The 136602-nt window shown below is 44.5% G+C and overlaps 1 long non-coding RNA gene across 1 annotated transcript; it reads right to left on the reverse strand.

Moving 5' to 3' along the window:
* Positions 1-60232: 60232 nt before the first annotated feature.
* Positions 60233-111839, reverse strand: LOC138354007 (uncharacterized). The gene is made up of 2 exons (XR_011223383.1): positions 111502-111839; positions 60233-60979 (listed from the first exon to the last, which is right to left on the reverse strand). It is a non-coding gene; the product is annotated as an uncharacterized lncRNA (long non-coding RNA).
* Between the last annotated feature and the right edge of the window lie 24763 nt (positions 111840-136602).

Genomic DNA, 136602 nt, shown 5'->3' on the forward strand with positions numbered 1-136602 from the left:
ATCTACACAGTAAAATAACAACGTACTGGAGTGAACGATATGGAAGAAAATGAAGAATTGAACCAATGAAGAGCAGGTGTGCCATAGGCACAAACAGAGAACACTATAAACATCAGGGATCCATAGTTGTTCAACATCCTCCCAGCGAGTATAAGAAATATTGTGGGAACAACCGTTGACATCTTCAACAGAAAACTAGATAGTTTTCTTCAAGGAGTACCAGACCAACCGGGCTGTGGTGGGTATGTGGGCCTGCGGGCCGCTCCAAGCAACAGCCTGCTGGACCAAGCCCTCAAAAGTCAAGCCAGGCCACGGGCCGGGCTTGGGGAGTAGAAGAACTCCGAGAACCCCATTAAACAGGTAATGGAGTACATTCATGTGAATGTTTGTACACACACCTGTACACAAATGTACATAACTTTCTGTACATTTCCTAATAAACACAACTCTGAACGTACACATGGCAGGTTGATGTGTACATCTCTTGACCGCTGTGAAAAAGCCCAGATCAAAATGCACATGTCTGTATCAACATGTACACACCAGGATTAATGTACACATCTCTGTATCAACATGTACACACCAGGATCAATGTACACATCTCTGTATCAACATGTACACACCAGGATCAATGTACACATCTCTGTATCAACATGTACACACCAGGATCAATGTACACATCTCCGTATCAACATGTACACACCAGGATCAATGTACACATCTCCGTATCAACATGTACACACCAGGATCAATGTTCACATCTATGTATCAACATGTACACACCAGGATCAATGTACACACTAGGATCAATGTACACATCTCTGTATCAACATGTACACACTAGGATCAATGTACACATCTCTGTATCAACATGTACACACCAGGATCAATGTACACATCTCTGTATCAACATGTACACACTAGGATCAATGTACACATCTCTGTATCAACATGTACACACTAGGATCAATGTACACATCTGTGTATCAACATGTACACACTAGGATCAATGTACACATCTGTGTATCAACATGTACACACCAGGATCAATGTACACATCTCTATATCAACATGTACACACCAGGATCAATGTACACATCTCTGTATCAACATGTACACACCGGGGATCAATGTACACATCACTATCAACATGTACACACTAGGATCAATTTACACATCTCTATATCAATGACATATACTTGCCATGATCTATGTCTTCATCTCTTATTGATCCTGTACAAGATGCGATGATTGAGCACATATATGGATCACTGTACACAGGGTATAGTTAGAGCGCACCCCCCCCCCCCCCCACCACGCTACCGGTGGTCACCACAGACAGCCATTCTGTCAGCAATATTATTTAGCACGCCCATAACTCGACGAGCGCGCATTCCTCACTTTACCGTCTGCCTTCCGCTTCTGTTGCTGCTGTTGTTGTTGCTTTTGGCATTGTTGTTGCCTGTGTTGCTGTGGTTGTTGTTGATGTTGTTGATTTTGTTGTCTTGCTGCTGTCTTAGGGCTGCATTTAAATGTGTTACTGCTACTCTTGTCGCAGCTGTTAGTACTATTGTTGCTATTACTACTGTTGCTGCTACTGTCGATAGAGCAACTGCTACTACTGTTACTGCTGCTGGTAGAGGTGGTGGTACCTGGTTGATACCTGGTTGATGGGGTTCTGGGAGTTCTTCTACTCCCCAAGCCCGGCCCGAGGCCAGGCTTGACTTGTGAGAGTTTGGTCCACTAGGCTGTTGCTTGGAGCGGCCCGCAGGCCCACATACCCACCACAGCCCGGTTGGTCCGGCACTCCTTGGAGGAATAAATCTAGTTTCCTCTTGAAAATGTCCACGGTTGTTCCGGCAATATTTCTTATGCTTACTGGGAGGACGTTGAACAACCGCGGACCTCTGATGTTTATACAGTGTTCTCTGATTGTGCCTATGGCACTTCTGCTCTTCACTGGTTCTATTCTACAATTTCTTCCATATCGTTCACTCCAGTACGTTGTTATTTTACTGTGTAGAATTGGTACTTGGCCCTCCAGTATCTTCCAGGTGTATATTATTTGATATCTCTCTCGTCTTCTTTCTAGTGAGTACATTTGGAGGGCTTTGAGACGATCCCAATAATTTAGGTGCTTTATTGCGTCTATGCGTGCCGTATATGTTCTCTGTATTCCCTATATTTCAGCAATCTCTCCTGCTCTGAAGGGGGAAGTGAGTACTGAGCAGTACTCAAGACGGGACAACACAAGTGACTTGAAGAGTACAACCATTGTGATGGGATCCCTGGATTTGAAAGTTCTCGTAATCCATCCTATCATTTTTCTGGCTGTCGCAATATTTGCTTGGTTATGCTCCTTAAACGTTAGGTCGTCAGACATTATTATTCCCAAATCCTTTACATGCTGTTTTCCTACTATGGGTACATTTGATTGTGTTTTGTACTCTGTATTATGTTTAAGGTCCTCATTTTTACCGTACCTGAGTACCTGGAATTTATCACTGTTAAACATCATGTTATTTTCTGATGCCCAGTCGAAACCTTTATTAATATCAGCTTGAAGTTTTTCAATGTCTTCAGCCGAGGTAATTTTCATACTGATTTTTGTGTCATCTGCAAAGGATGATACGAAGCTGTGACTTGTATTTTTGTCTATATCTGATATGAGAATAAGGAAAAGCAGCGGTGCAAGGACTGTACCCTGAGGTACAGAGCTTTTAACTGCACTTGGACTAGATTTTATATGGTTGACCGTTACTCGCTGAGTCCTGTTTGACAGAAAACTGAGTATCCAGCGTCCTACTTTACCGGCTATTCCCATTGACTTCATTTTGTGTGCTATCACGCCATGGTCACATTTATCGAAAGCCTTTGCGAAGTCCGTGTATATCACATCAGCATTCTGTTTTTCTTCTAATGCCTCAGTGACTTTGTCGTAGTGCTCAAGTAGCTGTGAGAGGCACGATCTTCCCGCTCGAAATCCATGTTGGCGTGGGTTGTGAAGGGCATTGGTCTCCATGAAATCGGTGACCTGACTCCTAATCACTCTCTCAAATACTTTTATGATGTGCGATGTTAGTGCAACTGGTCTATAATTTTTTGCCAATGCTTTGCTCCCTCCCTTGTGTAGAGGGGCTACGTCTGCTACTTTAAGTGCATCTGGTATCTCCCCCGTGTCCAAGCTCTTCCTCCACACTATACTGAGTGCCTGTGCTACCGGCACTTTGCATTTCTTTATAAATATTGAATTCCGTGAGTCTGGACCTGGGGCCGAGTGCATGGGCATGTTTTCAATTTCTCTTTCAAAATTTAGTGCGCTCGTGTTTATATCAGTTATGTTTCATGGATCAGTTATATATGGATCAGTGGTGATCCAGGAGGCTGGTCCCCTAGCCAGTATTTACCACTTGTTCAGCTCCTAGTGCCGGCTCCTCCCGGAGGTCATATAATCTATATTGATACGTAATTTTCCGCCTATTTTGCTCGCCAGTTTGGAGCCATCACTCACACCGTGTTTACCTGAGTTAGTTTGAGCGGGCAGGCTTGAGTCGTGCAGCTGTGGTCGTCCTCTGAGAGGTGTGGGGTGAAAGGAGAGGCAAGCTCTTGACGTGTAGCTGTGGCCGTCCCCTCGGGTGTCACTATCCATGTGTGTGTGTGTGGATAGACTGGCCAGCGGTTTTTATTTATTTATAAAAATGAGCACAATAGACACAATAAAAATGATCGAACAAAAACCATGACAAATAACAGTACAAATGAACAGAAAGGAATCCACACGGGCAACAAGCATGGCCTAAAATCATAAAGTCAATAACAGGATTATCACATAAAGAGCAACACAGAAGGAACTACAAAACAAGCATAATACATAAAACATGGCATGTACACAGGAAACACAAAGGTACACACAGGGAGCACAAAGGGTACACACACAGAACAAGCCAGTGACAAAGGAAGAGAAGAAAGAATAAGAAACCAACACATACACAGGACGCACAGAAACCGGGAACCAAGCACAGAACCACACCCAACGCACACATGAAAAAACACCAAAACACGCAGGAACCGCACACGCGGACATACACCGGAACACACACAGGAACCAGAAAACAGAAACCACAATCACACACCCACAAACAAAAACAACGGAACATGCAAGAACCGGGAAGAACAGGAACAAAGACACCAATAATGACGCCTATTTTTCTCTGGAAACTCACTCCGTGGATACCGAAGAACATACTTATTCCAAAGCAGCCACTCCTCATCGGAAGGGCGTACGTTCCAACGGCGACGCGGGCGCTCCACAAACTCCAAAACCACGTCATCAGGCGGCGGCTCGGCCGGCGGCGACCGCACCAAAGCAGAGGACATCGAATACCCCAGAGTTGCTGGAGAGGCAGCAACTCCGCCGCTGATGGAACAAGAGCTGAGGGCATAGACTCCGCCTGCGACACCAAGGAAGGAGGCTGCACAGGGGACAACACGACAGAGGCCACATCCGGAACAGCATCCACAGGGTCGGGCACTGGCACATAATCCCCACTACGGACATCCTTCTGCAGGACCACCACAAGGCCCTGGCCTACATCATCAGCCGCACCAGCCACAACAGGAGGATGGACCTCCCCCCACTGCGGGGAACCTCCGGCTGGAGAAGAAACAGTGGGAAACAGACACTGTCATCGGCAGAAGCAGCAGGCACGCAAACCTTCGCCACCACCATTGTAGTCGACACCGCCGCCCCAAGGTACCACCTCACCAGCACTCGCAGACTCGTAACTGTCAAATTCACCTTCATCGGCCCAGGTAGAAGGAGAGAAGTGCCACAAACGCTTGGGAACCGGCCACATATCTTCTGAGCCGAAGGTGGCACCAGAAACACGGGAAGCGCAGGGGGTGTGCACTTTTGCACGGCACAAGACGTCAGCAGCCTCAACGACAAGGGGAACCGGTCCTACTACAGCAGGAGACCCCCGCCTCCATATCACCTCCCAGCACAGCCGAGACAAACAGCGGGGACGGAGAGACAGGAGCCGCAGGACAAGGCAGAGGGTCAGTCACAGAAGACGGAGAGGCAGGCACAGCAGATGGAGAAGCTGAAGACGGAGGGGGAGCCTCCGGGAGAACAACAGCCACCGGGAACGCCACCAGCAGCAGCACATCCAACCGAGGATGGCACAGCCACCGGAGCACAAGCTCCACCAGCAGCAGGCGCACCATCAGACACAGGGCGTGTCACATCAGCTAAGGGCACGTCCACAAATGCATCCACTGGGTCCTCCTCCACAGCCAACGGCGGGAAATCTTCCTCATGAAAGAGATTCACTTAGGGGACGACGGCCGCCGAGCAGGCAGCAGTGAGGTGGTCCGGCAACCCACAGAGAAAACACGTGCGAGGCTGACGGTTATAGTAGACCTGGATATAATACCCCATGAGCCGCACCGAGGACGGGATATCATCCCGCAGCCGCTTCCCTGAGTGTGGATACTAGTCTGGACACCCCTCAGCTTCCCGGAGGAAAGCACATTGAGCCTCACACACTTAAAATAGCATCAAACTGCCCAAAATATCGCTCGAGCAGCTCCTCCGGGAATTCAAGGGGCGTACCTTGCAAGGTACAAGGTACCTTGCAAGGTACAAGGTACCTTGCTGACAAAAGTGAGGGCGCAACTTCGGTCCTAGACAACCACAGTACCAGCAGCGTCTGGCAGGGGCAAGGACCGCCACATGTAACGTCGCAAAACATTCTGTAATCTTCCTCTGCAAACTTCACAATAGCCTGATGCGAAGATACCAATACCACACTATAGATCGCAGCCACGAAGACACGCAGCAGATCACACATAACTAATTCCGCAGCAGGATAATCGGCCCGTCCAGTAAATTCCAACCGAACGAGCCCGCAAAACGGGGAAGGAGAGGCCCCCCTATCATGCAGGCCACATCAACAAATGACGAGTCTGATGTTGTGATCTGTTGGGAACCAAGAAATAATACCCCCCCCCCCACCCCCTGAGTGGAAAAGACCTGTAGGTACACTCAGAAATCACACTAAAGTGATACATCAAATGAACAAATCCACAAGGGCTGTGACGAGGATTTGAACCTGCATCTGGGAACATCCCAAACACTGCCTTAATCGACTGAGCTACGACAGAGTTAAAAGAGTTGAAACCGAAGTTCTACTGAATTTACTGGATCCCGTAGCCTCTCCGAGGCACAAACCAGGATTTTACACAACTCCCCTCTTCACCCGAGCTGTCAATAGGCCGATCTCCCTCTTAGCCCTTACATCGTTACACACAGAGATCACACCAATGTGATGCATCAAATGAACAAACCCACAAGGGCCGTGATGAGGATTCGAACCTGCGTCCGGGACGCAGGTTCGAATCCTCGTCACGGCCCTTGTGGATTTGTTGACCCATAGGTAGCTAAATTAGTGGAAGTTGTGGAAAGCATTTTCTTTCACCCCAATCATCTAAGCTCAAGCCTGGCCTTAGGCCGGGCTAGGGGAGTAGAAGAACTCCAAGAGCCCCATGAAGCAGGTATCAAGCAGGCATGCCAGCAATAAGAGAAGAAGCACAGGGAATATAGCAACCAATGGTTTAAAAGACTGTCATAAAAGCAAAATCGAAAAGTAGGAAAGAGTGGAAGAAATACAGAGGTCAGAGAATAGTGAAAAATCGGGATAAATGAAACCGGGATATGAATAAATACAAAAACACAAATATGGCTGGAATGAAACTATGAACACAGTCTAAAGTCGAAAAAACCTATGAAACATCGCCACAGTCTACGTGGTGTGGTGGTAACATATTCGCCTGGCGTTTCGCAAGCGCTGTGGCCTGGATTCGTATCCTGGCCGGGAAGGATTTACTCGACGCCAATCCTTAACTGTAGCCTCTGTTCACCCAGCAGAAAATGGGTACCTGGTTGTTAAACAATTTGGCGGGAAAATTTGGATTAAAGACCTACCCGAAACGTTATGCGTGCTATTGGATGTACAAGAATGTAAGAACTTTTGTATATATAAATAACAAAATTAAAATGCTATTGCCTCTAAAGATAAGACACAACCAGAACTCCTACACAACACATAAGAAGGAAATTGACAGTGAACGACCAGGTTACGAAAAAGGAGGAGGTGAATATTCCAGAAACAATAGAGGAATTTACGAGGAACTCAATGCCAGCTTGCAGACGATGAGTCACAATAACGTGACTGAAGACATGATGACCAAATCACACGTCAGAAAATACAGAGACGACGACGTTTCGGTCAGTCGTGGACCATTATCAAGTCGTGTAACGCCGGCTTCCTTGAAGTTACATTCTTCCTTCCTTGAAGAAGGAAACAATTCTTGTATATATATCACAAAAACAACAAAAAAATTATATATATATATATATATATATATATCGTACCTAGTAGCCAGAACACACTTCTCGGCCTACTATGCAAGGCCCGATTTGCCTAATAAGCCAAATTTTCCTGAATTAATATATTTTCTCAAATTTTTTTCTTATGAAATGATAAAGCTACCCATTTCATTATGTATGAGGTCAATTTTTTTTATTGGAGTTAAAATTATCGTAGATATATGACCAAACCTAACCAACCCTACCTAACCTAACCTAACCTATCTTTATAGCTTAAGTTAGGTAGCCGATAAAGTTAGGTTAGGTAGTCGAAAAACAATTAATTCATTAAAACTTGGCTTATTAGGCAAATCTGGCCTTGCATAGTAGGCAGAGAAGTGCGTTCTGGCTACTAGGTACGAAAAATATAGATATATAGATATATATATATATATTATATATATATATATATATATATATATATATATATATATATATATATATATATATATATATATATATAATTTTTTTAGATATATACAAGAGTTGTTACATTCTTGTACAGCCACTAGTACGCGTAGCGTTTCGGGCAGGTCCCTGGAATACGATCCCCGTCGCGAAGAATCCTTGTTACAACCAAGTACCCATTTTACTGTTGAGTTAAACAGAGGCTACAGTTAAGGATTTGCGCCCAGTAAATCCTCCCCGGCCAGGATACGAACCCATGACAAAGCGCTCGCGGAACGCCAGGCGAGTGTCTTGCCACTACACCACGTAATGTAATGGCTATAATATAATCGTTATGGCTTGGGGCTTTCTCCTGATAGTTTCCTTTCCATTGCCAGAAGCGGAGGTTACCCAAGATGAGATATTTATCATATATTGAGACAACAGAAAGGATACAACTAGCGTCACTAGACGAAACTGAAGCTATTGGACCAGACGACATATCACTATGTATGTTAAAAGGAGTAAAGGCCAATTATCGAATCTCTCGCGATCATCTTTGATAGAGTCACTCATAAAGGGAGAACTATTTTAATTTTCTAAGAATTACTATGCTGCTGGAAGAAGACAAATGTAATACAATCCCTCGCCATTATGGATTCGTGCCATAATTGCGAAGGATTGGGTACGATGAGAAACCGAAGGAACTAAACCTGACGACGCTAGAAAAGAGGAGGGGGTGGGGGACAAAATACTTAAGGGGGATTAATAGAGTGCAAAAAGAGGAAATGTTCACAATGAACACCAATAGTACAAGAGGATATGGATGGAGTCATGGAGATGTTAGAAAGTTTCTTTTAACATAAGAGTAGTGAGAAAGTGGAATGAACGAAAGGAGTAGGATGTGGTTGCAAACTTCATTAATAATTTTAAAAGTAGATATGATACGAAAATAGGTCGGAAATTACTGCATTAGGCAACAGGCGGTTTGAAAAGCGGGGTCCAAGAGCTAACACCGGTCATCCAGGCACAAATTCTTCAGTACCAATGGATGAGTATTATAGATGAGCGAGCAAGCAACACACACAGAGACATTAGAAAGAACTTTTTCAGTGTCAGAGTAGTTAGTAAATGGAATGCATTAGGCAGTGATGTGGTGGAGGCTGACTCCACACACAGTTTCAAGTGTAGATATGATAGAGCCCAGTAGGCCTAGGAACCTGTACACCAGTTGATTGACGGTTGAGAGGCGGGACCAAAGAGCCAAAGCTCAACCCCTGCAAGCACAATTAGGTGAGTACACACTCACACAAACTTGTCACCAACAGCGTCATGCTTATATGCTTGTGGTGTTCAAAATTTAATTACCGTGAACTATTTCCACGAGGCACTTGGGGGATTTTAGGCTCAATTGCCTATTACGTGTATAGTATTGCGAGACTCTAATTATTTGCTATATAACTGAACGCTTGACACCCACCTCGTTTATACACGCATACTATTTTTAATTTAATATTCCTAATTGGACGTTTGCTGCTGGTCTGTACACTACAAGTGTTATTTATAAACCTATTTCAGGCCGGGCTCTTTCACACTCGCTCTCGGATAAAGGTGGACGATTTTCCCACTCTCAACCTTGTGAGAGATGATGGTTTGGGTCACCTGTTTTAGTGGCCCGCTAACAAGAGGGGGATGGGGGGGGGGGCTTAGATAGCACTATTTATCGAGCGTGCTCATTATATCTTTCCTTTGATTATGCTAATTAGCCTCGTAGTGAGTGCCCCGGACGCTGCCGGCCCCTAATTAATCTATTTATAATTGTTTATCTCGTTTGTTCTGATTGTAAACAACGGTAACGTTTTGCGTGCGTTAAGATAAACTGTTGATATCCTTCATAAAATGTGGAATATGTCAGGAAAAAAGAAAGGGGTTAATTTTTTTGTGGGGGGTTCGATTTTCTCACTCCGGTGGTAATATAATTATTATTTGGATGTGGGGTGGGCATATGGTGTGGGGGATGGAGAGCATGGTTCTGTGTGGGGTGGGGTTGTGGGGGAGGGAGGAAAATATTTTGAAGAGGAATATATCAGCATAGACTGTGTTGTGATAGAACAAGATGCCACAATTGTTACCCCGCCCCCACAATCCCATCATCCCCTCCCCTCCTCTCTCTCCTTTCACCTCCGTCTCTACCCCCTTCCATCCTCTCCTCTCCTCTCTCCCACCTCTCTTCCCTCCACCCCCTACACTGAATTAGCCATTAGCGCGAAACTACTCCCACGAGATAGTCACAAGTTGAAGGGGTGTACAGAGATCCCGAAATGTTCTCTGGTCACGCGAAATTCAGATTTTACGGGTTGTTTTTTCATGAAATTTGTGAGAGGGGCGTTTACGGAAAAAAGAGGGAGATAATTTTTTCTTTAGAAGGTCTACCTACCTTATGTCTACCTTCTGTCTTTAGCCAGGTTTCCTGCTTGGTGATCTGATCATCCAGGCTGTTGGACGCCGCAGTGCGACGTACGAGTCACGGACTGTTCAATCAGACATCCTTTGTGGAGGTATTTTATCAAGTTCTCTTTTGAACAATGTGAGAGGTTAGGTCGATTAATACCGCGAGGTTAACAGCTAATAACGCGAGGACAACGGTTAATAACACGTTGTCAACAGTTAATAACGAGGACAACAGCTAATAACACGGGGACAACAGATAACGCGAGGACAACAGCTAATAACGCGAGGTCAACAGCTAATAACGCGAGGTCAACAGCTAATACCGCGAGGTCAACAGCTAATACTGCGAGGTCAACAGATAATAACACGAGGACAACAGTTATTAACGCGAGGACAACACCTAATAAAGCGAAGTCAACAGCTAATAACGGGAGGTCAACAGTTAATAACGCGAAGACAACAGATAACCCGAGGTCAACAGTTAATAACGAGGACAACAGCTAATAACACGAGGACAACATTTAATAACGCGAGGACAACAGATAATAACACGAGGACAACATGTAATAACGCAGGGTGAACAGCTAATAACGCGAAGACAGCAGATAATAACACGTGGTCAACATATAATAACACGAGGACAACAGATAATAACGCGAGGTCAACAGCTAATAACGCGAGGTCAACAGATAACGAGGTCAACAGATAACACGAGGAGAACAGATAATAACACGAGGTCAACAGATAATAACACGCAGACAATTAATAACGCGAGGACAACATTTAATAACGCGAGAACAACAGCTAATAATGCGAGGACAACAGATAACGCGAGGACAACAGATAATAACGCGAGATCAACAGCTAATAACGCGAGGACAACAGATAATAACCCGAGGTCAACAGCTAATAACACGAGGACAACAGTTAATAACGCAAGGACAACAGATAACACGAGGTCAACAGCTAATAACGCGAGGTCAACAACTAATAACACGAGGACAACAATAATAACACGAGGTCAACAGATAACACAAGGACAACAGATAACGCGAGGACAACATAATAACGTGAGGACAACAGCTAATAACGCAAAGTCAACAGCTAACAACACGAGGACAACAGTTAATAACGCAAGGACAAGAGATAATAATGCGAGGACAACAGATAACACGAGTTCAACAGATAATAACGCAATGACAACAGATAATGACGCGAGGACAACAGCTAATAACGCGAGGTCAACAGCAAATAACGCGAGGACAACGGCTAATAACGCGAGGTCAACAGCTAATAACGCGAGGTCAACAGCTAATAACGCGAGGTCAACAGCTAATAACGCGAGGTCAACAGCTAATAACGCGAGGTCAACAGCTAATAACACGAGGACAACAGCTAATACCACGATGCCAACAGCTAATGACGCGAGGGCAACAGTTAATAACGAGAGGACAACAGCTAATAACGCGAGGTCAACAGCCAATAATGCGCGGTCAACAGATAACACGAGGACAACAGCTAATAACGCGAGGACAACAGCTAATAACGCGAGGTCAACAGCTAATAAAACGAGGACAACAGTTAATAACGCGAGGACAACAGATAATAACACGTGGTCAACAGATAATAACGCGAGGTTAACAGCTAATAACGCGAGGACAACAGATAATAACACGTGGTCAACAGCTAATAACGCGAGGTCAACAGCTAATAACGCGAGGTCAACAGCTAATAAAACGAGGACAACAGTTAATAACGCGAGGACAACAGATAATAACACGTGGTCAACAGCTAATAACGCGAGGTCAACAGTTAATAACGCGAGGACAACAGCTAATAACGCGAGGACAACAGATAAAACGAGGACAACAGCTAATAACGCGAGGACAACAGCTAATAACGCGAGGTCAACAGTTAATAACGCGAGGACAACAGCTAATAACGCGAGGACAACAGCTAATAACGCGAGGACAACAGCTAATAACGCGAGGACAACAGCTAATAACGCGAGGACAACCGATAACACGTGGTCAACAGATAATAACACGAGGTCAACAGATAATAACACGAGGTCAACAGATAATAACACGAGGTCAACAGATAATAACACGAGGTCAACAGATAACGCGAGGACAACAGGTAATAACACGAGGTCAACAGGTAATAACACGAGGACAACAGATAACACGAGGACAACAGATAACACGAGGACAACACCTAATACCGCGAGGTCAACAGCTAATAACGCGAGGTCAACAGTTAATAATGCGAGGACAACAGATAATACCACGAAGACAACAGATAATAACACAGGGACAATAGATAATAACGCGAGGACAACAGCTAATAACGGGAGGTCAACAGTTAACGCAAGGTCAACAGATAATAACACGAGGTCAACAGCTAATAACGCGAGGACAACAGATAATAACACGAGGACAACAGTTAATAACGTAAGGTCAACAGCTAATAACACGAGGACAACAGTTAATAACGCAAGGACAACAGATAACACGAGGTCAACAGCTAATAACGCGAGGTCAACAACTAATAACGCGAGGTCAGCAGCTAATAACGCGAGGTCAACAGCTAATAACGCGAGGTCAACAGCTAATAACGCGAGATCAACAGCTAATAACGCGAGGTCAACAGCTAATAACACGAGGACAAGAGTTAATAACGCAAGGACAACAGATAACACGAGGTCAACAGCTAATAACGCGAGGTCAACAGCTAATAACGCGAGGTCAACAGCTAATAACGCGAGGTCAACAGCTAATAACGCGAGGTCAACAGCTTATAACGCGAGGTCAACAGCTAATAAAGCGAGGTCAACAGCTAATAACGCGAGGACAACAGCTAATACAACGATGTCAACAGTTAATAACGCGAGGGCAACAGTTAATAACGCGAGGACAACAGCTAATAACGCGAAGACAACAGCTAATAACGCGAGGACATCAGCTTATAACGCAAAGTCAACAGCTAATAACGCGAGGTCAACAGCTAATAACGCGAGGACAACAGATAATTACACGAGGACAACAGATAAAGCGAGGACAACAGCTAATAATGCAAAGTCAACAGCTAATAACGCGAGGACAACAGTTAATAAAGCGAGGACAACAGATAACACGAGGACAACAGCTAATAACACGAGGACAACAGTTAATAACGCGAGGACAACAGCTAATAACGCGAGGTCAACCTCTAATAATGCGATGTCAACAGATAATAACACGAGGTCAACAGATAATAACATGAGGTCAACAGATAATGCGAGGACAACAGCTAATAACGCGAGGTCAAGAGCTAATAACACGAGGACAACAACTAATAACACGAGGACAACAGATGATAACACGAGGTCAACAGCTAATAACGGGAGATCAACAGTTAATAACGCGAGGACAACATAATACCACGAGGACAACAGATAATAACGCGAGGACAACAGCTAATAACGCGATGTCAACAGTTAATAACGCGAGATCAAAAGCTTATAACACGAGGACAACAGTTAATAACGCGATGTCAACAGCTAATAACGCAAGATCAAAAGCTTATAGCACGAAGACAACAGTTAGTAACGCAATGACAACAGATAACGAGAGGGCAACAGATAATACCACGAGGTCAACAGCTAATAACGCGAGGTCAACAGATAATAACGCGAGGACAACAGATAACGCGGGGACAACAGATAACGCGAGATCAGCAGCTTATAACACGAGGACAACAGTTAATAACGCAAGGACAACGGATAATAATGCGAGGACAACAGATAATAACACGAGGTCAACAGGTAATACAACGAGGATAACATAATAATGCGAGGACAACAGATCATAACGCGAAGACAACAGATAATAACACGAGGTCAACCGATAACGCGAGGACAACATAACACGAGGTCAACAGATAATAACATGAGGACAACAGATAATAACACGAGGACAACAGCTAATACCGCGAGGTCAACAGTTAATAACGTGAGGACAACAGATAATACCAAGAAGACAACAGATAATAACATGGGGACAACAGATAACGCGAGGACAACAGCTAATAACGCGAAGTCAACAGCTAATAGCGGGAGGTCAACAGCTAATAACGCGAGGTCAACAGATAACACGAAATCAACAGTCAGCCTCGGCAAATTGCCACCTAGGGAAGGAGAGGGGAGGGTGAAAAGAGAAAAAAGTAACAAAGATAGGAAAATGGATGTTCCATTGAAGAATAGACATCGGCAAAGGGAGAGAGGAGAGCAACAGAGAGCAAAGAAGAAACAAAGGTGAAGAAGGAACACGGCACATTAAAAAAAAGCACAGGGTCAGCGAAGTCAGGGTTAGGGGGGCATGGGTAAACTGAGTAAAGAAGGAGGGAAAGAAACAGAACAGACCAGAGGTGGACGAGCAGGGCCTGGAGGAGGAGGAGCGGCTGAAAGAGGGAAGTGCAGCTCAGAGAGGGCAGTAACCAAGATGGAACCGGGGTTACAGAAACCTTCACAGTAGGAACAGGGGGTTCCACCACCGAAGCAGGAGGGGAAGGAAGAATAGAATCAGAGACGGGGTGAAGAAGAAAGCGAAGCCTTCTTACTGACTGGGGGGGAGAGGAACCAGGTTTCCGCTTCTGACTCAAAAAGAGACATGCGTCCTAGCAGCAATGTACTGGGCAACAAACTCCAGCATCTCGGTAAGAGAAGAAGAGTGATAGCGAACAACACGACCACCAGGAGAGCGATGGAGATCGGCCCGCACAGTCAGGCGGCGTGGAGAGCCAAGAGATTGAGGAGAAGGACAAGAAGGAGGACCAGAGGGAGAGGAGAAAGAAGACACAGTAGACGGGACAGACTGGGTAGAAAGAAGGGGAGCCCTAGACAGAGAACCAGGAGGGGGACCCTCCAGGACAGAATGGAGAGAAACAGTGGAGGTAGTGGTTGGCGTGTCCGGGTCTAAGGCTTGGAAACGGTTGTGAGACTGAGGAAGGTGGGAAGGACAAGGAAATGAGGAGCGCACCACGCGAGCATAGGAGACGCCAGCGAAAGGGGGAGACGCCAGCGAAAGGGGGAGACGAACTTGGCGCCGAGCTTCAGGAAAAGACAAACGGTTCCGGTGCTTCAAGTTGAGGACAGCCGCCTCAAGTTTGTAACACATACACGTACGGGAGAAGGTAGGGTGGGCCTCACCGCAATAGAGGCAACGGGCCTGGGGAGATGTGCACTCCAACTTAGAGTGACCCTCGTCTCCGCACAAGGGACAGAGACAGGACTAGAGCATTTGAGGGTACCATGCCCAAACCTCCAGCACTTACCGCAGAGCCGAGGAGATGGAATATACTCGTGAACGGTGCATCTGGCACCAGCAAAGAATGACAGAGCGGAAGGGTCCTACCATCAAAGGTAACCTTCACAACCAGAAGGGGCAGACGGCGATCACCACGAGGGGGACGAGTAAACGTATCCACCTGGAGGATAGAATGACCCTGGGCTTCGAGGGTATGCTTGATCTCCTCGTGGCAGTCCTTGAGATTCCGAACACCAGTGACAACATGGTGCGGGAGAAGAACAGTGCCAACACTGGCATTCGACCGAGCGTTCGAGACCCGAACAGGGATCTCGCCAAGGAAGGATAAGGCAGCCAAACGGGTGGCCGCATCCTAAGAAGGAGCAGCAACGACACAGGTACCAAGACGAGTGGGGTTGAAGATGACAGAGGCATCCACGGAATCGATAAGATGCCTATGAAGGGAAAAATCGTCAGCAGCAGTTGAATCCAAAGGTTGGAGGTCAAAGTACTAAGTCCACGTAGCAGGACTAAACGAAGCATGGAAGGAATTAGGATGAGAAGGAAGCATACGAGAGTGGCCGTGGCGGGGACGGCGATGAGAACCCTTAAAGAGAGATGGGTCGAAAGGTACAGTAGTCACAAGAAGAGATGGAGCCGTGCAAGGGGACGAGACGGTCACCACAGCAGGCTTGGGGCTCGACCCAACCACAGCAGAGGAGGGAGAGGAGCAGGGAGGAAGAGTCCGGTCTGGGCCTAAACCGGGCCCTGCACCTAGGGGCTACAGATCCCGGTCTTCCAGGACGGTCTGACTCAGGGGCCTGGTCGCCCACCCCATGAGCCTGAGTAAGAAGTCAAGTCGTCAACCATACAGCAAACCAATATATAAGGGATGGGACCTGGAACCAAAGGATACCACCTACCAGGGCAGCCAGGGAGGCCGAGCGCAGGCCAGAGCAGGAAGGGTGCGTCGTCCCCAGCAGTACTCCCACTTTTCAACAGGGGAGTCCTACTGCTTCCTTCATTCTCCCACACTGGTGCTAAGACCCCAGTCCCCCTATCACCCCAGCCTGGACACCCAACCATCCACTCAGGGTGGCCTCTCACAGGCGACCCCTCCACCGGGTGGTCTGATGGCTCACAAGGCCCCTACATTGTGCCCTTCACCACGTACACCGCCCAAAGAGGGGGCACAGGCAACCCACACCGGTCCAAGGGAGGTGTACGTGAGCCCCTCACCACGGCAAGGAGGCACCACGGAGGGGTCTAATAAAGATAATTACAATATTTTTTTAATATATGCTATTGTGATAGCCGAGAGCCATAGATATGATTTCAGTTGACACTTGTGTTTGATAATCGTTTTTGACCATTTTGGAATAATTTTGACACCTACTTCAATATTTTTTTTCTCCCTTCCTATTTATGCTACGATGCTGAGACTTGGGCCAGATGAAACTTTTCATGTACAAATCGTCAAAAAATTTGATTGAAATCAAACCAGTTTTCATTTATTGCATATTTTGGGTTAATTTAGAAGTAATGCCCCCTTGAGGGACTAGTGTTGACGTAGAATTGACAGGAGGTTACTTGTACTGTCATTTAACCACCTAGTCTCAATCTCTCCGCATGGGGCTGCACGAGTTGTGTCTGCCTGTTGTGATTATTGATTTATGTTGCAGAGGCCTGCAAATAAGTTTTATTACAATGTTGCATCAGTGAGCACTACGAATTGTTTAAGTCAGTTCAGTCCAACCTCGCGGGAATCGACAGGAGTCGTTGCTATACTCTGTTGTTTAGCTGCATTACAAGTGCCATTGAGACATTAACGTTACATAAAATTGTTGTAGTAGTTTAGTACCTTGTTGAATAAACTTGTCGATTGTTAGAGAATGGCCTTTATGTCAACCCCACAACATTATAGTTCCCACATTTGTTACTGCATTATTTCATGTGAATTTTTATCTGAAGGCCTGCTTCTAGAATCGAACCCGATTCATAGCGCCTCTCAATAAATAATGATGCGAGAACCCATGGGTTACCCTCCCTAGGGCTACTGCATATAATAATACAATATTTTATTTAGGAAAAGTACGTACATAGATGCAGAGTTACAAACATTCTGATTTATAGATATACAATATACCTAAATATACATACAATACCTAAAGCCACTAGTAAGCATTGCGTTTCAGGCAAACGTCGGGCTCAAAGAGCCCGACGACTCAGTGGATAGGGACTTCAACATCTTTTGTTGAAGTAGCGGTTGCTCCTGCCTTGCTATGGTCTTTTATCTAAAGTATAAGATGCCGTTATGCAGTCCTTTCTGTCTGAGGCCAACCTTCTCAAGAGAGGGAAGGTCAATCCTGTAGAAGAATCTCACAATATGGGTCATCCAATAAGGTTAGCAGACTTCTTGATTATACCACTGCTAGGCATAGGCTACATGTACCTCTCTGAGTTTGCAACATTTGCCGATTTAGATTTGACTAAATGTAAACTGTCAGCAGACCTATTAACATACTTTGAATCAATATAGAAGTGAACCTGAAAAATCGCGGAATTCAGAGATAACACATCAATGGACTCCAAGAAATATGTAAGTACTTTGTTCATAATGATGTACTGCCAGAAATCTTAGCAAAGTACCAAAAATTTGCTTACTGTAGGTGCAGCATGCACATGTCAGATGCTGCCGCCCACTTGGGTGGGTGTGGAGCAAGACTAGTAATTGACTCACTATAGATGCAGAGTGACTTGCAGAGTGACTTGCGAGCCAACTGTTGAATCACTCGTTATAAGAATATTATTGATATGTATTTGTGTACATGGATGTTGATATGTACATGTGTATATAACATTAAGAATTGTGTAACTAGCTTCAAAAGATTGTCGATTGCTTAGGTAAACGAACTATAGGGTTCAGTTCCTACACCGATTACGTTCCTCTGATCCTTTCCACCACCGCCTACGAGATGGTTATAGGGCGAATAATAAGGAATTGAATTGTAGCAACTAGAACGACGCCGCAGACCCTCCAACTGATGCAGACCAAGACTTACAATGGTCCAGAGAAATGATGCTCGATCACGGGGAAGCCGGCTCCTGCACTGAGGTCAAAACCAAGTGAACAAAGACAGCATTAAACTGAACGAACTATAAACCAGTGAAAGACTTTACGAGTTTGGTAAGAAAACTAACAAGTGAACCGTCCAGTAGCGCAAGAAGAAATGTTGGCCTGATAGGAACTTTTCAAAATATATGAAGCAATCGTAGTTACGAAAGCTTTAGGATTTAATACCTAAGCACCATCGCTGCCACAGTTACTGCTTGAAAACTTTTAGAGAAGAACTTTCAAAGATTTACCCAACACGTAGCAACTGTAACTGCCAATACTTATTTACTGCTAAGTGAACAGCCGCATCGGGTGAAAACTGCCAATTTAGTTTCTGATTTGGCCGGGAATGGAACCAGATCCTCAGTACTACGACCCCTGAGAACTGTCCACTCGGCCGCACGGCATTGTGCGTTCTCCCCTGAGAACTTTACAACTGTACGTAAGTGTGTGTTTAAGCAGGTCTCCAGTCTTCCACAATAGCCTACATAAAACCATTCGTTCAGCAGTTTTACTAATGCATGATGTTATTGAAATGGGTTTGTAATTGTCAGGTTCTTTCGGCTTAGGAATCTAAATAATATCTGCTTCCTTCCAAGAGATCGGTAGTTTGCCATGCTGCCAAGATGCATCCATAACGCCAAATATCCCTTGTTCTCCAGCAGGACCTACGTGTGCAATCATTGAGTATGTTATTTTATCACCACCTGGTTCAGTGTCCTTACCACCTTTTATGGCTCAGATTAATTCTTGTTTGGTGAAGTCACAATCACATTCGTCATTTGTAGCTATGCTCTCATGAATAGCTGTCAACCTCTCTCGTTTTACAATTTTTCTTGCTGCCATCTCACCATTGCAGGAAGCTGATATGAAACCGTGCTTTCTGCAAATTGGAGAGCAAGTCTCAGCCTCCTGCAACGGTTCAATTCATGCATGTGGTTGAGTTGGTCGACCTAATATGTTTTTAATGACCCTATATCTTGCCAAGACTAATATGTTCATTCAGAGTGACCCCACTCAAACCATCTTGCATCCTTTACCCTTCTATAAACTCTTCTCGCTTCAGATATCACCGCTCTTAGGTGAGTTCTTTCTTCCGGTGTGGGGGTTTCTCTTTAGATGTTTTCTTTAGATGTTGACTCAGTTTTGTTCAACTTCATTACTATAGAACCAATAGTTCTTTCATTTTGTGTTTCTTGGGATAATGACTGGAAGAGCTTTGTTTGCAGCAGCTGCAATGGCTTCCTGGAGATTGGTTTAGTGTTTGTTCAAATTATCAGGTAGTGTGTATGTTGCATACCATTTTTCAAGTTCCCCTTGGTATATATTCCAGTTAGCCTTTTTAAAATTCCACCTAGGTTGTGTATGAGGTCTTCTATGTTTAGTGTTGTGACAGTAGCATTGTGGATACTGGTGATCACAGGGTCTACCTCCCACTTCGCCTGATGCTTGAGTGCTGTTGAGATTAATACAAGACCCCCCCCCCTTGAATGTGAGTGGGTTCTCCAGTGTTATGTATAATATCATGTACTTCTCGCAGAGCAGCAGCTAAATAGCGCCCATCTGCATTGGCTGGCCCAGTCGCACCTAACTCTTTATGATGAGCATTAAATTCCCCAGCAATAATTACATTTTCATGCGTGGCCAAGGCAAGCACTGCCTCTTCTCCTAATTTACGTCTAGGGAGCTTATAGATGTATACGAGGTGCTTAATATTAGCCTAATTCACTGTTACTGCTAATACCTCTACTCCAACCCAAAATGAAACTGGGTCTATTTTCTTGCTGGGTATGGTGTTTCTAACTAGGGTTAAGGCCCTCTGTCTCCCCTGTTCATTCCGTATAATAAAGTGCTGGTATCTAGCTACTCTAAAGGACTACGTGGGGGAGAAAAAGTTTCTACCAAAACGATTTTATCCCCTTTCGTACTGATTGCAGCTTCCTGAAGGGTGAGGTTTTTATTTCAAAGACCGTGTATGTTTTATTGCATTAATCGAAATGGCCAGACGACGGTTTCGGTTGGTGTTGCCTGTTCTAGTAGAACTCTTCTTCAGAATCTACTTCTATATCCACTACCTCGTAAGTCGTGTCTCTGGAAATCGGACTGCACTGATTGCTCATGGTCATCCCCTGCATTGATGGAATTTGTGCATCCCTCTTGTCCATCACTTTGCTGTTGGTATTGCTGCACATCGGACTGCATTGATTGCTCGTGGCCGTTTCTTGTGTTTTCGGAATCGGTTCATCTCTGCCATCCAGTATTTCCTTGTTGACGTTGCTGCATACTGGGTCTGCCTTGATTGTTCACGCCCGTAGTTATTGCTGAAACCTGTGTATCTCTGCTGTTCAATACTACTTTGGTGGTGATGTTAGACATCAGACTGCACTATATATTTATATCTGTCTCTTATGTTGTAAGATTCTGTTGATCTTGAGTGGTCACTGCTTCTTGCAGTTGCTTTTGTGAAAGTTGATGGTCTGGTGTCTTGACATCGACTATTCGTAGTCTGTATGTCCATGTCGCGTTGTTTGTCCTCTTATGCTTCGTCTTGTTTCAGGCTCTATTTCTTGTAACTAATATGCTGCACGATCTTGTCCATTATTACCCAAGTGATTTCTTGAGTTTTTTGTTGTGTGCCGTTCTGAGTCCTCTCTAGGCAATTTATGATAATCTCTGCCACTATTTTAAAAAAAATTCAGCTGAACTCGGTAAAAAAAAAAATTTATTAATTCCAAAAGCAATTGCTTTTTGCTTTTGTTGTACTTCTCCATTTTTGTATTATCTGATTAGGAATTGATCGATTTAGAAAATTTTGTTGTACGAGAGTGGGTCTGTTTTTGGTGTGCACTTGTGTTCCAGACGTTGATTTATGTAGTGCTGGTCTGTGCATTTATTATGCACTGAGCTGTGTTGGGGTTTTCACCTCTCTACCCTTACTCTGGGGTGAGCATTAGTTATGCTCAAGGTCACTCACCGTAGCCCTGCGGGTCTTCACTCGATCCTCACGGCGCCACTGCACGCCAGGAGAGTCTCCCAGTCAATCTTAACGGCCTCTTATTAAGAAAGAGTAAGAACACGACTCGTTCACTTGACTGTCGTGTGCCCTCCCGAACAATCGGGCTCTACGGTTAACCACAAGGTCGCCAACTGGTGTTTTAGGTGGCCAGTAACACCATCAGTGGACTGGTGGAATTAGTGGTAGCCTTGGCAAGGTCACACTCAAAAGATCAGGAATCAGGCAGGTACTTATTGTTATCACTCAATGCTTTCAGTATAATGTAGCCACAAGATCAATGGAGGGAATGATATAAACACAAAGATAGTTTTGTATTTTACTTAAAATGTATGAAAGATGTCACAAAGGCCAAACAACAACAAATAAATCAACTGATCCTGACGCGGCTGGTAATTCCCACGAATAGTATGCGATCACTAGGTGGCAACACTCCCCTCCTCATCAAGTGTCAAGAACAGCTGATTTCCTGACTCCCGCGCGAAAGCTTTGCTTGTTTTCTAGATTCGCGCGCGCTGTTTCTTTAAATTCTCCAATGTTACTAGAAACTCGCACACTCGATATTGGCTACAATATCACGTATCACTTGGTTACACTGTACCCAGGCTCAAACAGTCTTTTCTACAATCAATGCTATAATGACTCACAGTAATGGTTTTACACTGTTATTCATCCAACAATATATTATGAAATATTAACACTGGAGTTTTCAGTACTTTCTCTCGTGGGCGATAACGCAATAATTCACTGTACTCACAAACGACTTATCACTGCATGAACATAGCATATATAATGTAGACACATCAAATATCAATACATGGAAAATAAATGATTTCTGGGCACACAGCCTAACTTTCAAACACTGGCATAATATTATATATAATTTACCACTATATGTTCATATCAAAATCTATAGAAAGATATACACAACACAGAAAATTTATCACTTGTTCCTGGCGCCTGTACACACCAATAATCAACATGAATATTACAAGTACTCTTGATAGTACTGTCTAGCACACTGGTGCTTTACCGTGACATGGGTGAGACTTGCTCACGACATACAAAATCCTCAGGCTAGATAATATAGCCGAATAACATAGCTAACTAAAGGGGAATGGGGAGGGAACTAGAAACACCTACTTCACCCTATCCTCTGATGAGAGTCGAGATGTAGCTCCTGGTCCTCGTGTCGGGAACGCCCCCACACTACATGTCGTCGTGTCCTACCAGAGCCTCTCGTCGTCCCACCGTTTAGCGCGTCGTCTCCGTGCCTCCTCACTGCAGGTCCGTCCTCCTTCTTAACTTCTTGAAGGTTGGAGTCGGTCTCCTGGCCGTCGTCTTCTCCCAGCAACGGCTGTCGCCTACGTCTCAGCTACAGTCGTCCGGTTTCCCCAAATAGTCCTCTCTTCCTCAGCTACCCAGTGGCTCTGTCTGCGACTACGCTGTCACGAACTGGTGAATTGCCATAGACGCCACATACGTCACTGCACGGCTTCACTGCTACTGGCACAGTACCTGACTGGAGCACTTGTTGCTCAAATAACCGTCAATTCCCTCTTCTGGTTCAACACATGAACTAGGGAAGACTTCTCAGAGTACTGGCGGACTTCAGGTGACGCGTAAATCCACGGGAGCGAGAAACAACTGTCCAACTGACAGGACCAACCGTCGCACGTCCGACCTCTATGACGTGTCGTGTCTGACTGATGGCGCCAGCCCGGCTCGCGGGCCGGACCCCCTTCCTTCGTGACGTCACTTTTGCCACGGGAAGTTTTCATTGGCTCCCGGTGCCACATTGCTGTCGGTGACCAATCCGGTGCCACTGACGTCACACGGTTTTGGCGGGAGATCAGAGAGGCCAGCGCCATCTTGGCTCCCTAAAGGGCCTAAACCACAGGCCAAAATATTACTATTTCACAAATTTCTCGGCTCTCCGAGAACACTTCACTCTCTCCCATATATCAAATTGTAGCCTGCAACGTAGAGAACGCTTGGGAAAAGTAGACATGACTCTTACTGCAGGCGTGGGAGAATTATAAGGGGGGGAACTCCTTCACAGCTGTCTGCACCTTTTCGTTCCGTACAGAGCAGGTTGTGCTCCAGGCATGATGTTTCCTCCACAATTTGGACTTTTGGCTGTTGTGGTCTGGCTTTCCTTGTGCTTGGTTATACAGTCTTTAGTTGGATGCCTCAGACTGTACACTCCTGTCCGGTGCAGCGTGATTGATGGTGGCCGTATTTCTGACATCTGAATCCGCGCAGAAGGTTCCACAACATATAGTCTGTCCGTATGTTCCCCAATTTCCAAGATTGAAAGTTTCTGGCACATGTCCCATGACGGTTACCAGAACCTGACGTGTCACTGCTTTGTTTTTGTGCGGCATCGTTCCGCATTCAGGATTAGCTTGTGTTCTAGTACTGAATCCAGTGGAAATTCGATTATGTATCCCAAAAGCACGACTCTTGTTAGTCTTTCTGAGGGGTCCAGCTTTCCAAGCACACATGTTTCCATTGTAGGACTTACTTTTTCTGAGCAATTTGCAGTCTGCTGGTCTCGTGGTGTTATTATTTATCTTCTCTGGTTGCATGTGATGGAAAGTTTGAGCTCTGGTTGATCATTTTCCATTATCGTTGGAAATATGCTGCAGCTACTACTATGCTGAAGTAAATTGGTCTGTCTGCATTATCCTAAATTTGTAAGATGTGCAGAGCGACTGTCTGGTGTGAAACAGGTGGTGTCCTCTTCTGTCTGCTGATGTCCTGAGGCTGGGCTGTGGCGAGGTGGGCACATTGTCTGACACTGGCTGGTTTGCGACTGATGCTGTCCTCTCCAGGTCCATTATGTAAGGTGTTTTGCTGGTAGAAGCACGTGCTGTAACCTCGTTAGCAGTTTCAGTGCTTTCTACACCACGACCCACTGCCCCTCTTCTGAAAGCTGCCGCCATTGCCTCAGTTCCCCATGACGTCTCCACGTAACAAGGACCGATTCATGGCCCTACCTAATGCCCGAGACATTCCTAGGCCTGGTGAAATAAATTCCCGTCCGACGATGGTCTTAGAATGATTCCTCCAAGTGGAATCAGGGATACCTAACACCTAATTGAGCAGTTTGGCCTACTTTTCCCAGTAAGGCTCAATACACCTAAGGTGCACCTGTGGGGCATCACCTCGCCTTTCAGGGTAGGACTAACTATTTATCAGTGATACGGTACTCATAAAAACAAAAAACAGATCTATCATGGGCGACGAGTGCGGTACAACAGTTTGGGTTGCCTGCGTACCAGTCGGCTGGACAGCAGCTGATCAACAACGTTGTTTACCCACCAACTGTAGACTAAACTGATTATTTCCTTCCAAACAATACATTCTCTGGGTCATGGAATATTTGTGTGCTCTTCCTCACAAAACCGCAATGCTTTAAGTTGATGGGTGCTCAGAATCTAAAGTCTTCCGGGGAACAAAACCGTGTACGGCCAGCTAGCAATGGCGCCGGCAGCGAGTACCCTGTATGTTGACGTCTTTGTGAACGATAAGATTAGCCTTTACCTTTATCTTTATATTTACTTTGTTCATTCTTATATATATGCCGCGCCTTAAGCCTAAATATTATGAATATTACCACACTAAATATGGACGCGACACTTATAACATTAAATGTTCGCATATGATCCATTCGTGTAATTACTCGTCTCCACTAAACAATCCCTATCCAGACTTGCTAAAACAAATTCCCCATCTTGGCAACTCTCACCATTTCAGTATTAATAAAAAGGATAATTTTGCACACGTGATAAATGTACAAACCAGCGGGGAAGTGTCGCTAAGCTCCGGCTCGACCTACATCAAGTAATGCTGGCAGACCCGTTTATCACATTTTACAGTTACAAACATAACTCCCGATACTGTACTAAAAAATGTCGTGTAGAATTCACCCAGTAGTTTATCTGATCAACCTTGGTTGTGTTACGTTGGACTGCGTACATCTGTGACCAACAGTCTGGTGTAACAAGCCAGGACACTTGACAATCGCCTCGGGTAGCTACATACAGGAGGGTTGGGACGGGTTATACGGTAACTGTCAGTGACGAGGGATGGTTCCTGCCGTTATATGTGTAGAGGCAAATATCACTACTGCATTAATGCCATCTTACACACTTGTGTAAATTCCCATCACCGTCCACCTAATTTGTAAATTCTGCCCAACTGTTATTACAACTCGAGACAGAGCACAATGTTAAACATATGTGTAACTATTTATGACTTGTGCATCTCCGTACAACCTTATGTTTAACTGTCAGGAGAGGCGAGCACAACGTTCTCGGCCCGAGGTTAGTGGAACAACCCGCCAGCTTAATGTACAAGGAAGCACAATTAATAAAAAATATCAATTACTATGTAAATTTGTAAAGAACTTCAACAAAGTGTAGAGTAAGGCCACTATACCTGTAAGGTCTTGATATAACCCACATGCCTCGCTCAAGGCTGCCTCAAGCTTCAATAAGCCAAACTGTTGCACTATCAGACACATCTGAAATTAAACAGTAAATTAAACGAGAACACCCGTGGTGTTCTGCCTCATATGAGGCAAGTCTTCACACCCAGTTTTTCGTCTTGGAACAGTTAAAAAAAAAATAGAGTTGAAATATGTTCCACGACAGTATTCTATGTCTTCATCCATACTTTCGAAGTTTTTTTTTTTTTATTATTTTTATAAAAGAATACACAATGTACAAAACAGATACCCGCCGAACAAACAAGTTATGAACATACACAGGACAATATAACAAAGGAAGTAAACCACGGATACACTAAACATACCCAACAAAAACCAAGAAAGAAAACACATGACACAAGGCACAAAAAAAAGAGAACCCACAAACAGGGACAGTATTTACCACAAAAAACAGAACATGACATAAATAGCACACAATAGAAATAACATAAAACATAGGCACATCCACACAACCTTAAGTACAGAAATACAAAAGGAGAACGCACATACAAGCCCAGCCCAACAACCCAAACACAGGTGCATAAAAGTACAGAACAACAGGCCTCCGAAACCCCTAAGAGGCAAAATTACAAAACTACATTAAACAAAAAACATGGAAATACATACATTGAAAGTCAAACATTAATAACTGAGTACATTTCTTTTTTTCTTACTCCGTTTCCTCATGCATAATTAAAAAGACACAATACAAAGGCAGAACACAAAACACAAATCAAGAAAGAACAGATAAATAATACATAAATAGAACAAGGCAAAGTACATGGCACATAAAAAGAGAAATAACAATCAGTAATGGCAAAAAAACACTCATAACACAGGAACAGTAGTACATGAAAAGGGGGGGGGGGGAGGACAAAACAAAGCCCGGGCACCCCAACCCCCACACAGAAAATCACAAAATACAGAAGAGGCACGCTCCAAAGACATAGGAGCATATAAGCATACATACCACAAAGAACAAAAATGCACAAAACATAAAACCCATACAAGGCAAACAAAAAGGCCCACGCAGGAGCCAGGGAAAACATAAAAACCACCCATACTTTCGAAGTGGTATTTCTTATGTTAAGATTGTTGTTCAGTCTATACCTTAAGTAATCGTTCTTTGTCTTAAGACACTATATATGTACAGTGTTAACATTAAATGCTAACACTTCAGTTCAGTAGCTGGCACTTCAGCTACCTGCTGGATAGCAACTGCCGTGTTCTTAATCACTATTCATATAAACATTACAAATTAACCCCACATCATATGCTAAATATTACAGGTTATGTTTATTTATACAAGAGTTCTTACATTCTTTTACAGCCACTGTCACACAAGCGTTGGGGAAAATACTTAATCATAATATTCCCTGGAATACGACCTGCCAAATCGTTTAACAACCAGGTGCTCACTTTACTCTTGGGAAACATTCACAGTTGTTTGAGAGCATAGATAGTGTCACATTATATATAGACAGGCCAAACTGGAGAACCCCACTAGCTACAGCTCGTATTGAATTCCTTTATTACTTACTATTTTAATATTCTAGACCAATAAAACTGCAGAGCATATTAGCCCATGTCGGGCAGATATTTGAATAATAAACCAGCCTTGTGTAAGTGACCTGCTCTTGAAGCAACAGTGACGCCACGTCGCTACGTCACTCCGTAATTGTCTTCATAATCAACACTATTCATGCCCGAGGACCTGACCGTCAAAGTTGTGGCCGTCCAGAGAAATAATCAACTTGTAAAATAATACTACAATAAGACCATTCACTTGCCTGGAGACTGGGCGCAAGTAACACCTGGGACAAGGCTTCTCAAGGGAGTAATTTAGCCAGCAATATACCGCCTCCAGAGCAGCACCTTCTTCCACCAAGGTCCACGCCACACTGCCTGCCCGCGCCAGTTGGTCAGCCCGGCCTGATGGTCAAACTGCCTGTGTGACGTCATGTATATGACCCAACTCGCACACCAGACTTTCTCATACACAAATAACTTACAAGTAATTGAAACATTATTATTATCGATGTTATTTCTGTTAAGCCTTGATATATATGAGTAGGCCTTTAACAATTGTTACAGTGTTCATGTGTTGAGGGCAGCAACACTGGCAGCTTCTGACGCGTTATCCAACTGTTATTTAATAACTTGTAAGTTATTTGTATGTGAGAAAGTGTGGTGGCTGCTGGGTCACATAAATATGTTGTGTCATGATGTCATATATATGACGTCACACAGGTAGTTTGACCATCAGGCCGGGCTGACCAACTGGCGCGGGCAGGCAGTGTAGCGCGGACCTTAGTGGAGGAAGGTGCTGCTCTGGAGGCGGTATATTGCTGGCTAAATTACTCCCTTGAGAAGCCTTGTCCCAGCGTGTTACTTGTGCCCAGTCTCCAGGCAAGTGACTGGTCTTATTGTAGTATTATTTTACAAGTTAATTATTTCTCTGGACGGCTACAACTTTGACTTAAAATAATCGTAAACCTGGTCAGGTCCTCGGGCATGAGTAGTGTTGATTATGAAAACAGTTACCGAGCGACGTAGCGTCACTGTTGCTTCAAGAGCAGGTCACTTACACAAGTCTGGTTTAATATTCAAATATCTGCCCGACATGGGCTAATATGCTCTGCAGTTTTATTGGTCTAGAATATTAAAATAGTAAGTAATAAAGGAATTCAATACGAGCTGTAACTAGTGGGGTCCTCCAGTTTGGCCCGTCTATATGTAATGTGACACTATCTATGCTCTCAAACAACTGTGAATGTTTCCAAAGAGTAAAGTGAGCACCTGGTTGTTAAACGATTTGGCAGGTCGTATTCCAGGGAATATTATGATTAAGTATTTTCCCCAACGCTTGTGTGACAGTGGCTGTAAAAGAATGTAAGAACTCTTGTATAAATAAACATAACCTGTAATATTTAGCATATGATGTGGGGTTAATTTGTAATGTTTATATGAATAGTGATTAAGAACACGGCAGTTGCTATCCAGCAGGTAGCTGAAGTGCCAGCTACTGAACTGAAGTGTTAGCATTTAATGTTAACACTGTACATATATAGTGTCTTAAGACAAAGAACGATTACTTAAGGTATAGACTGAACAACAATCTTAACATAAGGAATGCCACTTCGTAAGTATGGATGAAGACATAGAATACTGTCGTGGAACATATTTCAACTCTATTTTTTTTTAACTGTTCCACGACGGAAAACTGGGTGTGAAGACTTGCCTCATATGAGGCAGAACACCACGGGTGTTCTCGTTTAATTTACTGTTTAATATCAGGTGTGTCTGATAGTGCAACAGTTTGGCTTATTGAAACTTGAGGCAGCCTTGAGCGAGGCATGTGGGTTATATCAAGACCTTACAGGTATAGTGGCCTTACTCTACACTTTGTTGAAGTTCTTTACAAATTTACATAGTAATTGATATTTTTTATTGTGCTTCCTTGTACATTAAGCTGGCGGGTTGTTCCACTAACCTCGGGCCGAGAACGTTGTGCTCGCCTCTCCTGACAGTTAAACATAAGGTTGTACGGAGATGCACAAGTCATAAATATTTACACATGTTTAACATTGTGCTTTTAGTCTCGAGTTGTAATAAGTTGGGCAGAATTTACAAATTAGGTGGACGGGGATGGGAATTTACACAAGTGTGTAAGATGGCATTAATGCAGTAGTTATACTTGCCTCTACACAACGGCAGGAACCATCCCTCGTCACTGACAGTTACCGTATAACCCGTCCCAACTCCTGTATGTAGCTACCCGAGGCGATTGTCAAGTGTCCTGGCTTGTTCCACCAGACTGTTGGTCACAGATGTACGCAGTCTATCGTAACACAATCAAGGTTGATCAGATAAACTACTGGGTGAATTCTCCACCCACCCCCACCCCGACATTTTTAGTACAGTATCGTGAGCTTTTATTTTTAACTGTCAAATGTGATAAACGCGGGTCTGCCAGCATTACTTGATGTAGGCTGAGCCGGAGCTTAGCGACACTTCCCCGCTGGTTTGTACATTTATCACTTGTGCAAAATTATCCTTTTTATTAGTACTGAAATGGTGAGAGTTGCCAAGATGGGGAATTTGTTTAGCAAGTCTGGATAGGGATTGTTTAATGGAGATGAGTAATTACACGAATGGATCATATGCGAACATTTAATGTTGTAAGTGTCGCGTCCATATTTAGTGTGGTAATATTCATAATATTTAGGCTTAAGGCGCGGCATATATATATAAGAATGAACAAGGTAAATATAAAGATGAAGGTAAATGCTAATCTTATCGTTCACAAAGATATCAACATAAGACTCGCTGCCGGCGCCATTGCTAGCTGGCCGTACACGGTTTTGTTCCTCGGAAGACTTTAGATTCTGAGCACCCATCAACTCAAATCACCGCGGTTTTGTGAGGAAGAGCACACAAATATTCCATAACCCAGAGAATATATTGTTTTGAAGGAAATTATATCAGTTTAGTCTACAGTTGTTGGTATAAACGTTGATGATCAGCTGCTGTCCAGCCGACTGATACGCAGGCAACCCAAACTGTTGTACCGCACTCGTCGCCCATGATAGATCTGTTTTTTGTTTTTGAGGACCGTATCACTGATAGCTCAGTTAGTCCTACCCTGAAAGGGGAGATGATGCCCCACAGGTGCACCTTAGGTGTATTGAGCCTTACCGGAAAAAAGTAGGCCAAACTGCTCAATTAGGTGTTAGGTATCCCTGATTCCACTTGGAGGAATCATTTTAAGACCACTGTCGGAGGGGAATTAATTTCACCAGGCCTAGGAGTCTCGGGCATTAGGTGGGGCCATGAATCAGTCCTTATTACATGGAGACGTCATGGGGAACTCAGAAACAATGGCGGCAGCTTTCAGAATAGGGGCAGTTGGTAGAGGTGCAGCAAGAACTGAAGAAAACTGCTATCGAGGCTACACCACGTGATTCTACTACCAAAACACCATACATAATGGTCCTGGACAGGACAACATCAGTCGCAAACCAGCCAGTGTCAGACAATGTACCCCCTCTCCACAGCCCAGCCTCAGGACATCAGTATGAGACAAGAGAGGACACCACCAGTTTCACTCCAGACATCGTCACTCTGCACATCTTACAAATTTTGGATAATGCAGACAGACCAATTTACTTTTTTTTTTGAGATATATACAAGAGTTGTTACATTCTTGTACAGCCACTAGTACGCGTAGCGTTTCAGGCAAGTCCTTAATCCTATGGTCCCTGGAATACGATCCCCTGCCGCGAAGAATCGTTTTTTCATCCAAGTACACATTTTACTGTTGCGTTAAACAGAGGCTACAGTTAAGGAATTGCGCCCAGTAAATCCTCCCCGGCCAGGATACGAACCCATGACATAGCACTCGCGGAACACCAGGCGAGTGTCTTACCACTACACCGCGGAGACTTCAGCATATGTAGTAGCTGCAGCATATTTCCAACGACAATGGAAGAGGATCAACCAGAGCTCAAAGTTTTCATCACATTCAACCAGAGAAGATAAATGACACCACGAGACCAGCAGACTGCAAATTTCTTAGACAAAGTCCTACAATGGAAACATGTGTGCTTGGAAAGCTGGACCCCTCAGAAAGACTAACAAGTCGTGCTTTTGAGATACCCAATCGAATTTCCACTGGATTCAGTACTAGAACAAAAGCTAATCCTGAATGCGGAACAATGCCGCACAAAAACAAAGCAGTGATACGTCAGGTTCTGGTGACCGTCATGGGACATGTGCCAGAAACTTTCAATCTTGGAAATTGGGAACATACAGACCATACGTCGTGGAACCTTCTGTGCGGCTTCAGATGTCAGAAATACGGCCACAATCAATCACGCTGCACCGGACAGGAGAGATGTGGAGTGTGCAGTCTGAGGCATCCAACCAAAGACTGTTTAGCCAAGCACAAGGCAAGCCAGACCACAACAGCCAAATGTTCAAATTGTGGAGGAAACATCATGCTTGGAGCACAACCTCCTCTGTATGGAACGAAAGGGTGCAGACAGATCAGTCCAGGATAAATGCACAGACCAGCATTACATACATCAACGTCTGGGACAAAAGTGTACACCAAAAACACTCTCTCATACAACAAAATTTTCTAAATCAATCAATTCCAAATCGGAAAATACCAAAATGACGCAAAGTACAACAAAAGCAAAAAAGCAATTACTTTTGGAATAAATAATTTTTTTTACAGAGATCCAGCTGAAAAAAAATTGAAAATCGTGGCAGAGATTGTCAACTTCCTACAGATGACTCAGAACGGCACACAACAAAAAACTCAAGAAATCACTTGGGTAATAATGGACAAGATCGTGCAGCATACTAGTAACAAGAAATTGAGCCTGAAACAAGACGAAGCATAAAAGGACAAACAACGCGACATGGACATACAGACTACGAATAGTCAATGTCAAGACACCAGATCATCAACTTTCACAAAAGCAACTGCAAGAAGCAGTGACCACTCAAGATCAAAAGAATCTTACAACACAAGAGACAGATAAAAATATCTAGTGCAGTCTGATGTCTAACATCACCACCAAAGTAGTATTGAACAGCAGAGATACACAGGTTTCAGCAATAACTACGGGCGTAAACAATCAAGGCAGACCCAGTATGCAGCAACAACGAAATACTGGATGGCAGAGATGCACAGATTCCGAAAACACAAGAAACGGCCACGAGCAATCAATGCAGTCCGATGTGCAGCAATACCAACAGCAAAGTGATGGACAAGAGAGATGCACAAATGCCATCCATGCAGGGGATGACCATGAGCAATCAGTGCAGTCCGGATTCCAGTGACACGACTTAAGAGGTAGCGAATATAGAAGTAGATTCTGAAGAAGAGGCAACTAGAACAGGCAACACGAACCGAAACCGTCGTCTGGCCATTTCGATTAATGCAATGAAACATACACGGTCTTTGAAATAAAAACCTCACCCTTCAGGAAGCTGCAATCAGTACGAAAGCAGATGTAATCGTTTTGGTAGAAACACTTTTTCTCCCCCACGAAGTCCTTTAGAGTAGCTAGATACCAGCACTTTATTATACCGAATGAACAGGGAAGACAGAGGGCCTTAACCCTAGTTAGAAACACCATACCCAGCAACAAAATACACAGTTTCATTTTGGGTTGGAGTAGAGGTATTAGCAGTAACAGTGAATGACTAATATTAAGCACCTCGTATACATCTATAAGCTCCCTAGACGTAAATTAGGAAGAGAGGCAGTGCTTGCCTTGGTCACGCATGAAAATGTAATTATTGCTGGGGAATTTAAAGAAGAGCCAACAGCTAACGTCAGGGTGTATGAAAATTAGTGGAGATCAGATAGGCCCGGCCTCCAATGAGAACATCAAACAATATTACTTTAGTGGCTTAAGGTCCATACGTCAGCCTAGAGGTTTGATCACTGATCTCCTACACGGGAAGAATGGATACTCCTTTAAAACTAACTTGTTTATTAACCCTTCTTAACAACCCCCCCATATACATTAACAATAACTACTTTACCACACTATCTTTAAAAGCCTTGGTCCACGTAGGCAGGATACAAGGTTTTACAATTTGGACAAGCTAGGGTAAAGTCTACTAGGCAAGGGACACTAGCACGAACTCTAGATAGCTTGGTACCATTTGAGCACACGTGGTTCCACTGAGACCCCTTAGAGTAACTTAGCAATATAAACACTAGCGTAGCCTATACACTACGCTAGTGTTGTAGCTACGCTAGCTACACTCTTATGCCAGAAAACGAACATGCAGCACGGTGCTTAGCTTGGTAAACTAGACGCAGGATAAGGTTAGGGAAGAGGAGAGTGATACAGAGCAACACAGGAGAGGTGTTGGCTCAACCACAGCAGTCCAGAGAAGAACGCACGCTGGGCGTCCAGTCTCAGAGCTCCAAAGTATTTGTTGTGGTTGCCGGGGAGATAACCTAATTGATCGTGTAGCTACAAACAATACGTCTTCACCGGCCTTCGTTACTTTACTAGTTCTAAGAGTAGTTAATAATTAGTTAACTCATTAATAATCAACAAGCTCGTCTGAATGCTCTGTGAGAAACAAGATTCGTCTTAAGTTTGGCAAGGGCGACGGGAATAAGGCATACGGTTTTAAGGAGCCCTGATATAAATATTATTGTAATTAAATATCCTTCTCCACGATACAATTCTATGAATTTATGTAAGGTAATTATTTAGAGCTCAAATTGACCTCTGGTTTCCATCTGAGGAACCCAGGGTCTTAACAATCATATTGGCATCCTCGGTAATATTTAGCGCCCTCTAATTATTCCGCACATTTGATGGTGCTACATAGCCTTCCCGACTTGGTGCCTGTTTTGATAATTACTTGAATTTTTAGGACAACTTAAATAATGTAAATATTATCCCACGAATGTATGATAAACTAAATAAGAAAATTTACCATCAATATTAGTAATTAACGGGCCAAGAAATTCTATTTTAATTTCTTCAATTTCATACGTAAAGGTCAAATTTACAGGTTTAAAGACCAAATGTGGAACAAACTTACCCACCTGCGAGCGGTGGTCATAAGAGGTAAGAAAAGAACCAACAGCATAACGGTGATAAACTTCGGCTTAAATGTAGGTTTTATCTTAGTTTTTAATGGATGTATATTTATATATTAATGATATTTAGGTAACTTTGCCGTATAATTTTAGCATTGATGGAGTATATTTTCAAGCGTGTTAAAGTTCATGTAATTATTCATAATACAGTTCTTATGATTTAAATTTCAGGGACAATAATTTCTAAAATAATGCTAATATATATTATAAGGGTTCTTAAATTATTTGCAACATGTAATGTTTCACAATTGTTGCAGCCGAGATTAGACAAGTCACTCCAGCTCCGAGCATGAAAAAGTTAACCAGTTCCAGACAATTACTAGTGACAGCTCCACTGTGAAGTTTGGAGTTATTTGCGTATGTTTCATTAGTCCTGGTGGATAATATGCAACAAAGGAACAGTTAAAGCATATTTCCTTCGAATACCACTAATGAAGTAGCAGTCCGTACTTTAGTAGTTAGTGGTATTCAATATTAATGTTTAATATTTATTACATAAAAATTGTGGGCATTTGCCTATGAACTGAGTGACAGCTTGAGTTGAAGTAGGAGCACGAGTGCTTGAACCTGGTCCTGCCGACCACACAGTCCTCCACTCGCACGTCCCCTGCAGGTAGGCACTGTCTAACCTGATTATTATGCTCGTTAATGTTAAATATTATTTATAGCACTCTTAAATTAGGCTGCTGGTATATGTTAACACAATTAGTTCATGGGTAGTAAGTTATTACTATAATGTCTGCACTAACCAATTTTTAGGGTCTTGCTCCACGTGACACCTCTGTTAAGGACCAAATAAAGGGTAGTTAAGTTGACCAATAAGGTTGTATCGCTAAATAATACTTTGAAAGCGTAGAAATCCTGCATTTTTTGGCTCTGAATGTATCTTCAGCATATTAAACTTTACTGACAATAGTGGAATTATCTGGGTGTGACGTCTCACTGGTGTAGGTAGTTCAGTTAATGGGCATGGCTAGTGTTAGCAAGATCAGTCCGGGTGTTAACACCCCGCCGCCTGGCCCTGTAGTTTTGATTCAATTATCATGATAAAATAAATTTTTAATAAGATTATCACGAGTAAGGGGTTATAGTAGGTGTCGGTTTACTGTTTAGTCTGAAGACCGACAATTGCTACACTTAATGTGCTTTGTAGACTATTATTAAAGTCCACATGTTTAAACCTGAAGTATCCACAATACTTTAAAGTATTAAGTACTAAATTAAAGTATTGTGGACATTAACATTCAGCATTATCGTACCTATGTGAAGGTTGTTGTATCTCTGGGAGAGTCATATTTATCATTATCCCAGCTGCCTAAAGAGCCTAAAGTTTATATAAGTGCAGCGTTTTCGTGCATGCAAGCCCACCCAATATTACTGTCTGAACAGGGTTTTCGTGCATAAAATTCCACCCAATATTAATGTGGGGTATACACAATGTATGGCTTCCCATCTTGGAAAGGGATTGAGATGTATATTTATATTTTGTACATAATGTTCAGTATTAGAACATGTATTGGATTAGTATCTTATGGATTATTTCTCAATTTTGGATATTTGTGAATGTTCACTAATATCCACATAGCCTTATGTTTTTTATAGAGAAATTATATAAGCGAGGCAGGACCTAGATTCAGGAAGCTCTGTGTATTTCTTCGTAAGTGGGTTTGCTACGAAGGTTCCTAAGTGCAACACGGGTAGGGTGTTTCTCTAACTACTTAATCTTTCCTTCTTTCTTTTCCCCTTCTACCCGTATTCTTACTTTTTATTCTCTACAAGGGACTCCAAAACTTTTACCAAAGCCAACTCCACGCCACGTGGTCCTAAGACGATTGACCGACTTAGGATTCTTCACCCAGTATGACGTGACCTAGGCTTCGAGCAAAACCCTAGAGTCGCCTCCGCCGCCACCACCAGACCAGTAACACCGAGCAATGATCGAGGTCTGGATCGATCACGCTAATTAATCAACCTTGGGGCTGGATCCCCACTATAACCGATGACCTTGAGTGTGGAATAAATTACACGGTAATGATGAATTCCGATTCGATGTTAGAATCGGCGCCCAATCCAACTCTGCCTCGTGTGGACCACGTGACCAGGACAAGTTCACATAACACATGGAAATAATAAAAATGCAATTTATTAACTAATCAATTTATTAAAAGAAAACTAAAACAAAATCTAAATATGTTCACTCCCTGTCACTTTAACACTCCCTACTTGACCTGAATGGCAATGAGACTATTCCTATACATAACAATAGCAACTATACCTCTATGTTTTACCAGCTAAAGCTGTTGGGCTGGTCTTGGGGAGAGGTAAGATGGTTGACCTCTCCCAGTTGCTCTGCAGTCCACACTGATCTGTCCTCGTCTGGCCTAGCCCAGACTAGAGCATTGTAACCTTCCGCCTAGTCAAAGTTTCACCAAGATACTAGCAAGGTTTAAGTTATAACAATTAACCTCTGTTGTACTTAATTGATCCAGACTGGTTGAATTATTTTACTGAAATTAAATTACACAAGCATCTAACGGCAGAGCTGTTCCCGTTCCCCAAAATGGTTAATTGAACTTTGAGAAATAGTAGACATGTCAACCCTGATGACCTATGACCGCCGGTCACTCCGCCTTACAAGTTAGATCTGATTCGTGACGTCACTGATGGTGACTTAAACTCAATAATTAGAATACTCTTGATATTGTACCCAGTACTATTATACAATACAATTTTAATACAAAATGAATAAAGGCTAATTTCTCTAAATTACTGAATACTATAGGATGGTTCGTTATACAAAACTATGAACAAAGATGCCCGCCATTTGTGACTCAGACCTGCTAATTCCCAGAGGAATGTGCGATGTGAGGTCAGGTCCTTACACGACTTCTGGAACCTTCTGGATAATTCTTACAACAGCCTAGTTTGTTACATCCCCCCCCCCCCGCACAAGCACTTAGTAAACCTTGTTAATTTGTTAAAAATCACGAGGTTTAGTATCCAACCCCACAATTCAACTCATGCCACAAACAAAAGCTAACCTAACTAATAAAATTTGACAAATAATAGTCCAACATCATAATAAACATGTTCATATTTCATAAATTTCTCAGCTGTCAACTGACAGCAATCCTCCAATATCAGGAAACATACATCCTATCCTTACTGACATAGCTAAATAACATGTCCCTACCCTACCATCAAAGACTAGCTATTAAACTCTCTTGGCTCTTCACTAGCCAAGTCCATGTGTCCTCTAGAGACGGCCACACCGTGCTCAAACAACCATTAAAGTTATATCTTCAGACTGAACTTTCGGTCATCCGGGAGCGTACTACTGAACTATCAAGTTCACATCCGTGTACTAACCACTCCCCAATCAATGTCAACCTTGACATGTTAAGGAACACACCTAACGTTTATTACATGTATCTAAAAATAAAAAAAAAATTCCTATACTATATCACAGGTTTCAGCTGACTGTACAGCCAAGTGTTCTCACTCACTAGAAGTGTCAATGTTTATATTGGTCCGCCTCTCCTGTGTTCAAACATTCTGCAAAAAATAGCACAACATAATTTTCCATAACCGTTTGTTCTGGGCTGAGACAATTACACAGGGGCTTCGATTTTGATTACTGACCAATTTATAGAGTAAAATTCATATATTATACCAGAATTATTTTAAATCTGTTTTTCAACATTTATAAAGTATTGATTCTAAATCTGTTTTTCAACATTTAACCAAAAGTGTCCAGATGTTCTTTACACAGATGTCCAGAGCCAACTTTGTTGTTTGTATCAATTGTTCATATTGAGTAATCGAGACAAAAAAAATCGATGCTGCTGGATGCTGAATGTAGTCGCTAACGATGACGATGTCGATCTTGCTTCTCCCCATGTGTAGACATCAATACCTAGTCCTCTTGTACTCCCATCCGGTACTCCTGAATGACGACAGAGTGTAGTAGAGCTGAGTGCCAAGTGACAGCTGTAGAATACTGTTACTTCGGCCATTAATCTTGCTCTCGACAGTCCACACGCCTTCGTATCAATCACAGTTCACACGGTAGTCTTGATGTTAAACTTGACGTCGCAGATGACCACAGCAGAGCAGGACTGGATGTACCAACAGTGTCTCTTAGCAGGAGTGGTGTCAGAAGGTCGTAGAGGCGGGTTGCTTGTTTGCAGAACAGGTGAATCTCGTCTTCCATCATTGCTCACGTCATCTCCGGCGTTTCTTGATGTCACCAGGTTACTAGGCTGTAAACACCAACTGTGTATACCCTCGTACCGCCGACTTTAGGCCAAAGGAGACAATTTTGCGACCTTCTATTGGCGAGTCCCGGTACTCTGTAGGGAAACCGTGCCTTCCACCTGTGACCGCCTTAGTTCTGCTTTCTTGTTACTTCAGATGACGTAATCATTAATCTTCCGGCGAAATTCTTGAGTACTGCTACGTGCTTTCCATTTCTTGACCTCTCCTCCAACACTGCTGGAATGGCTGCAGTCTTGATGACGCAGCAGGTGGGTAGTGGTGATCTCGAGACAGCTACCCCGGCGTTGTATGGCACCTCCGGTGACTGCTAAATGTGGACAGCTCGCTGGCCCTGACAACCTCGTTAGTGACGTGAGGCGTCGGCCGGGTGACTCTTGGACAGTCACTCATCCCCAAAGTAACTGATGTATGGGTTACTGGGTCTGGTGGGGGGAGGGCTTTGTGTAACGTGCCTCCCCCCTCGGTCTTTACAGACAAGGGTTCACGTGTGGCTGGAACAACTGGGTCGGTGTACCAATCAGACCTGGGAACAGACACAACACAGCGGAAGCATAGATATACTCTGGGTTTGGTGGAGGTGGAACCCCAGAGCACGGTAAAAGCTGCTACCTGAGTTAAGTATAGAGATAGTACACCTCATTGCCTTTACAGGAAAATCTAATCAATACTAAATTATACTAACTAGGGAAGTTACTTTACTGTACAGCGCGAGATCTCGTCACCATAGGGTGGCGAGACTGCACCTGACTACTGATGAGCGATGACAGAGGGTCATCCTCATCTTCTGACTCGTCGGTGAAGCCATGAGTCAGCACTGCTGAGTCAGGAACTAGACCCGCTGAAGGCAGTTCTAATTCCTCTCTAGCATGATAATGTTTCAATTTATTCACATGAATTGTCCTTTCCACCTGGTCCTCGAACACTCCTTTTATAACAAGATTAACCGGCCCCGCCCTTTTAATTACTCTATATGGTCCTCGCCACCTCGGAGCTAGTTTCCTGCTCTGATTGGCGGGCGCAGCCTCATTCACTCTCAATACGAGGCTTCCTTCCGTCAACTCAAGAGGGCGCACTTTCTTGTCATAAAAATGAGCATACCGAGTCCGTGCCTTCTTGGACGCTTCAGCTGCAATATTCCATGCATTTCTCATTTTTCCAAGGACCTCTGAAGGATAGTCCTCCCCGTATGCAACATTATGTCTGTTAAGCAGACCTGAGGGGAAATTGCATGAATTACCAGTAAACAAATGAAGTGGTTGGGTGTTAATTGATTGGTGGATGGCAGTATTCAAGGCGAACTGAACATAGGGTAGGTGTTCATCCCAGGTGTTTGCATCATGTTCAGCAAGGATTGCAAGCATGTCCTTGACTGAACGATTAGTCCGTTCCGTCATTCCGTTTGCTTGTGGGTGGTAGGCTGTTGTAAAAGCCGAAGTTGTCTCTAAAATCTTACAAACTTCTCTAAATATATTCCCATTGAATTCTTGACCCCGGTCAGAGACTAAAACTTTAGGAGGTCCGAATACAGTTTGTTACATAAGTGTGCGCTAAGAAGATGCTTAGGTACAATTCAATAACGTCAACTTAGGAAGAAAATTGTTGGTTCACATGCGTGCCGATAGAGGTCACTACTGTTTCGTTTGGCCAATCAGAGAGCAGCAACATTCTTCATATTGAAGATTTAGCGCTGGCTTATCGGAGCTCTACTGCCTCCTATTTACGTCGAATTTTCTTATAAAATTATTATATTTCGAAGTAAAACAATGTTTTTTCAACTTCTACAGCCAGCACCGACATTGTAGTAAACAAATATGATACATTTGTTGTTTACCTACGTAATTCTAAGAGATACTGTGTAGCTGTCCTTGTTGCTCGGAAGATGCGCTGACAAATATTGTATATATTTACTGAATTTACCCAAGGGCCACTAACTATCTAGTGGCCTCGAAGAGGACAGAAAGCCGGCGGCTTGTTAAAGGGCCCGCCAATTGTCTTAATGATATTTTTTAACAAGAATTTGGCATTTACGGCTTCAGCGGGTAGGCGGTTCCATGGGTTTATAACCCTCTTGGTGGAAAAAACATCTGTTTTCAGTCCTACTTGAGAAAACATACTCTCCAACACTATGTCTGTGATTGTCCTGTTATCAGTGACTTCATACCAAATGGTATGGGGTATTTTGAGCTCTGTAATTACTTCATACACTCAGGAATATTGGAAGATATTCTTGCGCTACACCCAGATTTTGCCAGTGGGGGCTAATAGATCAGCATTAAGAATTTTGTTCTCTCCTAATTCCATGTATGACTGGCCATCCTGTGAGGTGAGGATGTTGGATGAGCTTGTAGCTGGCTTTTGATCTACACTGTGTGGTCCTTTATACAGAATAGGGAAGCAGCACATTGCTAAGTATACCTAAACATGTTTAAAAATACATTGTTTGAGAGGAGTCTGGTAGAAACTGGTAAGAGTAATTATAATGTAATGTTTCCATGATTCAGTGCTTACCTCTTGTGAAAATTGCTTAGAGTTGTTTAGTCAGAGTTGATTTGTTTTTTGTATTGAGGCTGGTATTTTCCAAATTGATTCCATGTACAGTATGTCTAACCATCCTGTGAGATGGGAGTATTAGATAAACTTATAGCTAGTTTTTTATCTACACTGTGTAATATTCCATATAGAATAGGGTAGTAGTACATTGCTTTGTATACCTAATCTTCTTAATAAAAAAATCGGTAAAAGATTTTAAATTATAGTTTGTATTATTACAAATTCAGTACTGTATTATCCTTATTAAATCATGTTGACCATGGATCATTAAGATCTCATGTTGATATGTAATAGTCATATTTCTTTTGAACTGCTAATCCATGCTAATCATTCATTAAATTGTGCATTATGTCTCAATTTTTCACTTCCTTGGATATACTGTACAGTACAAAAAGATAGGATAAAAATAAACCAGTAATATTTCTTTCATTATATTTTTCATTTAAATAACTGCATCAATAATTTTACAGCTGACAGGATTTGTTTTACCATACAGGTGCATTATTTGTTAAAAAAAAAATTGGTTTATTGTTACACACAATGGTGCTACATAGCCTTCCTAGCTTGGTGCCTTCTTTTAATACTTACTGATTAAAAAGTAAATAATAAATACATTTTATTCAGCAAAAGTACATACAGTTGATTTGCAAACATAATGTTGGATTTATAGACAGAGCTAGTACATACAATACCTAAAGCCACTAATACTCATAGCATTTCGGGCAAGGTGTGGGGGAAAAACACAGACAAACTTAATAGTAATCGGGATTAGGTATAAATTGTGTTGAAAGAAGGAATAAAAAATACAAAAAGGGGGGTTAACATAGCATAAATCAGCAATTGCACATGTTGGTGAACAGCGTTGTTTAAAAAATAGCAAGACATGGGTTGACATTTAGGAGGTAAGTTAGGTTACATGGAGTTAATTAGGCAGTACTTGGTTTAACTCTTAAACTGGTTGAGAGAGGTACAGCCTTTTACATGATTCGGGAGGTAATTCCACATTCTGGGTCCCTTGATTTGTAGAGCACTTCTAGTTTGGTTACACACAGCCAAATTGAGTAACAGGAAGAGGTCTTGGACACAAATTTGTTCCATGCTAAATGTAGAGGAATCAGCTGAATATTCTTCAAATGAAATAAGTTGCATCAGCTTATAAGGTAAATAAAATAAGCATTTCTCAAATAAGTAGCTGCCTCACCTCACTGCCTTACTGCTACATAGCCTTCCCGGCATGGTGCCTTCTTTTGATAATTACTTGTTCCACACCCAAATTGTAGAACAGGAAGAGGTCTTGGACCCCTACTTCCCCCTCTCGTTTTTAATAATCTATATGGTCATAATTATAGTTTTAAGTATTCAATGAATAAAGTTTTTGACATTTTTACCCTTCTCCTTACCTAACATCATTTGTGCAGCATATTTTTATGTCTCACCCAGATTTAATTTCAAAATAAAACCAAACTAAATAAATTAGAAATGGGTATGTATAGCTAAGGTACACCCTTACAACTAGGTGAACAGGGGCTTTTGGTGAAAGTAAATAATCCCATCAGGCAAGGCTCATCACCTTCTCTCATTTTCCATGTTCACCAGTGTTTATTTTCTTAATAACTACTGGTATAATATCTTGCTATTATAAAACTAATTCTATCATCAAACACATATTTACTTCAAGTTTCAAGCAGAGAATGCATATATAACTAACACGAAGGACTCCTCTTCACTAGATTCACCAGCTATAATATTTTGGTCATGTTCCAATATCATAAATCGATCCCAGTGTTATGTAGTAGAGAAAAAATGACTTGTATCCAGTTTACGTAAAGCTTCGAGTGGTCGAAACCACACTTAAATCCCGGAATTAACTTACGAAGGTTTTTCCACTTAATGTAGCTACCTGAATACGGACGTAGCCGCCGTGAAGGCGCTAAGAAGGAAAACGTTCTTAGCCAAGAGGAAAAACCTTCGTAAGTACCTTCCTGAATCCGGCCCCAGGTCAATATAAACGGTAAAATGACAGTTTTCTCAGCCTTGTGACACTCTGCCAGTTGTGATGCTCTATATGTACATATTAACGCCTTGACCAGGTTATGATAGATGTAATGTTTTATAATTTAAACAGACAGGTACACCATTTGTTAATCTTGTGTATAGCTTGAATGTCTATTTATTGACTTAAAAGAAATCATCCACTTGATGACTATGAGTGATTGCTGTCATTGATTGATGCTAAGACTGGTGGGTTAAAGTGGTATTGGTCATTAAGTCAGTTATTGAGTGGGAGATACTACATCTGGTTTTGGTCTTCGAGTCTACGATAATAGATTTCACTGAACAAATATACAAGGGCTGTGACGTGAATTCGAACCTACGTCCGAGATCATCCCAGATGCTGCCTTAATCGACTTACCTACGACATGGTCAAAAGAGCTGAAACCAGAAGTTGTACCTAACTTGGATCCTGCAGCCTCACACACACAAACCAGGGTTTTACACAACTCCCCCATGCACTCGAGCTATGTCAATAGGCCGTTCTACCTCTTCGCCCTTGCTTCATTACACATAGACATCACAACAGCATGATGTATCAACTGTTGTCATTTATCATCACTATGGGTTGCCCCTGATGTGAACCCCTCCAACATTTTCAATGGATTATGGGCTATTCATGCCCGTGCCACCACTTGGGTGGATTAATCTTCATCAATCATCTTCGATGGAGTATGCCATTCATCCACCAGTGCTGAATCTGATTTGTTCTGGGTTGGTTTTGATACGCAGTTTCCTCTCCCATTCCACCCTCAAAACCAATTTAGTATTTGCCTTTTGCACTATCGTTGAAAACTTGGTAGTTCTCTCCCTATCCCCTCCCCACCCCTCGGTTCATATGTTATGATATGGGTCACATCAGCAGACTGAGTGATGGTAGTCAGTTTTCTGGTTGTGGGAGGACGTTGAAGATTTTGAATAGCACGGGGCTCACGCATAAGCTCTGAGGAACACCAGCTGTTGGAGAGACGGTTTCTGCATTTTTCCTGTTGAAGCAGGGTGTAACTTTTCTATTTGTCAAGAAGTTCCTGATCGGACGGATGAGTTTGAGTCGGACAGTTTGAGCCGGTATGTTCGTTACTTTGTACACAAGACCTTCGTGCCACAAGATATCAAAGGCCTTGTGCAGATCTTTCGTTGGTATTTGGGCTACCTGGTTATGCTGGAGACTACATCATAGATGTTGATTGCATGTTGCGTCAATCGATGCCCCCCTGAAACAATTTTTTTTTTTAGTGTACAAATCATTGTATTTTAGACAAGTTGAGCCGTTGAATGATATTTTCTTAACATTTAGTGAGTTTCCAGGAGAGGGGTCGATAATTCTCTGGACGTTTCTTTTGTGGGGGGGGGGGGGGGTCGGCATGAAGGTCATTTTCACCCTCTTAGACTTTTGGGATGTGTCCTGATGCTTAAATCGCGTTGAATACGTTCAGGAGTGATTGCATGAAGTTCCCTGGCAGGAGCTGTATCTGTTTTGCCCGTATGCCTGAGAGGCCTGAGGCCTTGATCCGGTGCTCTTTATAACCCCTTCCATTTCCAGTCTGGTGATTGGTCTGGTCAGGGGGATGGTCTGCTAGGTTAGTCAAGTCCGTATCAGGCGTACTGGTCATGACGTCTAAGTTGGCACTGATCCATTGGGTCACTTTTAATCGGGATCAGATTAGTGAGCTTCTACAGAACTAGTGACACTTTCCTTTACCGGTTGAAATGGTGAATGTTGACCCATTTATTGAATACTTCAATTGTTCTACTTTTATTTCTTGTATCTTCAACAAAATTTTCACTCTTCCCTGAAAATATATACATATTTTGGATGAAAACCCATAATTCTTTTTTTTTTTTTTTTTTTGAGTAAGAGTACATACATTCACAATGGGTTAGAAACAGAATTTTGGATTTCTATATAAAGCAATTATTTACTATGCCTAAAGCCAATAGTGCGCCCAACGTTTCGGGCGTTGGGCATAAGAACCAGCGTTTCGGATAAGACCGAGACTTAAAATTAAATAACATACTGTACTGGTATTATTCATTGAAAATTTATCAAGCTCCTTGAAAAGGCAGTTGACAAATTTGTACCCTTTACTTAGATTTCACGTGGCAGGTTCTTGAAGACCTCCATAAGTGATCATTTCCCCATCCTCGTTTCCTTTTTCTCTTTCCAGCCTCCTCTTTCCTTCCCTAGGTGGCAGTTTGCCAGGGCTGACTGGTGCCTATTCACCCTCCGTGCTACTCTCTCTGACCTCTCCTCACTGCCTCTTCCTCGCGCCGCCCTCCTTTTTTATGACAGTCTTCAACGCTGCCCTCAGCTCTATCCCTCGCTCTTCCTCCCGGGGCACACGCAAGTGTGTTCCCTGGTTAAATGTGGACTGTGCTCGGGCTGTCCGTTGTAAGCATGCAGCCTGGAAAAAACACCGCCGCCGGCAGACGGCGGATTCTTTTCTTGTTTCAGAAGGCAAGTGCAGTGGCCCGTAGGACCATCTGTACTGCTAAACGTGAGAGTTGGAAATCTTACGTTTCCACCATTACGTCCGATACTACTCTACCGCAGATCTGGAAGAAGATCCGCAAGATTGCGGGCAAGTTCATTCCAGATGTCTCGCCGGTTCTCCATCTCCGTGGGACTCTTGTGGCAGATCCAGTGAAGGTCGCGGCCGAACTGGGTTCCCACTTTTCTTCTGTTAGCTCTGGTTCTCATCTTCCTCAATCCTTCCTTCCTTCGTTCCTTCGTAAGCGTGTTCTTGAATCTTATACTTTAGATTTCCACACGCGTCTCCGCCTTCCCTATAACGATCCTTTCTCTCTTTCTGAACTTCAGTCTGCCCTGGCCCTCTGCGGATCTAACGCAGCGGGTTCGGATGACGTTCATTATGAGATGCTTCCCCATCTCCCTCCGTGCACGTTTCAGTATTCACTGAATCTATATTACTAGGTCTGGGAGTCGTCGTCAGTCCCTGAGGACTGGCTCGATGCTGTTGTACTTCCTATTCGGAAACCAGGGTCTCTTGGTACGTCCCCAACGGACTTCCGCCCTTTGCTCTGACGAGTTGTTTGCAAGCTGTTTGAGTGTATGGTAAATGTCCGTCTGATGGGGTTCTTGGATCACCATCACCACCTCTCTCCTTCTCAATTTAGTTTTCGCAAGTGCCGCAGCACGACTGATGTCCTGGTTAACTTGGAGGTCTATATTTGTACTGCTTTTGCTGCGAAGACCTCAATTGTTGCTGTCCTTTTTGACCTAAAAAAGGCTTATGACACGACTTGGAGATAACATTCTGTCCCAACTTCGTTCTATTGACCTTCGTGGTAATCTCCCTCTTTCTTCAAAGCTTTCTCTCTCGTCGTATCTTTCGAGTCAGGCTTGGTGCCACTCTCTGCCTCTTTTCGGCAGTATGAAGGTGTGCCCCAAGGTAGTGTTCTGAGTACTACTCTTTCTGGTTGCCCTCAATGGTCTCCTTTCCTCCCTTCCTTCTGGCATCTTCTCCGCTCATTTATGTTGACGATCTTACTCTTTGCTGTCGAGGTGATGATTCACCTCTCCTTCAACGGCGGCTTCAACTTGCGATTGATGCCGTGTCATCTTGGGCCACCAATCATGGCTTCAAGTTCTCTACTACTAAGACTTGTTCCATGACGTTTACTTGGAAGCGGGTCGTTCTTCGTCCCGCTTTGTCACTTTATGGTCATCCCCTTGAGAACAAAGATTCCACGAAGCTTTTGGGGTTATTCTTTGACACTCGTTTGTCTTGGTCGCCCCATGTCTCTTACCTCTGTGTTGAATGCTCCAAAGCCCTTGACCTACTTAAGGTTTTGTCCCATACTTAAGGAGCGGAGAGGTGCACGCTCCTCTATTTGCATTCCTCTATCGTTCTGTCTAAGCTCGATTATGGTTGCCCTGCATACTCTTCGGCTTCTCCTACTCTTCGCCGTCTTGATCCTTTGCACCATACTGTGTTGCGCCTCAGCTCTGTTGCTTTTCGTTCAACTCCTACCATCAGCTTGTACGCTGACACTGGCTTTGTCTCTCCAGGATCGCCGTGATCGCTACAGTCTTCGCTATCTTGCGTGATCCTTACAGCATCCTCACTCTCGCCTCCTGAAACAGTCTCCGTGGTGTAGTGGCAAGACACTCGCCTGGCGTTCCGCGAGCTCTATGTCATGGGTTCGTATCCTGGCCGGGGAGGATTTACTGGGCGCAAATCCTTAACAGTAGCCTCTGTTTAACTCGACAGTAAAATGTGTACTTGGATGAAAAAACGATTCTTCGCGGCAGGGGATCGTATTCCAGGGACCTGCCCGAAACGCTACGCGTACTAGTGGCTGTACAAGAATGTAACAACTCTTGTATATATCTAAAAAAAAAAAAAAAAAATTTGTGCTTTGACTTTTAACCCTACTGTAGTTCCTGTTCCTCTTCACCACCTTCCTCTTTCTGTCCGTTTGTCTCGCTTACAAGTCTCTCTTTCGGTTCATATTACTAATGTTTCTCCTCGTATTGTTCGCTCCTTGTCCCCGTGGAGGGTCCCCCTTCCCAAATTTTGTACTTCTGACCTGCATCACTAAAGCTTTTACCCCTCCTACAGTTCTGAAACGCCTCTTCCTAGAGCACTTTTCTTCTCGCTCCCACTCCGTTCCCATTTTCACCGACGGGTCAAAGTCTGCTGACGGTATGGGCTTCTGTTGTTTTTCCTGACCACACTTGTATGTGTCGCCTTCCTCCGGAGGCTAGCATCTTCACAGCAGAACTCTATGCTACTCCCTATGCTCTTTGTCTCCTGCTTTCCCATGGGGGGGGGGGCAATCCTCTTTCGTGGTAGTAGTTGACTCTCTTAGTGCCCTTATGGCTTTAGGGTCCTTTAATCCAGTCCACCCTGTGGTCATCGAGATTCAACATTGGCAGTTTTTTATCTCCAGTAAATTTAAGTCTGTTGCACTTTGCTGGGTTTGCAGCCATGTTGGCGTGTCTTTAAATGAGCGTGCGGATGCTGCCGCTAAGGATGCTATCCACACTTGTTCCATCTCCCATAAAGTAAGTAAGTAATTATCAAAAGAAGGCACCAAACCGGGAAGGCTATGTAGCACCATCAAAGACGCAAAATAATCAGAGGGCGCAAATATCACCAAGGATGCCAATACGAGAACAAAAACGCATAAGGCGAACGATATCAAAAGTATCCGAGTCACCAAGAATTCTATCGAGGGACAGGTGACCGCGAGGGGCGGTCGGAAAGCAAGACACACGCTCGTCCTGGAAGTCAGGACATTCAAGAAGGACATGCACGACCGTAAGAGGGACAATGCAACTAGGACAATAAGGAGCAGGGCGGCGCTCCATCAAGTGACCATGGGTTAAGCGAGTATGGCCAATACGCAACCTCGCCAGAGCTGTTTCCCACCGCCGGTTACGGTGGAAGGAGGACGGCCACGAGGAAACACAACATTTAAGAGTACGTAGCTTGTTACCAGTAACAGACAACCAAGAAGCCTGCCAACGGGTAAGGACTGAGGAATGGATAACCGGGTAAAAGTCGGAATACGGAATGCCTTTGCGAGAGATGGGACAAGAGCGGACAGCTTCCTTGGCAGCAGCATCCGCACGCTCATTTAAAGACACACCAATATGGCTGGGAACCCAACAAAACTCAACCGACTTAAATTTACTGTGAACGAGAAACAGCCAATGCTGGATCTCGACAACTACTGGATGAACCGGATTAAAGGACCCGAGAGCCATGAGGGCACTACGAGAGTCAACAACAACCACAAAGGAAGACTGACAACGAGAAAGCAGGAGACGAAGAGCATAGAGAATAGCATAAAGTTCCGCTGTAAAGATGCTAGTCTCCGGAGGCAAGCGACACATATAAGTGCGATCAGGAAAAACAACAGAGTAGCCAACACCGTCCGCTGACTTAGACCCATCGGTGAAGACAGAAACGGAGCGAGAGTGAGAAGAAAAGTGCTCGAGGAAAAGGCGTTTTAGAACCGTAGGAGGGGTAAAAGCTTTAGTGATACGGGTCAAGGATGTACAAAACCGCGGAAGAGGGACCCTCCACGGGGGCAAAGAAGGAACAACAACAGAAGAAACATCAGAAATACGAACGGAAAGAGAATCCTGTAGGCGAGATAACCGGACAGAAAGAGGGAGGTGGTGAAGAGGAACAGGAACCGCAGGAGGGGTAAAAGTTAAAGCACGACAGAGGCGAGAGGAAGGATGTTGCAAGGACCGCGCAAGATAGCGAAGACAGTAGCGATCACGGCGGTCCTGGAGAGACAGGAAGCCAGTGTCAACATACAAGCTAAGGACGGGAGTCGAACGAAAGGCACCAGAACCGAGGCGCAACCCAGTATGGTGCAAAGCATCAAGACGGCGAAGAGTAGAAGGAGAAGCAGACGAGTAAGCAGGGCAACCATAATCGAGCTTAGACAGGACGAGAGAGGAATGTAAAGCAAGGAGAGTGCGCCTATCTGCCCCCCAAGAAGTATGGGACAAGACCCGAAGGAGGGTAAGGGACTTAGAGCACTCAACACGGAGGTAAGAGATATGGGGAGACCAAGACAAACGAGTGTCAAGGAATAACCCCAAAAGCTTCGCGGAATCTTTGTATTCAAGGGGATGACCATAAAGTGACAAAGAGGGACGAAGAACAACCCGTTTCCGCGTAAAAGTCATGGCACAAGTCTTAGAAGTAGAGAACTTGAAGCCATGACCTGTGGCCCAAGACGACACGGCATCAATCGCAAGTTGAAGCCGGCGTTGAAGGAGAGGCGAATCATCACCCTGACAACAAAGGGTAAGATCATCGACATAGAGAGCGGAGAAGACACCAGAAGGAAGAGAGGAAAGAAGACCATTGAGGGCAACCAGAAAAAGAGTAGTGCTCAGAACACTACCCTGGGGCACACCTTCGTATTGCTGAAAAGAGGGAGACAGAGCGGTACCAAGGCGCACCCGAAAGGAACGACGAGAGAGGAAGCTGCGGAGAAAGAGAGGGAGATGACCACGAAGGCCAAAAGAATGAAGTTGAGATAGGATATGATAACGCCAAGTGGTGTCGTAAGCCTTTTCTAGGTCAAAAAGGACGGCAACAACGGAGGTCTTCGCAGCAAAAGCAGTACGAATATAGACCTCCAAGTTCACCAGGACATCTGTCGTGCTGCGGCACTTGCGGAAACCAAATTGAGAAGGGGAGAGGAGGTGATGGTGTTCCAGGAACCACATCAGACGAACGTTAACCATACGTTCAAAGAGTTTGCAGACACAACTTGTGAGAGCAATAGGGCGAAAGTCCTTAGGGGAAGTACCCAGAGACCCCGGTTTGCGAACAGGGAGGACAACGGCATCGAGCCAGTCCTCAGGGACTGACGACGACTCCCAGATCCGATTATACAGACTCAGTAAATACTGAGACGTGCTCGGAGGGAGATGGCGAAGCATCTCATAATGAATACCATCGGAGCCCGCCGCCGTAGAACCGCAGAGGGCCAGGGCAGAACGAAGTTCAGAGAGAGAGAAGGGATCATTATAGGGAAGCTGAAGATGAGTGCAGAAATCTAAAGGACGAGACTCAAGGACAGGTTTACGAAGAAGGAAAGATTGGGGAAGATGAAGACCAGAGCTAACAGAAGAAAAGTGGGAACCCAGTTCGGAAGCGACCTGCAACGGGTCCGCCACAAGAGTATCATGGAGGTGAAGGACCGGTGAAACATCGGGAACGAACTTACCCGCTATCTTGCGGATACGCTTCCAGATCTGGGCCAGAGGGGTTTCGGACGTAATTGTCGAGACATAAGATGCCCAACATTCACGTTTAGCCGTACGGATGGCCCTACGGGCCACCGCACTCGCTTTCCGAAAGAAAAGAAAAGAATCGGTCGTCTGCCTACGGCGGTGCTTCTTCCAGGCTGCACGCTTACAGCGGACAGCCCGAGCACAGTCCGCATTCCACCAGGGAACGCACTTCCGTGGACCCCGAGAGGAAGAGCGAGGAATAGAGCGGAGGGCAGCGTCGAAGACAGTGTCATGAAAAAGGAGGAGAGCGCGAGAGAGGGGCAGAAGGGAGAGGTCAGAGAGAGTAGCACTGAGGGAAAATAGGGTCCAGTCCGCCTTAGCAAACTGCCACCTAGGGAAAGAGAGGGAAGGGCGAAAAGAGAAAAAGGAAACAAGGATGGGGAAATGATCACTTCCATGGAGGTCATCAAGAACCTGCCATGTGAAATCTAAGTAAAGAGAAGAAGAGCAGAGAGAAAGATCAAGACAAGAAAGGGTGCGAGTTCGAGAGTCCAAATGAGTGGGCTCACCAGAATTCAGAAGAGACAGGGAAGAAGAGAGGAGAAACGGCTCAAGGAGGCGACCCCGGGTATTCGTCAGAACGTCACCCCAAAGAGAATGACGACAATTGAAGTCACCCAGCAGGAGCACAGGCTCCGGCAAGGAGTCTAGGAGGTGTTTCAAATCAGGAAGAGAGAGCGGGACACTCGGGGGGAGATAAATGGAACAAACTGTGTACCATTTCCCCACAAAGATACGAGCAGCAGAACAATGGAGAGGCGAAGGAAAAAGTAAAGGAACAAAGGGAACATCAGCCCGAATCAAGAGAGCAGAAGAATTAGAAGCCCCAGCAATGGCTGGGGGGGGGGAGAGAAAGGAATAGCCACGAAAACGACCAGGACGAGCACCAAGCATCGGCTCCTGGAGACAGACACAAAGGGGCGAAAACCGCGAAACCAGAAGTTGGAGTTCGAGGAAATTGGTGTAATAACCTCGAACGTTCCATTGAAGAATGGACAACGACGAGAAGAGAAAGGACAAAAACAGAGAACAAGGAAGAAACAAAGGCGAAAGACCAACAGAGCACGTTAAAGAATACCAGGGTCGGGATCAGGGTCAGCAAAGTCAGGGTTAGGGGGCATGGGTAAACTGAGCAAAGACGGAGGGAAGGAAACGGGAGAACAGATCAGAGGTGGGCGGGCAGGGTCCGGAGGAGGAGGAGGAGGAGGAGGAGACAACGGAGAGGAGCAGTCAAGGACAGCAGCAGGAAGAGGGGGAGTAGAAAGAGAGGAGCGCACCCCAGCAAGAGCAGCAACCGAAAGGGAAGCAGGGGCCAAAGAAACCTCCATAGCAGGAACAGGGGGCGCAAGCACTGAAACGGGAGGGGAAGGAGCAACAGAGCCAGAAGGAGGAGCTGAGGAAGAAAGCGAAGCCTTCTTACCCGCCGGGGAAGAGGAAGGAGAGGAGCCAGGCTTACGCTTCTGACTTAAAGAGACCGGTGTCCCAGCAACTACGTACCGGGCAACGGATTCCAGTGTCTCAACAGGAGAAGCCGAACGAGAGCACACACGACGGCCGTTAGGAGAGCGATGGACATCCGCCCGCACCGACAGGCGGCGGGGAGAGCCGATAGATGGAGGAAGAGGATGGGAAGGAGGATCGGAGGGGGACGAGGAAGAAGACACAGAAGACACGACAGACCGGGTAGAAGGAAGGGGAACCCCAGACAGAGGACCAGGAGGAGGATCCTTCGGGAGAGAACCCAAAGGGACAGAGGAGGGGGCAGTGGGCGCATCAGGGTCCAAGGCCTGGAAACGGTTGCGAGGCTGAGGAAGGCGGGAAGGACGAGGAGAGGAAGAGCGCAACACGCGAGCATAAGAGATATTAGCATAAGGCGGGAGCCGGCGAACCTGGCGCCTCGCCTCAGGAAAAGATAAACGCTCCCGGTGCTTCAAGTTGAGGACGGCTGCCTCAAGCTTGTAATGGACACACGCACGGGAGAAGGTAGGATGGGCCTCACCGCAGTTGAGGCAACGAGCCTGGGGAGAAGCGCACTCCGACTTAGAGTGACCTTCGCCACCACACAAAGGACAGAGAGAGACAGTCCCGGAGCAGCGGAGGGCACCATGCCCAAACCTCCAGCACTTGTTGCAGAGCCGAGGAGAAGGAATGTACTCCTGGACAGAGCACCTGGCACCAGCAAGAATGACAGAGGGTGGAAGGGTCCTACCATCAAAGGTAATCTTCACAACCCGGAGGGGTTGACGGCGACTACCACGAGGGGGACGAGTAAACGTGTCCACCTGGAGAATAGAATGGCCCTGGGCAGCGAGGATATGTCGAATATCGTCGTGGCAGTCGCGTAGGTCCCGAACACCGGTCGCAACATGGGGCGGGAGCAAAATAGTGCCAACACTGGCATTCAACTGAACGTTCTTCGAGACCCGAACGGGGGTCTCGCCAAGGCAGGATAAGGCAGCCAAGCGGGAAGCAGCATCCTGAGAAGGAGCAGCAACGACACGTGTACCGAGACGAGTGGGGTTGAAAGTAATGGAGGCATCCACGGAATCAATGAGATGTCGATGGAGGGAGAAATCGTCAGGAGGCGCAGAATCAAGAGGGAGGAGATCAAAATATTTGGCCCACGAAGCGGGACCAAACAAGGCTTGATAGGTAGCAGAACTGGAAGGAATCGAGCGAGGGCGGCCGTGACGAAGACGGCGGTGAGAACCCCCAGAGAGAGAGGGGTTAAAAGGCGCAGTAGTTACAACTAGAGAAGGAGCCACGCCAGGGGACGAGGTAGTCACCACTGGGGGCTTGGGGCTCGACCCAACCACAGAGGAGGGAGGGGAGCCAGAGGAAGGAGTCAGAGAGGCCAAAGGAGGAGCAAGGTCGGGGCCCAATGCAGCGGAGGCTACAGAGCCCGGTCTACCAATACGGACCGACTCGGGGGCTTGGTCGCCCACCCCACGAGCCTGAGAAGGTAAACCAGAAGAAGCCGAAGCAGGGGTAATCATCTTGACGAAAGAAATAATTCACTCACGAATGTGCCCCCACACCCACCATGGAGCCACAATTAGAGGCAGGACACCCAACAAGAAGCTATCGCCGATCTTGTCGGGGCCTCCTAGGGGTGCGTCGCGAGTATACGCCCCACAAACGCCACCTTAAGAAACCGACAGTCCGTCGAGATCGGGTTCAGTGACGAAGTGGGGATTGACAATAAAAGGTTCCCCTCGCTCTCGACGTCGGGTACTGCAGTTCTACGGGTGCATGAGTATGCCTCCTCAAGCACCCGGGCGTCAAAATAGAAGAAGTCCAAGGGAAGAACCAGAACGAGCAAAAGGTCGGCAGGAAACGGCAAGCAGATAGGAGAAGAGGGGGGAGAAAAACGAAACAGAAGGAAAAGGAAAAGATGCCCAGCAGAATTGGAGAGGACGGCAGCAGGAGCACAAGGCTAGAAAAGGACAGAGGACTGTCCCAAGGAGCATCACACTCCGGCAGCCGCCCACTAAGCCCCCACACGGCGACAACGAGCTGAGCGGGGAGGGGGAAGTAAGTAAGTAATTATCAAAAGAAGGCACCAAACCGGGAAGGCTATGTAGCACCATCAAATACGCAAAATAATCAGAGGGCGCTAAATATCACCAAGGATGCCAATACGAGAACAAAAACGCATAAGGCGAACGATATCAAAAGTATCCGAGTCACCAAGAATTCTATCGAGGGACAGGTGACCGCGAGGGGCGGTCGGAAAGCAAGACACACGCTCGTCCTGGAAGTCAGGACATTCAAGAAGGACATGCACGACCGTAAGAGGGACAATGCAACTAGGACAATAAGGAGCAGGGCGGCGCTCCATCAAGTGACCATGGGTTAAGCGAGTATGGCCAATACGCAACCTCGCTAGAGCTGTTTCCCACCGCCGGTTACGGTGGAAGGAGGACGGCCACGAGGAAACACAACATTTAAGAGTACGTAGCTTGTTACCAGTAACAGACAACCAAGAAGCCTGCCAACGGGTAAGGACTGAGGAACGGATAACCGGGTAAAAGTCGGAATACGGAATGCCTTTACGAGAGATGGGACAAGAGCGGACAGCTTCCTTAGCGGCAGCATCCGCACGCTCATTTAAAGACACGCCAATATGGCTGGGAACCCAACAAAACTCAACCGACTTAAATTTACTGTGAACGAGAAACAGCCAATGCTGGATCTCGACAACTACCGGATGAACTGGATTAAAGCACCCGAGAGCCATGAGGGCACTACGAGAGTCAACAACAACCACAAAGGAAGACTGACAACGAGAAAGCAGGAGACGAAGAGCATAGAGAATAGCATAAAGTTCCGCTGTAAAGATGCTAGTCTCCGGAGGCAAGCGACACATATAAGTGCGATCAGGAAAAACAACAGAGTAGCCAACACCGTCCGCTGACTTAGACCCATCGGTGAAGACAGAAACGGAGCGGGAGTGAGAAGAAAAGTGCTCGAGGAAAAGGCGTTTTAGAACTGTAGGAGGGGTAAAAGCTTTAGTGATACGAGTCAAGGATGTACAAAACCGCGGAAGAGGGACCCTCCACGGGGGCAAAGAAGGAACAACACGAGGAGAAACATCAGAAATACGAACGGAAAGAGAATCCTGTAGGCGAGATAACCGGACAGAAAGAGGGAGGTGGTGAAGAGGAACAGGAACCGCAGGAGGGGTAAAAGTTAAAGCACGACAGAGACGAGAGGAAGGATGTTGCAAGGACCGCGCAAGATAGCGAAGACAGTAGCGATCACGGCGGTCCTGGAGAGACAGGAAGCCAGTGTCAACATACAAGCTAAGGACGGGAGTCGAACGAAAGGCACCAGAACTGAGGCGCAACCCAGTATGGTGCAAAGCATCAAGACAGCGAAGAGTAGAAGGAGAAGCAGACGAGTAAGCAGGGCAACCATAATCGAGCTTAGACAGGACGAGAGAGGAATGTAAAGCAAGGAGAGTGCGCCTATCTGCCCCCCAAGAAGTATGGGACAAGACCCGAAGGAGGGTAAGGGACTTAGAGCACTCAACACGGAGGTAAGAGATATGGGGAGACCAAGACAAACGAGTGTCAAGGAATAACCCCAAAAGCTTCGCGGAATCTTTATATTCAAGGGGATGACCATAAAGTGACAAAGAGGGACGAAGAACAACCCGTTTCCGCGTAAAAGTCATGGCACAAGTCTTAGAAGTAGAGAACTTGAAGCCATGACCTGTGGCCCAAGACGACACGGCATCAATCGCAAGTTGAAGCCGGCGTTGAAGGAGAGGCGAATCATCACCCTGACAACAAAGGGTAAGATCATCGACATAGAGAGCGGAGAAGACACCAGAAGGAAGAGAGGAAAGAAGACCATTGAGGGCAACCAGAAAAAGAGTAGTGCTCAGAACACTACCCTGGGGCACACCTTCGTATTGCTGAAAAGAGGGAGAGAGAGCGGTACCAAGGCGCACCCGAAAGGAACGACGAGAGAGGAAGCTGTGGAGAAATAGAGGGAGATGACCACGAAGGCCAAAAGAATGAAGTTGAGATAGGATATGATAACGCCAAGTGGTGTCGTAAGCCTTTTCTAGGTCAAAAAGGACGGCAACAACGGAGGTCTTCGCAGCAAAAGCAGTACGTATATAGACCTCCAAGTTCACCAGGACATCTGTCGTGCTGCGGCACTTGCGGAAACCAAATTGAGAAGGGGAGAGGAGGTGATGGTGTTCCAGGAACCACATCAGACGAACGTTAACCATACGTTCAAAGAGTTTGCAGACACAACTTGTGAGAGCAATAGGGCGAAAGTCCTTAGGGGAAGTACCCAGAGACCCCGGTTTGCGAACAGGGAGGACAACGGCATCGAGCCAGTCCTCAGGGACTGACGACGACTCCCAGATCCGATTATACAGACTCAGTAAATACTGAGACGTGCTCGGAGGGAGATGGCGAAGCATCTCATAATGAATACCATCGGAGCCCGCCGCCGTAGAACCGCAGAGGGCCAGGGCAGAACGAAGTTCAGAGAGAGAGAAGGGATCATTATAGGGAAGCTGAAGATGAGTGCAGAAATCTAAAGGACGAGACTCAAGGACAGGTTTACGAAGAAGGAAAGATTGGGGAAGATGAAGACCAGAGCTAACAGAAGAAAAGTGGGAACCCAGTTCGGAAGCGACCTGCAACGGGTCCGCCACAAGAGTATCATGGAGGTGAAGGACCGGTGAAACATCGGGAACGAACTTACCCGCTATCTTGCGGATACGCTTCCAGATCTGGGCCAGAGGGGTTTCGGACGTAATTGTCGAGACATAAGATGCCCAACATTCACGTTTAGCCGTACGGATGGCCCTACGGGCCACCGCACTCGCTTTCCGAAAGAAAAGAAAAGAATCGGTCGTCTGCCTACGGCGGTGCTTCTTCCAGGCTGCACGCTTACAGCGGACAGCCCGAGCACAGTCCGCATTCCACCAGGGAACGCACTTCCGTGGACCCCGAGAGGAAGAGCGAGGAATAGAGCGGAGGGCAGCGTCGAAGACAGTGTCATGAAAAAGGAGGAGAGCGCGAGAGAGGGGCAGAAGGGAGAGGTCAGAGAGAGTAGCACTGAGGGAAAATAGGGTCCAGTCCGCCTTAGCAAACTGCCACCTAGGGAAAGAGAGGGAAGGGCGAAAAGAGAAAAAGGAAACAAGGATGGGGAAATGATCACTTCCATGGAGGTCATCAAGAACCTGCCATGTGAAATCTAAGTAGAGAGAAGAAGAGCAGAGAGAGAGATCAAGACAAGAAAGGGTGCGAGTTCGAGAGTCCAAATGAGTGGGCTCACCAGAATTCAGAAGAGACAGGGAAGAAGAGAGGAGAAACGGCTCAAGGAGGCGACCCCGGGTATTCGTCAGAACGTCACCCCAAAGAGAATGACGACAATTGAAGTCACCCAGCAGGAGCACAGGCTCCGGCAAGGAGTCTAGGAGGTGTTTCAAATCAGGAAGAGAGAGCGGGACACTCGGGGGGAGATAAATGGAACAAACTGTGTACCATTTCCCCACAAAGATACGAGCAGCAGAACAATGGAGAGGCGAAGGAAAAAGTAAAGGAACAAAGGGAACATCAGCACGAATCAAGAGAGCAGAAGAATTAGAAGCTCCAGCAATGGCTGGGGGGGGAGAGAGAAAGGAATAGCCACGAAAACGACCAGGACGAGCACCAAGCATTGGCTCCTGGAGACAGACACAAAGGGGCGAAAACCGTGAAATCAGAAGTTAGAGTTTGAGGAAATTGGCGTAATAACCTCGAACGTTCCATTGAAGTTTTCTCAGGAAAAGTAGTAGTTTCGGACGAATTTTGGAACGTGTTCACCTGGAGGACAGAATGGCCCTGGGCTTCGAGAATATTCCGAATATCTTCGGGTGGGAGGAGAACAGTGCCAACCCTGGCATTCAACCGAGCGTTCTTGGAGACCCGAACAGGGGTCTCGCCAAGGCAGGATAAGGCAGCCAAGCAGGCGGCTGCATCCTGAGGAGCAGCAGCAATGACACATGTACCGAGACGGGTGGGGTTGAAAGTAACAGAAGCATCTACAGGTTCACCTAGGTGCCTATGGAGGGAGAAATCGTCAGGAGGTGAGGAATCCAGAGGGAGGAGATCAAAGTATTTTGCAATTGAAGCAGGACCAAATAAGGCTTGATACACATCGGTACGGTATGAGATCATGCGAGTTCGGCCGTGGCGTGGACGGCGTTGAGAACCCCCAAGAGAGAGATGGGTTAAATGGCACAGTAGTCACAACAAGAGACTGAGCTGTGCCAGTGGACGAGATGGTCCCCACTGGGAGCTTGTGGCTCGACCCAACCACAGAGGAGGGAGGGGAGCCGAGGGGAGTAGTCAGGAGGGTCAAAGGCGGAGCAAAGTCGGGGCCCAATATAAAGGGGCGCTACAGATCCCAATCTTCCAACACTGTCCGAATTGGGGGCTAGGTCGCCCACCCCACGAGCCCGAGAAGGTATAAGTGGAACAGAATTAGACATACAACGAGAGCGACTTTCATACACGAATGTGCCCCCACATCCACCATGGAACTACAATTAGAGGCAGGACACCTAACAAGAAGCTATCGCTGATCATGGCGGGGCTCCCCCCCCAAGGGTGCGTTGTGAGTATACATCCCACAAACGCCACCTTAAGAACAGTCAGTCCGCCAAGATCAGGTTCAGTGATGTAAATAGGATTGACAATAAAAGGGTCCCCTCGCTCTCAACGTCGGGTACTACAGTTCTACGGGTGCAAGAGTATGCCTCCTCAAACACCCGGGCATTAAAATAGAAGACGTTCAAAAGAATATTCAAAACAAGCAAAAGGTCGGCAGGAAATGACAATGAGAAAGGAGAAGAGGGAAAAAAACAAAACATAAGAAAAGGGAAAAGTTGTCCAGCATAATTAGAGGACAGCAGCAGGAGTACAAGGCTACAAAAGGACAGAGGACCATCCCAAGGAGCATCACACTCTGGCAGCCGCCCACCAAGCCCTCTCATGGCAACAACGAGTTGGACAGGGAGGGAACCCCAGGTATTGAGGCTAACGATCCTCGCCCATCGAATTTAAAACTGCCATATTTCAATTTTCGTTGTTTATTCCAACTCTCTAACATTTCCAAATAAAACTATGAGGCTTCTAAGCTATGTACAGAGTGGACGTATGTGGCTTATAGGCAGGGCAGGAATGTATCTACTGGTAAATACAACAGTAATCTGAAAGGCTTCATAATATATCATGTTTATTAAGAGCATTAACTGGTTTGGGGCATATAGAGCTAAACATCACTCTCCCAAGTAGACACTGATGGGTAAGAATACTAATAACTCAAATATACTGGTAAGAGCACACATTTACTCATAATTCTTCCTGAGTAGCAATATATTTAAATATGGATCTGCAAATCTAAAAAAACGTACCATTCAAATTCAACAGCTGACAAAATCGTCCACATATTTACATTAGAAAAACTTCTAGTACGTCTCACTACAATCTCTTGCATTGTCATTCTATTCCAACCCCCCCCCCCCCCCAGATACATACAGCCTAGTTTTGATTTAATGATATACCAGTGCCTACTGTTTTTTTGGAGCGGCAGAGGAAGGAGTGAGGGCACGAAAGAAATGTGAAGCCAAGTCATTGATGTCACAAAGAACTACCCGCCTTTCATGTTCATGTTTGCCTAGTCTTCACTTCACGTTAACTTTTCAACCTTAATGTTCTTTATAAATACGTAATGAAACTATTACGCAAGATTTTCTTGTTAAATCAAGTCTTTTTTAGTAAACAACAGCTGTAAGTACGGAGGACATGACCAATAGTCGCTCGTGCTGCATCAGGAGCTGCTTCACCGGCACTGGCAATGATGAAGGGACGGTGGAGATGACCAGTCGTCTCGCATGCTGCGTCAGGAGCTGCTTCACCAGCACTGGCAATGATGAAGGGACGGTGGACATGACCCAGATTACCTCACACCTGAAACGACAAATTCCCTCTTTTAAAGTATGTTTGTATCAAACTGCAAGTACATAAACATTTTATATATACCTGTTGCACCACATGCCCCCGAGCTCTTGTGACAGACAACTACCCCGCAACAATTAAACCATTAGAAAGTTGACATGTAGCCGATAGGTGTACCAGGCAAGTCAGAAGCATGTGATATCTTCCCACTTAACATGCACCATCCTCACATCTCCAAAGATCATTATGTGGGTCCGGTGATAACTGCCTCTGAGTGAGGCAGTTATCGACAAATAAAACGACATATAAATGCAATTCAAAGGCAAGGTACTGAAGCACCATAACAGTGTCTAACACCTCAGGATGCATCACCAACAACAGAACACCACAATAATAAGAAAATACACCAAACCAATACATACATACACACACACACACCAGTACAGAAATATAAAACACCAGTGCAATACACAGACACTAACCAGGGTACAACTCCATGCACACAAAAGCAATGACACAAATACAAGTAAAGATAGAAGAAAAACTAAAATACACCACTTCAACAATATAATACTCAGTGATATCAAAACATTGCTTTATGGATAATGTAAAATGCACAACCACACAAGGACAATATACCAAATGGAACATAACACAAAACACGGGAGACCTATAATTACCTGGACAATTCACACTATAGTACCCTGCAACAAAGCGAAGACGGGGAAAGCAAAACTAAACACATACACGAGGAACAAGTACCGAGCATAACACTATGAAAAACATCATACAAGGTAAAAACAACCCAAGGAATAATATAATATAAAAACAGGAAAACATTAACAGAAAGAAAAAAATGCATATAATACAAAGGCCCAAAAGCTATCCCAGTAACCAAGCGTACAAGATTACGGTAGCGTCAGAAACCCTTACAAATAATAAAATAATACACACAAGTAAAAAAAAAAATCCAAGAGAAGACGCCACCCCCACCCTCCTCCCCCCCCCCCCCCACACACACTTTTTTTTACACCCACCAGCTCGCAGCAGCAGGTCCACAAATATTTGATCAACCCTTATGGAAACGACTTTTAGATGATCAGGGATATCTGACAACGAGGAGTTCCCCATCATCAATACCAGATGCAATTTTTCCCTTTTCCAATTCCAGACGTAAATCCTGCCCAGCACATCTCCCTTCCCCCAGCACCAAGGTCAACGAATCCCTACCTCTGTGCATTGGCACTACGGGGGCCCCACTGGCAGACATCGGCAAAGGAGCCATCTCACCCCGCTCCCGCTCCTCGACAACTACCGTCTCATCAACCCCACCCTTTATCTCCATTGTGTCCACACCACCAAGGCATCATGACCTGTCAGTGCCCTTCCTGTGTTTCTGCTGAGTGACCAGCTCAGTTGGATGCGAATGGTCCTGTAAGCGAGTCCAGAGGGACGCACACCCTCTATTGGAGAAGCAGCTGGAGAAGCCTCTGAGATGAGGGGGAAACCCCCCCCACGTCCAGAGACCCCACAAGTGGAGCAAGTGCACTAGAACCCCCTCTCCAAAGCAGATGTGGACGCCTCCTAGGGAGCTGGTACTTCCACCACAGAAGGCGGTACACTGTGAATCTCCACTGGCATAGTCTGCACCACACACAGCCCGGCAGATGAAGCCTCATACACCGGGCATTCGACAGCTCCCAGTTGCACAGGACACTCCACTGGCTCCTCGCAAGCCTCAGGGACATAGACACAGACAGGCGGCCAGCAAGCTGGGAGGCAGAACACCACCACCACCAGCCAACACTTATGCAGAATTCCGCTGGGTTTGGAGAAGCAGAAAAATCACCCTTCCTGAAGATATTGACATGTTCAGCCACCTTCACTCAGCAAGCCGACACCAGGTAACCCTGCAGACCACACTAATAACAGGTACAGAGCTGACCCGAATACATACTTCGGACCATAAACCCCATCAGAGAAAACGAAGATGGTATATCCTGCATCTGAGACTGTCAGCGTCCAGGTGCCAGCAAGCATTCCCTTACATTAGCCCGCTGAAACTTTATTCCACCTCTCGTTTAACACCTTCACGAACTACCCAAACATCCTGGTCAACAGCCCATCTGTTATTTCATACAGTGTACCATTCACTGGCACATATATAAAAGGTCACACTCAAGTTTACCACTCTTACTGTGCCAGCACCATCTGACATATGGAAAGAGCAACCCTCACACCACTCAAGGAACTTCCGGAACATATCTAGCCGAATAAATTTCACCAACATACGTCGATCTTTAACTAGCTGCACTCCTACTAGATCAGTAAACTTCACATGGACCACCTCCAGCTCAATACCAAGCATCATATTGTCATGTGACGTTGAAAATTTTAGTCCAGTCAAAAATGTCTTGTTTCAGATACGTCTTAACGACCCCGTCGTAAAGGAAATCTGTACAGCGGGATACCACACGGGCCACAGAACTGACACCCAACCACCGACTCCACGCCTTGATAGTCAACTGGGGACCAACACCTGAGCGACCAGCCAGCTATAACTGTGGATGTGAATAATCGATTTGGCGATTGACTGCATGGATTGGTTGTCCTCGCTTTGTCTCTCCTCGCCGCTGTTCCCTTCAGGGGTCGGGGTCCGAGCGTTCCATCACTAGTGCTTACTCTTCTCCATGGAGGTGGTCTGAGTTTCCTGGCCTGAAGTTCACCAATCAAGTGAATTATGTTGTTGTGGTGGGATCGACATTTAGAGGATGTGCTGCACAAAGGTTTACAAGACCTGCATGGAGTTCCTGTTCATAGTTCTTAGCAGGAGTGGGGTCGCCGTCGGCTAGTGCTCGTGACAATCTTCGAACTCGAGTCAAAGGCCAGTCGAGTTTGTGTAAAGGGAATCTGATACGGATGCAGAGGGTGGGGTGTGATGTAAACATCGTGGACACTGTTCTTGATCTGCAGGTAATAGCTGGATGTGGTGTAGAGGTTGCGCTTACCTCGGACGTGAGCTGCTAGTGGTTCTGTAGGTCGAGACGCTCATCATGTCAGTGGTGGACGATTGGAACCTCTTGGGGGTGAGATATGTGTACCCACCTTGGGAAGTTGTTAGCGAGGTGGGTGATAGTTAAAGACTTTAGTTTCAATCCTTTTGAGTTAAAACGTTTCGTATTTTCTCTTTTTGCCGTTCTCAATGTGAATGGGCTATGTAGTTAGACGAAGCAATTATGATATCATGGCAACGAAAGCAGACATAAGACTCGTGTGGTGTTTGTGCAGGAGCACAAAGTGCAGGGGGCGGCGCAGTTCACCTTCAGTGGACTGTTATCAGGTATTGTTTAATCACACAGTATTGTTTAATCCCAAAGGCTGTTCAAAGCCTCTGGGATTAAGCAATCTAAGAAATCGAGTTGAAAATCACATCAGGTATTATTTAATCACAAAGGCTGTTGAAAGGGGGCACCTGGACTCTGAAAAATTGGCTCCGTTTCGTGTTTTACACAAGGAGCCGGATGGTGTGGGTTACATTTGTGCTCAGGTGTGTCTTGCTGATCTTTGATTCGTTCCCAAATTAAGTTCTGTGCGCCTCCAGGGTTTACCAAGTGTATAGAAGGGAAGAGTTTTTCTCCAGTTATGTTATGGTCTTACCGAGGCATGATAATAGTGTTAAGGTCTCAGGGATACAGTTAAGTTTTATTGTGTGCATGCTGTGTTGGACTGTAGCAGTGAAGGAAGAACCTCTCTCTCGTGCTCTTGTCAAGATATTGAATTGTTCTGGGTTCAAGGATGCCAGTTCCCGGCTGGATAAACTGTGTTCACTGGTTGCATGGTGGTACTGGCTCTTGTCTCTCAATGTCGTAGCTTTTTTAACAATTGGATGATTGTAGCTTAAGTGGTGGTTTGCAGTCAAGTTCAGTCGGGGGAGGAGCGTAACTAAACTGTAGTTTCTTTAAATGTGAGGATGTGGCTCGATGACTTCCGGTGTATGGGTAATTTTCTTTATGATGAAGTGATGAGATTGATGCAAGGAGGAATCGAGAATGTTTTCCATATCTGAAGACGAGGCGGGAGGTCCGAGATGTTCGGCCTCAAAGTACTGCAGGATGCATTGATTCATCTGCATTCGCTTATAAATAGTAGATTGGATACACTCTGCGAGATCTCCGTGTAAAACTTAATTAAATGGGTCCAGTGATAATGTTGAAGGGGTGCAAGTGCAGGCACGTTATAATAGGGTGTATGGCAGTTTCTACAGATCCTGCTTAAGGGGGCGGAGGGGGTAGAAGGCTAGGAAAGGGTCCGTGTTTGTCTGGTTTACTCTTAATCAATGGTAGGTACGGATGGGATGCTCTACTATGTCCATGTGGGGTTTGAGGCATTGTATAGGATATAGGAAGGTCGATGGGCATGTTGGTTTGCAGAATTCAGCTGCTGATGGTTTGGCACGGGTTGTGCAGGTGGTTGTGGGCGAAGTGCTCCCCCTGATGGGAAGGCTCAGATGCTTCTGAGCCAGGAGGTTATGCTCCAGGAGGCCCTTGTGGAGTTACGGATGCTGGTCGTCTGCCAGCTGGTGTGCCTGTGGAGATTCCTCTTCATTGGTTTTATTGACCGAAATGTTCATCTTGTGTGACTGTGTTCATACAATAAGTCATACGGATGCCTGTGTGTGTGTTTCGTTGTTTTCCGTCTCCTCTGTGTCCATTATTATGCTTTTATGCGATCGTATTGTTTCATATTTATGTATTCACTGTTTTCATGGGTGATCTGTAGAACACTTGCCTGTGTGTAGTGACTCGAGATATTCCTTGCGAGTGTGGAGGTTGTTCTGTGGCCTCCATTGTGCGTCACATGTTGCCCTATTATGTGTATGTTGCATTGTTTGTTGTATTTTTCATATTACTTTTCTATCATGCTGATGGGATTTCTGTTTACTTTGTACACATTTCTGTATACATGTATTGTGTTGTATGTTTAACTGGGAACTATTGTAACTCAGGAGCTTGGGGGGCGGGGGGCTTCCAGAGCCTGTGAGGTTCAGTTGTTCTTGGTTGTTTGAGTTTATAATGTTTTCTTGGGTTTAAGAGGATTGTTGTGCTATCTTGTGTATTGCTTCTGTTAATCTCGACATAAATTGTATGTATATACTGCATATGTTGTATTTTAAAGTAAAGCAAATTGTACGAAGGCGATATGCAAACTAACTGTAAAATTGTAGATCAGTGTGTCACAAATGCTACACGTTAAAGTTACATTTTTCATTGAAATATTTATATGTAAAATAGCTTTCAAACGCTTGAGGAAGCGTTACATCTCTTTCTTCCTCTGGTCCAACACAGGCCCATTTCACAAGAATATTGCAGCACTCCATATTTTAGAGACTTTTCTGAGAGTTTCTATCGTCTTTCTGAGCAAGGGATTGATCGGCGTGATTAAAACTAACGGCGCCTCACAGTCTAGACTGAAACCATTAGATTTCCTGCAAGGTCCAGGCTGGGGCAATAGGGGGAATAGGGTGTTAGCACCAGTGTGGGAGAATGGACGATGTAGTAGGACTACCCTGTTGAAAAGTGGGAGCACCGCTAGGGACGACGCACCCTTCCTGCACTGGCCCGCGCTCGGCCTCCCTGGCTGCCCTGGTAGGTGGTATACCTTGGTTCCAGGTACCAAGCTTTTTATATTGTTTGCTGCATGGATGACGACACGACTTCTCTTACACAGGCTCATGGGGTGGGCAACCAGGCCCCTGAGTCGGACTGTCCTGTCCTGTCCTGTCCACCACCGGAATCTGTAGCCCCCACTACAGGGCCCGGTTTAGGCCCAGACCGGACTCTTCCTCCCTGCTCCCCTCCCTCCTGTGGATGGGTCGAGCCCCAAGCCTGCTGTGGTAACCGCCTCGTCCCCTTGCACGGCTCCATCTCTTATTGTGACTACTGCGCCTTTTGACCCGTCTTTCTCTGAAGGTTCTCATCGCCGTCCCCACCACGGCCGCTCTCATATGCTCCCTTCCCATACTAATTTGTACCATGCTTTGTTTGCTCCTGCTATGTGGACGAAGTACTTTGACCTCCATTCTTTAGATTACACTCTTGACGGGTTTTCCCTTCACAGGCATCTTGTGGATTCTGTAGATGCCTCTTACCTTCAACCCCACCCGTCTTGGTACCCGTGTCGTTGCTGCTCCTTCTCAGGATGCAGCCACCCGCTTGGCCACCTTATCCTGCCTTGGCGAGACCCCTGTTCGGGTCTCAAAGAATGCTCGGTTAAATGCCAGTGTTGGCACTGTTCTCCTCCCACACCATATTGCGACCTGTGTTAGGAATCTGAAAGACTGCCACGAGGATATCAAGCATATCCTCAAGGCCCAGGTCATTCTGTCCTCCAGGTGGATACGTTTACTCGTCCCCCTCGTGGTGATCGCCATCTGCCCCTTCGGGTTGTGAAGATTACCTTTGATGGTAGGAACCTTCCGCCCTCTGTCATTCTTGCTAGTGCCAGATGCTCCGTTCAGGAGTATATTCCATCTCCTCTGCTCTGCAACAAGTGCTGGAGGTTTGGGCATGGTGCCCTCAAATGCTCTAGTCCTGTTTCTTTCTGTCCCATGTGTGGAGACGAGGGGCACTAAGTTGTAGTGCACTTCTCCCCAGGCCCGCTGCCTCAATTGTGGCGAGGCCCACCCTACCTTCTCCCGCATGTGTATATGTTACAAACTTGAGGCGGCCGTCCTCAACTTGAAGCACCTGGACCGTTTGTCATTTCCTGAGGCTGGGCGCCAAGTTCATCGTCTCCCGTCTTTCGCTGGCGTCTCCTATTCTCGCGTGGCGCGCTCGTCCTTCCCACCTTCCTCAGTCTCGCAACCGTTTCCAAGCCTTAGACCCTGACACGCCCACCACCACCACCCCCGTTTCCCTCCGTTCTGTCCTGGAGGGTCCCATTTCTGGTTCTCTGTTTAGGGTATCCCTTCTTTCTACCCTGTCTGTCAGGTCTCCTGTGTTTTCTTTCTCCTCTCCCTCTGGTCCTCCTTCCCATCATTCTCCTCCGTCTCTTGGCTCTCCACGCCACCTGATTGTGCGGGCCGATGTCCATTGCTCTCCTGGTGGTCGTGTTATTCACTCGCGCTCTTATCCTATGGAAACGCTGGAGTCTGTTGCCCAGTACATTGCTGCTCAGACACCTGTCTATGTGTCAGAAGCGGAAACCTGGCTCCTCTCCTTCCTCCTCCCCAGTAGGTAAGAAGGCTTTGCTTTCTTCTTCACCTATCTCTGATTCTATCGTTCCTTCCCCTCCCGCTTCTGTGGTGGAGCCCCCCTGTTCCTACTGTGGGGGTTTCTTTAGCCCCCGGTTCCGTCTCTGTTCAACCCGTCCTCTTAAAAACGTCACTTTTGGCTGGTATGCGCACTATGGCCAAATTTGGACGTAATTTGAAATGAAATCCACTCACAAAAGTGACGTTCTGTTCCGTTTTCTATTTGAGTCGTCCGGCATACGCGCAGAGGTTATAACAGGACACTTTAAATTAACGTTTTTCATAACGTTTTGAAACTTTATGAGAATTTCCTGCCCACCTAACCTATCAGAGGACCCTTAACTTACTGTTGTTGAAAAAAAAAATCCCAAATTTATTTTCATATTTTTTTCAATTTCAAATTACGTCCAAATTCGGCCATACGGGCAAACGGCCAAAAGCGACGTTCTTTTTAAGAGGACAGGTTGCTCTGTTACTGCCCTTGCTGAAGTGCTCTCCCCTCTTTCTGCCCCCTCCCCCTCCTCCTATTCCTTCTCCTCCAGTCCCTGCTCGTCCACTTCTGGTCTGTCCTCCCGCTTCTTTCCCCTCCTCCTTTACTCAGTTTACCCATGCCCCCTAACCCTGACTTTGCTGACCCTGTGCTTCTTTAACGTGCTGTGTTCCCTTTTCACCCTTGTTTCTTCTTTGATCTCTGTTGCTATCCTCTCTTGTCGCCGTTGTCTAATCTTCAGTGGAATATCCGTGGATTTTACGCCAATTTCCTTGACCACTTTGCCTCCTCCATCGAGAGTCTAAGATCTCACGAGCACTGTGTCTACACCGACGGCTCAGTCCAGTCTTCTACTGGACGAACTGCAGCGGCATGTAGGTTTTATAGAAATAATATTTGCACAAAGACTGTCAGTGTCAGGTTAAACAACTGGCTGACCTCCACACAAGCAGAACTAGCAGCATTACATTTAGCAACCAGCACATTAAAAAACATTGGAGGTGGAATAATATTCTGCGATTCAAAGTCTGCTCTTCAAGCAATCGAAAACTTCTCTTGGAAGATCGACAGCAAGAACCTCATACTCCCAATTATAAATGACCTAATTGATGCACAGAGTAAAGGGTCTCGAATCTCCTTTGTATGGATACCTTCACACATAAATATAACCCATCATAATGAGACAGACATTGCAGCCAAATTAGCATGTAACAAGTTAGAAGTTCAATTAGATCTAGGTATCCCCATCTCTGCTGTCAAAACTGTATTGGTCCAAACATTCAGATCTGATAGGAAAGAACTTACCGACTCCCAACGACCTGAAAGTACTAGTATAAAAAGCTATGATTTGTTAAGATCTGAAACCTACATCTATGGACAGCACAAAACGTCCACTAGACTGTGCGACACAGTGGTTGCAAGGATCAGGTTGGGTTACCGTTACCTGTGGCAGGTCGCTGCAGGTGACGGGTCTCCCAATCCTGAGCACTCCAGTTGCAAACTCTGTGAGCAGGAACTACGGCATGATCTCCCGCACTACATCACTGAATGCCCAATTATTAGACCTATCAGACCAGTTGGCATGAGGTACCTGGAGCTCTGCAATTTTTTATTCACTCTCGTATTCTTGAAGATATCCTCACAGTATACCCAAAATTTGCCAGTGCAGGCTATTAAACACATGGCTTTGTATGACTAACCATCCTGCGAGATGGGGACTTGTATTACCACTGCTACCTTATTCAATCTTGTGTTGTTGATATCCTCAAAATGCATCCGGAGTCTGCCAGTGCAGACCGCTTATGACATGCCTCTGTATGACTAACCATCCTGTGTGATGGGGATTTTTTAGCATCACCTAGTTAGCTTTTTTTTTGGACACACTGTACTCCACTTCATATAGTCTAGGGTAGCTGCACTAATGCAGATGTACCTAATGTGTTAATAAAAAAAAAAAAAAATCTAAATTCACAGTTTTCGTCCCTTTGTGTGTGTGTGTCCAGGAGCCAATGCTTGGTGCTCGTCCTGGTAGCTTCCGTGGTTATTCTTTTCTCTTCCCCCCCCCCCCCCCCTCCCCCCAGCTGTTGCTGTTGCCCATAACTCTTCTGCTCTCTTGATTCGCTCAGTTGTTCCCTTTATCACCTTACTTTTTACCTCGCCTCTCCACTGTTCTACTGCCCGTGTCTTTGTGCTTAAATGGTACACGGTGTGTTCCATTTATCTCCCCCCCCCCCCCCTGTCCCACTTTCTCTTCCCGATTTTAAACACCTAGACTCTTTGCCGGAGCCTGTGCTCGTGCTGGGTGATTTCAATTGTCGTCATGCCCTTTGGGGTGATGTGCTGACAAGCACCCGGGGTCGCCTCCATGAACCTTTCATCCTCTCTTCTTCCCTGTCCCTTCTTAATTATAGTGAGCCCACTCATTTGGACTCTCTGACTCGCTCCCTTTCCTGTCTCGATCTTTCTCTGTGCTCGTCATCAATTTCCTTAGATTTCGGGTGGTGGGTCCTTGACCTCCATGGCAGTGACCAATTTCCTATCCTTGTTACTTTTCGCTCTTCACCCTCCTCTCTCCTTCCCTAGATAGCGGCTTGCTGAGGCTGACTGGCGCCTCTTTACTCTCCGTGCTACTATTTCCGACACACTCCGTTCTGCCTCTCCCTCGTGCCACCCTCCTCTTTCATGACACTATTTTTGATGATGCCTTCTGCTCTATTCCTCGCTCTTCCTCTCGGGAAACGCGGAAGTGTGTTTCCTGGTGGAATGTGGACTGTGCTCGGGCTGTCCGCTGTAAGCGTGCAACCTGGAAGAGACATTGCTGCCGGCAGACTGTCGAGTCTGTCTTTTTTGTTTTGGAAGGCGAGTGCAGTGGCCTGTAGGACCATCCCTGCTGCTAAACGTGCTTGCTGGATGTCTTATATCTCCACCGTTACGTCCGAAACTCCTCTACCGCTAATCTGGAAGCGTATCCGGAAGATTGCGGGTAAGATTGTTCCCGATGTCTCACTGGTCCTTCGCCTCCGTGGTGCTCGTGGCGGACCCGTTGCAGGTCGCGATGGAACTGGGTTCACACTTTTCATCTGTTCTGGTTCTCATCTTCTCCAGTCCTTCCTTCTTTGTAAGCCTATTCTTGAATCTCATCCTTTAAATTTCTGTACTCATCTTCGCCTTCCCTATAATGATCCCTTCTCCATTTCTGAGCTTTAGTCTGCCCTAGCCCTCTGTGGTTCTATGGCGTCGGGCTCCGATGGCATTTATTATGAAATGCTTTGCCATCTCCCTCCGTGCACGTCTCGGTATTTACCGGGTCTGGGAGTCGTCGTCAGTCCCTGAAGACTGGCTCGATGCTATTGTCCTCTCTGTTTGGAAACCAGGGTCTCTCAGGTAATCCCCTAAGGACGTCCGCCCTATTGCTCTCACGAGTTGTGTCTTCAAGCTCTTTGAACGTATGGTTAACGTTCTTTTGATGTGGTTCTTAAAACACTATCACCACCTCTCCCCTTCTCAATTTGGTTTTCACAAGTGCCGCAGCACAACGGATGCTCTGGTGAACTTGGAGGTCTATATGCGTACTGCTTTTGCTGCGAAGACCTCTGTTGTTGCCGTTCTTTTTGACCTGGAAAAGGCTTACAACTACCTGGTGGTATCATTCAGTCTCGGCTTCATTCTTTTGGCCTTCGTGGTCATCTCCCTCCAGAGTTTCCTCTCTCGTCGTTCCTTTCATGTGCGGCTTGGTACCACTCTCTCTCTGCCCCTTTTCGGCAGTATGAGGGTGTACCCCAAGGTAGTGTTCTGAGCACTACTCTTTTTCTAGTTGCCCTCAACGGTCTCTCTTCCTTCTGGTGTCTTCTCCACTCTCTATGTTGACGATCTTGGCCTTTTTTGTCAGGGTAATGATTCGCCTCTCCTTCAATGGCGGCTTCAACTTGCGATTGATGCCATGTCGTCTTGGGCAACTAATCATGGATTCAAGATCTCTGCATCTAAGACTTGTGCTTTGACTTACTCGAAAGCATGTCATTCTTTGTCCCTCTTTGTCGCTTTATGGTCATCCCCTTGTTTACAGGGATTTCGCTAAGTTTTGGGGTTAATTTGACACTTTTGTCTTGGTCAGCCCATATCTCTTACCCCTGAGTAGAATGCTCTAAGGCTCTTAACCTACTTAAGGATTTGTCCCATGCTTCTTGCGGAGCGGATAGGCGCACACTCCTCTATTTGCACTCCTCTCTCGTCCTGTCTAAACTAGATTATGGTTGCCCTGCATACTCTTCTCCTACTCTTCGCTGTCTTGATGCTTTGCACCATACTGGGTTGCGTCTGAGCTCTGGTGCCTTTCGTTCGACTCCCGCCCTCAGCTTGCATGCTGACACCTGCTGCCTCTCTCTCCAGGACCGCTGTAATCAATACCGTCTTCGCTATATTGTGCAGTCCTTACAACATCCTTTCTCTCGCTTTAACTTTCTTTAACGCTTTCTGTCGTGCTTTAACTTTTACGCCTCCTATGGTTCCCGTTCCTCTTCATCGCCTCCCTCTTTCTGTCTGGTTGTCTCGCTTACAGGATTCTCTTTCTGTTCATATTTCTAATGTTTCTCCTCATATTGTTCCTTCCTTGCCTCCATGGAGGATTCCCCTTCCAAAGTTTTGTTCGTCCTTGACACGCATCACTAAAGCTTTTACCCCTCTTCCGGTTCTGAAACGCCTTTTCCTTGAGCACTTTTCTTCGCACTCCTGCTATTTTCGTCTTCACCAATGGGTCTAAGTCTGCGGACAGTGTTTTTCCTGACCGCACTTTTATGTGTTGCCTCCCTTCAGAGGCTAGCGTCTACACAGCAGAACTTTAACCTATTCTTTGTGCTCTCCATCTCTTGCTTTCTCATTGTTATCCTCCTTTGTGGTTGTAGTCAACTCTCATAGTGCCCGCATGACTAGGGTCTATTAATCCAGTCCATCCGGTGGTCAGAGAGAGAGATTCATCATTGGCCGTTTCTTATTTCTAGCAAATTTAAATCGGTTTTGCTGGGTTCCAGCCATATTGGTGTTCCAGCAAGGTGCCGTGTGGCACGCTTATATTAATGAGTGTGCGGATGCTACCACTAGGGAAGCTATCCGTTCTTGTCCCATCTCCCATAAAGGTATTCTGACAAACTGACTTATCCTGTTATTCATTCCTCCATCCTTGCCCGTTGGCAGGGTTGTTGGTCCTCTGTAGTTAGTAACAAGCAGCATACTCTCAAACGTAGTGTCCCCCCCGTGGCCTTCCTCCTACCACCGTAACCGGCGGTGGGAAACTGTTTTGGCAAGGTTGCGGATTGGCCAAACTCGCTTAACCCATGGTCACTTGAGTGCCGCCCTGCTCCTTATTTCCAAATTGCGTTGTCCCTCTTACAGTTGTGCATATCCTTGTTGAATGTCCGGCCTTCCAGGACGAGTGCGTGTCTTGCTTTCCGACCGTCCCTTGCGGTTACTTGTCCAACCGTCCCTCGCGGTTACGATAGAATTCTTGGGGTATTGGATACTTTTGATATCGTTCACCTTGTGTGTTTCTGTTCTCGTCTTGGCATTCTTTGTGATATTTAGCGCCCTCTGATTATTTCGCCCTTTGATGGTGCTACATAGCCTTCCTGGTTTGGTGCCTTCTTTTGATATTTACCTTACCTTCAGAAATTATTTGCAATAGTGTTATCAGACGCCTTACATACTTGATCTAATAAATTAAAACAACTCTGATTTTTAATTACCAATTATGTATGTTCATACATATCATACATATTGTTCATACATATCATTGTATTAGTGCAGAGGGTAAAGATGCTGGACGAGTTAGGAGTGAGGAACAAACACAGATTTAGGACAGCCATTGAATTAGTTAGGAGCAAGGGAGGAATCCCGATCATATGTGGCATTCTTCCAAGAAAGGGAGTGGGAAATGAATGGATGTCGAGGGCACTTTGTGTCAATTGCCAGCTGGAAAGATATTGCAAATCAAATGCAATATCTTTCATAGACAACTGTGAACACTTCTATGGAAGAAATGAAATGTATGCTCGTGATGGGGTGCATCTATCGAGAGCTGGGGTGGATGCTGTTGTGAACTCGTTGGAACCAGTGGTTAGAGGTGTTTGTTTGGGTTTAAACTGTTAGTAGATAGAGGTATGGGAATTGATTTGGAGGAAGGAGGTAATATAAGTATGTGATTGTGGGAGAAAGGAATTGGCAAAATGATTAGGGAAAGAGAAGGGCCTCAAAATAACAATTCACTTAGGGTATATTACACTAACAGTAGAAGTCTAAGAAATAAAATTACCGAATTAAATGCTCTTGTCTGCTCAGAAAAAATAGATATTATTGCACTTACCGAAACGTGGATGTAGAAAATAGAGAGCTATTAGCTGAATATCAAATAAATGGATTTAAACTATTTCACAAAGATAGATATATTAAACAAGGAGGGGGAGTAGCCATATTTGCTAGGGACAATTTGAAATGTAGTCTCAAAGAAGGAATCAAAACCGAGCCACATACAGAAACTATTTGGATAGAATTAAACGAAAAAGCAAATAACATTATAATAGAAGTTATATATAGGCCACCAAATTTAGACAGAATGGAAGCAAAGCATCTATGGGATGAAATATCTAGAGCATCTAGATCTAACAGTGTTTATGCCATGGATGACTTTAATTTTAGTGGAATTAACTGGTTGAACAAAACAGGGAATAATGAAGCAGAAGATTTTCTAGAATTGACGATTGCTTTCTTACGCAACACATTAAGGAACCAACGCGGGGAAATAATATTTTAGATTTAGTGTTAACTAACAGGGAAACAAATTAAGGACATGGAAAGAGAGAGAGCTAGGGAACAGTGATCATAAAGAAATCAGATTTAGCATAGAATGGAATAGATCTGTAGGAGAAAATTCTGTTAAAGTGCCTGATTTTCGAAAAGCTGGTTTCAATAGCCTAAGAATTTTTTTTGGTCAAATAGATTGGAAAGTATTGGGTATGGGTTGGGGCCGGTAGTGGAGCGAGACATGAACCCAGCGATAGGTGACGTAAAAGGGGAATTCAATGTGGATTAAATATATAACTTATTCAAGAATATTCTAAACAAAGCACAGAAACGTAGTATACCATACAAATTGAATAGATCGAATACTAATGACCCAAAGTGGATAACAAATAATTTAAAGAACCTTATAGGTAAAGAGAGAGCTTGGTACAAAAGGATTAAGAATGGGGAAGTCAGTTTAGAACAAATTCATACAACTGGTTAGAAATGTTAAAAAAGAGATTTGGAAAGCAAAAAGAAACTATGAAGTTCGCATAGCAGAGCAAGCAAAGTCAAATCCTAAAGGTTTTTTTCAGTTATATCGAACTAAGACTAGGGAAAGGATAGGTCCATTAAAATCTGAGACAGGTCAAATAACGGATACTGACAAGATGAGTAATATTTTTAACAAATTTTTATCTGTATTTACTAAAGAAGAACTTAACAATATGCCTTCAGCCAAACAAGTCTATGTGGGTGGGGATGAGGACAGGTTGACTAGTTTAGCAGTTACCAGGGAGGATGCAATTAAACAATTAGAAAAACTAAAACCAAACAAATCCCCAGGGCCGGATGAAGTGTTTGCCAGGGTGCTTAAAGAATGCAAAGGGGAGCTTTCCGAGCCACTGTCTACCATATTTAATAAATCAATAGTCAGGCAGAGTGCCAGAGTCATGGAAGGTAGCTAGTGTGGTCTCAATTTTTAAGAAAGGAGATAGATCACTTGCGTCAAACTATCGGCCAATTAGCCTAACGTCTATTGTGGGAAAGTTACTTGAATCAATAATTGCAAATACAATTTGTCTCCATCTTGAAAAACAAATTAATTAACGAGTCGCAAAATGGTTTTACAAATGGCCGTTCATGTTTAACAAATTTGCTAACTTTTTATTCCAGCATAATTGAGGCAGTTGATAGTGGTAAGGATTGTGATGTTGTGTACCTTGACTTTAGCAAAGCTTTTGATACAGTGCCACATGAAAGACTAATTAAAAAGATAGAGTCTCATGGTATTGGGGGTGCTATATTAAGCTGGATTAGGGCATGGCTATACCAAAGGAAACAGAGTTAGTATAAATGGAGTCAAGTCAGAGTGGGAAAATGTTGTAAGTGGAACATGTGAACATAAGAACAAAGGTAACTGCAGAAGGCATACGAGGCAGCTCCTATCTGTAACTACCCAATCCCATTCATATACTTGTCCAATCCGCGCTTGAAACAATCGAGGGACCCCACCTCCACCACGTTACGCGGCAATTGGTTCCACAAATCAACAACCCTATTACTGTTCTGTCTTGTGTTGATACTCTTAATACCCTATTAATATCCCCCCTGTTAAGAATATCAACACAAGACAGAACACGAAACAATGGGTATAAATTGGATAAGTTTAGATTTAGGAAACACTTGGGTAAATACTGTTTCAGTAACATGTTGATTTGTGGAACCAATTGCCGCGTAACGTGGTGGAGGTGGGGTCCCTCGATTGTTTCAAGCGTGGGTTGGACAAGTATATGAGTGGGATTGATTGGTTATAGATAGGAGCTGCCTCGTATGGGCCAATAGGCCTTCTGCAGTTACCCTTGTTCTTATGTTCTTCTTAACCTTATCTTCCCCAGTGTTGGCCAGCCCCCATTTTGATCTAGGTTATCTTTAGATGATTTTGGGGCTTAGCGCCCTCTCGGTCCGGTCCTTGACAAGGCATCCTTTTTGTTACACATCACCATCTGGTCACCATTTGGTCCGGGAGACATCTCCCGTCACGCTGGGTGCAGTCGCACCTCCACAGATCTCCAGTATCATCTATTGATACTGGTGATGGCTCAAAAGGGCCACCACTTACGAGCTATTTATGCCCGTGCTACCTTTTGGGTTGCTTCATCTTCATCTTAACACATTCATAAGGGAGACATCTTCCGTCATGCAGGGTGCATTCACACCTCCACAGATCTTCAGTATTAGCTCTTGATACTGGTAATGGCTTAAAATGGCCACCACTTACGGCCTATTCATGCCCGTGCCACCTTTTGGGTGGCTTAATCTTCATCAATCAATTGTTACACATCCCCAGAAAGTAGCTGGTTACACATCCCCAGCTTGTAGCAGCAGTCTAACTCCCGGATACCTATTTACTGCAAGGTGAATGGGGCCATCAGTGAAAAAAAATTTGCCCATTTTTCTGTGCCTCCACCGGGGATCGAACTCTGAACCTCGAGACTACGAATCCAAAGCGTTGTCCACTCCACTGTCAGGCAGATTTGCAATATATCCTATATATTGATGTGTCTCACTTATGTGTGTGTGGGGGGGGCAGTATTAATTCAAAAAGGGGGAAGATACTGTCGATCATCAGGTGTACTATTTTTCCAGGATGTTCGATAGTTCGAAGGTACAGGGAGAGTAATGTTTCAAAAAGGGGAAGAATGATACACTGGATGATCGTTTGAGGTTAACTAGTCGCCCAATGAAAATCCCCAGCTCTGTACTTAGGCACAGAAAACGGGGGTACTATTAAAACAATGACTTCACAACTCTTCAGTAATATACGAGAAAAAATGAGCTCCACTACAATCATACACTCCATGAACAGGACTTTACTTACAGGATGTAGGTAGTTTGTGCACTAGGCTATCTATAAAACACCATAATAAGAATCTTCCACTCTACTGGTGAATACTAAACTGAATTGCCATTACACTTCAAGTATAAGCACATTAAAAATGTTGGAAAACCCGACATCATTTTCTATTATTAAATACAATCTGCAGATAATATTGCCGCTGTTGTATACACAAGTTAACCCATAGAAAATTTAGCTTCTAGTGGAATTATCCATCAATAGAAAACGGGATATCATTGCACAGTGCTATAAATTCACCAGCTATTCTGTTGGTAAATATTCCTAAATACCGTAGTCTTTGGACTTCGACCCTCATAAAAACATATTTGAATTAACTTAATTATCAGTATCAAAATAAAGTATATGTGACCCTTTTATTACTTATTGACATCTGTACATGAGAGCCAGGCGTCAGTGGTGGGCAACCCGTTCTCGCACTTTAAGTCAATATTTACTTATTAAATTAGTGCATATGTGACATACTAATTTATTGTGAATATTTTAGTTTACCTTGAAAATTTTCATAAAAAACACCGACCTTACCTAACCTTCTTAGTATGTTAAGATAAGCATCTTATTGCTTCGTAATTACAATTACTACTTAACCTATTATAGGTATAGGTTAAGTAATAATTGTAATTACGAAGCAATAAGATGCTTATCTTAACATACTAAGAAGGTTAGGTAAGGTCGGTGTTTTTTATGAAAATTTTCAAGGTAAACTAAAATATTCACAATAAATTAGTATGTCACATATACACATATTTATTACGTCAATATTGGCTATAAGAAAGTGCGAGAACAGGTTGTGGTGGGAGGTCAGCAGCTGTTTAAGAACATAGTGGCAGGAGCAAATTCAGATCCTATAATTCTACTTTGAACGAAGTGTTATGGAGATCAGATTAGTGCTTCTTCCATTATCAACACAGTCAACATCTAAACAAGGGAAGTGTCTTACCGAAACCCGTTTATCTAATCATTTCTGGCCAGTTAATGTTAAGTAGATATAGGGCGAACCGGTTAGGACACTAAACAAGCCACTAAACTCGGGAACAAGAAGAAATAATTAATCTTGGTACATCAGTTCCTTGGGTGTTGGAAGCCAACCTCACATGAGGATTATATGGTGTCAACATCCTAGTTATATCTGGTGCACTAAGTCTACCATACAATAAGATAAGGCACCCAAATTTGTTTACTAATGTACGTAGTTTAATACTGTAGTTTAATTACCTGCATTTATATAAATATAATATAACACCCCCCCTAATGTTTAAGGATCGATTTGTGAGAATATTGTAGAAACACAGTCCACTAAACATACAAATTGCTATCGAAATACATAACGTATATATATTTACTTTGTTCGCATAAATTAACGTATATACAAGTTCTATATAAATTCATATATATAAAATATTTAAATCTCACAGGTCGGTTCCCACAGAAAAAACCTTATTACCTAGTTTATACGACAAAACAACTCATAAGTGCCAAGGCCACAGATCACCAGGCTATGTCTCCATACATGGAGACATGTATGGAGACATGGCCCAGTCGACAACAGACTCCAAAAGCCCGCGCTTCTAGCTGCATGCGGCCTGCAGTCAGACGACTGTGTTCGAGCGCCTAGGTCTAGTAATTTCCCTACCAAGCCATCTCAAAATATCCTTTATAGGTTAATCATTTGAGATGTAGAGAAGTAGAGGTGCATTCAGTCACAAACACCTCCGGAAAAGGTCTGATTAACTCAGTGATGGCTGTGCCAGGCAGCTGGAATGGTGGAGGGTTGAGATGTTCCTAATGTGTGCGCTTACACCGGAGCTGTTCCTAATGTGCGCGATCACAGCGGGCAGTTTTGCCAACCCATGCAGTTCACACTTGTGCCTACTGGCAGCCTAGTTCTTTTTCTGGGCCAAAGCGACAGCGGCAGTGAAGAAGCAAGTTTTGTGGAAACTTAAAGTGGAGGGAGAAACGGGACAGCGAATGGGTTTATTCTAATGATTAGTATTTAGTTTGCCGAGTTTCATGAGGATTCTTGCTAGTGTTTTAAAGTAATAGGGTAAGTGAATAGTGTACTGTACAGCTAGATGATATTAATAACAGACTGTTGAAAGAATAAACGTTTATTTTGATAAGGTTTATTTTAATAAGGACTACATATACCTGACACGTCATTGTGTACTTAAACAAGATACCTTGTTAAACAAGATATCTTCATAGCTTGTAGAAAAGAGATATCTACATTTAAAATGACTGCTAGATTTTTTGTCACCAGTAATGAAAAACAAAATGGTGTAGTTGCAACTAGCAACTTCTGCCCATGTGAGTTGACGAGGAAAGTCATCATGTATCGGAACTCTGAAAAGAAGCATGCTATGGCAAGGAGACTAGAGGCCAGGACTGGAAGCTCAACTCCAGCCTGTCACTCCCACGTGTGTTGTGGTAGACAGCACAGCGGCACTGTTGAAGCTAGACAGTGAATGGTGTGGATAAAGTTTCTTGATGGCTCTGACAGCAGCACCACCCCAAGGCCAGTTTGTGGTACACCGGCACAGCTCTCGATACTATCACGTTCACTCAAGTCTCAAAATGTGAGGGAGTTAACTCGCTTTTAGTTTAGGCCCTAATGTTGGTGGGGCAGCCACAGCAGTATCAGAAATATGACCCCTTGATATTCTCTGTGATTGCTGTGGCTGTGTTTGTGACAATAATTGGAGCACTCACAGAAACTCGTACAAAAGATTACATGGATGGTGAAATCTGGATTCCAAATTATAATTTATATAGATGTGATAAAAAAATTAGGTCAAATTAGGGGCTCCTGGTGCTCGTCGTGTTTATTAGTGACAAAACCAAGTGGTGCCTGGCAGCTGTGCACTGATTATCGTCGTCCCAACAAGGTCACTTCAGTTGATACGTATCACTTGCCCCTTTTAGAGGAGTGTATTGACCAGACTGGTCATAACATTTATGTGTCAAAATTTGACTTATCCAAGGGTTATCAAATCCCCCTCATGGCACGTGCCAGTGAGGTCACTGCGTTTATCACCCCTGATGAGACGTTTTAGTACCTGGTTATGTCTTTATGTCTGCATAATGCACCTGCTACGTTCCAGAGATTGATGAACTCTGCACTGACTTGTGTATTTAATTGTAGGGCTTACCTGGGCGATATTGTATTATACAGCCCCATTTGGGAGGAGCATGTGGTAGGATTACGAAAGTTATTCAGGTCCCTGAAGCGGGCAAATTTAACTATCAATGTACATAAATGTAGGTTGGCCTAGGAACCATTGTGTATTTGGGCCATGAGGTCAGGCAAGGAAAGGTAATCCCCTTCAAGACAAGATTCAGGCTATCGTGCACTATCCAGTCTTAACGAGTAAAAAAAAGAGGTAAAGAGATTCATGGGTATGATTTCCTACTACTGGAGGTATTGTAAAATTTACTCCATTGTGGTGGCACCTATGACCAAGTTGTTGAAAAAGAGGGTCAAGTTCAAGTGGACACAGGAGTGTCAAAATTTTGAAAGCCTAAAAGGAACCTTGTCATCTTTCCCACTGTTGGCCAGCCCCCAGTTTGATCTCGAAGTTATCTCGAGATGATTTCGGGGCTTACCACCCCCACGGCCCGGTCCTCGACCAGGCATCCTTTTTGTTACACATTCACATGAAGCAGCACGTAGCAGCTGTTTAACCCCCAGATACCTATTTACTGCTAGGTGAACGGGGCCACCCGAGTGAAAAAAAATTGCCCCATTTGTGTGTGCCTCCACCGGGGATCGAACCCGTAACCTCAGGACTACGAATCCAAAGCGCTGTCTACTCCACTGTCAGGCGCCAACCCGTTCTCGCACTTTTGTATAGTCAATATTGACTAAGAAATGCGAGAACGGGTTGCAGGCGCCCAGCTGTCAGGCAGATTAGCCATATATCCTGTATATTGATGCGTCTGATTTAGGTGCTGGGGGCAGTATTATTTAAAAAAAAGGGGGGGGGGAAGATACTGTCTATCATCCAGTGTATTATTTTTCCAGGAAGTTTGGTGGTGCAGAGGTGCGGGGGCAGTGGTGTTTCAAAAAGGGGGAGATACACTGGATGATCGACAGTATTATTTTTCCAGGAAGTTTGATAAAGCCCACAGAAACTATTCAGTGGTGGAAAAGGAAGCCTTGGCATTAATCCCAGCTTGTCAAAATAAGTAATATGGCACCAAACTGGGAAGGTTATGTAGCACCATGAAATGTGTGGGATAATCAGAGGGCGCTAAATATCACAAAGGGCACCAATACAAGAACAGAAACGCATAAGGCGTACAATATCAAAAGTATCAGTCACCAAGAATACTATTGAGAGACAAGCAACTGCGGGGGACGGTCGGAAAACAAGACATACGCTCATCCCGGAATTCAGGACATTGAACAAGGATATGGACGACCATAAGAGGAACACTGCAATTAGGACAATAAGGAGCAGGGCGGTGCTCCATCAAGTGACCATGAGTTAAGCGAGTATGGCCAATACGCAACCTCGCCAGAGACGTTTCCCCATCGCCGGTTACGGTGGTAGGAGGACGACCATGAGGTAAGAGAACGTAGTTTATTACCAGTAACAGACAACCAACAAGCCTGCCAACGGGCAAGGATGGAGGAATGGATAACCTGGTAAAAGTCGGAATAAGGAATAACTTTACGAGAGATGGGACTAAAGCGGACAGCTTCCCTGGCGGCAGCATCCGCACGCTCATTTAAATTGACACCAATATGGCTGGGAACCCAACAAAACTCAACCGACTTAAATTTACTGTGAACAAGAAACAACTAATGCTGGATCTCGACAACCACTGAATGAACCGGATTAAAGGACCCGAGAGCCATGAGGGCACTACGAAAGTCAACAACAACTGCAAAGGAAGATTGACAACGAGAAAGCAGGAGACGAAGAGCAGAGAAAATAGCATAAAGCTCCACTGTGAAGATGCTAGTCTCCGGAGGTAAGCAACACACAAGTGTGATCAGGAAAAACAACAGAGTAGGCAACACCGTCCTCAGACTTAAATCCATCAATGAAGATGGAAACGGAGTGCGAGCGAGAAGAAAAGTGCTCAAGGAAAAGGAGTTTCAGAACTGTAGGAGAGTTAAAAGCTTTAGTGATGTGGGTCAAGGATGTACAGAACTGCAGAATGGGGACTCTCCACGGGGGCAAGGAACAACACGAGGAGAAATATTAGAAATACGAACGGAAAGAGAATCCTGTAAGCGAGATAACCGGACAGAAAGAGGGATGTGGTGAAGAGGAACAGGAACCGCAGGAATGGTAAAAGTTAAAGCACGACAGAGGCGAGAGCAAGGATGTTGCAAGGATCGTGCAAGATAGCGAAGACAGTAGCAATCACGGCGGTCCTGGAGAGACAGGAAGCCAGTGTCAACATACAAGCTGAGGACGGGAGTCGAAAGAAAGACACCAGAACCGAGGCGCTACCCAGCATGGTGCAAAGCATCAAGACGGCAAAGAGTAGAAGGATTAGCAGACGAGTAAGCAGGGCAACCATGATAGAGCTTATACAGGACGAGAGAGGAATGTAAAGCAAGGAGTGCACGCCTATCCGCTACCTAATTAGTATGGGACAATACCCGAAGGAGGGTAAGGGCCTTGGAGCACTCAACACGGAGGTAAGAGATATGGGGCGACCAAGACAAACGATTGTCAAAGAATAACATGAAAAGCTTCACGGAATCTTTGTACTCAAGGGGATGACCATAAAGTGACAAAGGGATGAAGATTAACCCGTTTCCGAGTAAAACTCATGGCACAAGTCTTAGTAGAAGAGAACTTTAAACCACGATCGGTGGCCCAAGACGACACGGCATCAATCTCAAGTTGAAGTTGAAGGAGAGGCAAATCATCACACTGACAGCAAATGGTAAGATCAAACATAGAGCGGAGAAGACGCCTGAGGGAAGAGAGGAAAGAAGACCATTGAGGGCAACCAGAAAAGTGCTCAGAATACTACCTTTGGGCACACCATCGTATTGCTGAAAAGAGGCAGAGAGAGCGGTACCAAGCCTCACCCGAAAGGAACGACGAGAGAGGAAGCTGCGGAGGAAGAGGGAGATGGCCACGAAGGCCAAAAGAATGAAGCTGGGATAGAATATGATAACGCCAAGTGGTGTCGTAAGCCTTTTCCCGGTCAAAAAGAACGCCAACAACGGAGGCCTTCGCAGCAAAAACAGCACGAATATATACCTCCAAGTTCACCAGGACATCTGTTGTGCTGCGGCACTTGCGGAAATCAGATTGAGAAAGGGAGAGGTGGTGATGGTGTTCCAGTTACCACATCAGACGAACATTTACCATACGTTCAAAGAGTTTGTAGACTCAACAGGTGAGGGCAATAGGGTGAAAGTCCTTAGGGGATGTTCCCAGAGACCCTGGTTTGGGAACAGGGAGGACAACGGAATCGAGCCAGTCCTCAGGGACTGACGACGACTCCCCGATCCGATTATACAGACTCGGTCAATTCCGAGACGTGCACGGAGAGAGATGGCAAAGCATCTGATAATGAATGACATCGGAGCACGCCGACTTAGAACCTCAGAGGGCCAGGGCAGAATGAAGTTCAGAGAGAGAGAGAGAGAAGGAATCTTTATAGGGAAATCGAAGACAAGTGCAGAAATCTAAAGGACGGGATTCAAGGACAGGTTTACAAAGGAAAGATTGGGAAATATGAAGACCAGAGCTAACAGAAGAAAAGTGGGAACCCAGTTCGGTAGCAACCTGCAATGGGTCCGCCACAAGAGTACCACGGAGGTGAAGGACCGGTGAAATATCGGGAACGAACTTACCCGCTATCTTGTGGATACTCTTCCAGATCTGTGGCAGAGTTGTTTTGGACGTAATGGTGGAAACACAAGATGCCCAACCTTCATGTTTAGCCGTACGGATGGCCCTACGGGCCACCACACTCGCCTTCGGAAAGAAGAGAAAAGTATCGGCCGTCTGCCAACGGCGGTGTCTTTTTCCAGGCTGCACACTTACAGCGGACTGCCCGAGCACAATCTGCATTCCACCAGAGAACGCACTTCCGTGGACCCCGAGAGGAAGAGCGAGGAATAGAGCGGAGGGCAGCGTCGAAGACAGTGTCATGAAAAAGGTGGAGAGAGCAAGGGAGGGGTCAGAGAGAGCAGCACTGATGGTAAATAGGTTCCAGTCCGCTTTAGCAAACTGCCACCAAGGGAAGGGGAGGGGAGGGCGTAAAGAGAAAAAGGTAACAAGGAAGGGGATATGGTCACTGCCATGGAGGTCACCAAGAACCTGCCATGTGAAATCTAAGTAAAAAGAAGACGAGCAAAGAGAAAGATCAAGACAGGAAAGGGTGCGAGTTCGACAGTCCAAATGCGTGAGCTCACCAGAATTCAGAAGAGACAGGGAAAAAGAGGATAAACGGCTCAAGAAGGCGACCTCGGGTGTTCATGAGAACATCACCCCAAAGGGAATTACGACAATTTAAATCCCCCAGCAGGAGTCAACCCGTTCTCGCTCTTTCTTACAGTCAATAGACATTAAATAAGTGCATTTGTGACATACTTAACCTATACTTATAATAGGTTAAGTAATAATTGTAATTACGAAGCAATAAGATGCTTAACATACTAAGAAGGTTAGGTAAGGTCGGTGTTTTCTATGAAGATTTGAGGTAAACTACAATATTCACAATAAATTAGTATGTCACATATGCACGTATATAAAATGTCAATATTGACTATACGAAAGTGCGAGAACGCGTTGCAGGAGTACAGGCTCCGGCAAGGAGTCCAGTAGGTGTTTCAGATCAGGAAGAGAAAGTGGGACACTCGGGGGGGAGATAAATGGAACAAACTGTGTACCATTTCCCCACAAAGATACGAGCAGCAGAACAAGGGAGAGGCGAAGGAAAAAGTAAGGGGACAACTGGAACATCAAAGCGAATCAAGAGAGCAGAAGAATTAGGGGGGGGGGAGAGAAAGGAATAGCCACGAAAGCGAGCAAAACGAGCACCAAACATCGGCTCCTGGAGACAGACACAAAGGGACAAATACCGCGAAATCAGAAGTTGGAGTTAAAGGAAATTGGCGTAATAACCTCTAACGTTTCATTGAAGAATAGACATCGACGAGAAGAGAAAGGACAACAACAGAACAAGGAAGAAACAAAGACGAAAAAGCAACACAGCACGTTAAAGAAGATTAGGGTCGGGATCAGGGTCAGCAAAGTCAGGGTTATGGGGCATGGGTAAACTGCGCAAAGACGGAGGGAACGAAGCGGGAGAATAGACCAGAGGTGGACGGGCGGGGTCTGGAGGAGGAGAAAGGAGGAGACGACAACCTAGAGGAGCAGTCAAGGACAGCAGCAGGAAGAGGGGGAGTAGAAAGAGGGGAGCACACCTCAGCAAGGGCATCAACCGAGAGGGAAGCGGGGCCAAACAAACCTCCATAGCAGGAATAGGGGGCGCAACCATCGAAATGGGAGGGGGGAAAGGAGCAATAGTCAGTAGTAGGAGCCAAGGAAGAAAGCGAAGCCTTTTTACCCGCCGGGGAGGAGGAAGGAGAGGAGCCAGTCTTACGCTTCTGACTTAAAAAGAGACCGGCGTCCCAGCAACTTCGTACCGGGCAATGGATTCCAGCGTCTCAACAGAAGCTGAATGAGAGCACACACGACGGCCGTTAGGAGAGCGATAGACTTCAGCCCACACCGAAAGGCGGCGGGGAGAGTCAAGAGACGGAGAAAAATGATGGGAAGGATGATCGGAGGGAGACGAGGAAGAAAACACAGGAGACATGACAGACCGGGTAGAAAGAAGGGAAACCGTAGACAGAGGACCAGGAGGGGGACCCTGCGGGACAGAACTCGAAGGAACAGAGGAGATTGAAGTGGGCGTATCAGGGTCCAAGGCCCGGAAACGGTTGCGAGTGAGGAAGGTGGGAAGGACGAGGAGAGGAAGAGCGCAACACGCAAGCATATGAGACGTTAGCATAAGGCGGGAGCTGGCAGACCTGACAACTCGCCTCAGGAAAAGAAAAACGCTCCCTGTGCTTCAAGTTGAGGACGGCTGCCTCAAGCTTGTAAAGGATACACGCACTGGAGAAGGTAGGATGGGCCTCACCACAGTTGAGGCAGCGAGTCTGGAGAGAAGTGCACTCCGACAGTGACCTTCACCCCCACACAAAGGACAGTCAGTCAGTCCCAGAGCAGCGGAGGGCACCATGCCCATGGGAAACAAATTAATGACATCGAAATAGGGAGTGAGATAGGGAACAGTGATCACAAAGTTATCAGATTTAGCATAGAATGGAATAGACCTGTAGGAGAAAATTCTGTTAAAGTGCCAGATTTTCGAAAAGCTGATTTTAATAGCCTAAGAATTTTTTGGGGTTAAATAGATTGGAAAGTCTTGGGTATGGGGTGTGGGCCGGTCTTGGAGTGAGACATGGGCCCGGCGACGGGTGACGTAAAAGGGGATTTCGATGTGGATTTAATATATAACTTATTTAAGAATGTTCTAAACAAAACACAGGAACGTAGTATACCATACAAATTGAATAGATCGAATACTAATGACCCAAAGTGGATAACAAATAATTTAAAGAACCTTATAGGTAAAAAGAGAAATTGGTACAAAAGGATTAAAAATGGGGAAGTCAGGTTAGAACAGGAATTCATACAACTGGTTAGAAATGTTAAAAAAAAGAGATTAGGAAAGCAAAAAGAAACTATGAAGTTTGCATAGCAGAGTAAGCAAAGTCAAATCCTAAAGGGTTTTTTCAGTTATATCGAACTAAGACTAGGGAAAGGATAGGTCCATTAAAATCTGAGACAGGTCAAATAACGGATAATGACAAGGAGACGAGTAGTATTTTTTACAAATATTTTATATCTGTATTTACTAAAGAAGAACTTAACAATATGCCTTCAGCCGAACAAGTCTATTTGGGTGGGGATGAGGACAGGTTGACTAGTTTAGCAGTTACCAGGGAGGATGTAATTAAACAATTAGAAAAACTAAAACCAAACAAATCCCCAGGGCCGGTTGAAGTGTTTGCCAGGGTGCTTAAAGAATGCAAAGAGGAGCTTTCCAAGCCACTGTCTATTATATTTAATAAATCAATAGAGTCAGGCAGAGTGCCAGAGTCATGGAAGGTAGCTCATGTGGTACCAATTTTTAAGAAAGGAGATGGATCACTTGCGTCAAACTATCGGCCAATTAGCCTAACGTCTATTGTGGGAAAGTTACTTGAATCAATAATTGCAAATACAATTCGTCTCCATCTTGAAAAACATAAATTAATATACGAGTCGCAACATGGTTTTACAAATGGCCGTTCATGTTTAACAAATTTGCTAACTTTTTATTCCAGCATAGTTGAGGCAGTTGATAGTGGTAAGGATTGTGATGTGTACCTTGACTTTAGCAAAGCTTTTGATACAGTGCCACATGAAAGACTAATTAAAAAAATAGCTCATGGTATTAGGGGTGCTATATTAACTTGGATTAGGGCATAAGAACATAAAAACAAAGGCAACTGCAGAAGGCCTGTTGGCCCATACGAGGCAGCTCCTATTTATAACCACCCAATCCCACTCATATACATGTTCAACCCATGCTTGAAACAATCGAGGGACCCCACCTCCATAATGTTACGCGGCAATTGGTTCCACAAATCATCAACCCTGTTACTGAACCAGTATTTACCCAAGTCTTTCCTAAATCTAAACTTATCCAATTTATACCCATTGTTTCGTGTTCTGTCTTGTGTTGATACTTTTAATACCCTATTAATATCCCCTTTGTTATGTCCATTCACCCACTTGTAAACTTCTATCATGTCACCCCTAACTCTTCGCCTTTCCAGTGAATGCAACTTAAGCTTAGTTAATCTTTCTTCATATGAAAGATTTCTAATTTGGGGAATTAACTTCTACTAATAACTAACGTCATCCTACGCTGGACACGTTCAAGTGAATTTATATCCATTCTATAATATGGGAACCAAAACTTAACTGCATAATCTAAATGGGGCCTAACTAGAGCAAGATATAGCTTAAGAACCATACCAGGTGTCTTGTTACTAACGCTTCGATTAATAAATCCCAGTGTCCTATTCGCGTTATTACAAACATTTATGCATTGATCCTTTTGTTTTAAATTCTTACTAATCATTACTCCCAGATCCCTTTCGCAATCCGACTTCGCAATCTCAACACCATCTAGCTCGTATCTTGTAACTATCATCATTACCTAACCTCAGAACTTTACATTTATCAGCATTAAAGTGCATCTGCCAATCCTTTGACCATTTCAAAACTATCTAGATCAACTTGAAGTGATAGTGAGTCCTCCTCCGAATTAATTTCCCTACCAATTTTCGTATCATTGGCAAATTTGCAAATGTTGCTACTCAAACCTGAATCTAAATCATTTATATATATTATAAACAACAGAGGTCCCAGGACAGAGCCTTGAGGCACTCCACTTACAACATTTTCCTACTCTGACTTGATTCCATTTATACTAACTCAGTTTCCTTTGGTATAGCCATGCCCTAATCCAGCTTAACATAGCACCCCCAATACCATGAGACTATCTTTTTAATCAGTCTTTCATGTGGCACTGTATCAAAAGCTTTGCTAAAGTCAAGGTACACAACATCACAATCCTTACCACTATCAACTGCCTCAACTATCTTGAGATGATTTCGGGGCTTTTTAGTGTCCCCGCGGCATGGTCCTCGACCAGGCCTCCACCCCCAGGGGTAAGTAGCCCGTGCATGACAACTGACTTAACACCCAGGTACCTATTTTGCTGCTAGGTAACAGGGGCATAGGGTGAAAGAAACTCTGCCCTTTGTTTCTCGGCGGCACCTGGGATCGAACCCAGGACCACAGGATCACAAGTACAGCATGCTGTCCGCTCGGCCGACCGGCTCCCGGCCGACCGACTATGCTAGAATAAAAAGATAACAAATTTGTTAAACATGAACGGCCATTTATAAAACCATGTTGCGACTCAATTATTAATTTATGTTTTTCAAGATGAAGACGAATTTTATTTGCTATTATAGATTCCAGTAACTTTCCCACAATAGACGTTAGTCTAATTGGTCGATAGTTAGACGCAAGTGATCTATCTCCTTTCTTAAAAACTAGTATCACATTAGCAACTTTCCAAAACTCTGGCACTCTGCCTGACTATTGATTTATTAAATATGGTTGACAGTGGGTCACAAAGCTCCTCTTTGCATTCTTTAAGCACCCTGGCAAACACTTCATCCGGCCCTGGGGATTTGTTTGGTTTGAGTTTTACTATTTGTTTAAGAACATCCTCTCTGGTAACTGCTAAACTCGTCAACCTGTCCTTGTCCCCACCCACATAGAATTGTTCGGCTGAAGGCATATTGTTAAGTTCCTCTTTAGTAAATACAGATACAAAATATTTATTAAAAATACTACTCATCTCTTCATCACTATCTGTTATTTGACCTGTCTCAGTTTTTAATGGACCTATCCTTTCCCTAGTCTTAGTACGATATAACTAAAAAAAATCCTTTAGGATTTGTCTTTTTGTACCTTTTTGTAATCATTTTGTACCAAGCTCTCTTTTTACCTATAAGGTTTTTCAAATTTTTTGTTATCCACTTTGGGTCATTAGTATTCGATCTATTCAATTTGTATGGTATACTACGTTCCTGTGCTTTGTTTAGAATATTCTTAAATAAGTTATATATTGAATCCACATCGAAATCCTCATTTACATCACCTATCGCTGGGTTCATGTCTCGCTCCAAGACCGGCCCCCACCCCATACCCAAGACTTTCCAATCAATTTGACCCAAAAAATTTCTTAGGCTATTAAAATCAGCTTTTCGAAAATCTGGCACTTTAACAGAATTTTCTCCTACAGGTCTATTCCATTCTATGCTAAATCTGATTTCTTTGTGATCACTGCTCCCTAGCTCACTCCCTATTTCGATGTCATTAATTTGTGTTTCCCTGTTAGTTAACACTAAATCTAAAATATTATTTTCCCGTGTTGGTTCCTTAATGTGTTGCGTTAGAAAGCAATCGTCAATTAATTCTAGAAAATCTTCTGCTTCACTATTCCCTGTTTTGTTCAACCAGTTTATTCCACTAAAATTAAAGTCACCTATGACATAAATACTGTTAGATCTAGATGCTCTAGATATTTCATCCCATAGATGCTTTGCTTCCATTCTGTCTAAATTTGGTGGCCTATATATAACTCCTATTATAATATTATTAGCTTTTTCGTTTAATTCTATCCAAATAGTTTCTGTGTGTGGCTCAGTTTTGATTCCCTCTTTTAGACTACATTTCAAATTGTCCCTAACATATATGGCTACTCCACCTCCTCGTCTAATATATCTATCTGTGTTAAATAGTTTAAATCCATTTATTTGATATTCAGCTAATAGTTCTCAATTTTCTACATTCATCCACGTTTCGGTAAGTGCAATAATATCTATTTTTCTGTGCAGACAAGAGCATTTAATTCGTTAATTTTATTTCTTAGGTTATATTACACTAACAGTAGAATTCTAAGTGAATTGTTATTTTGAGGCCCTTCTCTTTCCCTGATCATTTTGCCAATTCCTTTCTCCCACAAACACATACTTTTATTACCTCCTTCCTCCAAATCAATTCCCATAGCACTATCTACTAACAGTTTAAATCCAAACAAACACCTCTAACCACTTCTTCCAACGAGTTCGCAACAGCAACAACCCCAGCCCTCGATAGATGCACCCCATCACCAGCACAATTAGAAAGAACAGCAGCAGGAGCACAAGGCTACCAAAGGACAGAGGACCATCCCAAGGAGCATCACACTCCGGCAGCTGCCCCACCAAGCCCCCCTCACAGCATCGACGAGCTGAACTGGGAGTGAGGAGCTTGCCATAAAATACACTATGGAGCGCGATGTGATTAAACTTTTAGAGAGTAACTAGCCACCCAATGAAAATCCTCAGCTCGGTACTTAGGCACAGAAAACGGGGATACTATTAAAACTGACTTCACAACTCTCCAGTAATATACAAGATAAAATGAGCTCCACCACAATCACACACTCCATGAACATTACTCGACTTGCTCAGGATGTTGGCAGTCTCTCATGGACTAGGCTATCTACAAAACACCATAAGAAGAATCTCCCATTCTGCTGGTGAATACTAAACTGAATGGCCATTACACTTCAAGTATAAGCACATTTAAAAATCCCTATTACCTAGTTTATAGGACAAAACAACTAATAAGGGCTAAGGCCACAGAGCACCGGGCCATGTTTCCACACTGCCTCCCAGTCAACAACAGACTCCAAGAACCCGCGCTTCTAGCTGCATGCTGCCTGCAGTCAGACGAATGTGTTCGAGCGCCTAGGCTTAGTAATTTCCCTATTAAGCCATATCAAACTATCCTTCATAGGTTAATTATTTGAGATGTAGTGAAGCAGAGGTGCATCCAGTCACAAACACCTCCGGTAAAGGTCTGATTAACGCAGTGATGGCTGTGCCAGGCAGCTGTAAAGGTGGAGGGTTGAGATGTTCCAAATGTCTTTTGCTTACACTGCAGCCACGCTCACAGCGTGTAGTGATTGCAACCCATGCAGTCCACACTTGTGCCTACTGGCTGCTTAGCTCTTTTTCTGGGCCAAAGCGACAGTAAAGCAGCAAGTTGTGTGCAAGCTTAAAGTGGTGGGAGAAAAGGGACCGAGAATGGATTTATTCTAATGATTAGTATTTAGTCTGCTGAATTTCATGAGGATTCTTGCTAGTGTTTTAAAGTAATGGGGCGAGTGAATAGTGTATTGTACAGCTAGATCTTTTAATAACAGAGACTGTTGAACGAATAGGTTTATTTTGATAAGGCTTATATTAATAAGGAATTCATATGCCTGACACATCATTGTGTACATAAAAAATGCGTATTGAAATAATATGTACATTTAAAATGACTGCTAGATTTTTATGTGTCACTAATAATGAAAAATAAAATGGTGTAGTTGTAACTAGCAGCTTCTGCCCATGTGAGTTGACAAGAAAAGTCAACATGCATCGGAACTTTGAAAAGAAGCGTGCTATGGCAAGATTAGAGGCCAGGACTGGAAGCTCAACTCCAGCCTATTACTCCAACGTGTGTTGTGGTAGACAGCACAGCGGCACTGTTGAAGCTAGACAGTGAATGGTGTAGATGGAGTTTCTTGATGGCTGTGCCAGCAGCACCACCCCAAGGCCAGTTTGTGGTGCGCTGGCACAGCTCTCAATATTGCCTCGTTCACTCAAGTCTCAAAATGAGAGGGAGTTAACTCGCTTTCTTAGTTTTGGCCCTGACGTTGGTGGGGTAGCCACAGCAGTACCAGAAATATGACCTTTTGTTATTTTCTGTGATCACTGTTGCCCCAACACTATCTAGAGTTAAGGCACTTCCAAAGTTAAGAAAATGCAAAAAGATGTGTTTTTCAAATCTGACTTGTGAAATTTTCTCTTCCTTTCTTTTCTTTCAGTACACTTTCTTCACTGAATTTTGTGCAAACGAATCTAGATTGAAGAAATTGTAGGGAAAGATGTAGTTGTAAGGCTAACCAATAGACCTATTGCTGAGGAGCTGTGTCCAGTGGAGGTTGAGCAGGCAAGGTGTTGAAGCCTTCTCCCCTCTCCTACCTCATACCACTTAAAGGTGGTGATGACATTCACCCTATGAGGCGGCCTTGTGCTGCCCTGACACACAAGTCTTGGTCGAGATGATGGTATTAACTGGCACACCTTTGTGTGCTGACCTTACACACTGTAATAGCTGCACAGGTGCATCACCCAGGGCTATTGAGTAAGGTTAATCTTTTGAAATGTGATTTTTTGCGAATTATGTAAGAGATGAACACAGTTGTAGGAATGAATGTGCCCATTCCAAACGTCTTCCTTGTGCTCAGGAATGGACGAGTAGGGAGACTTCAGCAAACGTGCATCCCTGTGGTGGTGTACCATTCTGTTGTCCCCATGCCTCCCTTCATGCCCCTGCAGCCTTCCCCCTTCCCCGTCCTCCTGCACCACATCACCCAGGCTCTAGGAAAACTTCATCTAAATGATTCAAAACACACATAATACCACATTTAATTTAGTTATTGTGGCTCAAGTTCATCAAGCGACTGAATAAGTATGTGATTTAAATGTAACCATATTGTCCATTCATGTAGTCTAGCTGTTTGGATTGGTACTTGACATGTAACCAAATCAGAGTCAAGGTTGTGGTTTAGAATTGTGAGTGAGTGAGTGACCGATCGAGTGAGTGACCGAGTGACCGACCGGCCGACCGAGTGAGTGAGTGACCGACCGGCCGACCGAGTGACCGACCGGCCGACCGAGTGACCGACCGGCCGACCGAGTGAGTGAGTGACCGACCGACCGAGTGAGTGAGTGACCGATCAACCAAGTGAGTGAGTGACCGACCGAGTGAGTGACCGACCGAGTGAGTGACCGACCGAGTGAGTGAGAAACCGACCGACTGAGTGAGTGACCGAGTGAGTGTGACCGATCGAGTGAGTGACCGACCGAGTGAGTGAGTGACCGACCGAGTGAGTGAGTGACCGACCGACCGAGTGAGTGACCGACCGAGTGAGTGAGTGACCGACCGAGTGAGTGAGTGACCGACCGAGTGAGTGAGTGAGTGACCGACCGAGTGAGTGAGTGACCGACCGAGTGAGTGAGTGACCGACCGAGTGAGTGAGTGAGAAACCGACCGACTGAGTGAGTGACCGACCGAGTGAGTGAGTGAGTGACCGACCGAGTGAGTGAGTGACCGACCGAGTGAGTGACCGACCGAGTGAGTGAGTGACCGACCGAGTGACCGACCGACCGAGTGAGTGACCGACGGACCGAGTGAGTGACCGACCGACCGACCGAGTGAGTGACCGACCGACCGACCGAGTGAGTGACCGACCGACCGAGTGAGTGACCGACCGAGTGAGTGACCGACCGAGTGAGTGACCGACCGACCGACCGAGTGACCGACCGACCGACCGAGTGACCGACCGACCGACCGAGTGACCGACCGACCGACCGAGTGACCGACCGACCGACCGAGTGACCGACCGACCGACCGACCGACCGACCGAGTGACCGACCGACCGAGTGACCGACCGACCGAGTGACCGACCGACCGAGTGACCGACCGACCGAGTGACCGACCGACCGAGTGACCGACCGACCGAGTGACCGACCGACCGAGTGACCGACCGACCGAGTGACCGACCGACCGAGTGACCGACCGACCGAGTGACCGACCGACCGAGTGACCGACCGACCGAGTGACCGACCGACCGAGTGACCGACCGACCGAGTGACCGACCGACCGAGTGACCGACCGACCGAGTGACCGACCGACCGAGTGACCGACCGACCGAGTGACCGACCGACCGACCGACCGAGTGACCGACCGACCGAGTGACCGACCGACCGAGTGACCGACCGACCGACCGAGTGAGTGACCGAGTGAGTGAAATTATAAGGGAAAGATGAGTAATGTGTTGGGGTTTGATGGGTAACTATCTTATTTATATTAATCTGACTCGTTTGTTAACCAAAGTGTTATCACCAAAGTCATATTTTATTGCAGTTTTAAAGTTAATAAAAATAAAAGTGAGCTGATAATGGTTACTTGCTATAAGTCAGGTTAATAAGTCAGATAGCGCGGCCCACAGGTCCACCTTCCACGCCCACATCTACACCCAGCGCCAAACACCATCAGTACAACACCTTTACTGCGTCAACTCAATGCTCATCCACAAGCATTACCTCTTGAATATTTATTTTATTGTTTATTCTGTAGGCCAACTCCCACTCTGCTATTGAAGACTATGTGACTGTGCACAAGGTCGTACAGAGTACCACTCATATTCCAGCGTCTTGGTGGTGTAGGGCAGTGCAAATAGTAAATGTTGCCAGCTGGTTTTTGTGTTTTTCAGGTTTATAACATCATTAGGTATTAGTACGGAGTATTTGAATATGGCTATGTGGTAGATTTTAAAAAATTCTGAGAGTTCATATTTGCATAGAATTTTAGATCGTGTGAAGACTGATGTTGATAGATGAGTGATTCGCTACTGTCCAGATGCAATGCCCGAGAGTGATGTGGTACTGGAATGCATTGGCTGTTATTAAAAATTCCAGAACACATTTCATCCATTTCTGATTACTTGTTAATCAAGTGATTAATATTTAATATTTTAGGTATTGGAATGTTTAGGTAACAATATGCAGTATTGAGCTTTGGAAGAGTCCACTAAGACCTATTTTAGTATCTATGATCCCCCATCCCCTCCCTAAGAGAAGGCTTTCTCCACCAATATATTGCAAAACAAAAAATTCTGTTTACTTGTGTCGAGGGAAGAATTATTTGTATGTGAGAATCAGTAGCCAGGAAGTGTTGTGTAACAAAGTAAATGACTTAACAGCAGGTGATGAGATGCTCTAGCAACTGAGGTGCTTCCTCATTATAAAAGTGGTGGCAGGGGGGCGACAGGCGGGTGTGCACGGCGCTGCCACTGCTCGGGGCCCGTAGTTGATAGACACGCAGGGGACAATTTATACACAGCATGACATTGCTACACTACTGAGTGGGACTAGTAGCATACAATGTCTCACACCAGGACACACATGTCTTAACTCAAGTGACTAGTGTGAAATTCATCGCCTTATGCCCGACTGTGTGGTGGCGTTATACCGGCACCCTCCCCCCTGCCCCCCACTCCACTGTTTCCCCTCCCTGACCATTGCCCTTCCTGACTGTATTTTCTTACTTGCACAACCCTGAGTTTGACTCTGGACTCGTACTTGCCTCTAATTTTGTTATCAATTCAATCATTGACCACTATTCTCTCTCTTGCTATCTTGCTGCAAGTCTTTGACTACCTTCCATGTTTCTCTAATATTTTATATCATAATGGATGTATGCCTCTGATATTTTGTTCCCTTTACACAAGGATGTTTACGTATTTTCTTTTTGCGAATTACATTTAATTTTTTTATCATGGTTTTTCCACTCTGTTCATGCTCTTTATATTTATCATTTCCTTGTTGAAATTCATAACAGTTTCTAACTACCAGTACCATGTTAATATTATAGTCTTTGTAGCAGCTGTAATTGCTGCAAAGACTTTATTTGTATTGAAAAGTAACTGCTTTATTTGCATTTTAGCTGTAACTTCTTACAGATGTTTCCATCATAACTGAAAACTCCAGTCAATAATAATAATAATAATAAAACTAACATTCATTTACTTACAAATTGTTAAGCAAAATCCAGCTTATCATTACTGGGGCAACATCTAAGTAACTGAATCAGTACTAACAAATTTACATATTATCTAACATAGGCCGCCACACTGGGTTGGGTGGCAGGCCAGGGCGAGCTTTCTCTGCTGCCAAAAGTACACAGGCTGAGAGAGATATTACCGTTACACAAGACCCCCGACTGAATATACCCTAATAGGTGAAGAGTATATGTAAGACATTACATATGGTAAGCTTAAACCTGAAATACTGACATGAAAAACTGGCAAAAGTCTACATGTCCGCCATATGTGTGAGGTGACTCGCCTCCTTACAAGCATAGCACTATCCACTACAATCAACATTACCATAGGAGGATACAACTTCCTTGGCCTTAACCGCCTTCTGTCACACTTGAAACTGTACGACTCCAGAGCTCTGCAAGACATCTCCGGGTCAAGGAAACGGTAAGTGATTATCAAAGAAGGCACCAAGCCAAGAAGACTATATAGAAGGCTATAACGGCTGGCTGAAATGCAGTAGGGCAAAGAATAAATGCAGGGGGGGGGAATTCTCAGGATGACCCTAACTGTTCCCATGCCCTTGCTAATTTGCATGAAGAGGTAGTGTTACCTACCGTCACAGAGTCGGACCCTAATCTTTTCTTCAGCCACTTTGCAATGGTTGCAACCTGTCTTAAATGACCCAAGAATCAGTGGGTAGCTAGGCTGCAAGATAGATTAACGGGTAAGGCTTAGGAGATTTTTGCTTCCTTATCCATTACTCTGTTTTTATTATGATTTTGTTAAACAAGCAATTTTAGATGGGGTATGAATTAAACCCTCGGGCACATAGGCAACAATTTAGACACTTGAGACGCTCATCCAACCAACCAGATGTTGATTTTCTTAGAAAAAAGACATTTTTGATAGGTGTCTACTCTCCACTAGTAAACACATTTGCTGGCCTGAAAGATCTCCTTCTCAAGGAGGAGTTTTTATCATGTTTACCTGACGAAACTGCAGCCCATATGGCCGAGAAATGTAAAAACAAATCTGGTCTCAAGTGGCTTTGCTGGCCGATGAACATGAGCTTTGGCATATTGTGCCTTACAGAGCACAATATAATTCTTCCCCTGTTATTGCTAATGTTGTAAGACAACCTATGAAATCAACCAATACCCTTCCCCTCAACCGTGCCCGCTGCACCTCTGATGAATTCTCTTAACCCTCAGTCACCGGTTCACAAAACTCAGTCTGGGTTCTGACCTTATAATAATGTTAGGTTTCCTTCCTAGGGCCCAACCTAGACCCCTAGTCTGACCGGTTATGCATTCATTATAATAAGAGGGGGTCATCTTTTATATTATATTTTCCAGTTTTAACCAAATAATTGGTTAAATAATTTAACCAATAATTAGAAGGTTTAATAAACCTTAAACCTTAAAAATTAATTAACCTTAATTTAATAATTTAACCAAATAATTAGGGGATGCCGCAATTGCAGAGGATTTCTTGGGTAGGTGCGTTCTGGGGTTGTCTGCTGTGGATTGTTTTGGTTTGGTGGAAGACGTTTCATATTGGGAGCTTTTTGAGGTGGTCCAGTCGTTTCGTTCTGGGAAGGTGCCGGGTTCGGATGGTCTTCCTGTCGAGTTTTACGTTGCATTTTGGGATGTGTTGGGGGATGTTCTTCTGGAGGTGGTCCGGACTTGTCTTCAGGGGTGCATTCTGCCTATGTCTCAGTGCGTTGGGATTGTGCAGCTCCTCCCGAAGCCGGGTGATTTGCGGTTCTTCTCGAACTGGAGGCCCATTACTTTGCTGAATGTGGACTATAAGATCCTGTCTAAGGTTTTAGCTGGTCGGTGTCGACGTGTTGTTGCGTCTGTGGTTTCTGTGTTACAATTTTGTGGTATTCCGGGTCGGTCGTTATTGCAGTGCAATGCATTGTTTCGGGATGTGCTCTTGTATGCGTCGGGTTCTCGCTTGTTGGCAGTGATTTTTTTCTTGGATTGGTCGAAGGCTCTCGACCATATGTCGCTCGCATTTGTTTTTCGTGTGTTGGAGAGGCTTGGGTTTTCGCCTTTTGTTCTTTGAGTGCGCATGTTGTACGCTCAATGTTGTAGTCGGGTTTGCGTCAATGGGTTTTTGAGTGATTCTCTCCCTGAACGTCGCTCGGTGCGGCCGGGTCGTCCGTTTTCTATGCTCCTTTATGTGCTCTTTCAGGAGCCTTTTTTTCAGGAGGTCAAGGCTTGTCCATTGATTCCCCCCCCCCCCCCGCTGGCTGCCATCTGATCTTCGGTTACCCATCTGTGGTTATGCGGATGATACCATCCTGTTCGTGGCCTTGAGGGTTCTGTTGAGGCTGTACAGGTCGTGGTTGAGAGATTTGAGTTGGCCACTGGGGCCCAGTTCAATCGTGCGAAATTCGATCTTATGGGTATCGATGGGTGGTCGTCTCGCCTTGTATGGGTGAGGTCTTTGTTTCCGGTAGTCTCCTTTATGCGTGTCTTGGGAATTGCCTGGTTCGCTTCCTATGAGCATTTTTTGGAATGTAATTGGGGTGTGGTTTCCCCGTAGTGTTGGTGTTGCGATTGGGTTGTTGGCTGCTCCCCCGTTGACGGTTTATCAGCAGGCGTTGCTTGTTAATGGCAAGGTTTTGTCGCGTGTCTGGTACGTAGCTCTGTGTTTCACCCTAGATCGCCGGCTGGCTCTAGCGTTGGAACGTCAGGTCTATAGATACTGTGGTGCAGTCGGTACCACCCGGTTCGTCGTTCGACATTGGTGTTAGCTATGCGGGAGGGAGGGGTGGGTATTCCTGATGTGTTTACCAGGGCTCGTGTGTTGTTCTGGGTCTCGTTGTGTCGGGTTAGAGCTGGGTGGGGGGGGCTCAATGCTTTGGGTGTTTTTTATTGCTCGGTTAGGTTTAGTTTTTTGGTAGATTTGGGCGTCTGTCGGGAGGTGTCCTCCTGCACCCCTCCAGTTCACTCTTGGGCGGTGGACATTCTTCGTGCTGTCTGCCGTTGTCTGGGTTTCATGTCTGTCGGTTAAGGCGGTTTATGGGGTTTTATTTCGTCGAGTTCGGCCGCGGGTGGAGGGTTTGTTCTCGTGTTGGGATTGGGAGAGGGTGTGGGTGGCGTTGGGGGCACGGTTTCTGGCGCCGCAGCAGCGGGAGTTGCTGTTTCGTATGTTGCATTTGTCGTTGGCGACGAATGTCCGGTTGTGCATGCTGGGTTTGCGTGCCTCTGACGCGTGTGTGCACTGTGGGTTACCCGAGACTCGGTTGCATGTTTTCTATTTTTGTGAGCGGTTGCGTGGTTTGCTTGAATGATTTCGTGACGTGTTGGCCGTGGTTTCTGGGCCGGGTATCGGGGTGCTGATTGTGTATGGGTTGGTCGGAGGAAGGGTTATGGGGTTGATAGAGTTTTGGGGTTTTTGAGAGGCCACTTGCGGTACACCTGGTGGTGGCTGCAGCGTGCTTTTCCGGGCGATTTTTGTGGTTTATTTACGGGTGCGTATGTTCGTGGGGCTGCTTTTGGGTGAGTGGCCGTGGGTCGGGCTCTTGGTTGTTGGTTGGGGGTTGTTTGGGTGGGTCTTCTTCCGGTTTGTCTTCGGTCCCCGGCCCTCCGGTGGGACTCCTCGGTGGGGGTTGGGCGGGGTGTGTGTGTGGTTGTTGTGTTTCTCTCGTGGTTGCTCCTGTGGTTTTGTGTTCGATTTGGTATGCTTGTGTGTAGGTGTCATTCTGTCCTGGCTCCTGCATGGGCCACTTAGTTTGCCCTGTGTAGTTGGTTTACCTTGTTATATTATTTCTGGTATGGGTGCTTGTTGCGCGTTTGCCTCCAATTTATTATTCACCCTTTTTTTTAGTTTGAAGGGGTGTTTGTATTGCTGTTCCTGTATATTGGGTGTTCTTTTGCCATTATTTACTGTTATTTATCTCTCATGTGCCATGTGTTTTTGCTTTGTGTTGCTTATGTGATAGTGTACGACGTGTGCGCGCATGTGCATTGTTATCTTATATGTACATTTTTCTGTTCTTTATGTTCTTACCGTTTGTATGTCCCAGTCAGTGTTGTAGAATTCTGGGAGGCCTGAAGGCTTGCATTTAAGTACTGTCTGTTGCAAATTATCTGTCAGTTGGTCAGCTGATTAAGGGTTGAGAGAATAAAGTCATTGTTAAGTAACGTAGACGTGGTGATTAGTTATCGATCCGTGGGATAGTAATCTAGTCACCCCAAGTTCATTGGGGTATGTAGGACCCCAGAGGGAATTCATTTCGTTGATGTTATAATTGTTCAGCCAATGTGAAAGGTAACGTATTTGTGTATGATTAATTATTGATCTTCGAGATGGAAATTAATTGCTCAAGTTAGTCAAAGGTGATTGCCGTCCTCTTAGTACTTTGGACATAGAATTGTAGTAAACCATCGAGTGGGCGATAGTAACCGATAACGTAACGCATACTGGGATTTATCAGCTGTCCATAGTACAGTGATTAATGAGGATTACTCACTGAACATTCAACGGGTCAAGTGTTTGTAATTCCGAGTTACGAGTGACAGTTTTACAGTTTAATTTGTCTGTGGGAGACACGATTAAGTTAACGTAGTCGTCGTCGCTGACAGCTGTTGACATTGTATTAACGTAAGTTTTACTATTAATATTAACGTACTCAATTAGTCACCGATTGTTGATCGTCGGAGGGACGAAGTGTTAACGTAAGAATTTAATTAAGGAGGGGTGCTAGAGTTGCTATTAACCTCATTAGTCATTTTTAATGTCATTGTAGCCTACTGGTTTGATTGTATTTGCAACTGCTATTTGCAGGGGAGGGCTGCAAGGAGCATAAACTTTTTTGAGAGATTTTTTTTTAGATATATACAAGAGTTGTTACATTCTTGTACAGCCACTAGTACGCGTAGCGTTTCGGGCAAGTCCTTAATCCTATGGTCCCTGGAATACGATCCCCTGCCGCGAAGAATCGTTTTTTCATCCAAGTACACATTTTACTGTTGCGTTAAACAGAGGCTACAGTTAAGGAATTGCGCCCAGTAAATCCTCCCCGGCCAGGATACGAACCCATGATATAGCGCTCGCGGAACGCCAGGCGAGTGTCTTACCACTACACCACGGAGACTAACTGAAAGGAGGTTACAGGAGACTTGTCTCCTATCCTACCTTCTTGTTGCATTGTGATTATAGATTAGTATATCTTATATAGTATATTATATATATATTAGTATAGTATATAGATTATAGATTAGTGATAAGGATTTCATACTTTTGATGTCTCGGCGTTTGCTCGGGCCTAGTAATTTTTTCTTTAGCCTCGAGTGGGGAATGAGCTGCTTACTACACAGCGTGTTAGCTAAGCAGGTCCTTCTTCAAGATCCATCTAGACTTTCAGTTTAAAGTTAACGAATGTAATACTAGAATATGATAAAACCTCGCACCAAGTTTGCTTCTATATGCATCTATGCAATGTTAGGTATCGACTTGAAAATGGTCCAGGACGGACCGAAACGTCGTCGTCCTTTCACCTTCTAGTGTGTGGTGTGGTGTGGTCAACATACTTCAGCCACGTTATTGTGACTCATCGCCTGCATTAGGTAGTATATGAGGATTAGTTTGGTTCTTTTTTCCTTGAGCCATAATCTCTAAGTCTGCTGGCAGCGATTCCCAAGGGGCTTGCATGACGAAGGCTGCATGTATTTTGTCGACACCTCTCTCAGTGACTTATATCTAATGTGTTTATTGCACTTTTCATGTTTATTTCACAATGGGTCCACCTGTTACTTTTGGAGGGGCTTCTGCCCCGAGTTAATGATCGTGTTTATATCATTAGGTGAATTTATTCTAGGTCTAGTCAATATTTGTCAGCTTGTACGCAGCAATCCCTTTTACCTTTATTTCAATTGATGTTAGTTTATTTTTTTCTCTCTTAAATAATTCAGCATTTTAGTCCATCTGGGAGCCCCTGTTATGACTCGCATTGCATCATTTTGAATAACCTCAACGTTTGCGCACTGGCCAGGAGAAAGTGAGTAATGCAGGCGCTGCAAAATCACTTGGGGAACGAACTGCGTGTAAAACATTCACTGTTTCCCATACTGTGTTCCACTCTTACATGGCCGTGATTGTTTTTATTATATTCAGTCGTGATTTTGCTTTCTCCTTCAGATATTTAATTTGCTTGTTGAATGTCATTTTTTAATTTATCTACTCCGAGATAGTGGTATTAAGTAACTCACTGAAGGTTAAATGTCTTGAATGCGTAGGTGCCTGTCTGGAGTATTGCCACTTAGTCTCATTGCCTTAGACTTCTGTGCAGATATTTTTAGCCCTAAAATGCTGCATTTAGATGTTACTTTAACACCCCTTGTGCTTTATTTAAAAGTGAAGGACCTTTAATGACTAATGTTCCATCAGCATAGCTTAGCAATTTAACCCCTTATACAAATGTCATTTTAACGAGGTTTTTCATAAAGATGTTAAATACACTAGGAAGACTCCTTGTGGAGTCCCATTCTCATGCAAGTGGTAGTCCGACACTTGCCCTTGCTACTTTTCTCCGGCATATCTGCGAATAAGGTAACCTTGAATGCTATATTGCATATTTCCCTTTACATCTTTTTTTAAACTATGGTGTGTAAAATTGCTTGTGGGCTTGCAAGTTCGAATGCTTTCTCTAGATCACAATAGCCAGACATGAGTTAACTGTTCCTAGTAATCTTGCTATACAGTTGGCAGTACCTACCTACTCTAGTGAAGCTAAAAGTGTGTTTATGCAGGTCTCCAGTCTTCCACAGTAGCCTATTTAAGACCATCCGTTCTGCAGTTTTTCTAATGGATGATGTTAATGAAATGGGTCTGTAAATAACAGGTTCTTTCGGCTTAGTAATCGAAATGATGTCTGCTTTCATCCAAGAGGTCGGTAGTTTGCCTAGCTGCCAAGAAGCATTCATAACGCCTAATATCCTTTGTTCTCCAGCAGGACCTGCATGGGCTATCATTGAGTATGTAATGTTATCAGCACCTGGTGTAGTGTCCATACCACCTTCTTTGGCTCTGATTATTTCTTGTTTGTTGAAGCTAGTCACATTCGTCATATGTAGTTATGCTCTCATGAATGACTGTCAACCTCTCATGTTTTAATAGTTCTTGCTGCCTTCTCACCATTGCAGGAAGCTGATATGAAGCTGCTCTTTCTGCATATTGGAGAGCAAGTCTCTCAGCCTCCTGCAATGGTTGAATACATCAACCCGCTCTCGCACTTTCTTTCAGTCAATATTGACTTATTAAATACGTGCATATGTGACATACTGAACATACTAGTTTACCTCTAAAAGCTTCATAGAAAACACCGACCTTACCTAACCTTCTTAGTATGTTCAGATAAGCATCTTATTGCTTCGTAATTACAATTATTACTTAACCTATTATAGATATAGGTCAAGTAATAATTGTAATATTAGATAATACAATTATAACCTATTATAGATATAGGTTAAGTAATAATTGTAATTACGAAGCAATAGGATGCTTATCTTAACATACTAAGAAGGTTAGGTAAGGTCGGTGTTTTCTATGAAGCTTTTCAAGGTAAACTAGTACGTTTAGTATGTCACATATGCACGTGTAGCGAGTAGATTATCCCAATAATATACCACACGTATTTAATAAGCCAATATTGACTATACGAAAGTGCGAGAACGGGTTGGATACATACCTGTAGTCGGGCTGGTCGACCTGATATGGTTTTAATCTGACCCCATATCTTGCCAAGACTACTGTGTTCATTTAGAGTGACAACTCGACCCATCTTGCCTCCATTACCTATCTAGAAACTCATCTTGCTTCAGATATCACCGCTTTTAGCAGAGTTCTTCCTTCTGATGTGGGATTTCTCTTAAGATGGTTTCTGAAGATCTTGACTGTGGTTTTGTTGTTAACTTCATTACTATAGAACCAATAGTTCTTTCGTTTTGTGATTCCTGAAATAATGATTGGAATAACTGTTTGCAGCAGCTACAATGGATTTCTGGATATGGGTCTCGTGTATGTTCAAATTATCAGGTGGTGTGTATGTTGCATACCATTTTTCAAGTTCCTCTTGATATATATTTTGCAGTTGGCGTTTTTTAAATTCCAACTAGGTTGTGCAGTTGGTGTAGGAGGTCGTTCTATGTTTAGTGTTGTGACAGTAGCATAGTGGTCATTGGTAATCGCCGGATTTTCCTCCCACTTCGCCTGACGCTAGAGTCCTCTTGAGATTAATGTAAGATCAGGGGAACCCCCTTAAATGTTAGTAGGTTCCCAAGAGTTAAGAAGTGGAATTTCAGCTACTTCTTGCAGAGCTGCAGCTAAATGGCTCCCATCTGCTTTGGCCGGCTCAGTGGCACCTAACTCTTGATGAGCATTAAAATCTCCAGCATTAATGAAATATTTATGCGTTGCCAAGACAAGCACTGCATCTAGATCTAGTTTATGTCTAGGGGGCTTGTAGACGTTGTATATGAGGAGCCCAATATTAGCCATATTCACTCTTACTGCTAATACCTCTATTTCATCCCCACATGAAACTGGGTCTATTTTCTTGCTGGGTATGGTGTTCTGACTAGTCATTAACCGTCTTTGTATTCCCTGTTCATCCGGTATAATATAATGCTGGTATCCAGCTAATCTGAAGGACTTCGTGGCTGGGAAACTTTTCTTCCAAAAAAAATATCTGCGCTTTACGCCTGATTGCAGCTTCCTGAAGGGGGTAGTTTTTATTTCCAAGACCTTGTATATTCCACTACAGTATTCGTAATGGCCAGACGACGGTTTCGATTGGTGTTGCCAGTTCTAGTAGAACTCCTCTTCGGAATCCACATCTATGTTCTCCATCTCTCAAGTCGTGTCGCTGCAAATCGGACTGCACTGATTGCTCAAGGTCATCCCCGGCATTGTTGCGATATGTATGAATTCCTGTTTTCTATCATTTTGCTGTTGGTATTGCTGCGCATCGGACTGCATTGATTGTTCGTGTCCGTTTCTTGTGTTTCGGAATCTGTGCATCTCTGCAATCCAATATTTCGTTGTTGATGCTGCATATTGGGCTACATTGATTGTTCATGCCCACCATTTTTGTTGGAACCTCTGCATCTGTGATGTTTTTGTTGGGTTTGTTGTTTAACAAACTGCATTGGCTGTTATCTGTCTCTTGTGTTGTAAAATTCTGTTGATCTTGAGTGGTCACTGCTTCTTTCATGTGCTTGCATGAATGTTGAGGGTCTGGTGTCTTGACTACCCGACTGTTGTTGGTAGGCTTTATGTCCTTGTCGCGTTGTGTGTCCTCTTGTGCTTCATCTTGTCAGACTCAATTTCGTGTGTAACTGTGGTTTGCTGCACGATCTTGTCCATTATGACAGGCGATTTCTTGAGTCTTATTTCGAAGCTGCTTCGTTATCTGTAGGCAATTAAAAATGGTCTCTGCCATGATGTTTACAATGTTTTGCAGCTGGACTGATAAAATTGTAAATTTGCCGTGTTGATTTCAATAGTAATTGCTTCTTCCTCCTCTGATTTTGTTTTATTTCTGCAGCATTTTTGTGTACTTTCTGATTTGGAAGAGAGATTCGGGAAATTTTGTTCTATGAGAGTGGGTCTGTTGTTGGTGTACACAAGTGTTCCAGACGGTGTTTGTATTTATTTTTTATTTTTTTTGAGATATATACAAGAATTGTTACATTCTTGTACAGCCACTAGTACGCGTAGCGTTTCGGGCAGGTCCCTGGAATACGATCCCCCGCCGCGAAGAATAGTTTTTTCATCCAAGTACACATTTTACTGTTGAGTTAAACAGAGGCTACAGTTAAGGATTTGCGCCCAGTAAATCCTCCTCGGCCAGGATACGAATCCATGACATACCGCTCGCGGAACGCCAGGCGAGTGTCTTACCACTACACCACGGAGACTGCCACGGAGACTATCTAGTGGTAGTCCGTGTGTTTATCCTGGACTGAGCTGTCTGCACCTTTTCTCTCCGTTCATAGCAGGTTGTACTCCAGGCACAATGTTTTCCTCCACAATTTGGACATTTGTCTGTTGTGGTCTGGCGTGCCTTATTCTTGACAATAGTCAATGGTTGGATGCTTCAGACTGCACTCACATTTCTCCTGTCCGGTGCAGCGTGATTGATGGAGGCCGTATTTTTTACGTCTGATGCAGCGTAGGGGCTCCGGGACGTACAGTCTGTATGAATATTCTCCAATTTCCAAGATATAATGTTTCTGGCAGATGTCCCATGACGGTCACCAGAACCTGACATGTCGTTGCCTTACTTGCTTTTGTGCGGCCTCGTTCCGCATTCTGGACTTGGTTGTACTCACCTGGTTGCGGGGGTTGAGCTCTGGCTCATTGGTCCCGCCTCTCAATCGTCAATCAACTGATGTGCAGATTTCTGAGTCTACAGGGCTCTGTCATATCTAAATTTGAAACTGAATGGAGTGAGCCTCCGCCACATCACTTCCTAGTGCATTCCGTTTATTACCTACTGACATTGAAAACGTTCTTTCTAATGTCTGTGGCTCATTTGGGTACTCTGCTTCCACCTGTGTCCCCTCTTGTGCGTGTTCCACCCGTGTTAAACAATCCATCCATGTCTACCCTGTCAATTCCCTTGAGAAATTTTTATGTGGAGATCATGTCTCCCCTAGCTCTTCTGTCTTCCAGCGACGTGAGGTGCAGTTCACGTTGTCTGTCCTCATAACTCATGCCTCTTAGTTCTGGAAGTGCTTGTGTTCTGGTACTGGAGCCAGTGTCACGTCGATTGGATATCCAAAAAGCACGACTTGTGTGCGACTTTCTGAAGTGTCCAGCTTTTCCAAGCACACAAAGTTTCCCTTGCAGGATTGTTACTTTTTCTAAGTAATTTGCAGTCTGTTGGTCTCGTGGTGTCATTATTATTTTTCTTCTCAGGTTGACTAAGATGGAAAATTGGACTTCTGGTTCCTGTTCCATTGACATTACTACTCCATATGCTGTAGCAAAGTGGTCTGTCTGCATTATCTTTAATGTTGGAAGATGTGCAGAGTTTGACGATGTCTGGTACTCCCTAGTTGTGCTTGCAGGGGTTGAGATCTGCTCTCTCGGCCCGCCTTTGAATTGTTAATCAATCAACTGTTACTCTCCATCCTCCCCAACACAGGTAGGGAACTCTGTGTCCCCTCCGGTCTCACAGTTGTCCTGTGCCTGGGCTGTGGAGAATTACATTGTCTTACACTGGCTGGTGTGTGACGTACTGTCCTCTCTAAGTCCATTATATCTGGTGTTTTGCTGGTGGAAGCACGTGGTGAAGCCTCTATAGCTGTTTTCTTCGGTGCTTGCTGCACCTCGGTCCACTGCCCCTCGTCTGAAAGCTGCTTCCCTTGCTTCTTAGACTTCCCATCACGACTCAACATAGTAAGGATCGATTCAGTGCCCTACCTAATGCCTAAGACACTCTTAGCCCTGGAGAAATTCATTCCCCTCCAGGAGGAGGTCGTAAAATGATTCCTCCAGGTGGAATCAGAGATGCCCAACATGTAATTGAGCACTTTGGTCTACCTTTCCCTGTTAGACTCTGTACACCTTCTAAGGTGCCCCTGCGGGCATCGCCACGCCTTTCAGGGTAGGACGAACTGACCTGGTCATTTACACAGTCCTAAAAAAAAATATCATGGGCGACGAGTGCAGTACAATTTGGGCTGCCTGCGTACTGGGTTGTGTAGAATAACAGTCAGCTGGACAGGAGCTAATGAACACCGTTGTTTGTCCAATTGTCTACAATTGATGGACAAACAACGGTGTATTGTTTCTTTCCAAACAAGATATTCCCTGGGTCTGAGTGTTGTTGTTTACAACACCGCGGTGATTTGAGCTGATGGGTGCTCAGAATCTAAAGTCTTCCGGGGAACAAAACCGTGTACGGCCAGCTAGCAATGGCGCCGGCAGCGAGTCTTTTATGTTGATGTCTTTGTGAACGATAAGATTAGCCTTTACCTTCATCTTTATATATACTTTGTTAACCCTTGTTTATATATACGCTGCGTCTCAAGCCTAAATATGAATATTACCACACTATATATAGACGTGACAACATTAAATGTTCGCATATGGTCCATTCGTGTAATTACTCGCCTCCACTAAACAATCCCTATCCAGACTTGCTAAACAAGTTCCCCATCTTGGCAACTCTCACCATTTCAGTATTCATAAAAAGGATAATTTTGCACACATGATAAATGTACAAACCAGCGGGGAAGTGTCGCTAAGCTCCGGCTCAGCCTACATCAAGTAATGCTGGCAGACTCGTCTTTCACATTTTACAGTTACAGACATAACAGCTCACGGTATTGTACTAAAAAATGTTAGGTGGGGGGGGGGGGAGAATTCACCCAGTAGTTTATCTGATCAACCTTGGTTGTGTTACGTTGGACTGCGTACATCTGTGACCAACAGTCTGGTGGAACAAGCCAGGAAACTTTACATTGGGCCTTACGTAGCTCCGTATAGGAGGGTTGGGACGGGTTATATGATAATTGTCAGTGCTGAGGGATGGTTCCTGCCGTTATACGTGTAGAGGCAAATATAATTACCACATTAATGCCATCTTACACTTACGTAACTTTACATCCCCGTCCACTTAATTTGCAATTTCTGTCCAACTAGTATTACAACTTCAGACTAAGAGCACAATGTTAAATATATAATGTGTACCTATTTATGACTTATGCATGCACGTCCAACCTTATGTTTAACTGTCAGGAGAGGTGAACACAACATACTCGGCCCGAGGTTGGTGGAACAAACCGCCAGCTTAATGTACAAGGAAGCACAACTAATCAAAAATACCAATTACTATGTAAATTTGTAATGACTAACAAAGTGTACAGTAAGGCCACTATACCTGTAAGCTCTTGATATAACCCATATGCCTCGCTCAAGGATGCCTCAAGCTTCAATACGCCAAACTGTTGCACTGTCACACACCTGAAATTAAGCATTTAATTAAATACAAGAACACCCTAGGCCTACTGGCCCATGTGAGGCAAGTCTTCAGACCCAGTTCTCCGAGGTGTAACTTTTTTTTTAATTATTCTCTATGACAATTCTATTTCTTCAATACTTTCGAACTGGCATTCCTTCTATACAATTTTTTCTCCAGTCTGTATGTTTAGAAATCGTTCATTGTGTTAAGACCCTAAATATGAATAGTGTTAGCATTATAATGCCTTCGTCAGCCTGGCACTTCAGTCACCTGCAGGAGAGCAACTGCCGTCTTCTTAATTTAATAACTTCATATAAAATAATAGATATTACATGTTACAGAAATTAACATACATTCTATGCTAAATATTACAGGTTGTTTATATATTTTAATTATATATACACAATAGTTGTTACATTCTTGTACAGCCACGACCACGCATAGCGCTCCGGGGAAGTCCTTAATCCTAATATTCCCCATAATACGACCCCGCCAAATCGTCTAACAACCAGGAACCCACTTTAATGTTTGGTAAACAAAGGCTACAGTTAAGGATTGGCGCCCAGTAAATCCTCCCGGGCAAGGATACGCCCTCTCCCCCCTCCCCGGGCCAGGATACGCCCCCCCCCTCCCCCCCGGGCCAGGATACGCCCTCCCCCCTCCCCGGGCCAGGATACGCCCTCCCCCCTACCCGGGCCAGGATACGCACCCCCGGGTCAAAGTGCTCCTGAAACGCCAGGCGAGGCCTTGCCACTATGCCATTGGCACCGCAATATTTATATTTAATTAAAACTGCCAGATCTGCTCAGCAGAATACAATAACGCTGTAAAAAATTAGGATACTCGTCGCTACATATATAACACTAGAAATTAGGTCAAGGATTCCGTGTTAAGTCACTGCTGTGTTTAACAACTCATGCCACTTTCACAGTTGTTTGATATTATTGCCAGTGTTACATTATATATAGAAGAGCCAAACTGCAGGACCCCACTAGTTACAGCTCGTATTAAATACCCTTATTTCTTACAATTTTAATATTCTAGACCAATAAAACTGCAGAGCATATTAGCCCATGTCGGGCAGATATTTGAATATTAAACCAGACTTGTGTAAGTAACCTGCTCTTGAAGCAACAGTGACGCCACGTCGCTACGTCACTCGGTAATTGTCTTCATAATCAACACTATTCATGCCCGAGGACCTGACCAGGTTTACGATTATTTTAAGTCAAAGTTGTGGCCGTCCAGAGAAATAATCAACTTGTAAAATAATACTACAATAAGACCAGTCACTTGCCTGGAGACTGGGCGCAAGTAACACCTGGGACAAGGCTTCTCAAGGGAGTAATTTAGCCAGCAATATACCGCCTCCAGAGCAGCACCTTCCTCCACCAAGGTCCACGCCACACTGCCTGCCCGCGCCAGTTGGTCAGCCCGGCCTGATGGTCAAACTGCCTGTGTGACGTCATGTATATGACCCAACTCGCACACCAGACTTTCTCATACACAAATAACTTACAAGTAATTGAAACATTATTATTATCGATGTTATTTCTGTTAAGCCTTGATATATATGAGTAGGCCTTTAACAATTGTTACAGTGTTTTGTTGTGTTGAGGGCAGCAACACTGGCAGCTTCTGACGCGTTATCCAACTGTTATTTAATAACTTGTAAGATATTTGTATGTGAGAAAGTGTGGTGGCTGCTGGGTCACATAAATATGTTGTGTCATGATGTCATATATATGACGTCACACAGGTAGTGTGGTCATCAGCCCGGGCTGACCAACTGGCGCGGGCAGGCAGTGTAGCGCGGACCTTGGTGGAGGAAGGTGCTGCTCTGGAGGCGGTATATTGCTGGCTAAATTACTCCCTTGAGAAGCCTTGTCCCAGGTGTTACTTGCGCCCAGTCTCCAGGCAAGTGACTGGTCTTATTGTAGTATTATTTTACAAGTTGATTATTTCTCTGGACGGCCACAACTTTGACTTAAAATAATCGTAAACCTGGTCAGGTCCTCGGGCATGAATAGTGTTGATTATGAAGACAATTACCGAGTGACGTAGCGACGTGGCGTCACTGTTGCTTCAAGAGCAGGTTACTTACAAAAGTCTGGTTTAATATTCAAATATCTGCCCGACATGGGCTAATATGCTCTGCAGTTTTATTAGTCTAGATTATTAAAATAGTAAGTAATAAAGGAATTCAATACGAGCTGTAACTAGTGGGGTCCTCCAGTTTGGCTCTTCTATATATAATGTGACACTATCTATGTTCTCAAACAACTGTGAATGTTACCCAACAGTAAAGTGTGTCCCTGGTTGGTAAACGATTTGGCAGGTCGTATTCCAGGGAATATTATGATTAAGTATTTGCCCGAACGCTTGTGTGACAGTGGCTGTAAAAGAATGTAAGAACTCTTGTATAAATAAACATAACCTGTAATATTTAGCATATGATGTGGGGTTAATTTGTAATGTTTATATGAATAGTGATTAAGAACACGGCAGTTGCTATCCAGCAGGTAGCTGAAGTGCCAGCTACTGAACTGAAGTGTTAGCATTTAATGTTAACACTGTACATATAGTGTCTTAAGACAAAGAACGATTACTTAAGGTATAGACTGAACAACAATCTTAACAAAAGGAATGCCACTTCGTAAGTATGGGTGAAGACAAAGAATACTGTCGTGGAACATAATTCAACAATTTTTTTTTTTTTTTGTAACTGTTCCACGACGGAAAACTGGGAGTGAAGACTTGCCTCACATGGGCCAGAAGACCACAGGTGTTCTCGTTTAATGTTTAATTTCAGGTGTGTGATAATGCAACAGTTTGGCTTATTGAAGCTTGAGGCAGCCTTGAGCGAGGCATGTGGGTTATATCAAGACCTTACAGGTATAGTGGCCTTACTCTACACTTTGTTGAAGTTCTTTACAAATTTACATAGTAATTGATATTTTTTATTAATTGTGCTTCCTTGTACATTAAGCTGGCGGGTTGTTCCACTAACCTCGGGCCGAGAACGTTGTGCTCGCCTCTCCTGACAGTTAAACATAAGGTTGTACGGAGATGCACAAGTCATAAATAGTTACACACGTTTAACATTGTGCTCTGTCTCAAGTTGTAATAACAGTTGGGCAGAATTTACAAATTAGGTGGACGGGGATGGGAATTTACACAAGTGTGTAAGATGGCATTAATGCAGTAGTGATATTTGCCTCTACACATATAACGGCAGGAACCATCCCTCGTCACTGACAGTTACCGTATAACCCGTCCCAACCCTCCTGTATGTAGCTACCCGAGGCGATTGTCAAGTGTCCTGGCTTGTTACACCAGACTGTTGGTCACAGATGTACGCAGTCCAACGTAACACAACCAAGGTTGATCAGATAAACTACTGGGTGAATTCTACACCCACCCCTCCCCCCCGACATTTTTTAGTACAGTATCGTGAGCTGTTATGTCTGTAACTAAAATGTGATAAACGCGGGTCTGCCAGCATTACTTGATGTAGGCTGAGCCGGAGCTTAGCGACACTTCCCCGCTGGTTTGTACATTTATCACGTGTGCAAAATTATCCTTTTTATTAATACTGAAATGGTGAGAGTTGCCAAGATGGGGAATTTGTTTAGCAAGTCTGGATAGGGATTGTTTAATGGAGACGAGTAATTACACGAATGGATCACATGCGAACATTTAATGTTATAAGTGTCGAGTCTATATTTAGTGTGGTAATATTCATAATATTTAGGCTTAAGACGCGGCATATATATAAGAATGAACAAGGTAAATATAAAGATGAAGGTAAAGGCTAATCTTATCGTTCACAAAGACGTCAACATACTGGGGACTCGCTGCCGGCGCCATTGCTAGCTGGCCGTACACGGTTTTGTTGCCCGGAAGACTTTAGATTCTGAGCACCCATCAGCTCAAATCACCGCGGTTTTGTGAGGAAGAGCACACAAATATTCCATGACCCAGAGAATATATTGTTTGGAAGGAAATTATATCAGTTTAGTCTACAGTTGGTGGGTAAACAACGTTGTTGATCAGCTGCTGTCCAGCCGACTGGTACGCAGGCAACCCAAACTGTTGTACCGCACTCGTCGCCCATGATAGATCTGTTTTGTTTTTATGAGTACCGTATCACTGATAAATAGTTAGTCCTACCCTGAAAGGCGAGGTGATGCCCCACAGGTGCACCTTAGGTGTATTGAGCCTTACTGGGAAAAGTAGGCCAAACTGCTCAATTAGGTGTTAGGTATCCCTGATTCAACTTGGAGGAATCATTCTAAGACCACCGTCGGACGGGAATTTATTTCACCAGGCCTAGGAATGTCTCGGGCATTAGGTAGGGCCATGAATCGGTCCTTGTTACGTGGAGACGTCATGGGGAACTGAGGCAATGGCGGCAGCTTTCAGAAGAGGGGCAGTGGGTCGTGGTGTAGAAAGCACTGAAACTGCTAACGAGGTTACAGCACGTGCTTCTACCAGCAAAACACCTTACATAATGGGCCTGGAGAGGACAGCATCAGTCGCAAACCAGCCAGTGTCAGACAATGTGCCCACCTCTCCACAGCCCAGCCTCAGGACATCAGCAGACAGAAGAGGACACCACCTGTTTCACACCAGACAGTCGCTCTGCACATCTTACAAATTTAGGATAATGCAGACAGACCAATTTACTTCAGCATAGTAGTAGCTGCAGCATATTTCCAACGATAATGGAAAATGATCAACCAGAGCTCAAACTTTCCATCACATGCAACCAGAGAAGATAAATAATGACATCACGAGACCAGCAGACTGCAAATTGCTCAGAAAAAGTAAGTCCTACGATGGAAACATGTGTGCTTGGAAAGCTGGACCCCTCAGAAAGACTAACAAGAGTCGTGCTTTTGGGATACATAATCGAATTTCCACGGGATTCAGTACTAGAACACAAGCTAATCCTGAATGCGGAACGATGCCGCACAAAAACAAAGCAGTGACACGTCAGGTTCTGGTAACCGTCATGGGACATGTGCCAGAAACATTCAATCTTGGAAATTAGGGAACATACCGACAGACCATACGTCGTGGAACCTTTTGCGCGGCTTCAGATGTAAGAAATACGGCCACCATCAACCACGCTGCACCGGACAGGAGAGATGTGGAGTGTGCAGTCTGAGGCATCCAACTAAAGACTGTATAACCAAGCACAAGGCAAGCCAGACCACAACAGCCAAAAGTCCAAATTGTGGAGGAAACATCATGCCTGGAGCACAACCTGCTCTGTACGGAACGAAAAGGTGCAGACAGCTCAGTGCATAATAAATGCACAGACCAGCACTACATACATCGTCTGGAACACAAGTGCACAACAACAACAGACCCCCACTCATACAACAAAATTTTCTAAATCAATCAATTCCAAAACAGAAAATACAAAAATGATGCAAAAGTACAACAAAAGCAAAAAGCAATTACTTTTGGAATTAATAAAGAAATTTTTTACCGAGATCCAGCTGAATTTTTTTTAAAATAGTGGCAGAGATTATCATAAATTGCCTAGAGAGGACTCAGAACGGCACACAACAAAAAACTCAAGAAATCACTTGGGTAATAATGGACAAGATCGTGCAGCATATTAGTTACAAGAAATAGCCTGAAACAAGACGAAGCATAAAAGGACAAACAACGCGACATGGACATACAGACTACGAATAGTCAATATCAAGACACCAGATCATCAACTTTCACAAAAGCAACTGCAAGAAGCAGTGACCACTCAAGATCAACAGAATCTTACAACATAACGGACAGATATAAATATATAGTGCAGTCTGATGTCTAACATCACCACCAAAGTAGTATTGAACAGCAGAGATACACAGGTTTCAGCAATAACTACGGGCGTGAACAATCAAGGCAGACCCAGTATGCAGCAACGTCAACAAGGAAATACTGGATGGCAGAGATGAACCGATTCCGAAAACACAAGAAACGGCCACGAGCAATCAATGCAGTCCGATGTGCAGCAATACCAACAGCAAAGTGATGGACAAGAGGGATGCACAAATTCCATCAATGCAGGGGATGACCATGAGCAATCAGTGCAGTCAGATTTCCAGCGACACGACTAACGAGGTAGCGAATATAGAAGTTGATTCTGAAGAAGAGTTCTACTAGAACAGGCAACACCAACCGAAACCGTCGTCTGGCCATTTCGATTAATGCAATAAAACATACACGGTCTTTGAAATAAAAACCTCACCCTTCAGGAAGCTGCAATCAGTACGAAAGGGGATAAAATCGTTTTGGTAGAAACTTTCTCCCCCACGAAGTCCTTTAGAGTAGCTAGATACCAGCACTTTATTATACGGAATGAACAGGGGAGACAGAGGGCCTTAACCCTAGTCAGAAACACCAAACCCAGCAAGAAAATAGACCCAGTTTCATGTTGGGTTGGAGTAGAGGTATTAGCAGTAACAGTGAATATGGCTAATATTAAGCTTCTCGTATACATCTACAAGCTCCCTAGGCGTAAATTAGGAGAAGAGGCAGTGCTTGCCTTGGCCACGCATGAAAATGTAATTATTGCTGGGGAATTTAATGCTCATCATAAAGTTAGGTGCGACTGGGCCAGCCAATGCAGAAGGGCGCTATTTAGCTGCTGCTCTGCGAGAAATACATGAAATTATACATAACACTGGGAACCCACTCACATTCAAGGGGGGTCTTGTATTAATCTCAACAGCACTCAAGCATCAGGCGAAGTGGGAGGTAGACCCTGTGATTACCAGTATCCACAATGCTACTGTCACAACACTAAACATAGAACGACCTCCTACACCACCTACACAACCTAGGTGAAATTTTAAATAGGCCAACTGGAATATATACCAAGGGGAACTTGAAAAATGGTTGGCAACGTACACACTACCTGATAATTTGAACAAACATTAAACCAATCTCCAGGAAGCCATTGCAGCTGCTGCAAACAAAGCTCTTTCAGTCATTATCCCAAGAAACACAAAATGAAAGAACTATTGGTTCTATAGTAATGAAGTTGAACAAAACTGAGTCAACATCTAAAGAGAAACCTACCACACCGGAGGGAAGAACTCGGCTTAGAGCGGTGATATCTGAAGCAAGACGAGTTTATAGAAGGGTAAAGGAGGCAAGATGGTTTGAGTGGGGTCAAACTCTTAAATGAACATATTAGTCATGGCAAGATATAGGGTCATATTAAAAACATATCAGGTCGACCAACTCAACCACAGGCATGTATTCAACCGTTGCAGGAGGCTGAGAGACTTGCTCTCCAATTTGCAGAAAGAACGGCTTCATATCAGCTTCCTGCAATGGTGAGATGGCAGCAAGAAAAATTGTAAAACGAGAGAGGTTGACAGCCATTCATGAGAGCATAGCTACAAATGACGAATGTGATTGTGACTTCACCAAACAAGAATAAATCCGAGCTATAAAAGGTGGTAAGGACACTGCACCAGGTGCTGATAAAATTACATACTCAATGATTGCACACGCAGGTCCTGCTGGAGAACAAGGGATATTTGGCGTTATGGATGCATCTTGGCAGCAAGGCAAACTACCGACCTCTTGGAAGGAAGCGGATATTATTTAGATTCCTAAGCCGAAAGAACCTGGCAATTACAAACCCATTTCAATAACATCATGCATTAGTAAAACTGCTGAACGAATGGTTTTATGTAGGCTATTGTGGAAGACTGGAGACCTGCTTAAACACACACTTACGTACAGTTGTAAAGTTCTCAGGGGAGAACGCACAATGCCGTGCGGCCGAGTGGACAGTTCTCAGGGGTCGTAGTACTGAGGATCTGGTTCCATTCCCGGCCAAATCAGAAACTAAATTGGCAGTTTTCACCCGATGCGGCTGTTCACTTAGCAGTAAATAAGTATTGGCAGTTACAGTTGCTACGTGTTGGGTAAATCTTTGAAAGTTCTTCTCTAAAAGTTTTCCAGCAGTAACTGTGGCAGCGATGGTGCTTAGGTATTAAATCCTAATGCTTTCGTAACTACGATTGCTTCATATATTTTGAAAAGTTTCTATCAGGCCAACATTTCTTCTTGCGCTACTGGACGGTTCACTTGTTAGTTTTCTTACCAAACTCGTAAAGTCTTTCACAGGTTTATAGTTCGTTCAGTTTAATGCTGTCTTTGTTCACTTGGTTTTGACCTCAGTGCAGGAGCCGGCTTCCCCGTGATCGAGCATCATTACTCTGGACCATTGTAAGTCTTGGTCTGCATCAGTTGGAGGGTCTGCGGCGTCGTTCTAGTTGCTACAATTCAATTCTTTATTATTCGCCCTATACCCATCTCGTAGGCGGTGGTGGAAAGGATCAGAGGAACGTAATCGGTGTAGGAACTGAACCCTATAGTTCGTTTACCTAAGCAATTGACAATCTTTTGAAGCTAGTTACACAATTCTTAATGTTATATACACATGTACATATCAACATCCATGTACACAAATACATATCAATAATATTCTTATAACGAGTGATTCAACAGTTGGCTCACAAGTCACTCTGCCAGTCACTCTGCCAGTCACTCTGCCAGTCACTCTGCCAGTCACTCTGCCAGTCACTCTGCCAGTCACTCTGCCAGTCACTCTGCCAGTCACTCTGCCAGTCACTCTGCCAGGCACTCTGCCAGGCACTCTGCCAGGCACTCTGCCAGGCACTCTGCCAGGCACTCTGCCAGGCACTCTGCCAGGCACTCTGCCAGGCACTCTGCCAGGCACTCTGCCAGGCACTCTGCCAGGCACTCTGCCTCTATAGTGAGTCAGTTACTAGTCTTGCTCCACACCCACCCAAGTGGGCGGCAGCATCTGACATGTGCATGCTGCACCTACTTGTTCTATACTGTAGGTTTTTCTGAAAGGATCTCTGTATGCTGTCTTTGATTGACAGCCTGGCGGTTGTTCCAGTAAGTTTTCCTATTATGGTGGCTATCCTTTTTCATTCTGTTTTCTAATGCTGGTAAATTTGTTCCCATTCTAAGGTTCTCTCTACACGTCCATATAGGTGCTCCCAGCATTGTTCTCAGAGCATCATTTTGAGACACTTTCAGTTTCTCCCATTGGTTATCACTGAGGGATGTAAGAGCAGGAGCAGCATAGTCGATGAGTGACCTAACTGCTTGAACGTAGTACATTTTGAGTACTGGTAGAGATGCACCCTCTCTAAGACTGGTCAGAGAGCGCAAAGCTGAGTTTCTGGCTTTACAGCGTTGCCGAAGATATTAAATTTCTTGAGTGAATTTCAACTGGTTATCTATTATGACTCCTAGGTATTGAAAAGAGGTAACCCACTCAATTTCTTGTCCTTGTATTGCCAGTCTGATGTCTTGAGTTCTCATTTTAACGGCCATTGCTTTTGTTTTATAGCTGTTTATTTTCACTGCTATGCGTTCCGCTTCCTTGCTGATAATATCTAGGCATTTTTGTGCATGGTTCCTTGCACCTTTGCCATTGATGATGACCACAAAGTCGTCTGCATAGTTAAGAAGTTTGGCTTTTGGTAGCTTGAGCTTCATGAATTGTTCCACGAGACAGTTGAAGGGGGCTTAGTATTCCTCCTTGCAGAGTTCCATTTTCCAGCCTCTTTGAGGTCGATGTTTTTCCTTGGAATTTGACTTTAGCTTCTCGGTTAAGCAGGCTTCCTTTTGGCAAAAGCAAGATAGTGTCCTTTGATTTCCTTATCCACAAGGCAGCACAGTGTAGCTGGAGCACTGGCTAACTCGAAGGCTTTTTCAAGGTCTAGAAAAATAAGGATTCCAGGTTTGTCATTGATTTTATCCAGGAGGGAGGTAAAGCCTTCTGTGGTTCCAACACCTTTTCTGTAAGCAAACATATTTTGGTGTAGTGGATTGGCTTTCCATTCAATTCGATTAAGGGCCATTCTTTCTGCAGTTTTGGCCAAACAGCTTGTTAATGAAATGGGTCTTGGATTTCCAGGGTCTTTAGGTTTTGGAATGGGAACTATAATTGCACTGTTCCAAGAGAGTGGTCGGGTTCTTGTCACCCATACTCTGTTGATGAGATTCAAGAAGGCTTCTTCACCCTTTTCTCCTAGCTTTGCTAGCATGTTGTAAGTGATTTTGTCCTCGCCTGGAGCTGTATTTTTAGTTTTCTTTGTAGCACTTCTGAGTTCTTTCAGATTGAAAGGTTGGTCTAGTTCGTCAGGTAAGGCATCATCTATTTTTTTCCATCTTGCTGCTTGAAGTCTTTGTTGGTGAGTCAGAGTTGCTTGAGGAAGTTGAGTGGAACTGGCTCTTGAAGCAAATAGATTTGCTAGCCTTTCTGCTTCTTACTCTGGATGAACATGGTGCAGCGGAGCAGGAGGCGATTTTCCTTTGGCCATGTTGATCTGCCTCCAGATGTCGCCCAAGGACGTATGCTGATTTAGCTTGGCACACCACTCGAGCCATTTTTCTTCACTGATTTTTGCTGTTTCTTCGTGCACATGATCTCGGACAGCTCCAAGAAGTCCTAGATTAGCTTAGGTTCTATCTCTTCTGAAATTCTTTCGAAACTTCGTCCAATCTGCCATGATAAAGTCCCATCTGGGCTCGAGAGCTGGAGGTCTAGGAGGTAGTGCTATAATAATAACTGTTTTTGTAGCAAAGTGGTCACTAGTAAGAACATGATCCACAGACCAATGACACAACTCATAAATACTGGTGGAAACAAACGTGAGATCCAACTTTCACCCCCCCCCCCCACCAGTGTGGGTTGGTTCCGTCGAATTAAGCAGACTGATTTCTGGCACTTTATCCAAAAGATGTTCAATATGTCTTCCGTTGGCGTCGGTTCTTGGTGAATCAAGAAGTAATTCACTATGAGAGTTGAAGTCACCAGAGATGATAGCAGGTGTAGTGACTGCTATTTCAAAGATTGTTGAGAGATCCATGCCATGTTCTCTCTGGCTCTTGTAAACATTGAAAATGGACAGCGTTGAGCTCCTCATAGTGAGCTTAACTCCCATAATTTCGACGTTCTCGCCACAGTTGGGCAGGTCTGTGATTGCCGTGGCATTGATATGATTTCTTACTAGAATTGAAATGCCTCTGGTGCCATCTTGTGCCATTGGGCAGTGGAATCCTTGATATCCTGGAATATTGATATATCTGCCAGTCCTGGTAAGTGTTTCTTGAAGTAGAACAATATCAATGCTATCCTTTAGAAGCACTGCTCTGAGTGTTTGTGCTTTGCTTTTGAATCCTTGAATATTCCATTGTATAATTTTGAGATTGTCCATTTTTCCGTTATAGTGGAATCATTGAGTCCATGGTTTTTACAGTACTGGTTTTCCCGACCGTTTGTGTCTTCTTAGCTGGAGTGGAGACTTTCTTCTTGGTGAGTGAGGAGACTCTTGGTTGGGCCGAATCGCCCCTGCTACATCCAGCCACTGGGGCACCCGATGATGCAGGGATCATCATTCCTGCCTGGGAGGTCCCGGAGACAATGGCAGGCATGTTCACCCTGCCGCCCCGATCCATTCTGTTGCTGTCTTCAGTGGAGCAGCGCCCCCCTGCCCCCTTCAGTTGTTGGAGGCCCCGTCCTTGCCCAGACCAGAAGGACCCGGCGCGCCAGACTGTTGCTGATCTTCATTTATTCGGACTTGCCGAGGGGTGTATCACTGGCTTTTTACCGAGGGTCTGGTCGATTGGGGTCTAGAAGTTGTTACTTTGGGTTGCTGGGTTGATCCGAAAGCTAGTATTCTTTTTATCCTTTTCTGGACATCGTTTGTTCCAGGCGTGATGTGTATCCCCGCAGTTCGGGCATTTTGCTTTAGTTTGTTTGCCTTTGTGCAGATTCTTGCATATGTTGGTATTGTGGAGCTCGCTACATACACCACATCGTTCCGGGCCTCTGCAGCCATCTTTGTGGTGGCCGAAGTGCTGACATCTGTAACAGCGCATGGGTTCTGGGTTGTACAGTCTCAGCCGAATTGACCATAGATGCCAACACTCAATGTTGATGCGAGGTCCTTTTATTGTTACAAGAATGTCTTGTTTCGATATTGTTGTGCTTGCATCTTTCCGCCGTTGTGACATTTGGGCATTCTAGGAGTCTGTTTGCATGAACTTCGACCGGGAAATTTTGAACTATCATTTTGGTGATTTTTTCTTCTGGTTTCAGTTCAACTAGGTGTTGTGTGTTCCTGAGGTTTGTGATTATATCCGGATTAGCTGTAGATATGTTATATCTACCTCTAATGTCGGGCTTGGCTCTAAGATCTGATCCTGGATTATTCTTTTCCAGTGCGGCAATGTAAGCATAAGTGGGACCATCCACTGTTTTTTTTTTTTTTTTTTTAATATGGTCCTTGGCATTGGTTTGGGTGCTGCTCTTGAGTTCTAGTTGGCTTCTAGTTTGGTTTCTTTGGTTCTTCTTCATTTGTTTGTCTTTCCGTTGCCTACAAGTTGCCACGGTGCTTCGTTTAGGGTTGGGTCGTCTTCAGCAGTTTTCCTTGCTTTTGCTACTATATCACTGTGTCCTTCTGACGTTAATAATTCAAGAAGGATGGTTAGGAAAGTCATATCCTGGAGAGACATGGTTACACTGTACTAAAAGAGTGCATCGCTGCCGAAGATCTGTTCTTATTATATAGCAGGACTGTGGAGCAGTTCTCCTCATCGGAGTCGTCCAGTGAGAAGGAAACTCTGCCTAGCCCATCGAAGAGTAGTTGGGGGGGGGAAGTGGTGATGGGTCTTTGGCGGTGAGGGACCTAGGAGCAATGGAACCCTCCACCCCCTCACCCCAGCAGAACCCGGGGGATGCCTGGAGGACCACTATTGTGGAATTCTTGGCTTCCTTAGATCCCGGAAAGCCAGGTAGTGGGTGGGGCGAGGTTTTCCTTGATGAAGCAATCTCCAACTTGTTTGGAGGTAACGGCCATAATGCGATAAGGATCCTCGAGCATCATGCGCTCGAGGTGACTTCTGCCACAAGATCCGGTGATAGCACATCACGGTGTGCTCCTGGCCACAGACAGAGACCTCCAGGGATCAGCCGTAGCAACCAAGACCCGGCTCCGACCGGCCGAAAAAGGGAGCGCAGGGCACAGTATAATATGTGCCAAAGCCTATATAATAACAGATGTCGTCTTGTATATCATGGATCTGTTCTATATAATAAGATCCTTGACTCGCCACACACTCGTCCCGCTCTGCACTCCACGCTATCACACAGATCACATTTTCCATTGAGATCGAACTTAAAAGATTGTCCTTCAGACAAGACGCATATTACTTAAAACGTGGTTGGTGTAAGCCACATCTCGGTTACCACTTCAGAGACCTCATTGTAATGAAATGTGTAACCGTATTTTATTATATATATATTTACATGCAAAAGCATGCTACAAAATACAATAAAAACAAGACAAATAAACAGACCTACAACAAAATTACAAAGTAACAGAACAAGAAGCCCCAAACCCAACACGCACATGAATCTCACAGACGTAAGAACATATGGATAAAGGTAACTGCAGAAGGCCTATTGGCCCATACGAGGCAGCTCCTATCTATAACCACCCAATCCCACTCATATACATGTCCAACTCGTGCTTGAAACAATCGAAGGACCCCACCTCCACCACGTTACGTGGTAATAGGTTCCACAAATCAACAACCCTGTTACCGAACCAGTATATACCCAAGTGTTTCCTAAATCGAAATCTATCCAATTTATACCCATTGTTTCGTTTTCTGTCTTGTGTTGATACTTTTAATACCATACTAATATCCCCTTTGTTATGTCCATTCATCCACTTGTAAAATTCTCTCATGTCACCCCTAAATCTTCGCCTTTCCAGTGAATCCAATTTAAGCTTTTTAAATCTTTATTCATATGAAAGATTTCTAATTTGGGGAATTAACTTAGTCATCCTACGCTGGACACGTTCAAGTGAATTTATATCCATTCTATAGTACGGCGACCAAAACTAAACTGCATAATCTAAATGGGGCATAACCAGAGCAAGATATAGCTGAAGAACCACACCAGGTGTCTTGTTACTAACGCTTCGATTAATAAATCCCAGTGTCCTATTTGCCTTATTACGAACATTCATGCATTGATCCTTTTGTTTTAAATTCTTACTTATCATAACTCCCAGATCCCTTTCGCAATCCGACTTCGCAATCTCAACACCATTTAGCTCGTATCTTGTAACTCTATCATCATTACCTAGCCTCAAAACTTTACATTTATCAGCATTAAACTGCATCTGCCAATCCTTTGACCATTTCAAAACCCTATTTAGATCAACTTGAAGTGATAGTCATCTTCCGTGTTAATTTCCCTGCCGATTTTTGTATCATCGGCAAATGTTGCTACTCAAACCTGAATCTAAATCATTGATACATATTATAAACAACAGAGGTCCCAGGACCCCTGAGGCACTCCACTTAAAACATTTTCCCACTCTGACTTAACCCCATTTATACTAACTCTGTTTCCTTTGGAATAGCCATGCCCTAATCCAACTTAATATAGCACCTCCAATACCATGAGCCTCTATTTTTTTAATCAGTCTTTCATGTGGCACTATCAAAAGCTTTGCTAAAGTCAAGGTACACATCACAATCCTTACCACTATCAACTGCCTCAACTATGCTGGAATAAAAAGATAGCAAATTTGTTAAACATGAACGGCCATTTGTAAAACCATGTTGCGACTCGTTTATTAATTTGTGTTTTTCAAGATGAAGACGAATTTTATATGCAATTATCGATTCGAGTAACTTTCCCACAATAGACGTTAGGCTAATTGGTCGATAGTTTGACGCAAATGAGATCTCCTTTCTTAAAAATTGGTATCACATTAGCAACTTTCCATAACTTTTCTGGTACTCTGCCTAACTCTATTGATTTATTAAATATGGTAGACAGTGGCTCGAAAAGCTCCTCTTTGCATTCTTTAAGCACCCTGGCAAACACTTCATCCGGCCCTGGGGATTTGTTTGGTTTGAGTTTAACTATTTAATTACATCCTCCGTGGTAACTGCTAAAGTAGTCAACCTGTCCTCGTCCCCACCCACATAGACTTGTTCGGCTGAAGGCATATTGGCAAGTTCCTCTTTAGTAAATACCATGGTCCATGGTATTTACTAAATATTTACTAAATATTTAATTTAGAAGCTCATGGTATTTAATAAATACCACGAGCCTCTATCTTTTTAATTAGTCTTTCATGTGGCACTGTATCAAAAGTTTTGCTAAATTCAAGGTACAGATCACAATCCTTACCACTATCAACTGCCTCAACTATGCTAAAATAAAAAAGATAACAAATTTGTTAAACATGAACGACCTTGTACAATACACCTCCCATACCACCCAGTCACCCCGGGTAAGGCGACCGACTGGCGGCGGCGTAAAGTCTGGAATACCGCAAATAAAACTTTGCACACTTTGCACCTACACATGCGGCAGGTTCACGGAGCCCAGCAGCACTGACGAACGTGCAAGAGGCTGTGGTACAGGGGGTCGAAACTGCCGGGGGCATTAACTCTGCCGCTGCACATTGGACCACGGTACGTGGGGAAAAGGCAAGAAGCTCGCCCAGAGCACATCCATCTTGAGGACCACCACTAGGTCACGGGCCTCACCAGATATCACAGAAGAGGGCACCACCTCCCATTCCAGGGTGCCCACAGCAAGGGGCACGGGGGCACACAGGAACCCCCAACATCTCCGCAACCACCCCCTGCCGAATCTGCCACACCACCACCAAGTACCACCACCTCTGTCAGAAGACACACAATTTGCAAACTCGCCAACGGCCGCCCAGTCAGAACTCGCCGAGAGCAAACTAGGCGAAGAGCCCTTCGAACACTTAGGATCCAGGCATAGATCATCAGAACTCTCCATAGCAACAGAATTAGAGACCCGTGAGATGCAGGGAGTCTGATCCCTGGCACGCCGCAGGACCTCGGCGGTAGCGACAACATGGGAGGGGGGGGGGGAGGAGGCAAGCACAGCAAGAGGCCACAACTCTCCACACTCCTCCGACACAGCAGGCAGAAATGGCGGGCACACAGACAGAAACCCTAGGAGAAGAGAGCAAAACAGTTATAGAAAAGGGAAGCAGAGGGAGGCCGATCCACCGTTCCACATACATGTCGACAGCATGAACAGCTGCCTCAGAACACATCCAACAACGGCACAGCATCCAGCACCCGACCGGATGGAGCAGCCTCCCCGTCCAATGCACGGAGAGGCACAGCATTCAAAGACTCGCAGCCACATAAAGCCTCGTCAACAGCTAGTGAAGGAAAATGTTCCACGTGGAATAAATGTTCTCTTTAGGATGCTCGCAGAGCACCCAGCAGCCAGGTGGTCCAATATCGCACAACAAAAACAGGCATAATGCACTACGGATGTAGAACCCCATGAGATTGACAGATGGGATATCCGACCGAAGCCGCATTTTAAGGGTGCGGGTGCCATTTTGAACGCCGCGTAACCGACTGGACGAAATAACATTTATCCGCACAACTTAACCAAACTGCCCAAAGTATCTCCACAGAAACACCTCAGAGAATTCAATGGGGTGCTGTGAACACTCACGTACATCAAAACGCCACTGTGGTCAGAGACAGCATTTTACCTAGCATCACCCCGGCAATTGGAATGTCTGCTCCTCAAACTGACGCAGAAACACCTGGTAGGCCTCTTCAGTAGCCATTTCACCATCTCCCGATGGGTAGTTAATAGCTCCACCTCACAAACGACAGCCCCATCCAGACCTAGCACATCAGTGTCAGTTCCACATTAGGGTAGTCCATCTTGCCGGAAATCTCCAGTCCAACAGACTGAGCCCTCAACACGGGGGTAATGGGGGGCACCCCCCATCACACAGTGTACGCCTGGCACAAGGTTACAGCCAACCACCACGACAACCAACTGCTAGTTGGGCACACCAGCTACACAGCAGGCAGAAGTGACCAGTCACGTCTGCTCACAGTGGCTGCCATCACCCGACTCCAATGTGCAACTGGCCGTTCACCATAAATCCTGGCAGACAGTTTGACCCAACATGAGTGAAATTACTGTTGCCACGATATTTCTCAACGTTGTGGACTGCTATTCAAAAAATAGTTAATTTCACTCTAGTTCAAAGTGACTGCATTTTTGCATGAAGCAACAAAGGGGCCCTTGAGGGTTTGTACAGATTTCACGTTTTTAAAAAGTATTATTCTCAAAAATATATTATATGCAGTAATACTTGCCAGGTATGTTAGGGCAGTTATCAAACACTTGATCATTGCAGTTGAAAATCTAACCAAAACTTGCTTAACTTTAGCAGCAATTGCCATTAAGGTTTTCTGTGGAATTACTGTAACATAAACCTTACACTAAACTGTTACTAGATTTTAATATTCTTTCAAAGAAATAAGTAGTTTGTTCCATGTTAAAACAATATAGCTCAGCATTAAGATTTGCTAAATATATTTCACACCGAATACCTAAATATAATTCACCTGAATTTACCTAAGGGGTACCATTTCCAGTTAAATTTTGAACTGTAAGTATTGATTGTATTGCTGGGTGAGTAGGATATTTTATGGGTTTATTACCCAGTGGGTGAAAAAAACTGTAGTCGGTATTATTTTGGCTAATTAAACTTTCAAGTGTTGATCCTTGTGCGAGTTGCAACTCAGACGTGTTTGTGATCTTTGTAATGAAACATTGTCTACCCTGGTATGAGTCGACTTGGCTCTGGGATGGTGATTTAGTTAAGATTTTGTGCTGCAGAAAATTTTCCAAAGCCGTTTCTTCCCTTAAGGTGGTGTGCATGCTTAAATACAGTAGTCCAGATGGGGTGTAATATATTTGTACAACAGAGTAATTGTTTCATTTAAGTACTTGTATTATTAGGCTTGGACGGCTTTCTCCACGGCACACGTATTTGGTTAGAAAAACAATGAAAAGTGGTTCACATCTCCTAGATGCTTTTATTAATCTGGTGGCAGGTAGTGTTCTTATGGTGGTAGTTTATTATGTTCTTCAAAATAGGGGATGGGATAAGTTTTTCTCAAACTTGCTCAAACGCTTTTACTTTTATTTTTCTTCATAATCTACCAGGCAAATGCTCCAACTTTGTCTAAATGAACAATAACGTAACATGATAAACTAGAAATTAAAAAATAAGTCAATTTTAAGATTTTAAAAGCAACTTCAAAAATAGAAAATATCACCAATTATTCATTTGGTGGTATTAGGCTCTCAGAACAGCGTGTGATCATTTTCATAGATTTAGAATATAGGTTTTTAGTATAAGTTACTGTAAAAAAAAATTTCGTAAATATGGGCTTCGAACTGTGCCAAATTTAGACAAAAAATATACATATAACCCCGCATGTGTGGGGTATATTAAAAAATGCAGTCTATGGGATCGTAGAACAGAATGTTGTCCACATTATATGTAAAAATGGCGAGAATCAGTCAGAAACTGGATTTTTGAAGCAGACTCGAAGTTGAATTTCTAGATTGAGATAGTTGACATTAAAGTTATCGACTATGGATATGGTAGTTCAAATTTATTTATTTACTTGCATGGTTTATTAAATATTGGTGGGCATTCGTAGACTAAATTGTGAAGGTTGTAAGTCAATGTTATGAAATGAAGTAAGGAAAAAATACAGAAACATTAACATATTTACGTAATACATACATAAAAATAAAGTGTATAATATATATTTACAACATTTCAGGGTACAAATTGGTCGCCATTAGCGTTATTAGCATCTGTTTTGCATATTTACTTTTGTTCTGATACTTTTTCAACATGCATTGCAGTCGTGGTTGTTAGGGGGCAAAGTAAAATTATATTTCAATAACTTTATTGCATATACATGAAGGCGGTCATCTGGTCCCCATCGTGGTGGGGAGGGAGCAGGGGAAGGAGGAGGAGGAGAAACTGTTGGTGAGCGATGATCTCGCTGAGCTGAGAGTGCCTCACTTCACACCACCTTCCCTCAACATATATAGCACATTCCTCTTCTTAGACACACAGGACCGTGTGTATGAGAACGGTGCAACTGTGTACTACGCCATGACATAATAGCGCTTCGACACGAGTGGGTTCCACCTCTTCTCTCTGGAAGCCGAGACGCTACTGACTGAAGGATGCGCGGGTGCCAAATCTGAGAAAAAATATTTATATACATTTCTCCAATTTTTCTGCAGTAAATCCTACTTTTCGTCAACACTCATGCGTGACAGCTCGCTCATGCCAGCGAAGATAGTATGTTGTGGTGGGAGAGGAAGGGGGGAATAACCTGTAAAATAAGGATGAAACGTTCACGACTCTGATGCGACATCCCACATGATTTAACTGGAGTATTTCTAAAATAATCGATTTTTAGTCAATATTTTTCGGTTCCTGACCCTTAATTGTTTACCCATAGCATTCTCTTAAATTCAGGACACGTTGCTTTTGGTTAACCTAGCTGTTTAATAGTCAAGCATTCTATATTTTGTCTTGCATGTTTTCGCATGTCATCAGTCGTTCACATGGCACATTAACCAGAAATATATTTGTGGCCGTAAGTGTAACGGGAAGGTGTTAAAAAAGTTAAGCAGTTTAGTTAGGCGGGATATAGTTGATGACAATTCACTATTGATAATGTAAAGTATGACTACGACCATGCGCAACACCTGAGTATGTGATCCAAGTAGGCCCCCTGCTCAGGTGTGGCACGCGTTCGTAGTCGCAAGTGGTTCCGAGGAGTCCCTAGGGAGCGCGTGCGTCAGCAAGCAGGTTGTTTGTGGGTTGCGGTGGGTGGGTGGAGGCGCGGGGTCGTCGGCAAGTAGGTGTTGGTGGGTAAAAGTGTAAGTATAGGAGTAGTTGTGTTAGATGAACAATTAATGTGCAGGTGTGTGTTATGAAAATATGTATAGATAGCATAGAGTTAAGCAGTGTAAGTAATTATATATAAATAGTTAATACTAATAATAATTCACATTCCTTCACAATAAGGGTCACATTCTCGTGTTTTTTTTTTCTTGTGTGTGTGTGTGTGTTTTATGTAGGAAGTTCCAGATGGTGTATATATATTTTAGCAAAAACGTATAAATTTCTCGACCAATTCTGTTTGTGGTGTTGGTCTCCGATGTCTTCAGCAGGTGTAAGAGAGTGATTAATTTCATGTCAGACAGGACTGTGTTCGCGGTAGGTCGTCTCGCCAGTAAATGCGGCAAGTCAATGACCGTAATAGTTTTTTGTAAACAGGGGGTGGTCCTCCTCCCCTCCCCGAACTTGCTTCCAGAGAGCTAAGGAGCGGCGGCGGCGACAAATATGCCTGAGGAGTGGCACCACATGGCAGTTTACCTCTTTGAAGGGAGAGGCCCGACTGCGGTGAATGTCAACATCTGCCTCTACCATACCCAGACCTGCCTGCCCCTCCCCCTCCTCCAACCACTTCAAGTCCTCAGAGGTGTAGGGGGCATATACCAGCACCGCGTGTGTCTGTATTCATATCAAATAATAACTATAGCCTGAGGTATAGATTTTTTAACTGTTTTTGACTGAGTAACTTGCCTCATTGTATACCAGTTTTCAATTTTCTTTTATCGAAACAAATCGGTGCCAGCATCAAACTAGCTTTTTTTTTATTTATGTATGCACTAATCAATAAACTGTGTAAAAGCTGCCACCCACCTAACTCCTACAAAGGGTTGGGTCACACAAGGGCGTCATGAGCTCACGTCCGTAACACTGTCCTTGAGACACGTACGTGTGTGTGTGTGTACTCACCTAGTTGTACTCACCTAGTTGTGTCTGCAGGATCGAGCATTGACTCTTGGATCCCGCCTTTCGAGCATCGGTTGTTTACAGCAATGACTCCTGTCCCATTTCCCTATCATACCTGGTTTTAAAATTATGAATAGTATTTGCTTCCACAACCTGTTCCTGAAGTGCATTCCATTTCCCCACTACTCTCACGCTAAAAGAAAACTTCCTAACATCTGTGACTCATCTGAGTTTCAAGCTTCCATCCATGTCCTCTCGTTCTGTTACTATTCCGTGTGAACATTTCGTCTATGTCCACTCTGTCAATTCCTCTGAGTATCTTATACGTTCCTATCATGTCCCCCCTCTCCCTTCTTCTTTCTAGTGTCGTAAGGCACAGTTCCCTCAGGCGCTCTTCATACCCCATCCCTCGTAGCTCTGGGACGAGTCTCGTTGCAAACCTCTGAACCTTTTCCAGTTTCATTATATGCTTCTTCAGATGGGGACTCCATGATGAGGCGGCATACTCTAAGACTGGCCTTACGTAGGCAGTGTAAAGCGCCCTAAATGCCTCCTTACTTAGGTTTCTGAATGATGTTCTAACTTTTGTCAGTGTAGAGTACGCTGCTGTCGTTATCCTATTAATATGTGCCTCAGGAGATAATTAGGTGTTACGTCCACCCCCAGGTCTCTTTCACGCGTCGTTACAGGTAGGCTGTTCCCCTTCATTGTGTACTGTCCCTTTGGTCTCCTATCTCCTAGTCCCATTTCCATAACTTTACATTTGCTCGTGTTGAATTCTAGTAGCCATTTCTCTGACCATCTCTGCAATCTGTTCAGGTCCTCTTGGAGGATCCTGCAATCCTCATCTGTCACAACTCTTCTCATCAACTTTACATCATCCACAAACATCGACATGTAGGACTCTACGCCTGTAAACATGTCGTTAACATATACAAGAAATAGAATTGGTCCCAGCACCGATCCTTGTGGTACTCCACTTGTTACTGTTCGCCAGTCCGACTTCTCGCCCCTTACCGTAACTCTTTGGCTCCTTCCTGTTAGGTAGTTCCTTATCCATTCTAGGACCTTTCCCCCCACCCCGCCTGCCTCTCGAGCTTGAACAGCAGTCTCATGTGCGGTACTGTATCAAAGGCTTTTTGGCAGTCCAGAAATATGCAGTCTGCCCAACCATCTCTGTCCTGTCTTATCCTCGTTATTTTATCATAGAAATCCAGAAGGTTTGTTAGGCACGATTTCCCTGTCCAGAACCCATGTTGATGTTTGTTCACAAACCTAATGTTCTCCAGGTGTGCAACCAGTCGCAGCCTAATTATTCTTTCCAGTATTTTACAGGGGATGCTTGTCAGTGATACAGGTCTGTAGTTAAGTGCCTCCTCCCTATCTCCTTTCTTGAAGATCGGCACGACATTTGCCTTCTTCCAGCAACTGGGCAATTCTCCTGACATAAGTGACTCATTAAAGATCATTGCCAGAGGCACGCTGAGGGCCTGTGCTGCTTCTTTTAGTATCCACGGTGATACTTTGTCTGGTCCAACTGCTTTAGTTGCATCTAGAGTTGTCAACTGTTTCATTACCTCCTCTGCTGTCACCTCTATATCTGATAGTCTTTCATCTAGGGTAACCCCTTCCAACAATGGGAGCTGCTCAGGCTCGGTAGTGAACACTTCATGGAAACTGGCATTCAGTGCCTCGCAGATTTCCTTGTCACTTTCAGTATATGCCCCCTCTGTCTTCCTTAGTCTTGTCACTTGGTCGTTCACCGACATTTTTCTTCTTATATGACTGTGTAGTAACTTAGGTTGTTTTTTCGCTTTGATTGCAATATCGTTCTCATAGTCCCTTTCCGATGTACGTCTTATGTTAATGTAATCGTTCCTAGCTCTGTTGTATCTGCTTCTGTTGTCCTCTGTTCTTTGTCTTCTGTACTTCCTCCACTCCCATCTGCTGGCCATTTTTGCTTCCTGACACTGTCTATTAAACCATGGGTTATTATATTCCTTCTTATTTTTTCCCTTTACCGTTGGTATAAATCTCTCTTCGGCCTCCTGGCATTTCTGTATGACTAGGTCCATCATATCTTGGACTGTTTTTCCTCTAATTTCTTCCTCCCACTGCACTTCACCCAGATAGTCCCTTATCCTCATATAGTCCCCTTTCCTGTAGTCAGCTCTCCTTTCCCAGATCTCTTGTCCCATGGTCATAAGTTTGAATTCCATCATGTAGTCAAAGACTAGGACACAATGGTCACTGGCCCCTAGAGGTATTTCATGCTCTAAATTCTCGATATCTTCTACGTTCTGGGTGAAAATCAGGTCTAATAGGCTCGGTGCATCTCCTCCTCTTTCCCTTGTCTTCCTTCACATGTTGTGTCAGGAAATTCCTGTCTATAACATCTACTAATTTTGCTCCCCACGTTTCGTCCCCTCCATGGGGATTCCTTGATTCCCAATTTATCTCTCCATGATTTAGGTCCCCCATGATCAGCAGCTTCGCTCTCATTCTGTGGGCTAGTGTTGCTGCCTTCTGCAGTTCATCTATACATGCTTTGTTGTTATCATACTCCTGCCTGGGTCTTCTACTGTTTGTCTTCTACCACACACACACACTGTGTGTGTGTGTGTGTGTGTGTGTGTGTGTGTGTGTGTGTGTGTGTGTGTGTGTGTGTGTGTGTGTGTGTGTGTGTGTGTGTGTGTGTGTGGTGTGTGTGTGTGTGTGTGTGTGTGTACTCAGCTAGTTGTGCTTGCGGGGGTTGAGCTCTGGTTCTTTGGTCCCGCCTCTCAACCGTCAATCAACAGGTGTACAGGTTCCTGAGCCTATTGTGCTCTATCATATCTACACTTGAAAATGTGTATGGAGTCAGCCTCTACCACATTGCTTCCTAATGCATTCCATTTGTCAACCACTCTGACACTAAAAAAGTTCTTTCTAATGTGTCTGTGGCTCATTTGGGCACTCTGTTTCCACCTGTGTCCCCTTGTGCGTGTGCCCCTTGTGTTAAATAGCCTGTCTTTATCAACCCTGTCGATTCCCTTGAGAATCTTGAATGTGGTGATCATGTCCCCCCTAACTCTTCTGTCTTCCAACGAAGTGAGGTTCAATTCCCGTAGTCTCTCCTCGTAGCTCATACCTCTCAGCTCGGGTACTAGTCTGGTGGCAAACCTTTGAACTTTTTCCAGTTTAGTCTTATGCTTGACTAGATATGGACTCCATGCTGGAGCCGCATACTCCAGGATTGGTCTGACATATGTGGTAAATAATGTTCTGAAAGATTCCTTACACAAGTTTCTAAAGGCTGTTCTTATGTTAGCCAACCTGGCATATGTTGCTGATGTTATCCTCTTGATATGAGCTTCAGGGGACAGGTCTGGCGTGATATCAACCCCCAGGTCTTTCTCTCTCTCGGACTCTTGAAGTATTTCATCTCCCAAGTGATACCTTGTATCTGGTCTCCTGCTTCCTACCCCTATCTTCATTACATTACATTTGCTTGGATTAAACTCTAACATCCATTTGTTCGACCATTCCTGCAGCTTGTCCAGGTCTTCTTGAAGCCTCAAGCTGTCCTCCTCTGTCTTAATCCTTCTCATAATTTTGGCGTCGTCAGCAAACATTGAGAGGAATGAGTCTATACCCTCTGGGAGATCATTTACGTATATCAGAAACAGGATAGGTCAAGCACAGAGCCCTGTGGGACTCCACTGGTGACTTCACGCCATTCTGAGGTCTCACCCCTTTAAAACTCTGCTTCCTATTGCTTAGGTACTCCCTTATCCACTGGAGCGCCCTACCAGTTACTCCTGCCTGTTTCTCCAGCTTATGCATCAACCTTTTATGGGGTACTGTGTCAAAGGCTTTCAGACAGTCCAAAAAAATGCAGTCCGCCTATCCTTCTCTTTCTTGCTTAATCTTTGTCACCTGATCATAGAATTCTATCAAGCCTGTAAGGCAAGATTTACCCTCCCTGAAGGGTAAATCACGAAGTCTCTTCTCTCCAGATGTGTTACTAGGTTTTTTCTCACAATCTTCTCCATCACCTTGCATGGTATACAAGTTAAGGACACTGGCCTGTAGTTCAGTGCCTCTTGTCTGTCACCCTTTTTAAATATTGGTACTACATTAGCAGTCTTCCATACGTCTGGTAGGTCTCCCGTTTCCAGTGACCTACTATACACTATGGAGAGTGGCAAGCAAAGTTCTCCTGCACACTCTTTCAATACCCATGGTGAGATTCCATCCGGCCCAACAGCTTTTCTCACATCCAGCTCCAATAGGTGCTTCTTGTCCTCATCTCTTTTAATTTCGAACCTTTCCAAGGTCACCTGGTTTGTTGCCACCTCTCCTAGCGCCGTGACTTTTCCCTGTTCTATTGTAAAGACCTCCTGGAACCTTTTGTTCAGTTCTTCACACACCTCTTTGTCATTCTCTGTGTACCTGTCCTCGCCCACCCTAAGTTTCATCACCTGTTCCTTCACTGTTGTCTTCCTCCTGATGTGACTGTGTAGTAGCTTTGGTTCGGTCTTGGCTTTATTAGCTATATCATTTTCATACCTTTTCTCAGCTGCTCTTCTCACACTAACATACTCGTTTCTGGTTCTCTGGTATCTCTCTCTACTTTCTGGTGTTCTGTTATTACGGAAGTTCCTCCATACCCTTTTGTTCAGCTCCTTTGCTTTCATACATTCCCTATTAAACCACGGATTCTTCCTTTGTTCCTCTGTTTTTTCCTGTTAGGCTGGGACAAACCTGCTTACAGCCTCCTGACATTTTTGGGTGACATAGTCCATCATGTCTTGTACGGACTTGGTTCCGAGTTCTGTGTCCCAATGTATATCCCATAGGAATTTATTAATCTCCTCATAGTTTCCCTTTCGGTACGCTAGCCCTTTGTTTCCCAGTTCTTTTTTGGGGGTGATAATTCCTAGCTCAACCAGGTACTCAAAGCTCAATACACTATGATCACTCATTCCCAAGGGGGCTTCCAACTTAACTTCCCTTATATCCGACTCATTTAGGGTAAATATCAGATCAAGCAAGGCTGGTTCATCCCCTCCTCTCGTTCTTGTCGGTCCCTTGACGTGTTGACTTAGAAAGTTTCTTGTTGCCACATCCAGCAGCTTAGCTCTCCATGTGTCTGGGCCTCCATGTGGGTCTCTGTTCCCCCAATCTATCTTTCCATGGTTGAAGTCTCCCATGATTAGTAGCCTGGATCCGTTCCTGCTAGCCACCGAAGCTGCTGCTCTCTATTATATTGATGGTGGCCAAGTTGTTTCTATCATATTCCTGTCTGGGTCTTCTGACATTTGGTGGGGGGTTATATATGACTACTACTATAATTTTCTGTCCTCCAGTTGCTATGGTGCCTGATATGTAGTCACTGAAACCTTCACAGTTCTGAATTACCATCTCTTCGAAACTCAAACCTTCTCTTAGTAGCAAAGCTACACCACCACCTCCTGTCCCTTCTCTCTCTTTCCTCACTACATAGTAGCCCTGTGGAAACACTACATTTGTTATGGTGTTTGTTAATTTTTGTTTCTGTGAGTGCTATTATGTCTGGGTTTTCTTCTAGTGCCCATTCTCCGAGTTCACTTGTT

This window comes from Procambarus clarkii, chromosome 61, assembly GCF_040958095.1.
Source record: "Procambarus clarkii isolate CNS0578487 chromosome 61, FALCON_Pclarkii_2.0, whole genome shotgun sequence".
Lineage (NCBI taxonomy): Eukaryota > Metazoa > Arthropoda > Malacostraca > Decapoda > Cambaridae > Procambarus > Procambarus clarkii.